A 144,179-nucleotide genomic window follows, 5' to 3' on the forward strand; every position below is an offset into this window, starting at 1 on the left:
TATTTTCTATATTTTTAATCATGTTTCTAACTTTACCATGTGTGCCATGTATGGATATGTGGTATGTGGGGGTGAGAGCTGTAAATGTTGGAGGAGATGGATGTTCTAAAAGATTCAGCAAAAGAAAAGCTTCCAATTATCAGATTCCTAAAGGGCTCTTCCTTCCAGCACCTCCCCTTCCCATTCTCCAACTTCCACTGCTTATACAAACCTTACTAAAATACCAAGGATTTCTTATAAAACAATTTGGGACTATTAGCTATGGCCAATAGCATTTTTTGTTTTTGACAGAAATCCTGTCACCAGAATCAAATCTTTGATCTCTTGGGATGCCTTCAGGGCAAAACTTTCTCTGGAGCCATTATTAAGCTGGGAAGTTTATCGTAATACTCAAGGTTCTTTTTAGAGTCTGAGGTGTCCTTCATTCTCTAGTGTAAAAAGAACACTAGGTAGGCTTTTGAAGCCCTGGGCTTTAGTGCTGGGTTTACTGTTTATCAACTGAGACTTTGAACAGATCATTTAACTTCTCAGAATATCAATTTATTTTTCTGAGAAAGAGAAACGTCACTGATGGGTTGTGTTCTGGGTTCACCTAGTAAGAAGAAGAGAATGGTAGACAGTTGGTATGTTGGGAGGCATAGGTCTCTGGAGAGAAAGTGCCATGATTTGTAGCATTTGTTGATGTCCATGGTGTAAATACTCATAACATGGCCAATGTCAAGCTACCAACTTGATTTCACTGGATGTGGAACTAAGAAGAGATATACAGTAGTGCATGATTATTTTGCATTTCCTTATAGGTATCTTACAGATAAAGTAGATGAAAATAACCTCAAATGCATGGATAATAGTAAAATGTAGTGAAATAACTTGAAAGTAATGTTTTGAGTATTTATTACCTTTGTTTTTATTTATTTTTATTTATTTTTAATTTTTATTTATTTATGATAGTCACACACAAACACACAGAGAGAAAGAGGCAGAGACATAGGCAGAGGGAGAAGCAGGCTCCATGAACCGGGAGCCCGACGTGGGATTCGATCCCGGGTCTCCAGGATCGCGCCCTGGGCCAAAGGCAGGCGCCAAACCGCTGCGCCACCCAGGGATCCCCTACCTTTGTTTTTAATAAAATTTATTTAGGGGTACCTGAGTGGCTCAGTTGGCTGAGTGTCTGACTCTTGGTTTCGGGTCAGGTCATGATCTCAGGGTTGTGAGATTGAGCCTTGCATCGGGCTCTGTGCTCAGCTCAGAGGCTACTTGAGAGATTCTTTCTCTCCCTCACCCTCCCTCTCTACTCCTCCTGGCTCCTTCTACTAGGCTCTCTCTCAAATAAATAAATGAAATCTAAAAAAAAAAAATTAATAATAATAAAATAAAATGTATTTAATTATAAGCTTATATAACTTAGCTTTTAAGAATGTTGTTAATCAGCTCAGAAAGTTTCTGAAATTTTAAAAAATTGTTCTCACAATCCAGTACAAAGAACTCTAACATACCACTAGTGGGTTGATTTTTTTTTTTAATATGACAAACGAACCAGAGAATAATAGATAATTAATTCTTAAATAAAATCTGAGAAAGCCTTTGGGACAATGCTTATTACTTCAATGAGAAGATATAGGATCTTGGATGGGTAGAAATTAAGAATAAAATGCAAAAAAGCATCCACACTGATATGCAGGATTTTGGCATCAGTAGCTTTTGTTTTTTTCTCTTAAGTCAAAGCAGCTATAAAAAGCTTAAAGTAAGAAAAAAATGTTTCAGTGTCATTATCTGCAAGTATACAACAAGTAAGGAAGACGAATGCCATGTGATTTCACTCATGTGGAATCTAAAAAACAAAATAAATGAATAAACAAAAAACATTATCAGACCTGTAAATACAGAGAACAAACTGATGGTTGCCACGGTGGTGGGGTGCAGGGTGGACAAAATGAGTGAAGGGGATGGGGGGAGACAAGCTTCCAGCTACTAGAAGGAGTAAGTAAGGAATAAAAGGCACAGCATAGGGAATCTAGTCAGTGACACTGTGATAGGGTTGTGACACAGTGACTATACTTAGGCTGGGCATAGCAAAAGGGACAGAGATGTGGGATCGCTCTGCTGTACGCCTAAAACTAATGGAACATTGTATGTCAACTGTACTCAAATTTTTTAAGGAAAAAAATTTAAGCAGCTAGAAAAGGCTTAATCAAGTAAGAAAAAAATGCTTTAATGTGATCGTTTGTGAGTGTGTTGTCACATTGTTATCACTATCGTGGTTATAATCTGATTAAGTGGTGCTCTGTTTCACCACAGGAGCTGCTTGTAAATGTAACTAAATGTTCAACCCTGGAGGCTGGTTCTAAGAAACAGGAAAATCTTTGAAGGAAAGAGCAGGGGTCTGAGATGTTTGTTTTGCCAACAGTTTTGGTTTTAAGATGATCCATGAATCACTCAACTAGGGAGAATGTGAGAGATCTCTCAAGGAGAACAAGGATAAACTATTAGGAATCTGGGCTGGGCAGAGGTCTCATGTGGCCTTTAAAAGAATCAGCCAACAAGGATTTACTGAACAGATGGGTATCTCTAAGCCACCGAGAGACAACAAGGGGGAAGGCTGGCCCAGAAGACAGGATCTCTTCTCATGTCACCGTGAATAAACAAGCAGACATTATGTAATCCTATCGCCACAACAGACTAATAATGTCTCTAGACTGATGGATTTCATGAATTTCAACTATCACCAAAGTTTAATTCTGTCAAGTAAAGACCTAAAAGGAAAACAAAAACAAAAATAAAAACAAATACACTATTATCATTACCATTTAATGACAGAAAAAGTATTCTCACAGCTCGGACACAAAATCACAGCTGTAATCTCAGGAAAAAAAAAAAAAAGCCAAACCATTACATATTAAATCAATTCGTGTTTATGAACACTTCCCTATTGTTGTCCTTATTCTCCTTACTAAAGCACGAACTAGTAACATTCCCCGGGTTGGCAACCGGCCTGCAAATAGTACGTGGGAACGTCTGAGCCGAGGTCTTAAATTCTGGAAGGGCACCACCTTTTCCTTATCGCCCCGGCTGGTATCTGACAGGGCGGTGAGCAACGGAATTAAAGGCAGGAGAGGCTCCCGGCATTGCTGCAGCGGCCGCTACCACCTCTCAGGCCTGGCTCTGTCATTTCCTGGCTGGGGGACCAGGGCAAAGTGTCGAAGCACTCTGTCTCGGAGGTGGTGGTGGCGGTGCCAGCTGCACAGGCCTGCGGCAGGGACTGCGTGAGGGAGTTCAGCCCTGGAGGGTCCTGTTAGAGAGAGTCTAACACAAGGTCACGTACGACAAAGACCCCAGGACCACATTTATGGGCCAGTCTTCACCCCAGAAGCCTGAGAACCTAAGGCGCTAAGGCTACCTTGTGAAAAGAGTAATAACCCCCATTTGTTGAGCTGCTACTGCATTTCAGGAACCACTTGAACACTTCAAAGTAGTTTTAATCCTCCTGCTTGTATGAAGGATGAAACTGAGGTTAACAAAGGCCTGTGGTTTGCTGAGACCCCACACCTTAAAAAAAAAAAACCAAAAAAAAAGATTTAAACAGGCCATTTAAGAATATCTCAGTTTTTAAAAAATTTCACAAAGCAGACACACTATAGAGTATCAGTGTTACAAAAACTATATGGATGGGGCACCTGAGTGGCTCAGGTCATGATCTTTGGGTCCTGGAATGGAGCCTCAGGTCCAGATCCCTGCTCAGAGGGGAGAAAGAGTATCTCTCTCTCTCTCTCTCTCTCTCTCTCTCTCTCTCTCCTTCTCTCTCAAATAAACAATCTTAAAAAAAACTATTTGGGTAATAATTCCCCTAATGCAGGAAATATTTTCTTTTAGAATACTTAGTACTTGACCAAGAAGCTAAAAGGAGAGAAAGATGTGAGTATATTCTTTGAAGGCCAACAGCATGGACCTTATGACGTTAAGAGGATAAGTAAAGTGGCCGCAGAAGAGAGAGTACAAAGCTCCACATGATTGTTCAAAACAGACAGGGTTTGCAAGCCCCAGAACCTATTGTGAATTGGTGGAGAAAATTGGACATAAAAACATCAAGGAGGGGATCCCTGGGTGGCGCAGCGGTTTGGCGCCTGCCTTTGGCCCAGGGCGCGATCCTGGAGACCCGGGATCGAATCCCACGTCAGGCTCCCTGCATGGAGCCTGCTTCTCCCTCTGCCTATGTCTCTGCCCCTCTCTCTGTGACTATCATAAATAAATAAAAATTTAAAAAAAAAAAAAAACATCAAGGAGTATAGGGCTTCTGGGGAATTGGAGAGTATTGGCCCCACTGGAGGCATTAAAATTCCTTTTTTCTTTCTCTAAACACTAGCTGGCCCAACAGAACGCATCTGCAGACCATGCATTCATAGCCCCTGAGACAATAAATGCCACAAAATAAGGGAGAGCTCATCCGAAGCCAGGGTGGACAGGGAGGTCTATGGAGGAACCGGGATGTGAACTGCAGATAAAGGATGGACCCGACTAGAAAGCAAAGGGTTTTCCAAGCAGGAGGACCAGAGGGAATAGAAAGTTGCAATCAGGAAAGTGTGGGGAATATTTAGCACGTGACAAGCAAACCAGTTTAAGTAAGTCCCATTCAGCACAACGTGATTGAACCAAGGACTAGGGACTAATGAGGCAGTAAAGCAAGACTCGGGGCACAGGGCTGTGAACACCAGGCACAGGGTATGGAATCCGACCTGGAGGAACGGGAGTCACTAGAGGTTACTGAGCAAGAGAGTGATGCCATCAAAGCAATGTCTTAAGAAGACTGACACAGCAGTAGTGAGAAGAATGAGGAGAAGAGGGGAGCCCGAGGTAGGCGGCTGCTCCCCACTGCGCTGGGGCTCAGGTAATAAAGGACTTGTTCGGTGGCAGGGAAGATGGATGAGGAGAGATGGATGGGAACATGACTGGACAGGGAAGGTGATGCAAAGGAAGCGAGCTCTACTTGGACTGAAAATGACTATTCTACTGGACTAAGTGGTTTGGCCTAGTCATTGTCTGGAAAAGCAGCCGGACTTCAAACCCCAGCTCTGCCACTTGGTAGGTGGGAGGCCTTGGGCAAGTTGCTTAACCTCCATGCCTCTGTTTATACACTTTCAAGGTGACCATGGCCCTATTCAGCTTGGCATATGGATAACCATATAATGCTTCAGAAGTCTGGAGTGCGGTGAGCTCTCAATAGCCAGCACACACTCTTGCTCACTCTTCACTTCCCTTCTGAATACAGTGCTGAGAATGGTCATGAGGGGTATACAATTAAGACACCAGGTGACAAGTTCCATTTAGATACAATCTTTGGTTGGGTTTTTGCCTGAAAGCATAAAATACCTTTGGCACCACCCAAGACGCTCCTGCTGGAGGATCACAGATCTTTCATGCATGGCTGGTTCTTTTCAAGCACTCGGTGGACGGTAGCCAGCACTGGCCACCACACTAAGAGGTGAAGAGGGGGTGACACAGCCTGGAATGTGGCCTCCCAGACCTGCCTTACCTGACTCTCATTCTGAACTATCAGAGGCCTTCTTGAAAGAACAGTGTTGTCTCTCTCCTGGTCTCTGGTGTCCCGGGGCCTGAGAGGTGCCCCTGTATACACTGAACTTCAGGACTTTGATGCCATCATCTCCCACCGGCCTGTCTGATGCCTGGTCTCCCTTGACTCATTGGAGTAGCAGTGGAATAAGAACCCCTTTTGTCTGCACTAAGCAACCCCCCACCCACCCACTAATAGCCTTATGAGGTGCCACTGTTGCATTTAGGACAAAATCCCAGCATTCCTGGGAGACACCTGGATTGAGCACAGCCACTGGTAAGAAAGATGTTCTTTAGGACCTATGAAGGTCCTTTATGTTGGGAGGGGAGGAGGCATTGCTCTGACCAATCACTACTGCTAGCCCGGTTGCCCCACAGTAATGAGGTCAGGGAGTGGTTCTTAGGGCCGTGTCGGCCAGGACAAGAAAGCAGGTGCACAGCAGTGCTGACCAGGCCTGCAGTGGGACCTCCACCCAAGGAGAAAACAGATCTGAATGAAACTGCTCAGACCCCCTGAGGGCTTCAGAGGCGATGTGGTCATCACTGTCCCACTCTTGGCCCTTGTCTGGACCCTTCAGGAGGGGCCAATGTACAGAAAAGGGACCTCTTCCTCCTCGTTGCCTCTCATCTCATCCTACAAGAGGGCAGGGCTACTTGTCATCAAGTCAAATTATCTTGAAGGTCATCAAAAATGATCAACTGGGCTTTGTCTCCTTATCCAAGGAAACAGGAGAGTATAATAATCAACCTAGTGAATGCTTCACTATGTGCCAGGCAGGATTCTAAGTCTGAAGTCCTCACATCAGCCTAGTGAGCTTAGGACTACAGTAACCTCCACTTCCGCACAGGTTTATGACCCAGCTCCAAGAATGTCCTCATCTCTGAAATGGCAATGGTAGAGCTTCAACAGCTAATGATAGAGAGGGATGCACAAAACCTGAAAAATTATTTTTCTTAGTTCTAGTTTGGTGCCAATAGATGGTTTATTAAATGACTATTTTTTTACACAGTCCTTGATACCTCTCCTAATAGTTGTCAATATGTCAACTCCAGAAGCCCATGATTTAGAGTTAGGGAAGGGCCCGAATCAGTGGAGCTCTCTAGGGCTCCTCCAGGGAACATAGTTCCCACTAGCCACAGTGATGAGGCATCTTTGGCCTGTTGTGAATGTTGCATATGAATGAGGAAGTTCAGAGAGAGATGAGGAGGTAAGATGTGGGATGGAAAGAATCGAGGAGGCTGTGGTCCCTAAGGTGATATGAGAAAGTAGTAGGAATACCCTGTACATTATGGACTGAATGTTTGTGTCCCACTAATTGATCTTTACTTAAACTCAAATCCATATGTTGAAGTCCAAACCCTCCAGTGTGGTTCTATGTGGAAATGGGGCCACTAAGGAAGTAATTAAGTTAAATGAGGTCACAAGGGCGGGGCCCTGATCTAATAGGATTAGTGTCCTCATAAGAAGAGACACAAGAGCCCCTCCTCCTCTACTTGTCTATCTCTATCTTGTGATGAGAAAAATAACTTTTGTTTTCTGTTGTTGCCTAGGCATTTTACAGTATGGTAACCTTACATCCACAGACATTTAGACAAGGACTTTAGGAATCCTGCCATAAGTTCCTGCTTTGTTTTTCACAGGGCACTCTATAAAATAACCACTTGGGAGTTAAGCCTGTGAAAAGTTAGTGACTTCTGACCCTACTGCCTTATAAATAACAGGTGCTTGCTATCTTGACATCTATCTCATGCTGACTCATGACCTGGGTCAGAGGATTGCCTTCCTCCCACCCTACACCTTCATTGCATTTCCTGCCCCACACATACACACCTGTTTCTGGGACTTGTAAGTAATCTATCTTGTGACTTGACTTCCTTTGTGTAAGTATATTGAAATTGTGCCTTCAATCCAAAGAACCCCAGGGTTTTTACTTTCCCACAGTGGCAACTCCAATGCCAAGGGAGCTACCTGCCAACATGTGTGGGTGCCTTGTGTTTCTCATTCATAAGATCGTACTCTGCCTGTTGTTAATTCAGTACACTAGCCCCATCTTTCCAACACATACCTCTATCTCTGTCTCTGTCTCTCTCTGCACAAGCATGCACCCAGGAAAGGACAAGTGAGGGTATAGCAAGAAGGCAGCCTTCTATAAGCCAAGAGGAAAGCTCTCACTAGGAGCCAAACTGGCAGGCATATTGATCTTGGACTTCTAGCCTGTGAGAAAACTTTCCAAAACTGTGAGAAATTAATTTCTGTTGGTTAAGACCCCCAGTCTGTGGCATTCTGGTATGGCCGCCCAGATGGGCTGAGACAGCCTGTGTTTCCTGAAGGTTTCCTGACCCCACCCTTCATTCCTGGCAGGCCCTCCCTGACCCCTCTCCCAACCCCCACTCCCACCTCCAGCTGGGAATCACATCCTACTCAGTCTTCGCAAACCGGGGCACCCAGTGTGAATGGCATTTGTGGTGCTATCCAGGAACTTCACTGGCAGTGGTAGCCACAGCAGGACCAGGGAAACATCACTTGGACCATGAGAATCACTGTTTCTCCAGCTTAAAACAAACTGTAAGTAACTTCCCAGATAATGAAGCAGCTTTTTACAATCCTGAGGCAACTAGAGATGCTTGAAGCTAGTCAGTTTGCTTAGAATGCCAGAACCTAAGGAGTTCTTTGGAGTGGCAAAACTGACCTAGAATCTCTTCAAACTGGGCAAGCGACCTAACAATATGAGTCACTGAGGCCAACTGTGTAACTGTGTAGAGCTGTAGAGATGCATGATAATAGTATTCCTTGAGAGTTCTTTCCTTACCTGCCACATCAAGGTTTATCATTCATTATAATATATTATTTTCTAATTCCTATAAACTTCCCCTTTGCTGGGCAGAAATTCTTGAGTTCTCTCATGGGTACCATTCAAGCAGTACGATTCATCACAACCACTAATTGATCTTTACTTAAACTTGCCCTAGGAAAACAGAAAGTCCTCAGAGAATATGGATATGTGCAGTGTATGTTGGTTGAATCATAAACAGGAAAAGGTTTCTGTGGGATGTATTTTTAATGAGAACACATTGTTATACTGCGAGCATGTGGCATTCTTGCTTAAGAGAAACATTTACAAGAACACATACACATTTATATCCAAACACCAAATGAAGTAGATACTTTAAATGACCAGTTTGCACCAGAAATAAAATATATTATACAAAACAGGGGTTATATCCACAGTCATTAATCTTCATTTTCTACACAAAACAATAAATTAAATCACATTATATGCAGATAGTTCTACTTACATTAGAATAATAAACTGTAGCTTGTGCGGCTTTCATTTTATTTTTCTACCATACTTCTGGTAGATCTGTATTGTTTGGTAGTCCCATATTTAAAATAACAATGAGTAATATGGCCCAGAAGACAAGGGCTGCAGAAGTAATCCTCCACAGTATCTATTCCATGTCCTCTTGGTTTCAACTATTCACCGTGAACAAACAGGGAACAAAGCTCAGACTCCCAGGACCCAACAAAAAGTCTGCAAACTCACAGCATCTCCAGGTTGTTGAGGGCACCCCATTGCTGTCTTGTAAGTAAGACACACCACACTGGACTTCTTCAGATGTTGGCATTGAATACTAAATAGGGTATCCTGTTTTGAAATCCAAATTTTCCTCTTTCTCGACATTTTCTGCCCAGTGATTGTGTGCTATCACAGCTTTGGTCCCCTAGCAAATAAACAATTTGGTAGTCCATGTTACGACTTACACCTTTTGTTGGAAGGGCCTTTATTCCTGTGCATAAAATGTAGGTCTTTAAACACGTGAATCAAAGCAACAGCATTTTTGCTAACTCTTAGTTTTGCTTGTTCAAATCTCTCCCTTAAGAATCAATCCACACCTGATACATCAAAGAGCTATTATAACATATGGATTTTTACTTCTGAGATTCAGCTTCCATTGAAACCCTTTCACCATGTTTGAAGTAGCTTAAAACATGAACATTAACTGCATCAGCTGGTTTAGAATTGCTTTACCTTTGGTCTGAATTAACATTAGTGGTTAATGAAAAATTTGAACAAACTCCAATCCAGCACCTTTTGAAAGTCATTTTAATCCTAGAGTCTAGCTGTGGGGTATGCTTGTAAGAGACATTTGTGAAATCTACATGCTGAAAACCAAAGCAAGGCTTGTTGGAATATATGCACATCACAGGCTTGTCCTGCGTGTGTGGTCAAGTTAGCATAAGGGTTCTGATCCAAAGCCAGCTACATTCTTATAGGCAGCACTGTTTTGTCTTCTTTCCCTCTGAGGAAGCACAGAGGTCCTACTCACAAGTTGCTACCTGCTTGGGCAAGATGCCGATGCATCTTGGAGCCACGATGGATGGTGGAGGGGGGAGTGAGGGAGGAAGGGTGGGAAGGACAGTGGCAGCTTGCGATGCCACCCTCTTCTGTTTCTTTCAGAGGATCAAGCTCCTGATTCTTCTGGCTGGGTGTGTCCCAAGCTTCTTGCTGAGTCTGGCTGTTGAAGATGGGCTAAATTATTGGGTATTCTGTAGTTCTAAAGACCAACTGAAAAAGAAACAGATCCCTCTGAACAGCACCTTCTCATTCTCTATGCTTCCACACTGCCCCAAAAACATATTCCATGTTTTCAGTTTCAGTTTTTTCCACTGAAGAAGAAATTTAGCCCGTTTTCAGCTTCCCCATAAAGCGCTAACCACCAGGGCATAACTAAACAGAACCCATGAAATATAGATCGAGGGGCCTAATTTTGGTTGGTGTTTGGTTTTATACTGTATCCACTCAGGATCTGGGCTCTTTGTGTCCCAAGAAACATAAGTATGCATTCTTTTCAGTTTATAAATACTCCCTTAATACTGGTGGTATAATATTTTATTTGGCCTCCTAAAGAGACTTCCACAAATAGTCCTGTATACTCACTCACAAGGAGGTGGTGATGCCACGGGAAGCTCATTTCTGAATTGTCACTGTCTGTTGAGGTCTATACAATAGCTTCAATTTTACTGCCAATGGCATAACTTACACTTCCAAAATCAGGAATAATCAGAAAGAAAGTGGTAAAACTGGGACAAAAGGGGCACAGGTTCCTTGAATAAGTTAAGGACCCTAGAACCTGTAAACAGGGAGAACTGATGGGATATTCTAAAGCAAAAGTCTGAATTTTAAGGAAGAGGAGAAAAGGAGACATTCTCTTTCCATACATTTCTCTTCTCCCTCTGTTAAATATAGCTTCTGAAATGTAAAACAAAAACAAAAACTATTTCAGAGCCTATGGAACTATGTCTGTGGTTCAGGAAAGGATAAGCTGACAGTTCTGGGAAGTGTAATGTTGTAGGGGCTTCCTCATGGAAACTATAGTCATCTGCGGGCAGATACGCGATTGATACAGAAAATTATTTCTGGATAAAAGTGATTATCTGGAGAAAACTTTTATTTTTGAGCCCAGAAAAAAAAAATCTACAAAGTTGACAATGATAACCGTAAAACCTATACTTATTTCCAACACAATGAGTATATACTTTCTGTATATACGCCATATATACGCCGTATATACAGAAAGTAAATACTCATTTTGACCTATATAAATATCATCTTGTTTGGCCAGATGAGAAAATACTGATAAAGCTTCCCTTTTAAAATCTGAACACCCTAGACTTCAGGGTAAAAATTTATAGGCTGATTTAAGAACTAAAGCCCTATTTACTTTGCTATATGATTATCTGGCTTCTGGTGAAATACGAATGATTAGTTGTCAAAGATGCTGCTTAGCAGTTAGGAATTTAAGTCCCAGATTATAATCTCCAGCGATCTTAACCCAAGGTACGCTTGGGACAAACACCTACACTTGTGAGATCTACATGCTCTTTACAAGCGAAGTTTTCCAACTTAATGGAGTTTTGGTGACTCATATGATGATTTTCAGGAGGAAAGAAGTGGAAATAGACATGTAAATAAGCAATCAATCTTAAGAACCCCAGAACTGCTTTAACTTTGGAACAGAATGGCATGTATCTATGAAACCTCATGATTTGTCCTGCCATCTTTAAAAAACTAATGCCTTATTTCTACCATTTTATCTGGGGATATAATATTAAGTTTAGAACTATTCCTCAAAAAAAAAAAAAAAAAAAAGAACTATTCCTCTACCTGAAGTAGAAATAAAAGATATTTGCTTTAAAAATGTTACAGTTATCAGGCCCCTATATAAATTCCAGAAGGGTTCGAAATGTTTATATCCAAAGACTGCAACCAGGTAGAGTGATTTTCTCCCTGTACATAGGCTTGAAATTTACATTTTTTTCACAAACACAAGATAGTATAAAATGAATATCTCTAAAACACATTGAAAACATCATTGAAAAATAAAACTGAGAGAGAAATAAGCTCTCAATTCACACAAAAAAATATGGATGCAAACCTTCCATTCTGTTTTCACTCTGAAGATTTCTGAGCTGTTAAATGTTTTCTCTCCTATATTTCACTTCCCAAACTCTCCGCCTACATTGGAATTTCTGGAGCTTGCCTTTCTTGCCTTCTTTTTCCATCTTTTTTTTGAAGTCAGCACTTTTTCCTTTGCATCCTCCTGGAGAACTACAACATAGTCATTTCTGTTGATCATAACTCATTCTGTTATCATGCTCTCCAGCTGCCCGAATCCCGTTTTTTAAATGTAGAGGGGAACTATGCTTCACACAGAAATCATCGATTCACTGAAATAAGCCACTTGGCTGGCTGAAATAATAGTGACAGAGGCAGACTCCTTCAGGGAAGCATGCTCAGCCAGCTTCCAAGATATTCAGCTTTCACCCTGCCTGCCTCTACTACTACCTGTGTGGATTACCACCTTCATCACTACCAGGGAATTGCTTGAACTCCCCTATTCTCCTCCCTATACATGGTCTTTTATAGTCACTAAGGTAATTTTAGAAACTATTTTCCAGATGTTCAAAATGTTACTGAGGAAAGCCCCGAGTGACATAATTACAAGATGGTACACTAATTTGGCAACTCCCTATTCTCTTACCATTTTCTCTAAAAACTATCAGCAAAAATGGCAACCTGAGTTTAAACCTATGTATAGAGTACTGGGTACAAAGGAGATATTCAGATATTCAATACTTATTTAACTTTGTCCAAATCCCTTATATCTACACCTAACCCGCTATTGCATGGGTTATTAGTGGATGACTATAACACTGTATAAAGTTGTCCTTGAGGAAAAAGGGCTGCCTTAAACCCTAGTTAATTCTAATAAATTCCACCCCTTTATGTTGAAACTTATCATTTGACCAGAACTGGAAGAGGTCTATCCCTAAAATAATTTTTCATTTAAAACAGAAAAATGGGGTGGGGTGGGGTAACTGGGTGATGGGCACTGAGGAGGGCACTTGATGGGATGAGCACTGGGTATTATACTATATGTTGGCAAATTGAACTTCAATGAAAACAAATGAAAAATTTTTGAAAAAAATAAAACAGATAAATTGATGTACTCCTGTAAAGTCTGCGATCTGAATACATTTCTAGATCTCCGTAATTAAAGCAGCAATTGGCATTTGGCTATGGCCAAGGGGGAGAGGGAAACAAGGGGAAAAAGTGAAGCATCTTTCATTGCTGGTTTGTTGTACACTTATATTTTGCTTTTAAAATATAAGTGGAATTTAATTTTCAAAATGAAAAAATAGACACATTTTCTAATAGCAAAATATAAGATTAAAATACCTAAAAATAAAGTGTTAGTGTGAAATAGGGCTTTTTTTTTTACATTAAAAAGTGAAACATTTTAGACTTGCTTTTCTTATATAAATCCTCTTATCTTATTAATAGTTACAACTTTCCAGAATAGCTTTTATGAGACACTGAAGGAGACAGGCAGGAAATCCTTTTTCAAGATACGAAGTCAGGACCTAAATATATACATTGGACAGAGCAGTCCTCAACTTCAAATCTGTCCATCAGCACTAGAAAAAGGAACACTGTATTTCCAACCTTGAGATTTTTCATTACATTTTCCTCTTTTTGGATGTTAAATTTTTCCAAGAATATTCTACTTTTAAAAACTTTATTCTAGCTATAAAACATTTCATTTAAGAAAACCACATTTTTGTAGCCTTATGTGACATGCCCCCCAAAACCATCAAGATATGGAGACATCAGATTTTCAAACATAAATCTAATCATATGCCCTTGAAACAGTATGAACATTTAACAGAGTGAGGCTATATTCTCATATAGTTTGTCATGAGGTGAAAGGCCAGGAGGCTTATGGTGATTAATAACAGTTCCTGAGCTTCTTACGAAATTTTACAACAAAATGACTAACTGCTTAAAAGAATGAGTTCTTCAAGAGCGCTCCTTCTGTTCCATTGATGTCTTTCATCCCATCTATCTCCTTAAAGAATCTCGGGCCAAAAGAAAAGGCTTTCTTTTAAGCCACTGAAAAATGGGATCTGATGGAATCTTCCCGTAACTCTCGATGTTTTCCAACGTTACTTTCTTCTTGCTGGCTTCGCCTCTCAATGGTTATTCTGTATTTCTTCCTGGGTAAAGGGAAAGTGAATGTAGTAATAAAACCTTCCTTGGCTACAAAATACTATGGTTTCTCTTACAAAGAATGCCCTCAAGGGACATCTGGGTTTGGGCTGATAAATGAGAAGTGATAGAATATGAAACCCTGGTCAGAGATTAAAGCAGTGTGCCCCAAGGCGTTATGCCCTTACTCAACAAGGAAAATTGGCATGCTTTCTGAAATGCCAAAGAACAAGCCCTCCCCTTTTTTCCCTGGGTGCCTTGTGGGTTAAGTCTTGTCTTTCTGCCACAGAAGCTCTCCCTAACTCCCAGGATATGTCCGAGATAAAGATCAGATTAAGTGGACTGTGACCAAAGGAACAGGAATACAATTGTTCCCACAAAGAGTCACATACACTCAGGGTTACATTTCCATACAGAAATGAAGAAATCTTGGTCTAATGACTTGGGACTAAGCCACAAACTCAATCACCAAAGATTACAAAGGAATGGACCGCCCTCATGATTTGGGACTATCAGTATCTTGAACACACATAAATATTACAATTTTATGAGCTTTGGGGCTTAACCACAGTGGCAATTAAATGTGTGGATTCTCCAAATACTGAGCACAGACCAGCCCAAGAATGTGGACTGCTCAGACCCACCTCCTCCTCTTTGGAAGGCAAACCCAGACACCTATTTCTGAATTGGAGGAAGCTTAAGAATAGGTTAAGTTGTTTTTCCTTTGTCCAAATTCCCTCTCCACTTACGAATTTGGTGGGTGATAGGAATTTGCATCAGGATATTTGTGATCAAATGATAGCCGTGGCTCTGTGGCCCATAGAGGGATGCAATAGAATCCTGTGCCACTGCCCAGGATGCTAACCCATCAACCACCAAACCAGCTGGGTCACGAATACCATCACGAATGAATGGCTCCATTTTTTAATTACCATGCTTTTGGGGGAAAAGCAAGATACAGACAAGTGATAAGAAGGACCGTGCAAAGGTGAGTGATTAAGGCAATAAAAGAAAGTGAATTTTAAAACTTGATAAAGCAGTCCTAACCTGAAAAAGTAGAAGGCCATTAACAAGCCAGCTCCTAGTAAGGCCCCCACCACAATTCCTGTCACTGCCGATTCTTCTAGACCACCTGCTTAAAAAAGAAATATAGATAATCAGAGTTCATTTGGAGAAACAATTGGAAATGTCTCAAGTTTCAGTCCCTGGAGGGTTTATCTCAATTTCCCACTTATGGCACATTTTCCTTTTTTTTTTTGTTTTTGTTTTTGTTTTTGTTTCGTTTTGTTTTTTAAGAAAGCTTTTCTAAGGGATCCTGCACTTTCCTTTCTTTACCAAGTACAAAGCTTAATAAGCATTTAAGGAAGGACCAGATGAATGAACACAGTGCTAAAAGAGTGAGAGCTATGGGAATGAAGCAGGTTCAAGGAGGATCCGAGCAACACTGGAAATGGAGGTTTTCAGGTCCGTCCATCCACACTTGAGCTCCTAGTCAGAGAAGACAACTGGACAGACCATGGCACTGACCCAGCACATCTTATTTTCTCAGACAGATGATGACACTTCGAAGTGGTAGAAGATTTGGTGAAAAATGCATTGGGCTAGTGTTCTGTTTTTAGATGTTCTCTCGCCAAAGCCAGAGTTTCATGTCAAAATGTCCTATATAGCTTTGTGAAAATGTGAACAATCTGAAACAATCGAGTTCAGTAGTGTCCCACTTATTACATAAACATGATAAATAATGCATTATCCCATTTAATCCTCAGCCCAAAGGATTGGGTATGCTTTTTTCATTTTACATATGAGAAAATTGAGGTTTAAAGACGTAAGGGAACATTCCTACAGTCACAAAACCAGTAAATGACAAGGGTGGGATTTCAAATCCACGCCCGGTAACTCCACAGACTGTTCTTAACACATTTCTGCCTTTCTCCTTCCCATAACTATCACATACACACAAATAACATGGTTTGAAGGCTGGTCCCAAAGTAGGAAGCACACACATGTTAGCCTGCAGTGACGAACTGGGCTGAAATACCGATACTCACTTGGTTCTCCCTCACCAGCTTATCAAAGGGTCTCTCTGAAGCAACGATTTCCAACACTTTCCTCTTTGTAAGCTCCTTCTGAGAATGTCCACTTGCTTCTATATGTATGGCAAGGCTGCTCATAAATAGCATATTTTACACATATTTGCCAATTTGTAAATTTGGTCGCGTTTAAGGGACATTATCTGTTCGGTTCTGAGGGGGTAGGAGGACACGTACAAACTCAAAATCAGAAGGAGACTTGCTACACATTTAATTTGATCTTTTTATTTTCTCTAAGTGGAAGTATCAAATGTTAAGGGACTATATTATGGCAATACATGTAATAATGGGGAGAAGCCTTCTACCACTATGAAAAAATAAGAAAGACCTAGAAACCTCTGAGGCAAGTGGGCTGCCAGTTTGTGAATTCGTCCCATGGGTTTTACCAAAAGCAAGCTGGACTTTTCGGAACATGAGCTCCTAGATAACATCTGTCTTTTAAAGTTGCATTATGGTTAATACCGTAGATGGTGAAACACAGAGCAATTAAGTCTCTAAACTTACATGATTTGCAAGGAGAGCTGTTGGTGTGCTCCACAATTCTGGTTTCATCTATTCTCAGTTTTAAAGGTCCCCAAGGATATTTGACATTCGGCCGCATTTCAAAACGACCTTCTTTTCCAAAGTAATCACCAATAACCTATGTAAAGGCAAAAAAATAATTATATATATATATATATATACACACACACACACACACAAACTGAAAGCTCAAAGTTCTCTGTTTCCAGAGGAGGCACAGGGTGGGCTCCCCTATCACGCAGACGATGATGCTGCATTCTTGAGGACTTCGTCAGTCAAGATTTGCGGTCACTGGTGATGCTTTTAAGGTAAGCTGAATTTAGGGAGCACTGTGGCTCCCATGGCAGGAAAGTGGTTACATAGAAAACGATAACCTCGGAATTTATGGCTTTTCTCTTGCTCACGGGAGGAGGCACTGCTCCACTCCTCTGCCATCTGGCACACAGCTCTCACGCGGTCAGCTGTAGTAGAGCCCAAGTTACTTTCAGGGATGTGGGAGAGAGTCGGGGTCCACCTCGGAGCCAGATTAAGCCATTAGAGGTACCCAGCCTCAGACCACCCTATAAAGAGTCAAGAAGGGGGCACCTGGGTGGGGCAGCTGGTTAGGCGGCTGCCTTTGGCTCAGGTCATGAATCCCGGGGTCATGGGATCAGGCCTCACCAGGCCCCCTGCTCAGTGGGGACCCTGCTTCTCCCTCTGCCTCTGCCCATCCCCCTGCTTGTCCTCTCTCTCTCTCTCTCCTCTCTCTCTAATAAACAAATAAAATATTTTTTTAAAAAAGTCAAGAAGTCTCTTTTAGGAACATCCTGTTTCACCCTTCTCTGGCTGGAAGATTAGACCATGACTTTGGGAGTTACATTCTCCTCTCTGATGAATTTACCTATTTGCACCCCCATTTCCAGACTGAACTCTCTTTTTCAACTGGCTCGGTATTCCTGGAGACTCAATTCAAGGTCTGTCCACAGTTTCTAGTTCCAACTGAGGTTTCACCAGCTACCAGAGCCCTGATCTAGAAGTACCTTCCCGCCCAGGTTCTCGGGATCTGTTTCTCTTTCTTCTGGGCACCAGCACACCGCTCCTGAGTGGCCTGTGACATCCCTCTCTCTCCAGAAGGAGGCCCAGCCAGAGTCCACAGGCCATTTCATGTCATAGTAAAAAGAAGACTAGACAATCACCAAAATATAACAATCGCTGGCATGTGCTGAGAACTTACCGAGTACTTTACACACATTCACTCCTGAGTGCTGACAGCGACCCCATAATGGACTGTTACTATCCGCCTTTTACAGAGGGAGAGACTAGAATGTACATGAGACCCAGACCACTCCAAGCGTTAGAAAACCATTCAGGAAATGTAGCAAGTGCCTGCTGGCTCTGCTCCTCCCACAAAGGCCAAACATGTATACTAAGAGAAAAGCAGCAAGTCCCTTATGCCAGGTCACATCAAGCGCTACAAGGACATCAACTCTGGGTGGGAGCCAACCAACAAGGACATTCGACCACTGGAAACATGGGATTTCCCCACTTCGGGTCAACATGGAACCATTTCTTGAAATCTTCCAAAATACCCTCGACCAGAAGTGAGCCTTCCCTACTTGGAAACTCCCAAGATTTTCAGCTCATTTTTTATTTGAAGGCTGCTTTGGGGACAGCTATTTGGACACCAGGACACATGCATTCCTTGGAATCTCAACAAGCAGAAGGAGCAGCTGAGGCACAGTCTCGTTTGCTCACCTCCTGGGTGCCTGCTTCTGGGTCTGTCATAGCGATCACAGAGAAATCCCCGTACCGGTCTCCATTGGCATCTATGGACACCTGCCCGGCAATACCTAGAGGATGAGATGTGAAGAACTCCAAGTTAGTGACTTAAAAGACCTCCGTCCGCCAACAAAAACAAGAAAATGAATTGACAGGATTTTTTAAACAAACTCATGCCACAGGGAATCTCATCAGACTCTGAGCATTTTTGTTGGCATTTGGAAAGACATTGTAATTTCATCTGTGTCTGCATTCCTAAATTCTTAACATTTCTCCATTTAAAAATGAAAAGAAAAAGAAATAAATGACCTTCTTTGGGGAATATGTTAAAAAAAAAAAAAAAAGATTAAGGCTAATCCTGAAAGTAGCATGCTTATCCCAGAGTTTTGTATTAATTTAAAAAAAAAAAACAACTTCAAGGAGAGAAAGGTTGGAGGTGCCGTGAGCTCCTAGACTTGTCATGAGTTTGTGTTATCACTGGCCAAACATTATAAAAGAAAACTCATTCCAGGCCCAGGATTCAGCAAATGCACTTCACTATGGGCTCCAGTGATGCACAGAAGAGCAAAGGGCCTCCTTCACAGGTCATGGGAGCCAAGCGCTGAAGAAGAGCTAGTCTTTACCCCACTTGTGTTCATTCCTTTTTGTTATATTTTGTTTTGGGGGTTTTGTTTCCCCGCTTTTACTGGGATATAATCAGCACATCACTGTATGAGTTCCAAGGATATGGCGTAAAGGTCTGACTTCTGTATATTGTGAAATGATGACCACGATAAGTGTAATTGACACCCACCACCTCATAGAGATAATTAAATCATTCGTTGTTTATCCAGATGAGTTCTGGGCCATGACTAGGTGCTGAATTTAATGCTGCCACTGAGGCAGAGATGAACCAGACACGTTCCCCACTCAAGACAGGGGCAGCCTGGACTAAGCATTTCTGACTACGTGCATCTGAAACCGAGCTTTCACATCGATGAGCTCTGTGACTGTGGGCAAGGATGTAGCCCTCTGGGCCTCAGTCTTCAGGACTGTGAAAGAGGCACACTAGCACCTCCCAGCCAAGAGGCTGTTGAGAAGATTAAGTGAGCGACAACAGGCTGAGCACTTCTGCCACAGGTGTGAAAGACATTAGTTGTCTTCTTCTGCTGTGGCTACTACTGCTGTGCCTGCAATCTGAGAGAGGACATCCGACTGTGCCCACACTACTCAGAGAAGGAACTGGCATCTAGTTGGAGACTCAAGGAAGACCCAGTAAAAGAGCAGGTCTTTACAGGAATGTTAGTAAAAGTCCATGATTTAGACAAGCAGCCATCAGGGAGTAGCTCTCTCAGCAGAAAGGCTAGCCTTGTGAGTATTTAAGGGGATGAAAGCTGAAAGGAAGCAGAGGGACCATGAGGCTCTGGGGGAGGTAGCCGAAGGTGTGTCGAAGGAAGCAGTGAGGGGTAGTAAGACTGGCATAGGGTGGCCAGAGTGCCCACACGAAGGATCTGACTTTGCCCTGGCTAGCAACAGTGGCTTAGCTCATCAGTAAAAGCAAGTGTGCATCATTACTTGATACTAAATATGTCTACATTGTAATTTTCATTAACTAAAGTAAGAGAATGCATATGTCAGCCACATCCTAATTAACTAAGGCTATTTGTTTTCTTTCATTTTAAACTGTAATAGAGTTCAGTGTAATTCTTAGTGTTTCTATTGATTTGATTCTCTCCGGAAGTAAAGTGAATGTCTGGGAAAAGGGATCCCAAGGGAAAGTTCCATCCTCTGGTGTGGTTTGGAGAGGGCAAGTATTTGGGTTTACTGTCCTTTGGGTTGTGGTTTGAAGGCCCACTGATTTTTCCAGACCTTGGTCTACTTTGCCACAAACAGAATGGAGCTACCATTCATCTTGATTTGTCTTTTTAATATAGACTGGTTACAAAGGATACACCTATATTGAACGTGTTTATCTTCAACAGCCTCTACAACTTTTAAATAAGAAACATCTTTTTTTTAAAAAGCGTATTTGTCTCCAAACATATTTCCTACCCCAAACCATCTGTCATTCCGTTCAGAGGTGTTTATAAAGGTGTGTTCTGCTAAGGCTTTTGCAGAGTGTATGAGACAAAGTGGCCCTAGTAATCCAAGACCTCATTACACTTTAAGCTATTACAATTCTGCCAAGAAATGGGGTGAGAACCCTCAGGTGGCCAATTAGCAAGTGAGACTTCACCTGAGAGTATTGTGTATAAGGTGAGATTGTCAGGCTGACAGCAGAATTTTCCTGTACCTAAGTAATGAGACTTTCCACCCTCATTTCTATTGGCCTGTAGTGGACCTCAAGGTTTGAGCCACAGTCCTATTTACCTTGTCACCCTGACCTCTCACACAGAGAGGAAATTCAGCTTCTTCCCAAGCCATTTATTGAGAGCCTTGAATGATGGTCATAGGTTTCATGGTAATAAAATCCAAATTTGTCAAATAACATCCAGAGTATTTTTCCTTTGACAATTTAATGGTCACTTACAGAGCGACTATTTCTCAGAGTTCTTTTGGGGGCTACCCTCAGATTGATCAGTGTTTAGCAAATAAAATGGGCTTTCCAAACACTTCAAGCTCAAAACTTACATTGGCTTCAATTATCTTTACATTCGGACAGATAAGATTCTAAGTTTAGACTGAACTATATAGTCAATTGTTTTTGGACTCATTTCATATTGCCTGTGTAGACCTGGCCCTAGAATGGAAGCACCAAGATAGTCTATGGGAAAATTTAGTTCATGCCCTCTATACAAAACTGAATTCCAGCCCTTGTGGGCACCTGCCCTTCCCTTAACAACCTCCTTTAGAAGACCAAGAACAAATGACCACACCATGTAGCGAGGAATAGCTAAGAACGGGATGTGGCCTACCAAGGTTATGTCCACACACGCCAGTTTCTCAGTGTATTGGGCACAACTTCTGGGAAATTTGACTCTGTCCTAACATGCCCCCTGAATTATCCTATTTGATTCCAGATCCTCAACTGAAGCAGTCAGAAGCTGAGCAAGACAATCCTAGAGACTTACTTGTTCATGTCCTACAATCTATCTAAAGTTAAAGTAGATGTCACTCTAGTTTCAAGTAAGATGTGGCATTCACTAAATCCACCAAGGAGAAGTTACATCCACATCCAATTATCACCATAGCTGCTGCCCAGGCAGCTAGAACCTGACAAGGACAGGATGAGGCAGTTGAATACACTGAAGTCCCAAATGAGAAACCATATATATGTGCCCCAAATCCAGACCTGGCACTACTTGTTTGCATCACTGAAAAATTTTATCAGTTGAATTGCAAATAAATGTAGACATAGCCCCGGTGTATGAAAGGGCTCAAGGAAAGAGTTAGCATGATGCATCATCAGTCATTGGCTAGTCTGACCCCTTTGTACAGGTAATGAAAGAGAAGCCCAAAACACTGTGTCAGGGACTAAGATGCAGGTCCTGAACCCTGGTCCAGCAATCTATACTCTGTATCAAGGCGTTTTAAATGACACCCATCCACATGATCCCCATAAGGTTAAAAACTCCAGAAAGACCATGTCCCTCAAAACCTTCTAGTTGGCTCTGTATCTCACTTAGGGTGGAACCCAAAGTCCTCAGCACAGCTTCCAGGTGCACAGGATCTGCCCTCTACCCACCCGCTGCTTCTCTGAGGGTGGCTACTAACACACTGCCCCTCACACGCTGTGCTTGAGCCACACAGGCCTCTTCGTTCTTCCAGGGGAACTCAGCACTCTCTCTCTCTCAACAGGCAATGCAAGGTCTTTGTGTTTGCTGCTCTGTCTAGAATGTTCTCTCCTAAATATCTACATAATTTCTTTCACTTCCCTCAGGTCTCTACACAACTGCAACATTATTAGAGACCTTCCCTGGCCCCTGTTCCTTAAAGTAACAGTCCTCCTACCACCCACTCCTGTCACGTTCTGTCTCCCTACCCTGCTTTCTGATATAGCCCCAGAAATAGTGTATTTATTTGTTTGTCACCAATTCCTCCCCAACTACCCTGAAAGTTCAGTTGATTTCAGGGAGGTTCTTTAGTGCACTGCTGAATCCTCAGCACTTTGAACAATGCCTGGCACACAGTAGGTGCTTAAGAATATTTGATGACTGAATGAATATGAAGTTGATAGCTCCAAAGCTCCAGCAGCTGGATCATTCTCATTGACTCTCATGTCAATTTTCTTTGAGTGTGTCAGTGAAGTGAGAGGAAACAAGCACTCTGTATGCTGTTAGCAAGAATTTAGACTAGTAGACCTTGATGGAACATATTTGACAATATTTAATGCACTTTCAAAGGCACTAAAAAAAGACACCAACATACATTTGGACCCAGATATCTCATGACTAGAAATGTTCCCTGTCAGATGTACTCGCAAATATTCATCAAGATGTATAAGATGCCTGTGATAGCATTTTGCATAACAGCAAAAACTGTAAAAAACTGAAGTTATCCATCAATAGGAGACTGATTAAAGGGATCTTTGTGCAGCCATATGGCCAAAATCCATGGAACTATCATTTAAAAATGTGCTGAATCTTTGAGTGCTCGTATGGCAATTTTTTTTTACTTGATATACAATTTTAAAAAGCTGAGACGAAGAGTGGCATTCATTATATATTCCTTTTGTACAATTTTTTATAAGATATACAAATGCATATGTGCTGGCAGAAGGCACAAAATATTTTTAGACCGAATCATAGGAAATTGTTAATAGTGGTTACGTTAGGGAAAGGAGACTAGGGTGGGAAGGAAAACTTTCGCTTTTCATTTTGTACGTTTTTGTACTGTTTAAATTTTCCAGCCAAGAACAGTCTCATTCTCGTACAATTTTTAAGTGTCAACAGAGGTTGCTTGAGTGATGAGATTATAGGCCTTTTTTTTTTTTTTCCAAGGTTCTTACACTTCTTTGTCCTTAAGAAAGCCCACAGCTGATATTTACCATTTTAAAAGTAAAATAAAAGCACAGGACTTGACTGGACTTGCTTACCATCTCAGACCACCCAGGATTGAACAGATAAATATATTACCTGGTATAATTTCTTTTAAAACATCACAGAACTCTTCACAAACTGATTATTTGTTGTGAATGAGGCTTGCGATAAATTTAATTTGAAGAAGCAGAGTTGTTATCTAAAAATCAGAAGGAGACAAGGCACTTCCTGTTTCAGTGGGACTCTCTACCAAAGTGCTTTCACAAGCTTTCTCTCATTTAATTTTCACAACAAGCCTGTGAGGTGGGTTGATCTTGACCTACTCTCCTTACTTCACAGCTGAGAAAAACAAGAAACTGACAAAGTACCACAGGTGCAAGAGAGAAAAGCAGAACCAGGGAAGAAGCAGCTGGATCGCCTGCAGTGTTGTCACCTTACAGACTGAATCCTCACCTTCAAAGGTTCTGTTCCAAGTCTGCTGGATAATTTTCCCTCCATCCTTCTTGCTGTAACCAGCTCTGAGTACTTCATGTAAAGCCAGAACATAGAGGAGGATGGCATCGTGGAATCCTTCAACAAACATGTTAACCTGGAAAGGAAACCCCAGTTGGGTGAGCCCAAACACCAACGTCTCAACATTCATGAGTCATGTAGGCAAATCAAAACAGCTAACAAGTTAGACTTGAGGTCCACAAGCAGTGGCAGAGATGAGCAGAAGAGTAGCTAACAAGAATCACGCCATGGTTTTCCTGGCCCTGGCTTAGAAGGAAAACCATACCTCAGCTGGGGACTTTGGAAAGCAGACAAGATATTACAGAAGTCGAGGAAATTGTACCTGTTGGTGAGGCTAAGTATTCCAGGTGCATCTGCCTTTGGCCTCTACACAGGTGCCCTCCTCCTTCCTCACATCTGTTCTCTACCTCAAGCCAACTGAAGCCCAACCTCTCCCTTGAGGTCTTCACCATCTTCAACAGTCCCCACGATCTCTCCATGCTCTGAATGTGACACTGACTGAAAGAACAGTGCAGGTCCATTCATTCATTTTCAGACACCATTGAACACCTACTCTAGGATTCAAAAGGATTCAAAAAAGAGTAGGCACTGCCATTTTAACCTGCCCAGCATCTGTGTCCTCTCTTCCATCTCAGTTTCTCTTTCCAGCTTGTGTTCATAGTGGTTCCTGAGCATCTGACCCCTCCCTCCCAACTCTGGACCCACCCCTACCCTACTAAGCTCTAACAACAGGAATGGAAATAGGCCTGGACCCGACCGGTTTATCCCAGCAGAGTTCTAGGTCAAATAAGATACCCCTTGTCCTCAAGAAACTTAAGTTGCAAGTACTTTGGGGGAAGTCACTTAATTTCTTTGAGCCTTGTTTCATTCCGTAAGTACCATTTGAAAGTTCTGATATTATATTTAAACCCACTGAACATTCATTGAACACGAAATGAGCAAATACAATCTTGAAACCGAGTAGCTTACAAATTCTGTATAAAGTACAAAAAATAAAACTAAAAACAAGTCTTATTTCAGGAGAAAGTGACAAGAATGGAATGCCATGGAGCAGAATGAATTCAGCATCCCACAGACGACCACTATGAGTCTTGGGGAGGAGGCATTCTATGCTCACCCCTAGAAAGAGATCCCATAGGAAGAGAGACACACTGACCTGCATCACCTCATTCAAATACAAGCATTCACAGCAGACACAGCCCAATGTCCAGTACTAGGTGGCCTCATCCGGCCCTTAAGGATGATGAGTTTTCATCACAGAAGCAAATATTTTGGATTTGCCAAAGCCCAGTGCTGAGAGGCCGTTTAGAATAATGGCTAGAACCTGGGCTCACTACTCAGCTTTGCCACTTCCTAGATGTGTTTCTCCGCAACTCTGAGCCTGTTTTCCCTATCTGGAAAATGAGGAAAATAATAGTACTTGTCTCATGAGGTTGCTCTTAGGTTTAAATGAATTACTAGATGTGAAAGATCTCCAACAGTGCCTGACAGAGTCAGTGCTCAGTTAGGTTTTGTTGTTGTTATTGTGTACCTATAGAGAATTATAAACCGAGGGATCCTGCTTAGCCTTTAATTCCTAATAGCAGTATTCAGAAAATAAGCAATCCACTTATGGTATAACATATTTTGTGGACCCATTTTACATTTCATGGAAACTAAGGCTCCTTGTTCATGCTTTAACATGCCAAGCAGTTCTCTTACTTCCAGAGTGGTCACACCCCTAATTCTGCCAGAGCATGAAGTGTGCACCCCACACTGGTCAATTCCACTGACCATCTAGGAGAAAAGGAGGAAGGGAAGAGTGCTGATTCACAGAAAAGCTCAGAGTTAGCTGCTGGACCCAAAGTCTAATCCTAGCCCTGACACATTACTTAATCTCTCTAATCTTCAATTTCCTCATTGGCTAAATGGGACTTTAGCACCTATTCATCCCACAGAGCTCTTCTGGGAATTAAATGAATTGGTGCATATAAAACAGTTTCTGGGGCCACAAAAACAAATGGTAGACACTGGCTTTTACTCTGAGTCTTCAAACTTAAGTTTCAGTCATTATTTTCTTAGGCAAAGAAGAATGGAGTAGAAATAACATCTACTAGTCAAAGATAATTTTCTAGATATGCTAATTCAGATATGCTGATTTAGATACGCTAATTCAATTTTCCAAAGAAATATGAAATTTTCACTTAAGCCGTGAAGTCACCATGGCTTGAGAAAGTGTGTGTGCTGATGAGTTAATGCATCTTAGTAAGTGGACTTTAGCTGTTTCTCTGACCATGTCATCTTAGTAAGTGGACAGTTTCTCTGACCATGATAAAATTTTTTTTTCAAAAGATCTATCTTCCCTTTGTTAATTGTATAAAACTCAACCTGCTACAAAAGGAAGTCACAGAACCTTGGCATATGGGAGATGGAAGACACCTTAAAAAAGCTCTGGTCTAATCTCCTTAGTCTTGGAACCAAAAGAGCATCACTCTCTATCAGTCTTCCTACACTCGCTCACTGAGGGTTGTTCCCTCTCTAGTCCTTGTTCCTGGGGAGCTAGTATGGCCCCTGCTTACACTGTAAAGTACCGGCTACTGGGTATCAGCTGTCCACTTCTCTCCCTCCTCCTCCTCTTGATTCCTTCTCAAAATCCTAACCTAGGGCCATCATGCTGCCATTGGTGACCCAAAGCACAGGACATGTGCCCCAGTACCAACCTCCTTCTGGCCCATCCTCTTTCCTTGATAGGCCCTCTCAATTGCCCCCTGTACACTCCCCAATTATCTGGCTGAGAAACACGAACTTGGATTACCCTTTTCTTCTTTTTAAAGATTTTATTTATTTATTCATGAGAGACACAGGGAGAGGGAGAAGCAGGCTCCCTGCAGGGAGCCCAATGTGGGACTCAATCCTGGGACTCCAGGATCACGCCCTGGGCTGAAGGCAGACCCTGAACCACCCAGGCATCCAAATTACTCTTTTTCTAACAGGTTTGATGGGAGAAGAGAACAGATAGCTCTGGACACGTGTCCAGGTCTGAAAACTCATTCTATCTTGATTTGCAAATGGATCGCAAAATTTACCTTCTTTCCTCCCAAAGTAGCTGAGTGTTTCCCTCTCCTGCCAAAATTAGCAGGAGAGCTGTTGACCCGCACTGAGGTTCACTGGCACCCCAGCCTGCTGCGGGGGAGGTTTCATAACACCTACCTCATAGAACTTCAAGCCAGAAGCAAAACCCTAGAGACCATCTTTTCTCAAGGAGAACATTCTCACATCCACACGTGTTTTTTAATGGGAGGAAAGCCCGTTAGCACATTATAGGCACTGAAAATCGCAAGTGTAATTTTTTTTTTAATGAAGGAGAAAATGATCCAGAGTACTCAGTTGCCTTGAAACATTTTTCACTCAACCTCCAGGCTAAAAGGAACAAAGTCATCTGGTATGTCCCCCTGCTTCTGGTCATAACAAAATTTGAACCTCAAAGTCCTGACTGACAGATCATGCTATTGTTACTAATCGAAGAAAATAGGATTCCCCCACCTGAGTATTCTAATATTTAGCATCATTTCTAGCCAAAAAGCTCTTCCTTACTGTCATTAGGCATAGTCTTAATTAAATTCCTTAACACAGCCTTTCCCCTGCTAGATGCTGAACAGTATAGTTCATGAGCCCTGGGAGTTTACAATCCCAACCAAACAGTACCACAGCTCCACAAAAACACACAGATGGACTTTACACAACAAAGTTATGAAGTAGACCATGATGAAGGGCAAGCTTCAAGGTAGTAAGTACTTATGCTATGTATCAAGTAAAATGCCTGTCCTTTAAACAAGATGGAAGTCACTCATCGTCTTCCACTCATTCTGGGAAGTTTGCCAGAACAAGATAGCATGCTGGCACTAACAGAGGTCTCATCATTTTATCTCCATTCTCTTGATTTTGTCCTCTGTAGTTGGCCAGCAGCAGGTCTTCCAAATGAAAGAGCGCCATTTTGTCGCTGGCCTTCCTCTCTGAGAGCACCTGTCAGACATGTCTATTAGTGTTGTGTTATTTTTTTAATCCTCTATCATGGAGAAAGCTGAATTGAAATCTTGTTATATTTTAACTGATCATAAAGAGTTGCCCTTCATGACAGGACTCCTATCTGTGACAGTGAGTGGAGTCTTTCTCATTTCTCTTTGGAGGGGCAAATTCATAGATGAATTCCTCAGTGCCTGAGTTCCAAACAAGTAAGCAGAGTATGCTGCATGCCTCAGCTGTTCTGTAAAGTGAGAGTGAATAACACAGCAGTAATCTAGCTCCCCAGGTCGTCTGGATATCTGAGAAAGCCTGTAAAGCTCTCAGACAGAGGCCACTGGGAGAGAGCTACCAAAGTTAAATGCAAGGCTCGGCTGTCCTGGGATTTTGCTTGTGGTATTCACATAACTCAAGCATATCACTCAGTGATTTTATCTTCCTTACCACAAACCAGTGGTTCCCAATGCAAAAGAAGAAAGCAAAGGATATTGGGCAACATTTCTCAAGAGTCTTTTGAAAAAGACATGACCTTTAACCTCTCACTTAGTTGAAGGGGAGATGAGAGAAATGGAAATTTTTTAAAGATTTATTTATCTATTTTGGAGACAGCAAGAGGGGTAGAGGGAGAGGGAGAGAGAATCTCAAGCAGTCTCCACACTGAGCTCAGAGCCTGACATGGTGCTTGATCTCACAACTCTGAGATCATGACCTGAGCTGAAACCAAGAGTTAGACACTCAGCCAACTGTACCACCCAGGTGCCCCAAGAAATGGAAATTTTGGTGGTGAAAAGGTGAGAAAAGAACTGGGTCTAGGACGTGCCCCTTCCCCTTCATAGCAGGAACAATGACAGCTTGTCTAATTCATAAATGAAACTTATCCTGACCTACTGGGTCCCTGTGGTGGTGAATGGGGGAAAGAAATGGCCTGGGCATGCTACATGGATACAACAAAGGTTAAAGAATATTATACATTTGATGAACATTTTATAAGTGATCTCCACGCAATAAAAACAGAGATTTTGTTTTAATTCAACTTTCTGTTGAATCATAAAGTTAAATAATCTATAATTTAGAGTAACAGCAAGAATTTCCATAAACCAAGTGACATCACAACCTCTTCAACACCAAAAAGAGGGAGTTCTCATTCTTACTGGCAGACACTCCAATGCCTGCCTCTTCTCTACTGGGCCTGCCTTCATGGAATTCACACTTGGTCACTTGCTTATTTTAGCCTTGAGGAAAGTTAAGTTGAAAATCTAAATCCTTATCCTAGTTGAACTCTGAGGAAATGCAAAGGTCAAGAGGCTTACTAACAACAGTTAGGCAGCACATCAGGGAGAGAGCCAGGGCCCAGCTGTGTGCTGGCCGAAGCACTGCCATCATGTCTGGCAGATTTCTTCCTCCCTATACTGAAGTTATGACTTACATGGGGTGGGAGTTTGCCCTAAGTTTCCCAAATGACTGTCTCTATCCTGGGCTCAGATCCACCCCCGTAGCCATGCCTGCCCCAGGATTAACTCAGATCTTACAGCCTAGAATGTGGCTGCCCTCAGACAGAGGCAGATTTTTTTTCCTCTGTCTCTCTCTAAAACAGAATGGATCATTAAACAAAAGCAGTCCTGGGAAGATCTTTAAGTTATGACCCGTCCCCTACTATAGCAACTGGCTGCCATTTTAATGATTGCAGCAGCCGTGGAAGCTAAACACAGGCACCACAACACTGGTATATGGCATCCATTTACACGAGCATACCTCAGCAACCCAAGCCACATGGGGCCGCCTGGTAGGGAGCAACAAAGTAGAGGAAGACTCTATGGAATTGGATTCTTCAAATTGGTGGCTGTGGAGCACAAGCAAATGAGAATGACTCAGAAACTCTCCCCTTGCTCATGCAGAGAATTCAGTCATCTGATATGTTTGCCCTCTGAATATGTCACACACACGTCATATCCGGATACTTCTCATCACCCATTACCCTTGAAGGCTTAGTTGAGAAATGCACATACATAATGACCTAATTGTCCCTGGCTTTCAGATGATCAAATGAGTGATGTATGGTCTTGGCCTTGATATCCCACCAGTGCCCAACCAGATAGATGTGCCTCTGCAAGGCTTGGTGACCCAACCCCCACAGACTGCTCTGGATACTCATTGGCCTGTCTTCCCAGGGATCTGTGGTCCTATCAAGCACAATGTTGAAGTGGATAAATGCGTAAACCAAAATCCAATGGGAGAAGGGCTGGGCCAGACAGCAGGACCCTGTGTGGCCTGCAGTGTTCATGCCAGGTGGTGAGGCAGACCCAAAACAAGAGGAAGGCTGATGAACAAAGCCAAAGGGAGATGGAGACAGGGAAACACAGAAAGACAATTCTGGCTTCATTATTTCTAAAAGGTCAAAATCAGAAGGGACAGGTAAATTCTAATTTCTCCAACTTGATGAGATCCTTTTAAACATCCTGATAACTTCAGACTACATCCCCTGAGTCATCTGGAGATGTGATGGTAAGTAAAAGATGGGCAAAAATCCAGGCTTTGGGGATTTTTTTCTTGGGTGGACTTTTCATTTATGTCCTGTATCTTTTTTTTTATTTATTTAACTTAATTTTTTTATGTTTATGAAACTCCTCCCTCCTCCTTTTTCTTTAAGCAATTTCAAGATGTAGTTAGAACTGAGCTAAGATCCAGAACCCCTACTCCTAGTTCAAGCATTCTTGATTTATTCAATCACTATGAATAGTCAAAAGGTTAATTTTATTAAATTCTTAATTCAGAGTTTCCCAAGATATATTTCACAGAGCAGCAGCAGCATTCCTTAAAATGTTAATGGATGACTCTATAAATAGCAGGATTGTGGTTAACAAGTTTACAGAATGCTAGATTGAACAACGTCAAGCAGTTCTCTTTAGTGCCAGGTAATTATTAGAACATCTAACTTTTCTTGAACATCTACATGCTAGGGGCTACGTAAACAGTTAAGTTCTATTGTACTTAGTCCTTACAAAACTTTCATAGATAGGCACTGTATTATCCCTGAGACAGACTCTAACACTCTTACAGAATGGAGATATCTGAGTCAATGGATGGGGTCAAAATCCCAGAAAATGTTGGATGAACAAGTTCTTAGTAGGAGTCCAAACCAGGACTGCCTAGTTATGACATTTATCCTATTGACACATGTGTTCAGCCAACTAATACTGGAAAACAGCTTTGTGCTCTAGTCTGTGTTTTTAATTGGCTTGATAGCTCTAAAAATATCTTGAGTATATAGACTCGAAAGAGCAGTAAGAGTCTATAAAAAAGAAGACTAAGACTCAAATGAACTCTATGCCCTACTCTTTACAAAATATCTTGGATTCTCAGAGCATGCCATGAGGTACCTTTACACATTAGCCCCTGGGCTTGGAATGCCCTCCCCATGGGCCTTGTCTCATCCAAAGCAAACTCCTACTCAACTTTACAGGATATTCTTGGGTTACTCCCTCCAGATCCACTTTCCACCCTTCTTCAACCAGCTCTGTGCTCTGGGAGGCTGACTTATAGGGACAACTCAACTGGGTTCCCTTGTCCCCTAGCTTCTGGTTCTTTCAGCAGATGAGAGGGTAGAAGGAGATAAAGATCAGGATGTCACCTGCACTCCTCCATCAGATGTCACAGGTGGTTCTCCAAAACTGCCACAAGCCTCATGGGTGCTAGTAACCTTTCCCTCCTGTTGCCCCTTCTGGTCTAGGGGTTGTAACAACTTCCCACATTTACAGGTCATGGGGTTCTTTGCCATCTTTCGTTGATCTTCCTTAACTCCACACATAACTCTGTGACCATCCCTTCACTGAGTTCTCTTTCATTTCCTTTCAATGTGTCTTTTATTTCCTTCCAGGATCCTAATGGACACATCAACCTTCTGTGAGCCACTCAAACTTGTTCTTGCTGGATATTTTGCTGAACCACCCCATTCCTCCTTTCTTCCACAAGTGCACTTAGTGCTAACTCATATCTTCTCACACACCAGTCTATCTTGCACTTTTGTGTGCTCTGACATTCCACAAGCTACTTGCACAAACCCTATGGCAGGTATCTTAGTTTCCCTGGATCTAGCCCTGCATCTAACACAACTCACTTGAGTTGACTCCACTGTCACCTGTCATTAACCTACTACTTTGACTGTGCCTCTCTTGATGCCTTCTCCTTCTCTCAGACTTATTACTACTAATGTTCTGTAAACTGAGGAAGAAATCACATAGCTCATTATGACATTATGACTACACTTAAAATGGGGTAAACAGTTTCTGAGTAAGAATTTGAGAGATTCTCCTATGATAAAATGAATAGATTATATGTTGATTTTAGCTGCTCAAAGGCCTTTTTCACATACTTCTTTGCTTTTGACTGGATCTAATATAGTTGAGATTGCCATTAAATTGATCCTGCAGCTGCTACTAAGAGAAAGACCTCCAGATTTTAAAACTGATACATGATGCTTATGCTGAAACTAACAATATAATTCTCAGCCAGTGAATGAATTAACTTTTTAAAGAAACTTTTTCCATCAAATTTGCTACACACACACACACACACACACACACACACACACAGATTATCTACCTTACAAGAAACTTAATTCCCTGAACATTTTGAACACTTTATTGATGAAATTAAGGAATTATTGTAAAATTTCAGGTGTGATAATAGCATCATAGTTCTGTTTTAAAAAGAGAGTTATTTTTAACTCTTTAAAAAGCAGAGTTGTTTGTATCAGATTAACATTTCAAAAACAATTATACTCTCTGAACAAAATTTTTTTTAAAGAATTAATTGAAGAAAAGAGACAGAAAATGTAGGAGATTTGATCCTTGAAAAGAAGGACCATATTTTATGAGAACTAAATGTATATGAATATCCTCTAAGGGTACTCCTTGTCCAGAAGACATGCGGTAGCTAGGACTCAAGCAGAAAGTCACAGCCTTCTTTGCTCCCAATGCACATCTGCATTTTACAGATGATGTAGTTCAGAGTTGATACTGAGGACACAAATGAGGGAGTAAATCCTGGGAAAAAGAGAGCCAGAGAGAAGGGAGCACTCAAATCTGTTCATAAATTCTGCCGTCCTTAGTTGATTCCTAAACTGCACACACACAGGAAAGGCACCAAGGAATCCTGTAGAAAGCAACAGCTGGAAAGTTGAAGAAGCTAAGGAACATCTAAATTGCTGCCTTCTGCACAGAAGAGCATTTGGAGTTTGTAACTTGGGAAATAACTCAGGCTTTCTAGTAAAACCCTATTGGGCCACACCTCTCTGTACCAAGAGACTAAGGATTTGTCCTAAAGCTAAAAGCAAACCAAAAGAGAGTCACCTTAATAAAAAATAAAACCAAGCCTCCAAAAGCTCAAAGTAATCAGTAATTTAACTGCCTGCTGGAACAAAAATTACTCTTGAGAGTAACATAACTGAATACAGTTTTTATAACATATTCACAACATCCACTACAAACTCAAAAATATTAGACATTCAGGGGCAAGAGAAATGATCTATAGTCAAGAATAAAAAGTCACCCTGAAATTATCTAAATGTTGAAATTAGCCGATAAGAACTTTAAAGCAGTTATTACAAATACTTACAAAGGCTTAAAGAAAAAGATGACCACAAAGAATGACCAAATATGGAACCAGCAGAGAAATGAAATCTTTAAAAAAATGAAATCTTTAAAAAAGAGCAAGTGGATATTCTAGAACTGAAAGGTACAATACTGAAAAAATAAATACCCACTGGTTAAGTTTAAAAACAGATCGAATCCACTATTTAAAAGATATATATGAATAGTAAACATCTCAATTTAAAGAACAGAAACAATACAAAATCAATATACATAAACCAACTGTATTTCTATATTCTACCAACAAAAAAATTGAAAATGAATTGTTTATTCTGCTTACAGCAGTTCTAGAACATATAAAAGTATTAGCAATAAATTTAATCAAAGATGTAGAACCTCCACACAGAAAACTACAAACATTACTGAGGAAAAATTAAAGACAACTCAAATAAATGGAGAGATAGACCATGTTCATGGATTGAAAGATTCACTACTTTTAAGATGTCAATTTTTCCCCAAATAAGTCTACAGATCAATACAACCCAAATAAGAAAAAGTCCCAGGATCTTTTTTTGTAGCAATTGACGAGCTGCTTCTAAAATTTATATAGAAAAAGTAGGGATGCCTGTGTAGCTCAGTGGTTTAGCACCTGCTTTTATCCCAGGGCATGATCCTGGAGTCCTGGGATTGAGTCCCACATTGGGCTCCCTGTATGGAGCCTACTTCTCCCTCTGCTTGTGTCTCTGCCTCTCTCTCTCTCTCTTTCTCTCTCTGTCTTTCATGAATAAATAAATAAAATCTTAAAAAACAAAAAAAACAAGTAAAGAACTTAGAAGATGAAAAACTTCCTTTAAAGATAAAGGCAAATTAGAGGACTTGTATTATCAGATTTCAAAATTGACTATAAAGCCATAGTATTCAAGACAGTATAGAATTGGTATAAATACAGACAAATAGAGTAATGGAACAGAATAAAGAGTTCAGAATTCACACTTACATCATTATCTGAGTTTTGGCCAAGTCACTTAAGCAAGTCACAATGGAAAAAAAACAGAATATAGGAAAAAACTTAAACTTGATTTCTATCTCTCAGCAAAATTCATTTGAGATGGATCACAGATCTCAATATAAGAGCTAAAACTATAAAGCTTTGAAAGAAAGTGGAATATTATAAAATAATTATGCCACCAAAAGTTGTCATTAAAGATGTTAAAAAGTGAAAAACTGAAAGAAAATATTCATTATAAATAAATCTGACATATTCAGACTATTTAAAAATAACTTATTTTTTAAAGATTTTATTTATTTATTTATTTATTTATTCATTTATTCATTTATTTATTCATGAGAGACACAGGGAGAGAGAGGCAGAGACACAGGCAGAGGAAGAAGCAGGCTCCATGCAGGGAGCCTGATGCGGGACTTGATCCTAGAATTCCAGGATCACACCCTGGGCCAATGGCAGGTGCTAAACCACTGAGCCACCCAGGGATCCCCTAAAAAGAACTTTTAAAGTCAATAATGAGAGATAAGTAACTCAGTTTAAATTTGGGCAAATAGTTCAGCAAACATCACAAAAATGAAGTAAGCCAACACAGCAAACATCACAAAAATGAAGTAAGCCAACACAGCACATGAAAAGAGGTTCAAAATCACTAGTCACCAGGAGAATGCAATTTAAAAACACAATGAGAGAAAAAAATAAATAAAAATAAATAAATAAATAAAAATACAATGAGGTACCATTCTACCTTCATCAGAATAACTAAAAGTAAAAAGCTGACAACACCAAATGTAGATGAGATTGTAGAAACAACTGTAACTCTCATACATTGTGGGTGGAAATTTAAAACTGTATTACTTTGGCAGTTTCTTATAAAATTAAACATACACCTATGCTCTGACCCAGCAATTTCATTCCTAGATATTACCCAATAAAAATGAAAGCCTAGGTCCCCAAAGAGACTTATACAAGAATGCTCATTGCAGCCTTAGTCATAATAGTCCCAACTTGGGAAAAAAGTCCATCAACAGGAGAATAAATTGTGAAATTATGGTATACAATAAAATATTACTCAGCAATTTTAAAAAGAAAGACTAATAAGTAAAATATCATGCAAAATCTCAAAAACAGCATATGAAAGAAAGAAGCCAGACAAAGAGTATATACTGTATGATTCCATTCACACAGTATGTGCCATGTGAATTTAAGAGTGGGCAAAACAAATTCATGCTAATAAAAGCAAGAAGAGTGTTTTGCATCAAAAACAACAAACTACTTAGGAATAAATTTAATCAAGATCTGTGCACTGAAATTAACTCAAAATGGATTAAAGTCTTAAATGTGAGGCTGAAACCAGAAAACTACCAGGAGAAAACACAGGGAAAAAGCTTCTGGACATTGGTCTTGGCAATGATTTTTTGGGGGTATGACATCAAAAGTATAAGCAGCAAAGGCAAAAATAAACAAGTGAGACTATGTCACACTAAAAAGCTTCTGCACAGCAAAGGAAACATCAGCCAAATTAAAATGCACCATATGGAATAGGAGAAAATACTTGCAAACCATTTATTTGTTAAGGGGTTAATATCCAAAATATATAAGGAACTCATACAACTCAACAGCAAATAATAGTAGTAATCTAGTTTAGAAATGAGCAAAGGACCTAAACAGACATTTTCCCCAAAAGGTTCATACAGAGAGTCAACACGAAAAGGTGCTCAACATCAGTAATCATCAGGGGAATGTAAATCAAACCACAATGATATATCACTTCAGACTTCTTAGGATGGTTATTATTTAAGAAAAGGAAACAGGGGTGACTGAGTGGCTCAGCTGGTGAAGGGTCCAACTGTAGATTTTGGCTCAGGTTGTGATCTCAGGGTCCTGGGATCAAGCCTGGCATCAGGCTCCATGCTCAGCAGGGAATCTGCTTGTGGATTCTCTCTCACTCTGCCTCTCTCCCAGCACTCATTTTCTCTCTCTCTCTGTGTGTCTCTCTCTCCATCTCTCTCTCTCAGATAAATAAATAAATCTTTAAAAAATTTTAAAAACAAAACAAAAATCAAGAGATAACAAGTGTTGGTGAGAATATGGAAAAAAAAGGAACACTTGTGCACCATAGGTAGGAATGTAAATTGTTAACAGTCATTATGGAAAACAGTATGGAGATTCCGCAAAAAATTAAAAATAGAACTACCACTACTTCTGGGTATGTATCTGAAGGATATGAAATCAATATCTTGAAGAGATATCTGCAACCCCATGTTCACTGCAGCATGATTCACAATAGCCAAGACACAAAAAATACGTAAGTATCCATCAATGGATTAATAGATAAAGTAACTGGTAGATATTCAATAGAATATTATTCAACCATAAAAAAGAAGGAAATCAAAAAAAAAAAAAAAAGAAGAAGGAAATCCTAACATCTGTGACAATATGACAAGATGAATCAGGAGGGCATTATGCTAAGCAAAATAAGCCAGACAGAAAAAGACAAATACTCGAGGATCTCACCTGTAAGTGGAATCTAAGAAAGTCACATTCATAGAAAGTGGAATGATGATTGCCTGATTGCCAGGGGCTGGGGATGGGAGAAATGGGGAGATGCTAGTCAAAGCGTACAAACTTTCAGTTGTAAGATGAGTAAGTTCTAGGGATCTAATATATAGCATGGTAATTATACTTAACAACACTGTATTGTATACTTGTAAAAATAATAAAGAGTGTTATCTTTTAGATACAAACTAAAATATTTACAGATGACATGAGGATGCCTTTGATTTGCTTCAAAATTATCAGGTGTTGGGAGTGAAGGCAGGCAAGTTTATAGATGAAATTAGACTGAGTTGGTAATTGTTGAAGCTCAGTGACAGGGACATGGAGCTTGACTATATCACACTTTTACTTTTTGTATATATTTGAAATTTCCCACAATAAAAAGTGTTCTTTATTAATCAATTCCCTAGATGAACAACTCAAGCCTGAAAAGTAGTAGAAATTTTCAGAGTTGGTGCTATTAGAACATATGAAAATACATAACAATCAGGTCAACATGCATGCTTTATCTAGTTCTGTTTTCTATCATCAATCAAAAATTTTTAAATCAATACTTTTTAAAAAGATATTCGTAGATCTTAGATATCAACCTAAAAGAATAGAGCAACACAGCAACACACCAAATGATCAACATGCTCTCAATGCCATTTGGAATCCATCATAATGAACTTATCTAAATCATTCTGGAACGCATTTTAGGACAGCCGTTGGAAACTATGCAAATAATGAGTTTCATATGCTTACTAACTACCAGGAAAAATAGTCATCCCTTGTAATTATCCCGAAAGTACGCCTTCAGGTCTACAGTTTGAGAATTCAGTTAAGTCTTCAAATTTCAAGAAATGCCCCATAGTCTTCACAAGGATGGATCATGCTGCATCTTATTATACATTTTGAAGAGATTGATCTTTTTAAGCCTATCTCATTAAGAAAATTGTTTCATTCCCTTAAACAATTAAAAGATACTGCATTTCTTTTTTAAAACATGTAGAGCTAACATTCTCGGCTAATGTGAGGAGACTCAATACTTCTAAGAAAGTCACCAAAATGGTCAGAGTAAAATACTCTGGATGCACATGTGTCATGATTTTGAATCATGATGGTAGCCCGAATATTTTGCAAGGCACAATAACCCTGAGCTCAATAAATATTATTGGCCACAATAGAAGAAGCTCCTGGGTACAGCCCAAAATAATCAGAGAATTTAAAAATTCCACAAATTGAAGGGAATTTAGAGCTCATACAGTCCAACCAACATATTGTACACATGAGAAACTGAAGCGTGCAGCAGTGGCCTGATTCAAAGTCACACAGATACCAGGACAGAACTATAACCAGAACTCAAGTCTCCTGACTCTAAACCAGCACCTCCATCATCAGTGTTATCAAGCAAGGCACCAGAGATAGAGCACCACAGATATTGGCCTCTTCTTTCAAAGACTAATATAACTTTTCTAACATAAGATTCCCAAGATGTTATCTGCATATCGGGAGGAAGAAAAAACAGAATGTGAAAGTTTATCCTAGCAAACACATTTTTAATCGTCAGGAAAATAGGATCAAAGGGAGAATATCGGATATCAGATTATTAAAGCCAGCTCTTGCTGCTATAAAAAAAAAAAAAGGAAGAAGAAAAGAAAAATTATAAATTGACATAAAGCCAGAAAAAAGGGCTTAGCCTTGTTAGGTCCACTGCTCAGAAAGCCCATCCATCATCATTTAAGAACCTGCTATGTTATTTTAAGAGCTGAGACATGGAACTTAAAGAGGAAAAGTCCTAATTAGAGACTCTATTCTCAAAGAACTGAAATGTCAAAAATCCTCTCTCAAATCTCACTGTCATCTGATTCAAGGACCCTCCCTCATTCCCAGGGCATAATGAATGCATTAAGGAGGTTGGCAGTCAGCTCACATTCTTCCTCTCCACCCACATTATTGCATTCATACTGGGCCATTTCAACGTCCCTGTGCATTATTCATTCATTTAACACTATAGCCTCTTGGTTCCCTGATTGCCATTATTTGACAAATTTCATCTCCACTCAGTTTCAACTCACTTTCATGCACACACCCTAAACCAATGCTTCTCGGACTTTAATGTGCATACAGGTCACCTAGGAACCTCATCCAAATGCAGGTTCTGACTCAGTAGATCCAAGGAATGAGGCACTAAGATGCCTCATTTCTACAGTCTCCCAGTTGATCCCAATGCCACTGCTCCAGAGACTACACTTTGAGTAGCAAGACCCTAGACCTTGTTATCACCTGGAGCTGCTCTACTTTCAAAATCCTTGACAATCTTTTTTTGACTAGTCTCCTACTTCCTACTTCCTTCTGCACATAGAACAAGTTCCTTGAATTTAAACTTCCATCCTCCTTGACTCCCCTCTATGCTTTGTCCAGCCAAGCACCGAAATTGAGCAGTTCCCAATAAAAGGACGAGGCGGGAAGACACCATGTTATTCAGGCAGAGGTACCGGTGGGAAATTGGAAGCAGGGGCCTGTCACTCAAGAGAGAGGTTGCAATTGGTGATATAAATTTAGCTGCTATCCACATAGAGATGAACATCCTGCCCAGACAAGTGGATGTGCTGCCCAGAAATTGTGTTTAGAGAGAAAAGGGCCAAGGGAAGAACCCTGGGAAACACCAATATTTGTGGAGCAAGTGGGAAAGAGGATTCATGAAAGGACACTAGGAAGGACTGCTGCGTAGGCAGAGAACTTGGAGATGGCGGCATCTTGGCAGCCAAGGGAAGGGCAAATTTCACCACAGAAAGAGACCTTTCCAAACTACTCCTCTGTGAAATCCGTCCGGTCAAGCCAGGTTATTTTGCTCACTATTCCCTAAATGTGTCTAATGGCATTCCTACTTCTAAGCCTGGATTCACTTAGCCTCACTTAGGAGGCTCATCTGTACCTATCTCTTCTTCCCTGTACTTCCATAGCCATCCACACAGATGCTGAATCATCCTCACAGGACCTGGCACAATGCCTTGACCAAAGGAAGGACATGGTAAAGGCTGGATGGTATGCATACAGATTCACACAATAACCATCTTCAGGCTCAACTATATGCACGGTGATACTCTGGTTCAAGTGCGCCGCAAGAATACATGTGCACCGAGAGAGTGCATAGACTATATCTGAAATCTGTTCTCCCCAAGAAATTCTTGGATGGAGGTTTAACATAATATGTGTCACTGCTGTGTATAGAAAAGGAAAAGTGTCCTTAAATTGAAATGCATTTGTATGCCAACACTGGGCAAACTGGGGCACCAATCTGACATGAGGCCATTTGCTAATAGAAAAATTAAATCTTCAAGATCTTTAGTCTAGGATAGAAACACAGCTAACTGAGTTCAGTGAATTAGTGATTATCTCACCTAGAGATAACAGGAAAGGGAAAGAATAAAGGAAGTAATTAATAAAGATCCCCAAATTCAGACCAATTATCAAATTATTATATGGAAAAAAATTCCTCCGTTCACCTCCTCCCTACCTCTGATCACAGCCTGTGGGAGCAAGATTTTTAGAACTTTATAAATGAAGCAAGTTCACTCCAGGGGGAGAAAAAAATCAGAAGACAAATACTAATCCAAAATAATTTCCTACAGCTTGAGTTACTTTCAGATTTCACAACTGGGAAGAGGATTGAGTCCCCAGCAATACATTATCCTAGTTCCTCTCTTTTAACAATTGGCTGGACCCCAGAAAGGATGTCATTTAAAACTGCTACTGCACACTGCTCACAGGGCTATGGGATGTTCTGCTCTCAGCTGCCGGGCTATTTTCTTTGGACACTATCACTCAAGGCGCTTAAGCTTATAAAACCCCTTTACAATCATTTTTCATAACTTCCAAGAGCAACTCAGTGTGGTTTTCTCCATTTCGCAGATTAAAGTCTCTGGCACACAAGGTGGCATGCCCCGAGGTCATCAATTGTTTTAATGCCCATTAATTAATATTTATTGAACCACTACCTTGGGCTCCTCCACCACATCCACCCACCCGGATAAGCAGCATCAATGGCCAGGCCTTATGAACCACACTCTGCCCTCGGACTTCAAAAACCTGTGGCTGCTGTCAGCATCAAACACCAGAATCCGGGGCTAGTGCAGCGGCCCATGAAGGTGCCCGGGGCCTGGGCGCCGCCCTCCTCCCTTCTCCCAAACTCGAAGGCTGAACACACAGGCATTCTCTTCTGGCTCCTGTCACATTATGTCAACTGCAGAGGCCTTTTGCTGCTGTTCTATCCGTGAAATGCAAGGCTTCATGTAAGGGAGTTGAAGTTCTGAAAGTGCCATGCTGCTCCAGCTGGGGGGTGGTGGGGGGTGATGTGACCAAAGCAACATTTCCTGAGCAGAGCTCTCATTGAAAGAATGAATCCTGGCTTACAGGTGACTCTTTCACCTCCTCCTCCTGACAGCAAAATATCACCTTTAGGTTCATTTACTGTAAGTCTTCCTTTTCTAGGTTCTTCCTGTAAGTGCGACATCCTGGTAATGTTAATCTACTGAACCCCAAAATCTTTGTGTAAATGAATTCCTCACCATATGGGAAAAGAGGGATGCTGAGACTCTGAGCCCCCAGGAGCATCAGGGGAGGAAAAACAAAAAATCAGACATTTCATCCTCTCCAATTTTGTTGTCTGTTCCTTCACTTGCACTAACGGATATAATTGTTAGAGCTGATGCATGTTCTTTTTGCAAGCTGAACTGGTAACGTAGCCACAGTCCATATTTTAAGTGATCTGACTATTCTGAAAAGAACTTAAATTGTATTTTCGTTGTAAAGAATTTGGACAAATGTGCTAAAATATCCTCTACTCTATGCAGTGACAATACAAATAAAAAAAAAAGTAAAACAGCTTAGGCTTCCAATTGTGAAACATATTTCCCCACTGCATTGCTATTTTAGTCATGCGTATTTGAGTATATTGTCGCGGCTATTGCAAAATATCTTTCTAACTGAAATTACATCACTGTACATAATGGAAATTAAAAAACAAAGATTGTCTTTCAAAAGGTCAAAATGAAACCTACTGTTTGGAAAAAATCCTTTTTCACAGGTACTGTGGTCTTCCTTAAACATTTTCAGATCGCACCTGTTCAATAGTATTTTTGCAATTAATAAATCCACACCTGCCAAAATGTGAAAAATCACAAGCATATGGATAATTACTTACAAGCAAACAGAAAGCACTTGAAATAGGAGATTCCCAAGTTTTTAAAATATTCTAATTTAGCACAACTAAAGCTATTTAAAAACCATAGGAATAAAAAATTTCAGAACAATTTTCCTATTTCAAGAAAAGGAAACTATTTTTTAGATTTCAGGGCATCTTTATTTAAATGTGTTTTGAAAGCCAACTGGTATTTCTTTAGCTAGCAAAAAGAATGGCTTTTAATAAGCCCTTCCTTTTGCAGTGCCACTGTCTGCCTGATTAAGTTTTCCTAATAAAACTAATCTTATTAATATGTTGGCATGTGAACTCATTATTTTTCTGTTGTTAAAAGCCAACTTGTGGTTCGCTTTTACTCTTTCAAATACAATTAGCAAAGCTCTCCAGTGCCTGAAAGGGCCCTTTCATTTGGACAAATTATTCCCTGGCTGGCTTTAAAGAAAGGGGGTGAGGACAAAAAGGGGAGATGGCCGGGCAAAAGGGGGAGGGTCTCCTCTATTCTGATGCATCCTTGGCAGACACAAAAGCTCGCCTGTGCACAATCTCACCAGAAGTGGGGCAAACACGGCTTGCATCCATCAGCTGCATTTTTTTCTTTTACTGAAGGGCGAACTTTTAAAAATCTCGGTAAAAGTATACAGAGTCCATTAAATGATATTATGTTAAGACAAGAGGGAGTGAAGTGCCTGGCCAAGATTTTATTGATGACCTGATAACTTTTCAACTGATGTCACCTCCCACTCTGTTCCTGTGCAAAACCAGTGTCAAAATACAAGCTGGTTTAGACAGCTTTACTGCTAGGCCATCCCCTCATTGAAGGAAATGAGAGTGTTGTTTTTCAACATTTTGGACTTTCCAAAATGTAATGTGTGGCCTATCTAAACAATGATTTATTAAACCTGTCTCTGTTCAAATACCTTGGCTAGATAAATCGGCTGCTCCCCAGGCTCCCATTTCATTTTTGAGTGTCAGAGGGAAACGTGGGAGAGAGTCAGTGCCCAGATACACATCCCACCTCCCTAACAATACTGCTGTGCATCAAACACTGCCGGAATATTTGTTTAATTAGTTAAATTTTCAACTTTTAAATAAGGAGAAAAAACAAGCTATGGGTGGCCCGCTAACCTCAAACGAGCAAATATTCAAGGTTATAAAATCACCCCCTGCTCAGAATACCTGGTTAGAAATGAAAACAGCATTTACCAAATTCTACCCCAAGTCAAGAACAGAGGTGGCATTAAGAAGCTTGAAACTGAATTTGAAAGCCAAAGCACTAAGGATGCAGCATTATTTCATTAAAAAATGGACTCTATACATCCTTTATAACTAGAACACCCTTTCTTAAAAACAAAAAGCCATTTCTGAGGTTAACTGGAGAAATACTAAAAAACAGTTCTGGTCCATTCTTAAAAACTAGGCTCTAATTTTGCGCTTGCAAAAGTACACTTGCAGCTGTATCTTTGCTAGTGCAAATTGAACACAAAACACTGCAATTACTTACGTATGCAGAGAGGAGTTCTGTGAATACAAACACGTGCCATAGAATGGCAACCACTTCAAACCTAAAGAAAAGTTGGTCTCTTGTTTTTAAAAACTACAGTAATAAAAATTTCCAAGAGACTTTTCTGAGGTATTGTCGCAAGCAGCAGCATAGTGCATTGTAATAAAAGTCTCCTAAAAGGGGATTGTTTGGAAGGGGTGTGTGTGTGATGATTGTTACACTGTGATTTTTCAGTAAGGGATACATACCTTCCAACCCAGATACAGACAATGAAAGGCAGCCTCTAAATTAAGACTAAAGTCAGAAAAACACTTTCGATACATATTAACAGAAACCCGGGGATGGGAAAGCTCCTTGACGCGGTAGCCCGAATCTCTGGTTTTACAATAGAGGAAGCCTCAAGAGGTAAAGGGACCTGGCCAACGGCTGTCTCTGCCCAAGGCCACTGCCCTAGTCCATGGTCAGGAAATCTGCCTTCTCTCCTACAGCTCTTTCCCAGCTGGATTGCATTTGGCTCTAGAATAATGCTGTCTGCAATACTGGAGATTACCAGGGGTTGGATCACATTCAGAGGAGACAGTCCCTGCTTTGGAAGGTAACTGAGCCCCACAATGGGGACATCTTAACATGTTTAATGTCTTTAAATGCTTTTTAACTTGTTTTTCAGAGTATTTTGTTTTACAATAAGAGAGTCCTAACAGATTCTAGAAAGAAAGGGTTTTAAACCCTTGCCACTGCATTGTAATAAATTACAAATAACCTACCAGGATGCAAACAGCCCCCGTTATTGTCATTTAAATATCCCATCTTTTAACCTTAAAAGTCCACTTGGCTTTTAAAACATCTACTTTAAAACCTAAACGTCTACTCTGACTGGCCAAAGGATCCCTAGTTGATGTTCCTGTATACGTACAAAAGAATCATTTTCAAGTGAAGCTGGTATATAAGTTATATTAGAGGAGTTTAGCCCTAGACATAAAGTAAAAAAAAAAAAAAAAAAAATTCATACACCAGTATAATAAACCTGTAAAAGAACAACCCTTTCCTTAGTATTACTGTTGATGTGTGTTGTTTGTGTATAGTTGTTTTTAAAGAATCATAGAAGGTAAGCATGTCTGTGAGGGTGAGAAAGTGAGCACTAAGCTATTAAGTCAAGAAAAAGTAGCCACTAGAAGGGAAACTAGAACCAAACAGGAATTTCTAAAGGAGCTACAGCATTGGGGACCAAAAGAAACATGATAGATCCCTCTCTCAAACACACACAACTCTCTTCCTTGCTTTAAATATAGCAAGATTACTCACCCACACCTGTCACTACCAAAAACAAACAAACAAACACACAAAACAGGATGGCATTGCCATCTTTGAACATTTGCGTAGTCCTGAGATTCAACAATCCAAGGAGACTTCTGGAAAAACACAAAGTCCCTCCAAAATCCTTACCAAAAAAAAAAAAAACCATTACAAGATTTTTTTAAGGTGCAAACTTCTAAGTGGAAAGAGTGCAGGAAGGAAAGAGTAGATGAGAAACATCAACAAAATTTTGAAAGCTAGAAAGGGGTGACTAACACAACAGACTCAAAAAACTAAAGCTAGAGTGTGCACAGGAACAGAGCAGGGAGCTCCACTAGAAAACAAAGAATTCTTGTAAAGAGATTCTAGAATTGGAGACACTAGTTATCTCTGGAGGCAGGGATGCCATACAACTGAAAATGGCAGGATTAGGTGAAAGTCTGTACAGATCACCTCAAGTCAGATGAACCCATCCCTCCCCCAGCCACCGCCAAACCTTACCCAGAGAAGAAATTATCCCTTTCTATCCAGGCAGAAAACAGGTTTATCGGCTGAAAGTGTTGATACACAAAAAATATCTGAACAGGAAGATATCAGACACAGCTGGAGTCCCAGTGACCATAAAACTGAAAGTGAGGTTTAAGTGAAAATTCTACAATCCTAGAGGTGAGGCTTCCCCACCATGGTCTCCCAGAATGTACAGAAGCCTTATGACTCTCAGGAAGGGATTTGGAGGAGAATTCTTTAGCTAACTCGATAAGCCTAAGAGAAACAACCTCCAGCTAATCATATTTGGGATAACCCTTTGAAAAAGCTAGCTCAATATCTTATCACCTTACAATAATATCTACCTCTAAACAAGTTCTCATGCACACAGAGCTTCTAGATAGCCTCTTTCATGGATCACCCTTAAATGTAAATAGCTAAGGATTACCAATAGTTTAAGAAAACCTTGTAATATGAAAGAGAAAGAAATCAAAAGTAATATTTTTAAAGGAATTTGAAATAAGTAATGAAGAAAGTAAAAGAAAACTTACAAAAAACAACTTGTTTCAACAAAAGATACCAGAATTACAAAAATCACCTGTTTTATGTTCCCTTAGAAAATATTCTAATTACTAAATGATGACAGTCTACCAATTATAAATGGATAAGTTAAAATGTGAAACTTCAGATAAGTTAAAATGTGAAATAAGTGTACTCTAGAACTGATGAAAGGGTATATACAGAAAGATAAGATATTAAATCCAGGAAACAATAGAAGAGTACTATTTTTTAGAAAGAGAGGTACTCAGATAATAAGAGAGAGCTCTTAGAAATTATAACTATGATAGCAAAATTTAAAAATTCAATGGGAAGTTTGGAAAATAAAGTTGAGGCAATCTCTCAGAAAGGAAAAGAAAAAGGCAGAGTTGAAAATGACAGAAAAAATTGGAGAATCAACTGAAAAGAGCTGACATCCAACTTTAAAATTCTGGAAAGAGCAAAGTGACGAGCACAAAGATTTTATAAGACCCACACCAAGACACATCATTGTGAAACAGCAGAGCACCAGTGAGCCAATTGTCTGCCTGTGGCCTCCAATTCATTTTCCCTCCCTACATCTGCTTTGCTCTGCTCTGTATCATAGGAGGATAATTCTTCCAGGCTGCATAGCCCTGTCAGCTGACTTCTGGTTGGTTCAGCCAACAGGAAGCACTGGTGGAAAAGTCAGGAAGAAGGGAAAAGCCAGGATATTTCTTCCTCTCTCCCATCTCGCCTTAGGTAGCAACCATCTCTGGCAAAGGATGTATTTCTTCCATGCGTCTAGCTCCTGTGACCAGCCCTAACTCTTTGGCCCCTCTTTGGTATAACTATTTCTCTCCTGGTCTTGCTAGCTCTGGAAGTAGTAATAGCTCTTGCTGTTGCAGTTTCTGGTTTGCCTTACTATTCCACTTGGCATTTCAGCTTTTCCTACACCTTAAATTTAGCTTCTCCTATTAAACTCCTTCTGTTGAATTACCTAGTTTTTCTTGACCAGACCCTGATTAAACAATCGACAACAACTAAAGGCTTCTAGAGGTAGAGGGAGGAAAAAGTGACATGAAAAGGATAAATAATCAGAATGGTAACACCAAAAGCTGCAAAACAATAGAGCAATGATATCAAAATTTGAGGGAAAATTAATCTTCAAACCAAAATTTTATACCCAGCTAAATAATCGATTATATAAAACAATAAAACAAAATGTTTTCTGATATTCAAAGTCTCAAAAGATTTCCACTCATACCACCTTCTCCCTCAAAACTAGAATAAAATTCAACTAAGAAGATTTGACATCCAAGAAAAAGGAGAACAAATACAGGAAAAAACTGAAGGACATTTCCAGTTTGATAGTAAAGGAAGCAATTACTCTAAACTGGAGCAGAAAAACAAGGAACTGAAAAAGAAAAATCAATACCATCCTTATAGGTAATGAGAATGAAATAGTGAGAACTACATGGAAGCAAATAAAAAAACAAGAAAATTATTAACTTCAGAGGAAAAGGGCTATACAGGAAAGGAAATGTAATCATAAAATACCACATGTTTCTGCTACCTGGTTCAATATTATACAGTCATAATAATAACTCCGAATATGGGGGGGTAGCTTTTCTTCAATTTTTTTTTAAGAATGTACCTTTAACTAAAAACTATGTTATAAAATACTGGAAGAATGGAAGGATGGAAGGAAAAGTAGTATTTGTAGAAAAAGTGTGTAAATTTCTTTCCATTTTAGAAAATAATGAGATATCAAATTTTTCATATCAAAGACAGCAGTATAAATAAGCTATTTTAAAAATATAGAGGGAAACAGCAGAAGAAGCCAATAAAAACATTAAGGATTATTGCCTCTAAGGGATGGGAGTCAGGAGTAGAGAAGAACAGGACACTGCTGTTTGTCCATAACTCTTACAGTACCATGAATTTATTTTTAATTCAGTCGGGTTCTTTTTTCATTTGTTGTATTCAATCTAGAAAGCCCTGTATTACTTTGGTTTCAACAACAACAACATCAGGGGAAGAAGGTGAGCTTCACCCAAAGGCAGAGCCAACTGTTCATGAGGCCAGCCAGTGAATGGGCCGCAGAAGTGCCAAACACAATAGGGAGAATGGGGCAAGGCCAAGAGTGGGATTTACACGACTGAAAAGTCAGACAGGCTGCCAGAGGGGAAAAGATGTCTCCAGCCCTGGCTCAGTCTAAATTGAGAAATAGTAGCAAGGACAAATTTAAGTCTACCTCTTAAAGTCATAATATGAAAACACTAGGAACTAGAAAGACTAGACTGACTCTCTAGTCCAAAATGAAGGAAGGAAGGAATGACCTAGTATCTCTTTCATCTCAGCAATAAACTAATGGTTTTAGAAATTAAAATTAGGAAATACTCAAACATTTAGGTGTTTCTTCATTTTCTTCCAGGGGAGTGATTTTTCAATGCAGTTGCACATGCACAATGTTATGCCCTACCCATGAGAATACACAGGGCTTCTGACAATAACTGGGCAAATGGAATGCTGACTAGCCATCGTCTAGTTCAATGACTCTTACTTTCTTGTGACACTTTTTTGTGACATTCTTCACCCCATTAAGAATCAGGTGAAGGGTCCTGGCCCCTCTCTCTAGAAACATACACCTACTCCCTAGTACTTCCTTCCTTTTCCTGCACCCTGCACGCTATTCCCTAGATCATCACCTAAAAATACTAGGACCATGGATATTTTCACATATACACCACACAGGGTCTGCTACAAGATAAACTGTCCACACCTCTGTGAGTACTGTCAGTGTACCAGAATGCTTTACGTTGTGGTGCATAATGTTTTATAACCATGTTAGCATAGAGATGCAGCTCTGGTGGGCTTCCAGAGCTCATGGCCATGGATATACCTGCTTCAGTATTTTTAGGGAAAGAGGACCTCACCCCAGGTAGGACCACTGCAGGGTCACAGATCAAGCTCACAACCATGATATCTGGAGAACTCAGTAAACAGCATCTCATGATCTAGAAAATAATGATTTACACTGCAGAAGAAAACAAGGAAAACAGGTTGCTGCAGATGAAGAGACAGACTACTAGCCAGATTTTGTCAAGCGTGTAAAAGAGTAAAGAGAAATTGATATCTTAAAAGAGCGTATTTGGGCAGGCAGGGTGCAGGAAAAGGAAGGAAGTACTTCAGCCTGTGTTGCCTGCCAGGCTCACTTGTAGGGCCTGAGACACTTAATCTTCAGGTCATGGGTTCACCTCCATGTTGGGCACGTTGTTAATAAAGGGGTCAGACTGATGTAGTGGAAAAAGAAAGTCATTGAAGCAGGAGTCAGGGGATGCAACTAATCTTGGCTTGGCTACCACACAGTGCATTCTAAAACCAAATGCCAGGGCTCTAGAATTGCAACCACTCACACGGCAAAGGCCAAACACCCATTAAGATACCCTTGAGTGAGATCCACTGCCCATGCGGCTCCACCAGAAAAGGCCAAGCAGGCACTTTCCAAACACTTGTCTGAGCCAAGGTGGGAGCCCCTCTGATACTTGGGGGCCTCTCCAGTGGAGTCTTACTTCTAACTTTAGGTTTCTGATGATTCTCAGAGAATCTTCAGAATCCCCATTATGAAAACCCATTACTATCCCCCAATACCATCTCCTACAGCGTAAGTGAAACTGACTCCTCATTTTGTGGACTGAACAAGGTCTAGGTACAGGGTTCCATCACCACCCAACATTGTTATATTGAGTGAAGCGTACTAGTTACTTCTGGAAAGGTCACCTCACCTGCCTGGGCCTCAGTGTCTACCTTTCCATCACTGTGATGAGAGTAGGTCGGATTTGATGTTCTCTGGTTTAATGATAACTAAAATCATAAGCATGACAATAAAAGTTTACATTTATTGGCTGCTTCCTTTGTACCAAGCACACAACAAAGGGAGGCAAGAATGAACAGAAATAGTTCCTCCTCTCACAGGGGTTACAGTCTGGTAGAAGAGGCCAGATTTAATTAGAAAAGCCCACACATAGCTAGAGGCTATGATGGAAAGGATCAGAGTGCCTTAAGATAGTGTGGAGTGTCAGGAAAGACATGTCCTGAGAAGGTGGTATCTGAGTTGAGATCTAAAGGGTAAATAGGAGTAATAGGGACCACAGACATGCAGAAGCATCATATACACTGGTATGGAGTATAAGAAACGAAAGTAAGAGAAATAATAGCTATTGTCCATTGAATATTTACTAAGCGCCTGGAATTGTGTTAAATATTATTTATATACAATTCTTTAGTTCTCTCAACAGCCTTGTCAGTTAAAAATTATTATCCTCATTTTATAGTCAGTAAACTAAGGCACAGAGTTTCAGAAATGTGCCCACGCTAAGAACAGTAAGAGGCAGAGGCAGGTCTACAAAACCCCAAGGCCACATATTTTAACCATCAAGCTGCACTGTCTCCAGTAATGGCCCCTGGGCTCTACTAAAACATGATGTATCAGAATGGAACAGGTCTCCATTAGCTTCACTAGTAAAAGGACAAATGTACTTTAAAAATATTTGTCAGTTAAGTGGCTGACTTGATTTTGGCCTAGATCATGATCTCAGGGTGCTGAGATTGAGCCCCATGTCATGGGGCTCTGTGCTCAGCGGGGAATATGCTTGATATTCTCTCCCTCCTCTTCTCCTTCTGCCCCTCCCCCCACCTGCACGTGTTCTCTCTTTCTCTTTCCAAAATAAATAAATAAATATTTTAATATATATATTTTATATTTTTATGTTACCTGTAAGAATGGTGAAAACATCATCCTAAAGACATGTACTAAGAACTAGACCATTACAGTCCATGCAACAGATACAGCTCCAATGATAGCCCTGCCCTAAGCAGTCTGATTTTCTATCACGCCACACACATGCACCCACCAAACTACCCACCACAGATGAGGAAAACAGGAGTAGATATTTGACCCAGAGATGCTAATGTAGAGGTTTCCAATAAATAGCCTCTGAGATGATGCAGCTGAAGAAGCTGTACCCAGGCAAACATGCATAGGTTCAACCATAATCTTACTCCCCACAATTTGACTTGGGAAATAAAGAAGCTCAAAGTCTTGAAGTATACAGAAACCAGAGTTATGCCTGGAGTGCAGACATTGTTAACATAGAAAAATCTAGTAATGAAAATGATGTTTAAAAGATACAAACTTCCAGTTATATGATAAATAACTTCTGGAAATCTAATGTACACTATGATAGCTATAGTTAATACTATATTGTATATTTGAAAGGTGCCAAGATAGTAGATTATAAAACTTCTCATCACAAGAAAAAAATGTTTTGTAACTATGCAAGGTGATGGAGGTTAACTAAACTTACTGTGGTAAGCACTGTGCCATATATACATATATAAAATATTAATTTATATGATATATGTCAATTTTATCTCTATAAAATTGGAAGAGAGAAAAATCTAGTAGTGCGACTTAGCACATTATAACAGAATTAAGAAAAAAATCATCTGATTATCTCATTAGATACAGAAAAGGCATTTAATGAATTTCAAACACCCCAATCTACATAGATGATAAAATTGCGTAGAACTTAATATGCACACTCTATGCGCACACACACACACACACACACACACAGGTCAATGCATTGTATCAGTATCAATATCTGTATTGTGATCATATACATAATTTTCCAAAATGTTACCGATGGGGAAAATTGGGCAATATATACAACCAATCTCTTTGTACTGCATCTTAAAACTGCAAGTATCTCAATTTTAAAAATTCAGTTTTAAAAAGAGAGGCCAAGAGGTAGAGATGGGGGAAAAAAGGGTGGGGTAAAGGAAAAGAAAATCAATTTTATGGAAACAAAATTGCATTAATCCATCAAAATTTGAAATCAAAATCTTTGAATTCAAAATTTTGAAATCAAAATTTGAAATCAAAATTACTATAGTAATTTCATTTAAAAAATCAGAGCCACTCAACTTCTCAATGTTTCAGTATAGACTGACAAAAGTTTAAAGTTTCAAATTTTTGCATTTTGAGACGATCAGAACCTTTTCAAGGCTGCTACCAACATGCTAAATATGATGAGTGCAGTACAACACATATGACATAGTGTCAGGGATATATTACAATTCACAGTGCCTATGATAAAAACCTGTGTCCAAAGTCTTTCCTTAAATTACACTATATAAACTTCAATACTTGTGCTATTTTTGTTTCAGTTATTCTAATAAAAGATGCAATTGTGCCAAAACAAAACAAAACTTCACCAACAAAGAATAGAAGGGAACTTCCATAATCTAACAAGGACTCTCCCCAAAATTCCACACTAAAACATTATGCTAAAATGATGATATGAATAGATATGAGATGTTATGTGTTCTTCATACTAAAGTTAAAAACAAGGCAAGGTTGCCCACTATCACTGCTTATATTTAATACTGTACTGGGATCCTAGCCAGTGCCATTAAAAGTTTTAATTTAATTAGTTATACTTAATTTAATGAAGTATACTTTTAATTAGGCATACCTAGGAAAAGAAAAGAAACAAAACTGCCACTAATCACAAGTCATGTGATTGTTTAGAAAATGAGTGGTAAACTTTAGAACTCATAAGGGAGTCCACCAAAGTTGCTGGATTTGAAATCAGTACCAGAGGCTGAAAAGCCCATGATGAGTGTCATGAACTGAAGTTCTAAATAAGTAGATAAGAAAACCCGTTAGTACAAAGAAGAGAAGAAAAGACCTTTACAAAAGAGCTGAGTCCTAGAATGAAGACCACCAAGCCTTGCTAGCTGTGTTAAGCATCTCCTGCTGCGTTAGATCAAGGTCTAGCACCTATGATTCCCAGCTACAGCAGCTCCCGGGTCTTTGACTCCCCTATCTCCCTCTTCCACAATACTCACCACAACCTCCTGTCTAAACTAACCCAATGAAAAAAAAAGAAAAAAATAAATAAATAAATAAACTAACCCAATGAACATCTGCAACTGGCGCTCAAAAGAGCCCAACCAGAACACACATAACATATGCTGGGGCACCTGGGTGGTTCAGTCAGTTAAGCATCTGACTCTTGATTTCAGCTCAGGTCATGATCTCAGGATTATGAGATCCAGCCCCTTGCCAGGCCTCTGTGCTGAGCAGGGAGTCTGCTTTAGAGTCTCTCTCTCTCCCTCCTCCTCCGTCTCTCCCGACCCCTGCTTGCTCTCAAGCGCTCTCTCTAAAAATAAATAAATCTTTAAAAAACACATAAAATATGAAGAGTAGACACATGTTCAAAATTGGCATAAATTCTTATAAGCTCTAATTTCTACCTAAAATTATAATTCTTATTTACTTATAAAGTCATTTTTAATGATCCCATCATCAGAGAGAAACAATATTGTAATCAACTACACCTAATCTCTAAAGCACTTGGCTTGGAAAATATTATGGATCTTTCCAGTAGGTACAGAGGAACATACTTCTTTTGTCCAAGAAACATGATTATGTGGAACAGCCTCTATTTTAATACTTGAACTTCAACAGCCTCAGGTAGGAGGCCAAACAAAAATGTTCAGTGCTTTTATGTTCTTTGCTATTCCTGAGGCAAAGGACTTGGATGATGACAATACTGTCACAGGTTTCCTCAAACTTGGGCTCTATTGCAGAAGCTCTACTTCTTTCATGATTCAGAACCCACTGTCCAATATGGTAGCCACTAGTCATATATGGCTACTGAGCATTTGAACAGAATTAGATATGTTGTAAGGCTAAAATACACACTGGATTTCAAAGACTTTACATAATAAAAAGAATTTATAATCTCCTCCATAGTTTTTACGTTGATTAAATGTTGAAAGAACATTATATATTTAAATTTATATTTAAATAAAATGTGTTATTCAAATTAATTAACTTCACCTGGTTATTTTAACTTTTTAAAAATGTAACTACTAGAAATTTTAAATTACATCTGTGGCATATATATATATATATATATATATACATATATATATAACATATATACATACAGACACACACACACTGGGCAGTACTGATTTAGAAAGTCAAAAGGTATTTTTTTTTTATTTTTTTATTTATTTATGATAGAGAGAGAGAGAGAGAGAGAGGCAGAGACACAGGCAGAGGGAGAAGCAGGCTCCATGTACCGGGAGCCCGATGCGGGACTCGATCCCGGGTCTCCAGGATCGCGCCCTGGGCCAAAGGCAGGCGCTGAACCACTGCGCCACCCAGGGATCTACAAAAGGTATTTTAAATGATATGTGTATTACATGTAACATTTAAGACATGAATAAATAGGCTTTTAAGACCCTTTTTATATCTTTTGATAGCAAATTCTTATAAAGACAGGTGTAATATAACAATAGTATAAAAGAGGCATTTTTATTGAGCTCCAACTTTTTGATGGAGCTAACACAATGCTTCAGATAGAATTATCAGTAATCCTCCCTACAGGGAGGAGTAGTTTGGACCAGGGAGATTGTGTAATTTGCCCTAGATCACACAGCTAAGTGTTAGATTCAGGCTCTGAATGTAGGTCTGTCTGAGGCCAATGTCTGTAGCCAGTAATACTTCAAATAAAGAAATTGAGAGAGGTCCTGTTTGGAAGTGCCCAAGTGAAACTGGTCATACGAAAATGGCCATTATCCACTTCGGGCAAGAACTATCCAAAGTGATCTACCTATTGCTGAGAAGGTGTTCCTTTTCTGCTTTAGACACTGAGGAGTTAACAGTTTTGAAAATCAGCACACCAACCCAACCAGTCTGAGGAGTCCACTGCTCATCCTTCTCTGAGAAAAAATCTATAGGAGTAATGCAGAGTTTTGAGAAGCCACATAGCAAAGTGTGCCAGAGGCCTCAAAACAATGGTGTCAACCCTGGTATGGTCAGCTGTCTTTGGGGCCACCTCTTAGATGAGTTCCTTTGCTTGGTCCATAGTGTGTCCAAAGAATGTATCCGTAACAACAGCACTCATGGAGTGGGAAGATCTGGAATACCTGAGAAACATTACACTGCCATAAGAGAGAAAAGCAGACTCGCCAAAAAGATTGCCAGAAGGGACTTCTGAAATTCAAAACATCTCTGCCATCAGCTTTGGAAAAATTAAGCATGCAAAACTTTGGCACTCCATCATCCATCTTGTCCCCCAACACGCTCACAGCCAAATAGGCGATGGAAGTCTACGGACATCTGCTCAGCATTACCACAAGTACCCACAAAGAGCAATTTTCCCTCCTGCAGCAGTTGAAAAAGTGGGGTGGGGGTGGCTGGGGGTGCGGGAATAGGCCAGAAAAAAAAAACACACAGAAAGCTCAGTGACATTCAGACACGAACCTAGGAAGTCTTGAATGGTTCAGAGTGGGACACTGTCACCTCTGATTTAATTAGAAGACTGTTTTCAGGATGCTGAAGGTCCAGGCCCATAATCAAGCACTTACATAATCCTCCTCATTGAGTCCTTGTTTCTCAACAGAACTTTTCACCTCCATGGAAAACTTCTCAAACTCAGGCTTCACTGTCCTCAGTAGAGTGATTGTTTGGAGGGACGAGTATGCTTGCTTAGCTTCAAAGTCATGTTTGTCTCCTCTCTTCCACGAGCCATCTCCTACAGAGAAATAAAAATATTTATAATTCCAAGGCAGTCACCATAAAGGAACCATTCTCCCTCTTCGACTGCAGTGTGTCACTGCATGGTACTTTTGGCAGCTGGGGCAAGTGGTATTGTCATCGTTTTGCACTTGGATATAACCTGACAATGCCAAGATCCTCAAAGGAGAAAGCCTTGTGAACACGTGTTCTTTTGAAATGTGAGAGAGAAAGAAAAGCACGCTAGAGTTAACTGCCTTATAATAACCACGTAACTGTCATTTTCAGCCTCTGAGAACTGCAGCACTGCAGAAATAATTAGAAAGTTTTTACTCCTTTCCATTCACATTTTTTTTTAAATACCTACAATCAACTGTGGAGGTCAACCGAGTTGTTACGCTGGTACAATAAACCTGATGTTATGTGGATGTGGAATGACAGGAATGCCACGTATGACAACGGATATGCACAAGTATGATAAAGTTGGCGCTAGTCATAGAAAAAAGTTTGAGATTATTGATATTTTTTGAAATATTTCTGGAATCTCTTCAGAATGAAAGTAACTTAGGTGAACATGAGGACTTATCTCTCTCTCTCCAGTGCTGGCAACGTCATATAAAAATTATTTATTGGGCCATATCCATCAGTGCATCGATGGTGATAAAATAAAAATTGCTAACATTCATTGAGCACTATTATAATAACAAAGCTCTATTTATTGAACACTGCATATGTATAAACTCATTTAATCTTCACGAGAGTCTATGTTGGCAAATTGAATTTAAATAAAATATTTTTTTATATATTTTTTTAAAAACTCTTCACAAGACTCTGTGGTTCAGGTACATCATCCCCTTTCACAGATGGGGAAATAGAGGCATTGAGAAACTGAGTGCCCCTTGCCTCACAGTGCTCCCGTTCACAAAAGCAAAGGCAAATGATGTGCATAAGATATATTACTCTTCTCTTTATGATTTCATTTTTGAGGGCACACGTGGCCTGCAGGACCCCAAAACGAAATGTTTGGCAATGAACTGTTGTTTCTATCAATCATCATTATGATCCCTACAGATCTCTGGAATCACCTCTAAGAATTCAACCTGCTGGAGTCCAACATCAGAGTCATTTGTGCGCACCGAGCCCTAGTCCACGGCCGGACACCTGGAGCCCAGCGGCCGAGTAGTGAGGATGCTTGGGCTCCAGGGCATCCCTCTCCTCTTCCAGACAGAGCTTGGTGAAGCACTCCTATCAGTGCTTAAATCAGACAAATATCAGTGAACTACGTATGCCCCGCAAGGTTCTGTGATGGGCACCACGGTAGGCATTACGAATGTCTGGAACAGCCTCCGCCAGCCTCAAAAAAGGGATTCAGAGCCACCATGTAAATAGCTGAAGTTATGACAGGGTAACAGCTAGGTCACTCTGGGCAGGAGGCGCCGAAGCGTACAAAGAAGCAAGCAGAGGGTGTAGGAAGAGGCAAGGGAAGGAAGGAGGAGGCAGCATCCCGGGTCCTAAATGTGTGAACAGGATTTTAATAGAAGGACAGAAAGACGTAAAGGGGTGCTTGGCAGAGCCATTGCACAGGCAAAGGTGCAAATGTATACGACACCCAGTAGGCAGCTGGGAGCCCCAGTCCACAGCTCGAGAAGGGGCAGAGGCAAAAGCTTGTGTGTGGTGTTGTCTAACGATAATCCTCATAATAGCAACCATTTACTAATTGTTTCTATGTGCCAGGGAGCTGTTAAAAGATAAATAAGACAGAGCTGAGGACAGAATTCATTAAAGACTAGATCCATTCTAAATTTCAGGCCACTAAACCAAACTTGACAAAGTCCTCCTCCGTATGAAACCTCCCAAACACCAAGGAGGCGACCGCATGCAGGGCAGGCAGCGGTGCCTGTAGTGACCTCACTGCAGGTCCTGCCCTGAGCCAGGGGACAGCCAGCTGGGTGCTCGAGACACGGACGTGGCCTTTGTTGAGGAGCCAAATCCATTCACTAGGAAGACCTCCCCCCCAATTCTAAGAATGTCCAGAACATCTTCATCCCAAGGAGGAACCCGTTTCTTTTAAGCATGCAATCAAAATTTATTGATTCTTTATCATTGATTTGAGATATCAAGACAACAGGAGTGAGTTCTGCAGGCCAAGAGGGTCAGAGTTTCTTAGCTCTGGGAAAGAGTACTCTCCGGGTGCCTAAGAAAGAAAATACTTAACCCTACAGGGGCAGAATTAGAAAACACATACAGAACTGGAAACAGCAAGTATCTCACTTACTGAAATAGGAAAACACTTTTTTTCTGAAAGAAAAAAAAATACGATACAATACATCTGTCTACCGCAATCTAAAGGGTAATAACTTTGGAGTTTTGTCTCCTAGGAAAAAAAAAGGAAAACAGTAATGCTTAATAAATCTAATCCAAATTAAATACTTATCTGGTCACCACCATAATCAATCCCGTGACTGCCTGAGTTTGTGGGTGCCCCTTATTTTAACGTGTCAGTAACACTGCCCACACCCAGGCTGTTGAACACTGGAAAAGCAGAGTTGGCTTGGCATGATGCCCCATCAGTAGGGACAAATTTAATTCAGTAGACAACTGGGTGCCTCTGGAGATTTATGAGTGTAACAGAAGAATGACATGATCAGAATCACGCCTTGGGAAATAGCAGCAATGGATTCGCATGGGGAGACATGGAGGGTTCACAGCCACAGCCGTCCCGGCAAGAGGTTACGGGAGGCTATGCGAGGAAGTCACACTCCAAAAAGCCAAACGTGCTTTTCTGCATAGTTAGAACCACGAGCAAGTGTTCTTTTGCTCTTTCTTTCTTTCTTTTTTTTTTTTTTTTTTTGCATATGTGGGTGTGTGAATCTAGTGAATTTTCAATATTTACTGCTTTTAGAATCATAAGAAGAGGGAGAGCCCTTGAGAATGAAAGGAGAGGACAGTGCGAAGGAATCTCAAGACTCTACCAGAGTGAGGGAGTGAGGGACACCAGGAAGGGAGGCACATCGCTGGTGACGCCAGAGAGGAAAGCAAAAGGGGTTGTAATTAGAGGAAAGAGCAGAGCCAGATGGAGGAGGAGGGAAGTGATGTGGAAATGGTAATGATTTCAGTTAGGGTCACGGTCAATCCAAGGTGACCAACTCCAGAATGCCCAAGTGACAACACCGGGCTGGAGCTGGAAATAGTGGTGTGAAGCCAGAAAGAGGAGTGAGTGCTAGAGAGAGAGCTGGATGTCATTTCCAGATGGCCTCGAGTTAGACCAGGGCCTGACTGCACTGGATAAGAAAGAGAAGGGGGAAGGGCCGGGCACAGACACTTTGGGGATGGTGTTCCTAGTGGGCAGGAGGAGTATGAGGAGACAGAGAGGAGCTGACACGGAACCAAAGAATGCTGGGCCGACCAACACTAAGAAAACCTGGGTCTCCAGAAAGAAACTGGTGGAAACAATATGGAATGCTCTAGAGCTGTGCTGCCTAAGAGAGCAGCCACCAGCCACATGTGTGACTATTTAGATTTAAATTAACTAAAGTTAAGTACAATTTAGAATTCGGTTTCCCAGTCTCGCGTGCCACACGTTGGGTGCTCGGTAGCCACATGGGGCTGGTAGCCACCACCCTGGGCAGCACAGAACACAGTCAGCATCACAGAAAGGCCCATTGGACAGCACTGCTTTAGAGGCACGGAGAAGGCCGTCGGTGACCTTGATGATAACACTTGCAGAGTGGCGAGCACTAACGTCATATTCTTCCAGTGGTCCTGAGCACGAGATTAAGAAGAGGAAAAAGAAGTCTACTGAGTGAAAAGTAAGGAAGGTGACTCTTCGCAGTTGTTTCAGAAACGAGGAAAGTGAATTTGCTTTGTTTTGTATTAAACATCATGGAGCCCCAAACTTGTGTGTAGAGTAAGAGCACAGAATATTTGTGAAAGAGATAACCTGCTCGTCACCAAGCCCTGTACTCAGCAATCTCGTGGCCACGGAGCTGGCGCTGGCAAGGGGCACCCACACCGGGATAACTAGCCGAGACTACACAGAAGATGTCCAAGAAATGAATGCCTGGAGCTCACCTGGGCTGGCTGTGTAGCATTATGGCTCTTGACCTCGGCTCACCCCACCCTCTCCAAACATCCAGGTGTTACATGCTTGCCACGAACTAGGCTGGTCCAGTTGCTCCCAACAGTAATAACAGCACCACTTAGTGGGTGATGCCATTGTGTAATGGCATTGGCTGTAGCATTTCATTCTTTAATCTTCTTAAAAACTCCATGAGGAAGATGTAAGTATAACTGCCACCATACAGATGAGGAAACTCAAGGAGATTGATGTGCCCTAAGTCCCTTAGATAATAAACAAAAGCAGGATTCAAATGCAAGCCAGACTCCAAACACTGCTGCCATGCCATCCCTGCTCCATATTCATCTCATCAGACTTTGAGGTGTCCCAAGCTTTAAAAATGAACATACGATGGGATGACAAAATGTTAAAAAAACAAAAGTAACACAGAAAGTAAGATCAGAAGAGGAAGTGTCTAAATGTGATTTAACAACTGTTACAGGGATCCCTGGGTGGCTCAGCGGTTTAGCGCCTGCCTTCAGCCCAGGGCGTGATTGCGGAGACTCGGGATCGAGTCCCACGTCGGGCTCCCTGCATGAAGCCTGCTTCTCCCTCTGCCTGTGTCTCTGCCTCTGTCTCTCATGAATAAATAAAATCTTTAAAAAAAAAAACCCGTTACAGTTCAAAGATTGTGTGAGAATTCTTTTTCTTTTCACATCATCCCAAACTGACTTTAATGTGCATATGTATTACTTTTATAGTAAAACATAATAAATTTAGCAAGTCAAATAATTGATGTGCATCCTCTAACTCTACTATACCTCCATGTTCACCTTAATTAGTGCCCTCTGAGTTATCAGGAAGTCAAGAAAGCTCTACAATAATCTTAACAGCCCTGGACAGGATCACCCAAATAACTTGCCACCTAACTTACATCCAAAGACGATAATGCCAGTGAATAAGAATGCTGATAGGTGCTATTGAGAACTCTACAAGGCAATATAATATCATCTTCTCTCTAGATTTTTAAAAAAGATATACTGATTTATTGATTTACAAGAGAGAGCATGTGTGTGAGCAGGGAGAAGGGGCAGAGAGAGAATCTCAAGAAGACCCCATGCTGAGCACAGAGCCTGACAGAAAACTTAATCCCTGAACCCTGAGATCATTACCTGAGCTGAAATCAAGCATCAGATGTTTAACCAACTGAGGGAGGCACCCGGACACCACTTCTCTAGATTTTTTTAAACCTATCCTGTCAGTCTTATTCTCCATCATTTGAAATCCTCCATAATATATTCTGAATTCCTATAACCATAATTTGAGCAGATCTGAGAATTTTTTTGAGTTCTCATCAAGAACAAACAATCCAGTAATTAGTAAATATGGACACTATCAATATGGGGTTCTTTTAAGATCTAGTAGCAAGTAAGTATTAATTAAAATACAGCCTTTTGGGCAGCCCCGGTGGCGCAGCAGTTTAGTGCCGCCTGTGGCTCAGGGTGTGATCCTGGGGACCTGGGGTCGAGTCCCACATCAGGCTCCTTGCAGGGAGCCTGCTTCTCCCTCTGCCTGTGTCTCTGCCTCTCTGTGTATGTGTGTGTCTCTTATGAATAAATAAATAAAATCTTAAAAAATAAATAAATAAAAAATAAAATAAAATACAGCCTTTTTCTAGAACTGGTGTAGAGTTTGGTGTGAGGAAGCACAGGTAGAAAAGGATGTTGAAGAACTTTTCATGAACATGTATCTGATTCTTAGGGCACAATGGGGAGCCTAGGTGGCTCAGTCAGTTAAGGTTACAATTCTTGGTCTTGGCTCAAGTCATGATCTCATGGGTCGTGGAATGAAGCACCGTGTGGGACTCCACGCTCAGCAGGGAGTCTGCTTGAAGATTCTCTCCCTCTGCCCCTCCCCCCCACTCTTGCACATGTGTGTGCCTGGGCTCACACACTCTCTGTCTCAAATAAATAAATAAATCTTTAAAAAAAAAATCTCAGAGAAGATCCCTTACTGATGATAGACACCAGAACCTTGATCTAGGTCTCTCTGCCTGCCAGAAGATTTTGATTACTGCTTCTGCCCTAGGGAGGAACAGGGCTTCAGGGTTTGTGGCAAGCATAGACATTTGCCTCCCTATACCCATTCTTGCTTCTTCCTTAGTAACAGATTCCTAAATTGCTTTGGGGTGACACTGAGTCTAGCTGAAAATACACATTTCCTGGCATCTCTCACAACTAGGAGAAGCAAAGTAAGTAGAAGTTAGTGAGAGGGGCTTCCAGAGAGACCTTTAAACAGAACTGAGTCAACTGAGATGGTGAGATGGTCTCTGTTTGCCTGTCATCTTTCCCTCTTCGTCTTGCCTAGAATGAAGACACCATCCCTGGAGTCCTAGCCACCATCTTATGATTTTGAGGATGGACACTGTTCACTAAGATTAAGGGAGCCAAAATACAGAAGAAGCTTGGATCCCTGATGACATGGAACCACCACCTCTACACCGGGCTGCCCACTTCTGGACTTCTTACAGGTGAGAGGATAAACCTCTACATTTGTTTAAATCACTATAGGCCGAAGTCTTCGTTATTTGTATGCAAATGTAGTTCCTAATGCACCTACATCCATTTTTAAACCGTATTAGATAAAAGTTGGCCAATCTGTTAACAGACTATATGGCCTAAACTTATCTATAAAACTATACCAAGAGGGGTGCTTGGGTTGGTTAAGTGTCTGCCTTTGGCTCAGGTCATAATCTCAGGGTCCTGGGATCAAGCCCCACCTGGGGCTCCCTGCTCAGGTGGGAGTCTCCCTCTCCCTCTCCCCCTGCCCCTCCTCCTCACTCACTTTCTCTGTCTCTCACTCTCTCAAATAAATAAATATTTTTAAAAATAAACTACACCAAGAAAAATGTATAAACTTACCATTTTTTAAGAACTATATATAATCATCAAAGTAAACTGAGACTACTAATATAACTAACATTTATTAAACACTCATTATGTTTCAAGGTGTTTGCTATGTATCTCACATACATTACCTCATCTATTACTCAGCTTGATGCCATGAGGTAAGTACTATTATTACCGTTAGAAGAAACTGAGGCCAGCAGGGGAAGGCAGGGTTACCTCAATTTGCCAGACTGATACCAGAGCCCAAAGCCTAAGCAACCATTACATAAAAGATAAAAATGAAAAGAGGTCTAATCAGAAACTCCAAGGATACTCTGAAAGTTGTATGGAGCACAATGTATAAACTCTACGCAGTTTAAGTTTCAAGAAGCAGAAAAACTGAACACAAGGAAAAATGCATTTTAAAAAGTTGTCCCCAAATCACCAAGAGTAAGTCACATGGCTATGACTTCTTATGCCGTGATACCATGCAATGAGAAGGACACGATGTCATTTTTGTAGTATTCTTGACAAATAAGTACAAACTCAATCTTACCATGTGAAAACAACAGGTAAATCTAAATTGGGAGACAATTTACAAAATAACAGACTCATCAAAAGTGTCAGGTCATGAATGACAAAGAAAGACTGAGGAAATAACACAGATTGGTGAAGATTAAGAAGATACAACTAAATGGATTGGATCCTGGAACAGAAAAAGATCATGAGGAGGAAAAGCAGTCAATTTCAAATAAGGCTTGTAGTTTAGTTAGTAGTATTGTATCAATGTTAATATTCTTATTTTGATAATTATAGTATGGCTATTTAAATTATTAACATTAGAGGAATCTGGATAAAAGGTATATATGAACTCTATTATTTTTGCAAGTTTTCTGTAAGTCTAAATTATTTCAAAATAAATTTTTTTAAGTTTTTCAAAAATTACCTCTAAAAAGAAGTTAGGTCCAGATACAGAGTTGAATTGTTTCCATCTTTCAAGGAATATTCTTATGGTATATAAACTGTTCTAGAGCACAAAAACAATGGAAAGTGTCCCAATTAATTTTATAAAGCTAATATAAACCTGATATTAAAATCTGGCAATACCACCTCAAGGCAAGAAAACTCTGTCCAACCTCACGCATGAATATAGACTCAAAAATCCTAAATAAGATACTAAAAAGTTAAAATCAGCAGTACACCTAAAAAAGTCATCATGACAAAGTATACTTAATTCCAAGAACACTACATTGGTTCAGTCTTAGGAAATGTATTAAAAGAATAGGTCAAATGTACGTGATAAAATTCACCACTCATTTCCAATTTTTAAAACCACACTTAACAAACTAGAAATAAAAGGATACATTAACATCTACTTCAATTCAAGAAGTCAGAAATTAAAGTATCATCATAGTTATATAATATTATCCTGGAGGTTCTTGCCAATGCGATAAAAAAAGAAAAAGAAAATGTTCAACTGACAAAATGGGGAAGAAATCTTGTTGCTATATAAAAATGATATAAAAGCTATTGGAATAGGGGGTTTAATATATGGAACCCTTGCAAGATAAATAAAACAGAATCTCTTAGCTTTTCTATAAAGCAACTACAGTTATAAAATGTAATGGGAAAAGAACATGATCATTAATAATATCCGAGAACATAATATCTAAAAATGAATTCAACAAGAATGGTACAGAATATAAATGAAGAAACTGCAAAACTTTGCATAAAAAGAAATTTGAATAAATAATTTAAAAGTTAGATGATGTAAGGATGCAGGAAAACATACAAACTCATAGTCTGTTGCAAAAGCATTTATATATATATACACATATGTGACGCACACACAAGACTACTCAATATAGCATTATTCTTAATAGTAAAAAGCTGAGAACAACATAAATATTGAAAAATGAGAGACTGGTCAGGTAAAGATGGCCTATCAGCATTATAAAACCCTGTGTAGCCACATTTGAAATAGTATAACCATTTTATCAAAAAATATTTTTATAAATATATTTTTTATAAAATAAGCAAGATGCACATGCTTCTAAATATTATGATTAAACTTTAGCTGGGCGGCAGAATTTTCCGGGCGGTAGCTTATTTTCTTCCCTGTGATTTTCTGTTTCTCAAATGTTCTGTAATACTCACGTGTGGTGATTAGCAAAGTACTACAAACTTTATCTGTGGATGCGAGGAATTCCAATACCTAATATTTGCACTGCACTGGCCCATTTATAATGTGCATTCACATGCATTTTCTCCAAATAAATACTATGTTTGCATCACCAATGTGCAAAACTCAGAATAAATGTTTAATAATTCTCACCAGTCTCTGTCACTATCTCTGTGAACTCAATATTATAGCCAATAATATATTTACATCCTGATCTGGGGTCAAAAAATGAGACCACCATTTGGCTTATGCCAAAGAAGGGGAAAGAGAACCATGACAGCAAGGAGGAAAAAATGGGTGTTCATCCTGCAAGCCTCAACTCTTCAACCTTATCCACTACAGGAAGCAGGAGCTACTTTTGTTTCGTCAACTTTTCTTTAGCCCTGTGAGAACTCTGTTTTATTATCTGTTTATGCACAATGTTCTATTGCTTGAGTTGTTTGACTAAGCCAGGGAATCAGAGCAGGAAACTGAGGTGTATCCTTTAAGGTTTAGATCCTGTCTGTCTCTCGACAGCAAGAAGAGTTCAGCATAAACAAGCCATTTGTTACAAGTACACTAATGATTCCCTATCACTGCTCCGTTCTGAGCAGCCAATGTGCAGTATTTGAGAAATATTGAGAAAATGTTCCATTGTCGCATGCTGTCCCCTTGGAGAGAGCCCTAACCACGTGTGGAGGATGTGTTTTGAACCTGTGATTTCCCTGGCCTTCTCAACCACCCTCCAGCACAGAAACACCGAGAAGTTCCCCAGATCTGTTTTAAAGAATCCTATGCTTTCAATCAGAGGCGTTGGTGGATCTCAAACTTCTAAAGAGGGGAGGCTTAACCTGTGGTCATCTGGAAGGAAGGGGCTGGGAGCAGTAGCTTTCAAAATGCTTTACCCCAATTCGCCCATAAGGAGTATTTTGCTTTCACACTGCAGCCCATTACAAACATATGTGTAACGTGCTTAAATAGATACACACATACAATTATATTAATAAGTTTTATGAAGTAATAATATGCATGCAATGTGCGACACATTTTGACATGTCCTATTACCTTGACATATTCTATTCTATTAAAAATCATGCCCACATCTCATTAAAATATTCCCAAAGCCCCTCATGGTGGTAACCTGCAGCTGGAAACACCCTGGAAGGGGGGGGGGGTCTTTGGGGCTGGATTTGTGACCATCTGGAGCTCCCAGAGCTATGCTCCCACCCGGACAAGTCCCCTGGCACCCCCCAGTATGAGGCACCCTCTTGCTCGGGGTTCCCAGAGAAGAAGAGCTTGAGGACTTAGGAGAGTATCACAAATTTCTAAAAATCCTTTTAATGGAACCAATCTATGGAGGGAATTCACATTGCTGGCTTCCTGGGGACCTGTTCCTTTTTTTTTCTTTTTTGTTTTTAATATTTTGTTGTTGTTGTTATTCATGAGAGACAGAGAGAGAGAGAGAAAGGCAGAGACCCAGGCCGAGGGAGCAGCAGGCCCCACGCAGGGAGCCCGACACGGGCCTCGATCCCGGGTCTCCAGGGTCGCGCCCTGGGCCGCAGGCGGCGCCACAGCGCTGGGCCACCCGGGCCGCCCTGGGGACCTGTTCTGACACCTGATGGGGGTTGGGGGTTGGGGGTTGGGGGGCTGGAAGCACAGTTACCGTACGAAGAACTGTTGAAGAGCTCGATGTTGAAGAAGGCGTAGTCGCCGCCCGTCATCCCGCGCCGGTGCGCCGCCAGCATGATGCCGCGGATCGTGTCGCCGCTCGCGCACATGATCACCACTGCGGGGGAGGAGCACACCGCGTCAGACCCGGCCCGGCGGGGGTGCTCACCTCGCCCCCAGCCACCCCCCCTCGTTCCTTCCCAACGGCGGAGGGACAGACCGGCGGCTGTACCGGGAGGCCGCCAGCCGACGCCCGCGCAACCGGGGACCACGAGGCCGCGGCCGCCCACCCGCCTGCCCCCCGCACCTCGGGGTCCACTGCGCACCGGGGAGCTGGGCGGGGGCCCCCAACACCCAGCTTTGGGAATGCTCTACGCCTAAAAGACTCCGAGGAGCAGAAAACGAAATGTGTGATCTTGCATCCTTAAAAGAAAGGTAATAATAAAAAAAAAAATGTTGGAGGGGATCCCTGGGTGGCTCAGCGGTTTAGCGCCTGCCTTTGGCCCAAGGCGTGATCCTGGAGACCCGGGATCGGGTCCCGAGTTGGGCTCCCTGCGTGGGGCCTGCTTCTCCCTCTGCCTGTGTCTCTGCCTCTCTCTCTATGTCTATCATGAATAAATAAATAAAATCTTAAAAATATATGTTTTGCTAGAAAGGGCATCATTGAGACAACTGGAGAGATGGGGCTGTAAATTAGCAGTATTGCATCTGTGTTAAAGGTTTTGCATCTCCGGGATCCCTGGGTGGCTCAGCAGTTGAGCCCTCCCTTAGGCCCAGGGCAGGATCCTGGAGACCCAGGATGGAGTCCCACATCGGGCTCCCTGCATGGAGCCTGCTTCTCCCTCTGCCTGTGTCTCTGCCTCTCTCTCTCTCTCTATCATGAATAAATAAATAAAATCTTTTAAAAAAAAAGTTTTTGCTTCTCATACTTACACTGTAGTTATGTAAGTGAATGCCCTCGCTCTTGTAATCACACACTTAAGTATTTAGGAGTAAGGGAGCATGATGGCCCTACTTACCTCTCAAATGGTTCATAAAAAGTGTGTGTGTGTGTGTGTGTGTGTGTGTGTGTGTGTGTGTGTTGAAAGGGGGTAGGAAGGGAAGGAGTTGGGGAGAGATTTGGAGTGAAAGCATATAGGGCGAAATGTTAACTATTGGTGACAGTCTGGGTCAAGGCTGGGGAAAGTTCTTTATACTTTCTTACATCTTTTCCAAAAGTATAAAATTATTTCGAAATAAAGTTTTTAAAAAATACTTCAAAGCTGTCATCAGATTTGCCCAGTGTAAGCCAGTGAAGAGTATCACCTGCTTTTTGTACTGAATAGCATAGTAAGTACATTTTCCCAAAAAAGCAAACTGAGTGGTTTTAGGGGGAACTGTCGTTTGGCAAATCAGAGGAGGCGGTGAGCAGTATAAGCTTTCTGCCTGAATTCCGAAACATTTTTCTCAAGCTGTCTCACCATATATAGGAAATAGTTAACAAGACTGCAGGTCCCTCCTCACGTTCGCTCAGTTTCTACCCACACTGCCAAACCTGAGCAGCTTTAAGTGGCTCCAAAACATGGTTGTCCGCCCCCCAAGAGCTCCAACAGGCTAGGGTGAAGTGGGTGCCCGGCCGTTCTCCAGTTAACTGGATCGCTGTCCACGGCCTGGTCCCCACCATGCAGACCACTGAGTTTGGCTGCACACACGGAGAGAGGTGACCCGGAGAACCCTGGGGGCTGTCCCCATGTTATCACCATGCACGCCAGCCCTCCAAGATGTGTCTGTTCTTTGTAAAAGCATGGGTGCTGAAAGACATAAAGCAAACTTCAGGCTGTGCCAAAGCTACCTTGGCAACCTCCATGAAGGGTTAGGCGCCTGTTGATATTTCATTTATTACACATGTTAATTCAGAGTGTTAGATCATGACTCTGACATTTCTTACTACAGAAGGGCTTGCTGTGCAGGCTAAAGGTCTAGAGAACAAGTTTTAACAATACAAAATTCCAAAAGGTCTCTAACTGTGGGAGTAGGTGTTGTTTGTGCCTCGAAATATTGTTATATATTTGGGATAAAGAGTCAAATACCAAGATGCCTCAGTAAGGAAGCTTTGAAAGAAACTTTTCATCACTCATTATGACCTAGACCCTTATTTTAGCTCGGATTCAAATTCTAGTCCCAGAAATGATGAAAGAGCCACAGTGCCCGCAACAGAGCAGCCAATAAGGAAAAGGCGGAGGCTGGACAAGTTTGAAGAGTGCAGATTCCAAGAGTGGGCATCTACAGAAGGCCCCCGGAGGCTCTAGCTGACTGTCCACCAGCAGCCCTCGTCATCTTGTGATCAGCTGATCATAGTCTGGAGTCTGGCCCTAAACCCCCAGATAGAGAACCTGTCAGTGCATAAAGAGTAGAGTCCTTGTTTGGAGTCAGAATCCCAATAACCTAACTCAGATGTTTTTAGATACTCTCAAATGCATATTCCTTCATTTTAATGAGGGCCAGAATTGTCACAAACACATTTGTGTCAACATGTACCTGGGCATGCCAAATGAGAAGCCAAATTGTATGCAGCAGTATGTTAGTGAGGATGAAATCCTAACCAGGGAGGTCTGTTGGAGGATTCAGGCATCCAAAGGCATCAAGCCTTGGTAACCCTAAGCATCCTTGTAAGTGCTTTACCACCCCAGGACCTAACCGCTGTGCCCTCATGATGGAACACAGGCTTCCCTAAGTCCTGGCTGGGCCCTTGCCCAACACTTGCCCCCCATCACTTCTTTGTCTATTTTTACAGCTCTGACCCATCTCCTTCTCCCTATTTCCATGACCACCAAGATAGGCTTCTGACAGACAAATTCCTTCTTTAAATGTCAGTACCTGCTGGGACTGAGCAGGAGTGACACAGGACAGCACTGAGGCTCTCCGAGCAGACTTTGATTATTTTAGATCTCATCCATTTTGTGTGGACCATGCAGTTCAACTCTCAAAACTCTCTAGTTTCGAAATTCATGGGCAGGATATGTTTTTTCTTGCATAAAAGAAGTCCGTAATGCACATTATCATCCAGTTTAACTTGGAACAAGCACTTTACAGACACTGGCAAAGCGGAGGGAACGCAGAATCCTTTTAGATTTCTAGGATGTTCCCGAATCTCTTAGGGCCGTTTCATTCATGCCTAATTCAACAGCAACTATTTTTAGCAACTTGCCTTTATACAATCTGTCAGAAGGTTTAAAATAGTTTTCACTGAAATAGCTTTCTCTTCCGACTCATGTTTCTTCAGTTTATATAATAACTAATTAAATTACACACTTATTATAATAAGTACAACTGGTATAAACGGATTTGGTGACAACTCTTGGAAAGAACGTGGACAAGTGTGAGAAGCGTGTGGGCATAATCAGGAGAAGTATACAATGACCAGCATTCACCAACAGTCAATAAAGTGTATGGAGAAAAAGAGAGCTGCAGTTAATGCTGCAGGCTGCTTAAATGAAGGTCAATTAAGACAATTTATGCTGTATTTAAGCACAGTTAAATATATACATAGTCAATTTTTTTGGTCAAATTGTTGAACTTGTAGAAGGTGGGATGATGGTGTGATTCTAAGTTTCTGGATGGACTGTTCAGCATTCTGCTCTATTTCTCTCTCTTTGCCAGAGAACTTGTGATGTCCCATGGCACCTTCCACCATCTGACTCCCAGTGTCCTCTGTAAGTGACTTTGCGATCACCCTAAGAATGGCAGAGAGAAGTGCCAGGGGGTGGCCACAAGAAGCCAACTCAGAGAACCAGAAACAGTCCAGGTACCATATCTGAGTTAGGGGGGTATCTTTTCCCCAGTCTCATGTTTTCATCTGGAGCAAACTCTAAGAGGGTGACCCTCCTCATCCTGCAAGTGCCTTCATTCATCCTCTCTCCCACCGGAGGAAAAGGAGTAAATTATTGGATTGGTGAATCTAAAAACAAAAATGGCATGCCAGTCCTTTCTCCCTTCCTCTTTCAGGTATGTGTCTGCTTGCAGAGGGCACATATTAAGGGAGAAGTAACAGTAAGTAGGCCCTTTTGGCAACAAATCTAAATCCTTGTTTTCCAATAGGTTTTATCAATAATAAAAACATATTTTCATTTTCGGGGTACCTGGGTGGCTCAGTCAATATAGCATCTACCTTCTACTCAGGTCATGATCTCAGGGTCCTGGAATGGAGTCCTGCATCAGGCTCCTTGCTCAGGGGGAGTCTGCTTCTCTCTCTCTCTCTCTCTCTCTCTCTCTCTGCTTCTCCCCCCAGTCATGTGCTTGCTCGTTCTCTCTCTCTCAAATAAATAAATAAAATCTTTAAAAAAGAAACACTTTCATATTCTCCAGCTGACTCTTGCACCCATCTTCCATTTGATTCTAAGCTCAAAAAAAGAAGAGAGATGTTATTTCATGGAAGCAAACCAAGATATGCAATGTACTGCAAATTGAAAACATGATAGCAGAAATTAGAAACCAAAACTTAATAGAAATTTGGGGAATAGTCAAGGAAATATCTAAATAAGAGGAATTTCTTTTTAAAAAACAGGTAGGAAGTAGGAAAAAAGAGATAAGATAGAGTTTCAATTCAAGAAGTCTAACATCCAAATAACACAAATAACATCTCTGTTCTCTCTTTCCAGACAGAACAGAGAAAATTAAGGGGATAAAAGAAATAATTTAAGAAATTTTTTTAGAACTGAAAGACATGAGTTTCTGAACTGAAGAGGTGTATCCCCCAATACTCTGAAGTGCATAAGGCAAGATACTGGCATGAAAATACATCATAACAAAATGTTAAAACTTTGAGAGCAAAGAGAAAATTCTGAAATTCTTCAGGAAAAAAAAATAATAACAGATAACAAACAATAGGTCAAGAACCCAAATCAATTCAAGCTTCCTAGTAGCAACATTGGAATTTACATATAAGACAATCCTTCAAATCTTGAGGGAAAATGACTTCCAACCTAGATGTCCATAATAATGTATAAGCGTAGAATGAAGACATTTTTGGTCATGAAAGGTATCCAGTTTTAGCTCTCATCCTTCCTTTCAGAGAAAGCTCCCGGAGGATGTGCTTCACCAAACAAGAGCATAAACCAAGAAAGAGGAACACATAGGGATCTAATCAGAGAGAGAGAAAGGGAGGCCGTGGAAGTTGTAGGGGGTATTAAAGAAAGACTCCAGAGTGACAACTGTGCAGCCTGCTTAGAAAATATCCAAACTGGGGGCACCTGGATGGCTCAGTTAGTTAAATATCTGCCTTCAGCTCAGATCATAATCCAGAGTTCTGAGATTGAGCCCCACATTGGGCTCCCTGCTCAGGAGAAAGCCTATGTCTCCCTCTCCCCTGGCCCTCCCCTTGCTTGTGCGCTCTCTCTCTCTCTCTCTCTCACTCTCAGATAAAGAAATAAAATTTTTTTTAAAAAGGGAAAGAAAAAAAGAATCAAACTGGAACATCTCAGGGCTTAAAATAGAGTTGATGGATGATTTAGTTTCAAGTCCATAGGAAACTAAGCAAACAACCAAAAACAGGCTTTTTTTTTTTTAACCCGAAGAAAACCAGAACAATAAAGAAAATATTGTCGTAATAGCCCATTTGGTCCAACTACAAATAGCATTTAGAAGGCAATAATGATATAGACATTGAAAGCTGAGCTAACCAAAAAATTTTTATACAACCATTCTGAAAGGATGTTTGCAAGGAGAGCTTGAGCATGTGATTACCCGTGCAGGGGAAGAGAACTAAATTATCATCTGCCCCTGGGATGGCAGGAGAGAAAACCTCCAACTGAAATAATCAATGTAACATGTCATTTAGAAGTACAAAGTCAAATACCTACAGAAGTCTGCAAGGGTTGCAAATGCTTTCCTTGGGGAAGTGAGGCATGGGAAGCAGGAGACAGGAAACTTTTGTTCCTAATTAGGCTCCTGTAATCTTCTGACTTTTTAAACTATATAGCTATATAACCAACCCCCATAAAATTAATATTATTTTTGAAAAAAGGACTTCTTTCTGGCCATTTCTACACTATATATTGGGTTTCGTTTGCAAAATAGAGATTGCACTTTTATTTTTGTTGTTCACAAAGGTCCATCCGCTCCAAAGGCTTTCAGAGCTTCTACCCTGCAGCTTACAATGCTTCTTTTTTCCCCCTGCTGTTAGTTATTTTACACTTATCATACATTCTTTGCTTAAAAATTCTGCTTATCAACCACTTGGTCATTTACTCCAGCCTAATTCTAAAAATAAATGACTCTTGTACTGATTAAATACTGTTATCTCTATAGTTGTTAGCAGGCCCACATCAACATTAATGACTAAAAGGATAAAACTGCAGTTCATTATACAAAAATGTGTGTACATACTACCTCTAGTTCTGCACCTCCTAAGGTGTATAGACAAGACAATTGCTAGCTTCTGTTGCTTGAAAAAAAAATATTTTTAAACTTGTCTTTTTAAAAATAAATTTATTGCTGACTCTAGAATACTGAGGGCAGTAGTGGACTGTAGAATTGAATAAGTTTTAAGTAAAGATCATCACTTTTTTACTAATACAGACTCAGGTATGTGTATTTTGGTGATGATGCATGTTGGTTAAAAACAAAAGAGGGGGAAAAATGTAATTATTTGCTTCAACGGTAAATCCCTGAAAGGGATAATTAATGCTCCTCAGCTCTTCCTTTTACAGCACACAGACAAGTGAAATTCTAGTCATTACTATTTGAGATGGTGGCACATCAGTTTTTACCCATTAAGAAATTCAAACATTTGTGATATGATTTTAAAGATGAGAGTAAGTTCAGAAAAAGTGCTAAAAATGTTATCTCCAAAAAACGGGGGCTGGAGGGGGGAGGCTACTTTCTGGTTCTATGATCTTTAATACGGAGCTTTCAAGAACAAAAATGTGGTCAGTTATGTTTTTAATATTTGAATGAGCACAAATCCAAACCACAGATCAGTGTGAAGAAGCCTGATTCTCATCTGACCTCACTGTTTTAGGAGGAGGAAATTCTCCTTCTGAGAAGGTAAATGCTTTGCAGAGGCCACGCAGCAGCAGCAGCCGAGTGGAGATGCCAAAGCCAGAGCACCTCCTTCTCCTGCCAGGGCTCTTTCTCCATGACGTGGCCTCACCCCGGTGAGGGTGATTATTATCATATACATAAAATCATAAGAGCCACAATCAAACCTGACGTTTACTGAGCCCTAGGTATGTGTCTGGCACTGTTTCAGCACATGCTGTGGGTCAGCTCATTTAACCCTCTCGGCATCCCCAAGACAGGCCACCCCAACAACTTCCCCTTTACCTGAGGAGCCTGAGGTGTGAGATGTAGTAGCAGGTCAACCTCTTATGCCAGTAACGCCTGAGCCGGGGCAGGTGCTCTGGAAGTCAAACTCCACCGAACCCCTGTACCGAAGCCCTATGAAACACTTTAACCGCTTAGGGCAAAGTAAGGGTGATTAGTCAAAGATCCCTGGAGAGAGCTTTGTTACCGAGCACCTAGGGTGGGAATCGGGGTGTTTAACAGACTTAGGAGCGAAACTGCTTTTGTTTTATTATTTATGAATGTTTCTCTTTCTGCCAAGTCACTGTCGGAAATATATTTCAGAGTAAGAATGGTAGCCTCATCACCTGTAAAACATACACAGTGCAGCCCCGCGAACTTTCACCGCTAAACTCGATCTTGGACAAAATAAAAGCAGCTGCTACTGCTGCTGCTGCAGCAAAAAGACCTGGGAACAGCTATGAGGCTTCGGTCATCAGAGATACTCCGCGGCACCCAGCTGCAGCCCAAGCTCTCCGAAGCCCCCAGGCCCACCAGGGCCCCGGCGCCTCCCTGCCCCCGGCCTCAGCCTCAGCCTCGGGAGACAGGGGTCCGGGGGCGCGATCCGCCCCCATCGGGCGCCCCTAGGCCATGACTCTCAGGCCGCGCGCGCAGGGGAGGCCGCCGGCGTCCCGACCCGCAGGGCTGCGGCCGCACAGGCGCCCTGGCAGCCGGGGCTCCCGCCCGCAGGTCAACCCCCACCACCACCACCCCGCGCGCCTCCTGCCCCAAAGCCGGCCCCGGACGTGCCAGGCCCCCTAGAGCCCAGCGGGGAAGAGTCAGGTTCGGGGAACGGGGCAACCCCGGGTCTACGGGGCTGCGCAGGACCCCGGGACCGGGCGGGAGGAAGCACACGTGGGTTTGTCCGCCGGGCGTGGCGAGTCCGCGGCGCTGGGACGCAAGGGCCCTTCATCCTCCTCAGCAAACCCCGCGCCCGCCTGCCTGTCGGGCAGGGACTGGGCGCCCACAGCCTGCAGGTCACGCACCCACCGTCAACAGCTGCCGCCGCTTCTCCGAGGAGCGCGTGCGCTCCCGCGTGCGAGCGGCCAAGCCGGGCTCGGGGGCGGCCTGGGCGCGCCCCCCGGGGGGCCCCTGCCCCCCTCACCTGCGCCGGGGCCCCTGGCTTCCGGCGGCGCTGCCCGTGCCAGATCGTGGACTAGCCCTGCGTGGGGCGCAGCCCTTCTCGCCTCTGGCCTCCCCGCGCGGGGTCGTGGGGAGCTGTGCCGGGACTGCCCCACCGGCAATCCAGGGGCGTGCACGCCGAGGGGGGAGCCGAGGGGGGATTCCTCTAGCACGGTGCACCCCAAACCTGACACCAGGAAGGAGGCAACTCTCCTATGCTGGCACCTCAGCCCACCTCCACGCACCCTACACTGCAGTGAAATGGGCCGCACTGGGGGCTTCTGAGATTAGGTATCCGCGCCCCCCCCCACCCATTTCCCCTCCCGCTCCCCGTAGCCGCGGCCGCCATCCTCAGCCACGAGCTTTGTCCGGTTTTGCTGGTTATGCAAACTCCCACAGACGGGAGGAGAAAACTTGGGGCGCACGTGCAAAGGCTGTAAGCGCCCACTTGCCCAGCGCGCGCTCCCGCACAGCCTAGCTCGGGGCGCTTTAGAGACCTTGGTGCGGAAGGTGCGGTGGCGCGGGGCTCCGGGCGGGGGGCGGACGGAGTGTCGCCTGGGTCCAGACACAGCGATGCATTTTTGGTGGAAACCACAGAAGCTCGTTTATAAGCGCCACGGAAGGAATGAGAAGGGCGAAACAATGACCCTTTAAAAGAAAGCTGGGATCTGCGCAAGGAGCAGCCAGGGAAACCCGGCGAAGGCAGCTAGCCAGGCAGCGGCGGCCGGCCGTGGAGCCAACGCCTAGGCTAGCGCACTGGGAGGGGGCGCGCGCTGGTAAAGGGCTGGGGAACAAGTTGTCCGGCGTCGGGACGCTTGCAGACCCTGGTTGCCGCAGGGAGCCGGGAGTGCGCCCCCAGTCACCAGCCCGGCGCTGGCGATGGGACAGAGAAGAAGGAAAACCCAAGCGACTTGACAGCACCTGTCGGACCTGGGCACTCGCAGCTGCGGCTCAGGCGCCCCTCCCCCGGGTCCACCGCCTCCCCAGGACCTCTGCATTCACCTCGCGACCGCGGAGGGCGACGGTCAAAGGCTGTCGCAGCCAAGCAGCGCACGCCCGGCGGCATCCCCGAGTGCGCGTCCGCCCCGGGTCCTCGGTGCGGCGGGGGGCGGGAGGGGGGCAGCGGGGTCCGCAGAGGAGCGCACGGGTGTGTAGGGAGAGCCGCCGGGGCGGCGGGGTTAGGGCCGGGGGCCTGGGGCGCGCTCCTGCTCACCTCGCTCGCTGGCCTGGATGTAGCGCACGATGTCGTCCAGGTCCAAGTCTTTGGTCTCATCGAAATTGTAGGCGGACGTGTGCAAGCCCTCCTCCTGGAAGACCTCGTGGACCCCTTCGAGGGTGAAGTAGCAGTTCCGCTCCAGCTTGTCATCGCTGTAGACCAGCGCGGCGCGGCTCCACTGGTGGTGGCGGAACAGGGCGAGCATCATCTCACCCATCTTGGCGTATGCGGGAGCCACGCGCGTGAGGTGCGAGTACTCCGTGTCCTTGTGCTGGAAGCCAGCGGCCAGAGCCCCTGCCGACAGCATCGGCAGGTCCCAGTGCGACGCCAGCCGGGCCACGGGCGCCGCCGCGTACTCGCACACCGGCCCCAGGATGAGGTCGGGCTTGGCGCCGCGCGCCGCCGCCACGCGGTCCACCAGGCTGAAGAGAGCGCGGTTGCCGCAGTCCGAGTCCTCGTAGGCCACCTGGAAGCGGGTGCCGGGCGGCAGCAGCCGTCGCTCGGTCCCGTTGCCCTCCACGCTGCGCAGCGCGTACTCGATGGCCGGCCGCACCCGGGCCAGGGAGAACAGGTACGAGTCGTCCTGGGGCAGCAGCACCAGCACCTCGATCTTCTGCGGCTGCAGCGCCTCTCTCTCCCGGCGCCCTCCGCCGAGGCTGGCGCCCCCGCCGCCGCCGCCGCCGCCGCTGCCGCCGACCAGCAACGCCCAGACCAGCAAGACGCACGCGGGGCCGGTGAGCACCAGCGGGGACGGCATCGCGCCGCAGGAAGGCCTGCCTCGCCGCCGGCTCGCCCTCCGCCCCCCACCACCCCGGCTCTCGCCGCCTCACTCTTCTCTCCGAGGTCCCTGCGCCCCCTTGGGCGCTCTAAGAAAACAGAGTAAATACCCCCGTCGCCCAAAGACAGAGGAGGAGTCCTTCCTGGCCGTGTCAACCGTTTAAAAAAAAAAAGAGAGAGAGAAAGAAAGAAAAGGAAGAAAAAGTTCACCGCGCGTAAACCTGTACGCCTGTAATATATTTCTATATATACGTATAAATATATATATATATATTCGCCCTCCCTTTATATATGCTATTTTGCTTAGAGGTGGCTTCTTATTTGGGCGTTGCTAAGATGGCTTTTGAAAGCGTATTTGTAAAAGAGAAAGAGAAAAAAAAAAAGTTAGACTTGTCCCAGTGCTTGTAATTGACGGTGCATCTCCCCCGCGTTTGATCTCATTGATTCGCGCCGGTTCCTGGATCCATAGCCCGCGTTTAAATAGCGTGGCCGCGGCCGCGGAGCGTGTTACCACACAGGGCGCTCCGAGGCTGGGCTTGTAGTTCCAGCGGGTGGGGGGGGCGGGGGTGGGGGCCGGTGGGGGCTGGGCCGGGGGAGCCTCTCATTAACATTCTGACATCAGGGCTCCTCCCCGCACGCGCACCTTCCCAGCGCTCCCGGGTCCCTAACCCCGACAGCTCCCAGCCCGCCCCGCCGGGTCCTTAAGGCCGCAGGCGCCCACGTCCGCGCCGCCGCTGGGGTCCCCCCGCCTTACCCTGGGCCCGCGCGCCCCCGCGCTCTCCCCAGCTCCAGGCTTGAAAAGGGGGAAACGTGCTTGAAAGGGAAGAAACGAGCGCGGGCACACACACACACACACACACACACACGCACGCACCCGCGCGCGCGCGGGGCAGAAACACAACAGGACTGGAGGAAGGGGGTGGTCCTCCAAACGCGGAGTTTCGTTGCAAAACTGCGTAAATCCCGCGCTCCCTCTCACCTCTTTCTCACTCGGGCCAGATTCCCTCGTGACGCGCCGGCTCGGGGCGGGCCCCAGCCCCTCCCGGGCCCCTGGCGCAAGGTCAGGGGACGGGGACCAGGGGCCCAGGGCCGACGGCGGGACCGGGCGCCGGGAACTCGCAGCCAGCCCGGGCGCGACCTGCGCCCCCGCCCCCGCCCCGCCCCGCCCCGCCGCCGCCGCCGCCGCCGCGTCCCCAGGACCGCGGGGACCGCACAGCCCCGAGGCCCGCGAGCTGCGCGCGGAAAAGCGAAACTTGTGGCTCCCAAAGGCGAGCGCGGCGCTCGGCCTCTGGAGGTGGCGGGGAGTCTGACGAGCATCCCCGAGCGTCCTCGGGGTTTTGTCGGCCGAGCCAGGTAACGGAGGACACCGCCCCAAGTCGTCACCCGGGGGTCCCCTCCGGGCAGGAGCACCGCCTCCCCCCGTCCCCACCGCTTCTCCTCGGGGCCGCCGCAGACCCCGCGCTCGCGGCTCCGCACCGCCCAGGAAGGGCCCGGGTCGCGGGCGGCGGAGACCAGGCTGCAAACGCGGCGGGGTCGGCGCCCGGGGGCGGGGGCGGGGGCGGGGGCGGGGGCCGCGGGAGCCCTGCCGCGCGCGTGCAGCCCGGCCCCACCGAGGTCACCTGCGGGGCGAACGTGCTGCCTGGGACTGGGGAATGCTGATGCCGAAGTGCCGCAGATTAAAATAAATTGAAAATGTTTTCAAATGGTCTCTCATTAGACTGTGTCCGCGACTTCCTACTAGTCTTAGGCCGACGCCCTCTTTCGGCAGAAACTTGCAGCCGACCCAGCGACGAGGCCCCCGCCCCAGGCGCTGCCTTCGGTGGGTTTGGTGGCGGTGGTTCTGTTCTTCTCTTCTTTTCTTTTTTCTTTTCTTTTCTTTTTTCTTTTCTTTTCTTTTCTTTTCTTTTCTTTTCTTTTTTCTTTTCTTTTCTCTTCTCTTCTTTTCTTTTCTCTTCTCTTCTCTTCTCTTCTTTTCTCTTCTTTTTCTCTTTTCTTTTCCTTGCTCTTCCTTTTTTTTTTCCTTTTTTTCTTTCAACGCGGAGGCCCCAAAGAACAATCGCTCTCATTTGTCATGGTGAAAAGGCAAGTGGGGTTTCAGGAGACGTGGCAACTTCAAGCAACAGCACCTCCTTGACGTTCTTTCTGGCACCGAAAGTGTAATTATGGATAACGTTTCACCCTCTGGGTCACTTAGATTTCAGGTTTTATGCACTATGATCCCTGGATCTTCGAGTAGGACCTTCCTACTCCTGCAAGAAGTCTCATGTATTTAATTAGAGCTGCTAATCAGTAGCAAAAGAGGCATCTGTATAAAATTTTAATCCCACAGAGAGAGTCATTGGCACACGCTGGGAATGGAGATTTAGCACTTCACGGCGATTAAACCCTTCCTGGACTCCTGAGAAGAGAGGGAGGGAGGGAAGGAAAAGGGAAGGAGGAGAGGGAGGGAAGGAAGGAAGGAAGGAAGGAAGGAAGGAAGGAAGGAAGGAAGGAAGGAAGGAAGGAAGGAAAGAAGGAAGGAAAGGAGGGAGGGAGAGAGGGAGGACACAACTAAATCACAAATTCCAAGGGTCTTAATGGATTTCAAAACTGGTTGCCAGGAGACGTGAAGGGACCGAGGTTTCCTATTACTGCTTTCTGTGCCCTGTGTCTGGGGAACACCGGCCAATGGCGATATGATTCTGCACACTGAGTGGTGTGGGCTTATTAGGAGAGTCTGGGGTTTCAGTGGCACCCGGCGTGAACGCCTCTGCCCCAGCCACACCAAGGGTCACGCCCAGGGCAGTGCATTTACGTTGAGGTATCATAGCCTCTCCGTGGCCTTTGGATCAGAGTTCTCAACTTCCAGCATGTCACCCAAGGGCACCGACAAGCTGTGGAAAGGAAGGGCCCCCAAACTAAACAGCAGAACCCGAGAGGCCAGTGTTACTGCTCTTGCTGGTGCTCAAAGCGCCCCTTAAAATTTTCCTGTGAGCAGAAATTAGGATTTTTTTAATTGAGGTATAATTGATATGTAACATTGCATTAGTCTCAAGTGCACTACATAATGATTCCATATTTGTACATATTGGGAAATGGTCACCACAATAAGTCTAGTTAACTTTCATCACCATGCGTAGGTACAAAAATTCTCTTCTTGTGATGAGAACTTCTAAGATCTCTTTGCAAATTTCAAATATGCAACCCAATCTTAACTATAGTCAACGTGCTATACATTACCTCCCCAGGACTTGTTCAATGAGAAATTAGGATTTTTAAAGAAAAAAATTTTAATTGAAAATATGCACATTAATGGAAGTAATATAAGTATATGAATTTTAATGTTATGAGTTTGTTTGCTTTCCATCAAATTAGATTTTTTTTTCTAAGCGGCTGGAAAGTCTGTATAAATTTCTTGAATACCATGAAGTTCTCTAATCTCAGAACTGGAAAAGATGTTAGAAGTCACTCAAGCTGACATCCCTTCCTCACTAGATGGTAAATTAAGGCCAAAGACTAAAAATGAGGTATTTAAATACATCTTCATCCCTGAGAATATTTTAAAATGGGATTGAATTAGAAATAAGCATGTACCACCTATTATGCCGTGTAGAAGAGATTTGGAAACAAAGCTAACTTTCATCAAGTAATAACATTCTTTGTATTAAAATTTTACTTTGGGCAGCCTGGGTGGCTCAGCGGTTTAGCTCCACCTTCAGCCCAGGGCCTGATCCTGGAGACCCCGGTTGAGTCCCACATCAGGCTCCCTGCATGGGGCCTGCTTCTCCCTCTCCCTGTGTCTCTGCCTCTCTCTCTCCCTGTGTCTCTCATGAATAAATAAATAAAATCTTTTAAAAAATAAAATAAAATTTTATTTCATATGCAGCTAAGTTTTGAGGATATACAGTACACTAAGATAACTATTAATAGAGTATAATAGAATTTTTGCAGCACTATAAACATAAAGACGGATTAAGCCAAGAAAGAAGGAAAAAAGAAAATAGCAATAATTCATCCCTTAGAGTCAATTTTTAAACATGTTCCTTTCAACTCTATAAAACAGTAAAATGGAAAAAAAAAAGATCGCTAACCTTTTCATTTAGTACATTGTTTCTGGCTACAATTGCTGAAGAAAAACAAAAGAAAGTTGCAGGGAAATTCTGCAAAATAAAATTAACCACATGAAAGGCAATGTTAGCTCTAACATGATTATTACAAAAGCTAGTAGACTTTTTTTATAGGATTTAGAAACGTTTTCATCCATGTCCACAAACAGTATTTTTTAAGGTTAAGCTACTAAAATAAGGTGGCCACTTTTCTATATGCAGTGTTCGTTTGCCAACTCTTTGACGTGTCCAGTGTCTACGTGTTAACTCTGCCACCAGGAAAGACAGCGTTGTCCAGAGAACCTCGACATGCCATCCTGTGAAATGTGCTAGAAGCTATCATAAGGAAGTTTTTTCCACCAATTTTAATACTCTGTATAACCTCCCCCCCACAACCCCAGGGGCAACTTCTAAAGTAAAGGGCCTTCCAAAAAAAGGGGAAAAAGGCGGGGAGGGGGGCGGCTTCAAGATTTTTCTAGGAGAACATCTTCTCCCTCCTGAAGCCAGCCCTGAGGTCACCTCGAAGGATACCCCTGTGAAGCCTGCGGCCCACAGAGAAAATATCTTCCGGGGACAGAATTGGTGAAAACACACTTCCCCCTAGAGGCAGAAAAGATGAAAGAATATTACACACAGTTCAGAACATTTCTGTAATTTAATGAGCATTGAGGTTTTAGTTTTAACATATAGTTGATGTTTTAGAGGGAGACCATTCAAGACCTGGAAGAGAAATCAGTGAATGCCAAAAAATTAAATCGACGACGTTGCCTCTGGGTTTCAGCTTTCCTTAGCAGCGACTCTATTCATTGACCCCTTTTCTTCTATTTTACGAATCTCTGATTTTTTTTCCAGCGCTATAAATAATAGCAATTGCATATTTTTTTCTATTTGAATTTGTGATTCAATTTCACCAGAAACTGCAGTTCCAGATGGCCCGGGGGAATTCTTTTGAAAACAGCTCTAACGGACTTGCTTCCTTGAGGCCAGATTTGTTTCTGTGTCCTGTCCTCTTAGGCCTGTCCTCTTAGGTTCCCATTAACCAGGATCTCTTTTCACTTCTTTGAAGATGTCCTGAGACAAAATGACATGAGAAAGACTTCTGAAAAATGTGGAGCTGCTCTGCTTTAGCCCGAGTACTGGCCTACGTTCCCTCGGATTTGCAAGCCACACGAAGAATTTTCCTATCATTGATTTAGAGGGAAGTTATTTAATGTGTAGAGTAGCACAGTGACGAAAAGCAGTGTGCGTGCCTCACCTGCATGCATACCGTTACTGTTGTATTCAGCTGGTGTCTTTAGTTGTACATTGCATTGTGCTTTTCCAGAAAGGATTTGTGAAGGCACAAGTAAAAATACATAGAGTGGAATTTTGGGAAAATCTCCTTAGGGCAAAGTCCACGGCCTTTGGGTCCTACTCTCTTAGACGATGCTATTTCCCCCATACACCTTTGCTAATAGCCCCAAACCTCAGCCACACTCATCTCTCCCCTCTGGGCTTCCACAGTGTTCCTCGGGGTCATGACCACACTCTATGTTATTTCCCTGTACAGGGAGGTACGTCTGGGCTGGGGTCTGGGCTTCCAAGTGGTATCCTTGGGAAATGGATTCGTTCGTGGGAAAGAGCACCCACAGATGACCCTTCCAGCGCATGGGCAGGTTATCCCCTCCCTGTGCGACCTTCGGTGTCTTCATTGAGCTCGATTTTCTTACATTTCTTTACACTGGAGATAGTAATATTGTCCTAGTATTGTAAAAGTAAGGATCAGAAAAAAGAGATGCAGAGGGGATGCCTGGGTGGCTCAGTCGGTTAGTCATCTGCCTTCTGCTCGGGTCATGCTACCAGTGTCCTGGGATCAAGTCCCGAATCCAGCTCTTGCTCAGTGGGAAGTCTGGCTCTCCCTCTGCCCCTGCTCCAGCCTCCCTCATGCTCTCGCTCTCTCTCTCTCTCTTTCAAATAAATAAATAAAATGGTTTTAAAGAAATGAAAGAAAAAATAGATGCAGAGTGCTTTGTATACGGTAGGAAATTAATAAATGGCAGTTCTCGTTATTAAATTCCCTTCGATGCCTGGTAGAGAGTACTGCACCAAGTAAGCGTTCAATAATTGTTTATGGAATGAAGGAATTAATTCAAAACCCCAAACAGTAAGCCTTCCGTGTAACTTGCTTGGAATTATCTATCGCCTGATCACCAGGCCTTACTTAATAATGTTTGGTGACAGTGGCTTCCCTGGGGGAACCTTTTGGGCAATCACTGTGATTCCCAACCTCAGATATTTCCTGGTAAGCTTGAGACAAGAGCGTGTTCAATGTCCTTCCCTCTGCACAGGAGAGCAAAGAGAGCAGGAGCCGATGTTTGCCCCCCACGGCTGCCCTTCCCATCTAACAGGCTCCTCCAGAAAGTCAGGCGGCCTCCAGCCTGAGAGAGCTAAAGGGAGCCAGGGGAGCCAGGGATACATCAGAGAGTGATTTCCCTTTTTGGGAAAAAATTAAGCAGCTTGCACAGAGGGGCAGGACTTTGGGGATGGGGAAGCAATAAGCAGGTTGTATGGAAGCACAGAGGATTGTGCTGGAAGGAATGTATTTAATTTATAGATCATGGGCATTTATCACAAATAATGAGAAAAGAATAAAACATATCCTAATGTGCTAAGTACCCAGGTAATAAAAATGTCAGGCCCAGGGTTTAACGCTCTTGTGCAATTCAGCAAACCTTTTAAGATACCTACAGTGAGCCAAGGACTATCGTGTTCTATGGCTTAATTAAACCTACTGTATCAGACATTCATTTGTTTTGTTTGGGGCTGTGATCTGACCCAAGTTATACTTACTTCTATGCGATAGAAAATCACGTTATAATAGTCAACTGTGCTATGTTCAGGAGAAACAATATCAGGACAAAATTCTATCAAATCTCAAAAACATAAAAATAATTTTCCTGGTGTTATTACATCACAATGTTCAATGGTTTATACTCTGAATTAATGAGCATTAATTTATTAGAATATAAGCTTCATGACAGCTGCAGTTTTTTCTTTAATCCTGCATTCCCTCCTTCAAGAAAGGCACAGGAGGCACTTAAAATTTTTCTCACCAATGATAAATCCAAAGAATATAAATTTTCCATAAAACATAATTTAGAAGAGAAATAACAAAATAAGAAAGGGAAAAAAGAGATAATTCAAAGAGAAATTCACTCGTAGACACAAACTCATATATATAAACTTCTAAATTCATAATTTTCTTTTTTTTTTAAAGATTTTATTTTTTTATTTATTCATGAGAGACACAGATTGAGAGAGAGAGGCAGAGACACAGGCAGAGGGAGAAACAGGCTCCCTGCTGGCAGCCCAACATGGGACTCGATCCCGGGTCTCCAGGATAAGGCCCTGGGAAGAAGGCAGTGCTAAACCGCTGAGCCACCCGGGCTGCCCATAATTTTCAAGACATTCATATATGACCATGTTGGATTTCTGAATACACAAACAATATAAGTCGCCAAAAATCCTAAATGCCAATTTTAGGACGTCTTTAACACACTGATTCACCAACATCTCATCACTCACACTCCATTCTTGATTATTTCCTTGTTCGTGGGAAAAATACAGTATCCTAAAAAAAAATCAGTACATTATCTTTTGTCAGGAAGAGGAATTTAAGGTGATGAGGATAAATTTTTTTACACTATGTGCAATGTTGTGAAATATAATTTTTAATATCTTTCCAGCAAGTACATTCCACTAGGTATTAAATCTTGGATAGCTGATACATGAGACTAAAATAGAATAGAATGCCATGAGGAAAACATCAGGAAAATTCTTGACATTTGCCCTCTCATATTTGCGGTGATCATGTTGTGACATCAAATTTCGCCCTAACACTAACAGAGAAAATTGCTTCTTCAAGCTGACATTGTTACTTTTCAATTGTTGGTAACTCTTTTGGCATTAAATATTCTTTTCCTCTTCATCCATCCTACAGAAAATGTCCTCTTTTCAGGACTTCGTCTCTTTCTCCCTTTACTAACTACCTGGGGAAAATAGTAAAGATTATTTTAACCTGAATCCATTACATTGCAAACTCTTCGAAGTTTCGAGGTATGACATGGAAATGACTTTCTACCTGGGCAATTTCTCATATTCCAGTGTATGTAAGTGTACAAAATTGTCTCAAATTGCAAATCATTCATGTCATAGTGGATCACTATGAGGTTTTTTTCACCTCAGGCACAAATTTTTTTAGTTAACTGTATCATCAATTCTTGTCACATTCAATCTGGCACCTATCAATCTGCAAGATTCTTTTTTTTTTTTTTTTAATCTGCAAGATTCTTGTCTTACTTTCTCTCCTTCATTGGTCTCTTCACATTCCTTTTACTGCATGGGATCCTCTTTATGTGTTTAATATATGCATTAGGTAGGTTTATATTCTTGAAAAAGAATATTTCTTGTGCATGCCTGTGTCATTCTAATATAGAGATTGTATTATGCTATTTCTTATTTTCACATAGAGTAACACAGATAGATCTTAACTATTAGGTGAAAATTTTGTATCATTACTTTGGTTTAATTTTTAGAACTGGTAATCTCTTTTTTCCCAACTTTATTGAGGAATAATTCACAAGTATAATTATACATATTTAAAGTGTACAATGTGGTGATGTGCTGTACATATACATTGTAGACTAGTTACCAAGTTCAAGATAATTAATGCATATATGCATCACCTCATACAGTTAACTCTTTTTATGTATTTGGTGAGAACGCTTAAAGTCTCTTAGCAACTTTCAAGTATACAGTCCTGTATCATTAACTATAGTCCCCATGCTGTACATTTGATCCTCTGAACTAATTCCTCTTATAACTGAAAGTTTTTATTCCTTTTGACCTACATCTCCCTATTTCCCTCTCCCCCCAGCGCCTGGCAACCACTATTTCATTCTCTGTTTCTATGGAATCAGCTTTCTTTTTTATTCTATATATAAGTGATAGCATACAGTATTTGTCTTTCTCTGTCTGGCTTATTCCACTTATCATAATGTCTTCCAGGTTCCTCCATGTTGTTACAAAGTACATTATGCAAAAAAAATAAAAATAAGAAAAAATAAGAAAAAAATAAATTACGTTATGACCTTTTTATGGATGAGTAATATCCCACCGTATATTCATTGTAATATTACATTATATACGTTCATGTAAATATATGTAAATATGTATATACAAATAGATCTCGCATTTTTTAATCCACTCACCCATTGAAGGACATTTAGGCTGTTTTCATATCTTTGCTATTGTGAATAGTGCTGCAGTAAACATGGGAGTGCAGATATCTCTTTAAGACACTGATTTTACTCCCTTTGGAAAGATTACCAGAAGTGAGATTGCTGGATCATATGGTAGTTCTATGTTTAATTTTCTGAGAAACTGTCATACTGCTTTTCATCATGGCTACACAAAAGTTTCTCTTTTATGCACATTTTCATCATGTATCTCCTCTTTTTGATAAAAGCCACCCTAACAGATATGAGGTGATATCTCATTGTGGATTTGGTTCGCATTTTCCTGATGATAAGCGATACTGAGCATCTTTTCATACATCTGCTGGCCATTAATTTATATATCTTCTTTGGAAATACTGTCTTTTCGTGTTCTTTGTTCATTTTTAAATTGGATTGTTTACTTTTTTGCTATTTGGGATGGGCACTATATATTTTGGATATTGACCCCTTATCAAATACATGATTCACAAATATTTTCTTCCCTTCCACAGGTTGCCTTTTCAATTTATTGATGGTTTCTTTAGCTGAACAGAAGCTCTTTAGTTTGATGTGTCCCACTTGTTTGTTTTAGTTTTTGTTGCCTATGCTTTTGGTATCTTATCCAAGAAATCATTACCAAGACCAAGTCATAGAGCTGTTTCCCTGTCTTCTTCTATAAGTTTTGTGGTTTCAGGTCTGATATATAAGTATTTAATTCATTTCAGGTTAATTTTTGTGAGTGGTGCAAGATAGGGGTTCAATCCCATTCCTTCACATGTGGATATCGTTTTCCCAATATCATCCTAAAGAGATATCCTTTCCCCATTGTGTGTTCTTGATGCCCTTGTCAAAGATTAGTTGACTGCATATGCATGGGTCTTCTGGGTTCTCAATTCTGACACACTGGTTTGTGTGCCTGTTTTGATGCCAGAATTATACTGTTTTGATTATTATAGTTTCATAATATAGTTTGAAATCAGGAAGTGCAATACTGTAACTTTGTTCTTTTCAGTATTGTTTTGGTTTAGGGGTCCTTTGAGGCTCCATAAAAATTTTAGGATAGTTTATTTTTAATTTCTGTGGAAAATGCCATTGGAATTTGATAAGAATAGCATTGCATCTGTAAATTGCTCTCAGTATTGTGAACATTTTAACAATATTAATCCTTCTAAGCCAAGTACATTGGGTTGGTATATTTTCCAATTGTTGTGTCTTCAATTTCTTCCATCAATGTCTTATAGTTTTCAGTGCACAGGACTTTCAGTTGCTTGGTGAAATTTATTCCTACTTTATTGTTTTTTATGCCACCATAAATGGGTTTCCTTTTTTTCTTTCAGATAGTTCATTGTTAATGTATAGAAACACACAACTGAGTTTTATATGTTAACTGTGTATCATGCAACTTAGCAGAATTAATTTATTCATGTAGTAACTGAGTTCTAACAGTTTTTTAGTGGAATCTTTAGGTTTTGTTTACATAGGATCATGTCATCTGCAGAGATAATATTACTTCTTTCTTTCCAACTTAGATGTTTTTCATTTCTTTTCCTTGCCTAATTTCTTTGGCTTGGGCTTCCAATATTATGTTAAATGGAAATGGTGAGAGTGGACATCCTTTTCCTTTCCTGATCCTAAGGTCTCTTAACTTTACACCATTGAGTATGATATTGACTGTGGGCTTCTCATATTACAGACTTTACTATGTCAGTGCAATGATAGTTCCAACCCTGGGGACATCAGGCTTGACATTTACTGATGTCTCATTGGCCAAAGCATGTCACATAGCCAAACCCAACATCCACGTGGGAGGGTACCATGTAAGAGAGTGAGTGCCAGATGCATACTTCATTGGGAGCCATTAAAATAACAATCTACTATTCTTGAGGACAGTTCCACAGCATACTACACTAAAAGTACTGATTTACTGAGAGTCACCTAGAAAGAGGTATGACTCCCTGGCCAAAAACTGAAACCTAGAGAAATATTTAACTCTTCTGGGTTGAGCTTGAGAAGATTGAGAGAACACTGAGATAATGGTTTTTAAGACAACATCCCCACATGAGGACTGGAGAAAAATTCAAGGTACAAACAAAATAGGCAATGAGACTTCGAGCTTTGGAGCTGGAGGACATCTACTGAACAGGAATTCTCAGCCATGGAAGCAATCTGTGACAGAGAGGGCTAGTTTTCTGCCCAATATCCATTCTTCCCTTTGTCCTTATTAACAGAACCCCATTTTATTCAAGGCAATAATCTTCTTTATTGATCAGCCTCCCTTGAAACTAAGTATGACAATGTGAAGCTAAATATAGCTAATCAAATTCTGGAAAAAAGTGGATTTTCCTCAAAAAGTTAAAAATAGAACTACCCTATAGTCCAACAATTGCACCTCTAGGTATTTACCCAAAGAATAAAAATCCTATTTCAAAGGGATACATGCATCCCCTGCTTATAGCAGCATTATCTATGAGAGCCAAACTGTAGAAACAGCCCAAGGGTCCATCAACTAATGGATGAATCTGTCAGCCTTTTCACTTCTTCCTTCCTGGAATACGTACATGATGGCTGGAGCTCCAGCAGTCATATTACATTGTGAAATGACCTTTGGGATGGAGACTTTGTGCCAAGGATGGTGGAGAAGGAAAATCAGTATCTGAGTCCCCAGTGGTAGACTGGTAGGTTTCTTTTACAAGAGTGAACAAACTATATTTTTTAGCCATTCTTTTTTTTTTTTTTTTTTTTAGCCACTCTTTTTGTTTGAGTTTTTAACAAATACATCTGAACTTAATCCTAACTAGTACATCAAGATAAATTGAGTAATTGGTACTATGTACATTGGGTTACTTGTGGCTTTTTGAAACATAGTATTTATTTTTTCCTTTTTTTTTTTTTTTTCCTGTTTTACAGAAAGTCTTTCAAAGCTCTGTCCTTGTTTCAGCTGTATCCAGGGAGCACAAGGCAAGAGAATCTTGCCTAGACAGAGACTGTGTATACGTGGGTGGTGGTAATAATAAAATGAGAAGACACATGAGGGTACATAATTAGAATTACAAATCAGCTTCCCATCATCACTCAGGCACATTGATAAACTTAAACGCTGGAAGTTCTGAATGACTAAGAGGAGAGAATTACTCTTTACATGTCCTGGAGAGCCATCAGATAAACCTTGAACCATTCTTTAAAAGATGGGAAATTTAAAAAAAAAAATATGGGAAATATTTGAACATAGAAAAGAGATAACAACAGGGGCACCTGAGTGGCTCAGTGGTTAAGCATCTGCCTTTAGCTCAGGTCATGATCCTGGGGTCCTGGGGATCAAGTCCCACATCGGGCTCCTCACGGGGAACCTGCTTCTCCCTCTGCCTATGTCTCTGCCTCTGTGTGCGTGTGTCTCATGAATAAATAAATAAAATATTTTTTTAAAAAAAGGAAGGAAGTAAAGAAAGAAAAGAAAAGACAACGGACACTCCAAATTATAGTAGTCTCACGAGCTTTGAGTCAGTTAACGGTGTGCTGGCTAGACTCAGAGGATGGACTCATTGAGGTGAAGAGTTCATATGGGAAAGTCATAGGAAGATGGAATGGAAAAAGAATAGGAAAAACTGTTAATAACATATTAGAACTTGAAAATTTCTCCTGAAATCATTGAGCAGAGCCTGAGGATTTTTAGGCAGGGGGATAATATGATGAAGCTAATGATTTTAAAAGATTAGTCTGGTCTTGACATTAAAGATGGGTTTGGAACTGAAGGGAATCTAGAGGTTAGGAGAGTCTTTAAGGGTTCATATAATAGCCCAGATGTGAAATAATCTTTTCCTGGATGGACCAATGTGATAGCAACAGGAACTGAGACAAAAAGGACATTGAAAGCCTTTTCGAAGGAAGTCATTGGGACAAGAGGACAGCAGAGTTCCGAATAACATTAACATGGTGACTTGGGAGTTTGTTTCTCTGGAAAACCAAGAAACTCAAAAAGTGTAACTGAAAGCTATTACAGAAAGCTCAGAAAAGTTTCTGAGGTTTTAGGTCAGGCCAAAAATCAAAGCATATCTGAAAATCAAAGTGATTGGCATATTCTAAGAAAACCAGAAATGTTTGACCTGAACAGTTCCAATATTAGTCTGATAGAACAATTATGGAACTTTATACCTTTTTGTAGATGATAAATCTCTGCAGAGCTATCCGAGTGAAATGGTTAAAACAACAAGTTCACTACATGCAATTTGGTATCCTGGATTGGGTCCTGAGATAGAAAAAGGACATTCGTGGAAAAACTGGTGAAATCTGAATAAAGTCTAGAGCTTACTTAATAGTAAAGTACCAATGTTAAGCTCAAAGTTTCAGCAAATGTGCCACAGTTACAGAAGATGTTAACGTTAGGGGAAACAGAATGTGTCAGTCCATTCAGGTGGCTATAATAAAAATATCATAGGTTGGATGGCTTAAACAAAAACATTTATTTTTCACAGTTCTGGAGGCTTGGAAGTCCAAGACCAAGGTGCCACCAGATTCAGGGTCTAGTGAACTTCCTGGTTCATAGAGGGCCATCCTCTTGCCATGTTTTCACACTGTGGAAGGGGTGAGGGAGCTCTCTGGAATCTCTTTTACAATGGCACTAATCCCATGATTGGGGCCCCACACTCATGATCTAATCACCTCACCAAGTCACTCTTCCCAATATCATTACACTGGGGTTTAAGCTTCAACATATGAATTCTGGAACACACACATTCAGCCCATGGCACTGGGAATGCAGGAACCCTTTGTGCTATATTTGCAATTTTTCTGTAACCTAAAACTATTCCAAAATAAAAAGCCATAGACTTTGAAGCCAAATAGAACTAGACTGAACTCCAGCTGAGTGAATTTAGGCAATTTCCCTAAATCTCACTTTCCTCAAAAATGAAAGATGGTAACAAGAGTATAGATCTCATGGTATTTAATGAGACAATACAGGTGAAAACTCAAATGTCCTACCAGGTACCCAATAACACTTGGGTTTTTTTGTTGTGGTATTGGTGAACTCTTTATTCAAAAGAGTTCTCAAATAACTCAAAAGTAATGGAAAGATCTAAAAATTTCCGGGTCAAAAAAATGATTCAACCACAACACACCTAACAGGATGGCCAAGATCAAACACTACCAACACCAAATGCTGGTGAGGGTGTGTAGCAACAGGAACTCTCATTCATTGCTGATGGGAATGAAAAATGGTGCAACCACATCAGAAGGTTGTTTGGCTGTTTCTTACAAAGCTAAACATACTCTTACCATATGATCTAGCAATCATGCTCCGTGGTATTTACCCAAAGGAATTGAAAACTTATACTCACACAAAACCAGCACACAGATGTTTATAGCAGCTTTATTCATAATTGCTAAAACTTGGAAGCAACCAAAATGTCCTTCAGTAGGTGAATGGATAAATCAACTGTGGTACATCAGATAATGGAATATTATTCTGCCTAAAAATAAATGAGCTCTCAAGCCACGAAAAGGCATGGGAAAAGCTTAAGTGCATATTACTAAGGGAAATAAATCAATCTGAAAAGGCTGCATACTGTATGATTCCAAGTATATGACAGTTTAGGAAGACAAAATTATGGAGATAGTAAAAAGATAACTAGCTGCCAGAGTTTGGGGACAGGACAGAGATGAATACACAGAACGTGGAGGATGTTTAGGGCAGTGAAAATAACCTGTCTGATACCATAACGGTAGATAAATGTCATTATATATTTGTCCAAACCCATAGAATGAATCCTAATGTAAACAATGAACTTCCAGTGATTATGATGTGTCAGTATAGGTTCATCGATTGTAACACATGTACCATTCTGGTGGGGGACACTGATCATTCGGGGGAGACTATACGTGTGTAAGAGCAGGAGTATATGAGACATCTCTCTACCTTCCTATTAATTTTGCTATGAATCTAAAACTGCCCTTTAAAAATGAACTCTTTTTTTTTCCTTTTTTTGTATCCTTTGGGTAAATATCTAGTGGTGCAATCGCTGGATTGTAGCATAGCTCTATTTTTAACTTTTTGGGGAACTGTTTTCCATACTGTTTCCCTGAGTGGCTGCACCAGTTTGCATTCTCACCAACGGTATAAGAAGGTTCCCCTCTCTCCACATCCTTATCAACACCTGTTGTTACCTATGTTGTTAATTTTAGCCATTCTGACTGGTGTGAGGTGATATCTCATTGTAGTTTTGATTTGCATTTCCCTGACGACAAGTGATGTTGAGCATCTTTTCATGTGTCTGTTGGCCATCTGGATGTCTTCTTTGGAGAAATGTTTATTCATGTCTTCTGCCCATTTTTTAACTGGATTATGTGTTTTTGGGGTGTTGAGTTTTATAAGTTCTTTGTATATTTTGAATACTATCCCTTCATCTGATATGTCACTTGCAAATATCTTCTCTCATTCTGCAGGTTGCCTTAAAAGTTTTGTTGGTTGTTTTCCTCTGCTGTGCAGAAGCTTTTTATTTTGATGAAGTTTCAATAGATTATTTTTGCTTTTTTTTTCCTTATAAGAGACATATCTAATAAGAAGTAGCTATGGCCAATGTCAAAGAAGTATGTAAGTATTGAATCACTAAGTCCTACACCTGAAACTAATATTACACTGTACATTAAGTAACTGGAATTTAAATAAAAAATTAAGGAAAAAATGAAGTCTTTTTTAAAAAGAAATTAAAAACATTAATATTTTGTTTTATTGAGGTATGATTGACATATAACATATTAGTTTCAGGTGTATAACAATGATTGGATATTTGCATATGTTGGGAAATGATCACCACCATAAGTCTAGTTAACATCTGTCACCATACGTAGCTACAGAATTTTTTTTTCTTGTGATGAGAACTTCTAAGATTTACTCTGTTAGCAACTTTCAAATACACAATAAAGTTATATTAACTATGGTCACCGTGCTGTATGTTACATCCCCATAATTTATTTATCTTATAACTGGAAGTTTGTACCTTTTGACTCTCCTCAACCATTTCTGCCACTCCTTACCCCCTCCTCTGGCAACTACCAATCTGTTCTCTGCATCTATAAATTTGGTGGGTTTTTTTTTAAGATCTGATTTTTAAATGGGATCAAATTTAATGTTATAGATACTCTGATGGTCAATTTTATACATCAACTTCAAATTTAATGTTATAGATACTCTGATGGTCAATTTTATACATCAACTTGGTTGAGCTATAGTCCTGCAGTTACTTAACCCAACACTAATCTAAGTGTTTCTGTGAAGGTGTTTTGTAAATGTAATGAAAGTCCACAGTCCATTGACTTTAAGTGAAGGAGATGATAAATAACCTGAATGGGCCAGATTAAATTGGTCAAAAGGCTTTAAAGAGTATACCTGAGGCTCTCATGAGGAAGGAACTCCACCTGTGGATAGCAGATAAGGCTCTTACTCAAGAAGTCCAACCTGCCATTCCTGAAAACCTGCCTTATACATTTTGGACTTGCCTTCCCTGCCCCACAACATGTCAGCCAATTCTATGGAGTAAATCTCTATTTTTTCTTCTTGTTTTTTAAGATTTTATTTATTTATTTGATAAAGAGAGCATAAGCAGGGGGAGCAGCAGGCAGAGGGAGAAGCAGGCTCCCCACTGAGCAGGGAGCCAGAGGTGGGGCTCCATCCCATGACCCCGGTATCATGACCCGAGCTGAAGGCAGACACTTAACTGACTGAGCCACCCAGGCACCTGGAATAAACTTTTTTTTTTAAGATTTTATTTATTTATTCATGAGAGACACAGAGAGAAAGAGGCAGAGACATAGGCAGAGAGAGAAGCAGGCTCCCCACAGGGAGCCCAACGTGGGACTCGATCCCGGGTCTCCAGGACCATGCCCTGGGCCAAAGGCCGGCACTAAACCGCTGCGCCATCCAGGGATCCCCTAGAATAAACTTTTTAATGCATATCTCCTATTGGTTCTGTTTCTTTGGTTACATCTGGACTAATACAGGTAACTTCACCCAAGATTCTGGATTTAGTGTGTCACCACAAGCAGCTTGAGTTTCCAGTATTAAACTATGGTGACCAATGTCCAACAAAGTTGAGGTGACAGATATATAATGCAGAAGAATGCATTCTAGGTGGGTTCACAGGTTCCCCTCTTTCAGCTCCCACCCCAAGGAGTATGGAGGAGAGTCCCTGATGACCAGCTGATGACGGTATACAGGACTGAAAATGGGCCTCCACTGTGCCATAGGGACAGCCCCAAACACAGCAGTGAAGGAAAGTAGTGACACAAGCAGAGTGTAGGGCCGCACACTTAGTCATCCACGTCATGTGGAAAAAGAAGTGACCCAAGGTAAGAACACTTACAGACCACAAATGTACACCACTGTCCACCCCTAGCGGGGTATGAACTGTTCTAATCTCCTAACAGGAATGGAAAAGGACACATTCCTCACTGTTCTTCAGTGTCCATTCATATCAGCATTCATCCATCATTCATCCACTATCTATGCGCCTGAGGTTTTGTTTAGAGGCCCACATCTGGCACAGCAGCTGCAGTCCAAGATATTACCTGGCTGGGTGTGAGTAACCTTCTGTAATCCTCCGGGATTAGTCTAGATTTTGTAGGGGCCGAATCTGCGAACTAAATAGGGATGCAGGAGGACTGCTATCCCCTGCACACCTTAGGGTAACATCAGCCTGTGCTATTTCCCATGAGGATGCAGTGTTGTTTGGGCTGTGGCAGGAGGCAGGGTGAGGAGTTTCAGGGAATCCTCACTGTGGTGCTCTCATCTTTCAGGCCAATGTAGAGTCTCTGCCATATAGCAGGCTAGGAACCAGCTTAACTGGTATAGACCTAGCCAACCCACCGTGAAGTAGACCTGGGTCAAGACTCTCTTTCCTGGCCTCCCGTGTGCCCCCACTAGAACAGTTGTCCACAAAACTGCTTTGGGTTCTCAGACAGCAATGTCACCTTGTACCCTATGTCCGACAGGTTTGGAAATGTTTGGTTATCCCCTTTTTCCCAGTGATTGGTTATATGAGCAAATGGCTATGGGTCTCTCTGGAAAGGGATTAGAGGAATCATCACCATGTCTACTTGCTACGGTGTTGGGTATCCTTCCTTCTGGAGACATGGCCTGTCCTTAATTCAGGGCATCTGCCTTAAAACAGCTCAGGTATGAAAACTGACCAAAGGATCATGACTTTTAGGTCTGGCTGCATTCAGCCCTTTTAGTTTCCATCCTTGATTTCTCTCCATGGCTTAAATTAAGCAATACCCTTACTGCCTGCCCTTCTGCCTCCCTCCCGGGGAGCGCATCTATTAACTCTGTAGCCTTCTTGGACATCAGCCCTGCCCACCCCCATGACCCTCCAATCCTGTAGCCTCATTGCTCCTGATGATTAAAGACCTGCTGTTCTTTATTATTTTGGAGTCCTTTTATCCCTCCGTTATCAGGAAGCTCAGTTCTGTCATCAGCCTCACCTACAGGGACAACAACCAAAGAGACTCTCAGCAAATCTGGTGCCCTCTCAACAGAGCATTCTTTAACATGTTGCTCAATGGACTGTCCTTTGGGACCTTCCCCAGCACGTAACCAGCAGGTGGGATTTCTGGCCTTAGAGTCTCTGTCCACTCCCATGCTCTTTTCTGAGCCACGGCCCGAAGAGGAGATGGGTATGAATCCTGAGGGCTGTGTGGTGGGCTGCTTGGCAGACACCATGTGCTGTCTTCCAGCAATCAGGGAGGGTGGCTTTTCATGGGAATAGTACACCCTTTCCTCAGGCTCAGGATGCCCAGACGAGTCTGGGACTTCAAGATTTTCCCCATCCCAAGTCATAGGGCCCCACTCTTGCCCAGTCGTGGCCCTGACGTTGGTGTCACAGGCTGTGTACTTTGGGAACTCAGCCACCTCCGGAGCGCTATCACTCTTCTCATCACACCCTAGGGCTTCACCCTTTGTTCTGCTCTCCAGCTGCAGAAATACTGAGATGGGATCAGCGCAGAACTAGAGAAAGGACAGACCCCACTGAGAAGTCCTGAGCCAGAGCTGTTTGTCATAACCCATGTGATTCAGGTTGGTCTTCCTTAGGAGGAAAAGTGAGGGCATTTTTAGTCACATGAAGAATAACCCATCATGTTAGGCAGGTGATTGCCCGGGTTGGCTGTGGGGTTTGGGGATGCTAGTGAACGTGAAAACGGAGATGCCAAGTGGCGGCTGCAATGAGGATCTGTCGGGGCTCTCCCCCCAAGGCCTCCCCGGCCCTCAACCCCCCAACTTCAGGACAAAGTAGGCAGCATTCAGTGTTCTGCCTCCTACCGTGGGAACAGGGTCAGAGGGAGCCGTTCCTGTCCCCACTCCCTGGGAGCCAGCGCACCACCATCGGGCCTGTTTTTGCCGAGGTCCAGGCATCTGGAAGGAGGGGCACCCCGGTGGCTGAGGCTGTCAGGAGGACGTGCACATGTCCGGGAGCCAGAGATGCTGGCGCTACCGGCCTGCTTCTAGCAGGCGCACGTCCCGGTTCTGATTCTCAGGCAACTGGGCCCGGCTGGCTCTGCAGCAGGTGCTCTCGGCAGCCCACCTGGATCCCCCGTGAACTGCAGCCCGGGCTCCACTGCCAGCGGCTGCAGCTCCGACTGGAGGCTCTCCCCGAAGCAGGAGGCCGCCTGCGCCAAGGGCAGCCAGGAGGGCCCTGAGGGTAGGGCCCACTCCCCCAGGGCCTGCCCCCCCGAGAGCAAGATGACTCAAAGATCCCTGTTCCCACAGGCTCACAGAGTTCCGCGGAGGGCACCTTCCAGGGGCCCACTGTGCTGGCTGTGATTATGCACCTTCTAGCAGCTGCCTCTCTTCCCATCTCACTTCTCCACTCTCCTAACCAGTAAAAAAGCCAAAGAAATTTCTTGCTTTCAAGCTCTTTCCCAGGCTGCTCCTGGAGGGAACCAAAACGCACAGGTTCTCTTCTGCAGAAAGGGATTTCAATGAGAGGTGACCCGAGGTGCCAAGAATTGAGGGGAGGGGGAGCTCGCCACAGGGAAATAGATAATCCTCAGAACTCAGGAAGGGTAGTCCTGGCAAGAAGAGCCCAGTCCACCCGTCACTGTATCCCTCCTAGAGGAGCCAGAGTTTGAGAGTGTGTCCACGTTGCAGAGCTCAGGTCGAGGGCTGCCTCTGGCCGTGTGCGAGGGTTGGAAGAAGAGAAAATGTTCCTTTTGGCTTCTGATGAGGGAAGGTGGTGTCTTCTCCCATCAAGACTTAGAACATGAGCCAAGTGCTTTTACAAAGGGTTGAACTCTTAAAAGAGGAGAGAAAAAGACAAATTATAACTCCAAGCAGGAAAAAGCCCAATGGCCTTGAATCTATTTCATTTTATTCTCCAGGATTATGAAGAAGGGATGATTACCCAGAAACACCCTGCTGTTACCACCCAAATAACAATCACACCCTAAGCCATCTGCTCATCAAAATGTCTGTGATACGAAAGCTTTATGAGAGTCACAATACCTTGTTCCTTCCCAATCTGAGACTGACTTTTTTTTTTGATCTGTCATTTCATAAGTTAATTTCTCTGCCTTTGTAAACTCTATTAGGATTTAGTTTCTACCTTCATGAAATAGTTCATCTTTCTCTTATACCAGATGCCGTACTTCCACCCTCTCAACTTCTTTTATATTATTTATAAATCATATCTCATTTTTTCTGTACTTTTCCTAATCCCACAAGAGCATAAGGACATGGAATTGAGATCCAAGAAGGCAATAAAGCATAATAAGAGGAGCCACCTTTTGAGCACTTGCTCAGTGAGAACGAGGCACTGTTGAGTGCCCTGCAGGCATTAGCTCGTTGACATCTCACAGTAACTCTCTGAAGTAGGCATTAGTATCAGCTTCCTTACAGAGATTATGAAACTTGAGCCTCCAAAAAATGGAATAATTTGCCTGCAGTAGCACTGGAAGCATGTGAGAGGGCCAGAAACTGAACCCAGTTATTTAACTCAAAAGCCCACATTCCTAAAGGAGTACTCCATAGGCAAAACAAGGGGTTTGGATTCAACCAGAACTGGGATTGAACTTGCCAGTGTCAAGTGTCACTATTATAGTGGAGAGCAACTCACAGCCTCCCAACAAGGTGGGCTCCCCAACTCCACAACCCTGCTGAACGCCATCTACCCTTTTTTGCGTTGAGAAATCATTGTCAAAGGGTTTTCCATTTTAGCCATTAATCTTTTTTTTCCCATTTCTTTTTTTTTTTTTTAAGGAGGCTCCACGCCCATCACGGAGCCCAGTTCGAGGCCTAAGCTCACAACCCCAACATCATCACCTGAGCTAAGATCAAGAGGCAGATGCTTAACGGACTGAGCCACCCAGGGGGCCTCCTTTTTTTCATTTCTTCATATAAAATGTAAATGCATGCATCTACATTTTGACATATATCAGACGTGTTTGGGACTGCTAATCTATTAAGAGGAAAGGTCTCTACCGGAGAGTTTTCTAATCTAAAGATTTAAAGATGGGCTTGGAATAGTCATAGAAAGAATCCCAAGTAAATTATTGATATGTCAGAATTTTAGTACTGAAAGGAACCAGTCCAATTCTTTCATCTCATGGGTGAAGGAGGGCCTGGAAAGTGAAGGGATTAAAAATACCCACTGCCACTAAGGGAAGCCAAGCACGAAGGCTTAGGGACTCCATCATTCCTCAGTATATCTTAATTGTGTTATCATACGTTATGTTATTAAGAACTTTTGCAATTCTTGTTCTGAGCCTGCAGTGTGTAGACATACTACTCAGTGAGCATTTAATGTTTGACCGAATTTTTTTAATTTTCTAAATTCAGCATTTTATCAAGTAAGCCATTTAAAAAAAAATCCACCAAGTTTGTTTTGCAGGGTAAAAAATATTTTTAATACATACATAAGCCCTCAGGTTCTACTTCTGTTTGATTTATGCTTTCCTAGGGAATCACTCATTATCTTAGAAGTCCCTGTGCTTCCTAGTCTCATTGTAAGCAGGCACTTTTCTCCTTCTCAGCAGGAGTCATTTTTAAACTGCCAGAGCTATGGAGATCAAACAGAGGCTTTGGTTGACATCTTTTATATGCCCAATTACTGGGCTTTGGGGGAAGATTCACAGTGGATAAAATTTACATTTTCTATAGACATATGGTCGTCATATAAAATCCAGGAATCCTCTGGTTTTATGCAGCTATTCAAAGACTATGAAGCAAAATAATGGATTGTTTTCTTCTTTTGAATAAGGAAAAACCATGACGATCCAGTTAAATAATAATAATAATAATAATAATAATAATAATAAAACAAGAGAAATAAAAAACAAATTGTAATAGCCAAAAGGCATTCTGTATTAGGGGGGAAATCTCTGTTCACAGAACTTCAGGTCTCAGGCAATCCTAAAATGCCAGATGTGGGATCCCTGGGTGGCACAGTGGTTTAGCGCCTGCCTTTGGCCCAGGGCGCGATCCTGGAGACCCGGGATCGAATCCCACGTCGGGCTCCCGGTGCATGGAGCCTGCTTCTCCCTCTGCCTGTGTCTCTGCCTCTCTCTCTCTCTCTCTCTCTCTGTGACTATCATAAATAAATAAATAAATAAATAAATAAATAAATAAATAAAACAAAATTATAAAATGCTAGATGCACACCAGCCCTGTGTGGATGTTGCTATAAACTGGGAAAGGCTCAGGAAGGGCATAGAATTGGGACCCTAGGCAGCTTTAAAATGTTTACCGTTAAGGAGAGGGGGGCCCACCACACCACGCAGGGTGTAGGAAAGCACCAAGACGCAGAAGGAGCAAAGAAAGAATGAGCCAGGCCCTTAATTCTTGGGGAAGGAATGAGTAAGGCAGGATTGACAGGTTTGAACAAGTTGAAGATGAATAGTTTGAATATAATTTCACGGGGCTCTAAGCTCTAGGGGTGGTCTCCAGCTGTCCAGGACCTGATTTAGGGCACGGGAAGCAGTGGTTTGGTGTGTGAGTTAAGGAAAGGAAGTGGCTGGGGAGTCAGACTTTGGATGCGATGAGAAAGCCGCTCACCGGGGAGTCGTTGGTGCTCTCTAGAAACCAGCTAGCCCGGGAAGGGGCAGTCTCTCCCCAGCCAGCAAGGCCTCCCAAGATGTCAAATGTCGTAAAATACAGAAACTAGAAATCATGATTAATACAGAAGGCCACTCTCAGGCAAGTCGGTTTTTTGGCAGAATTAACTCAAACCAAAATGTCATGTAGAACTGCTATTTGACATTCATCAACTCTGATGGAGAAACACAAGAGGAAATCTATACAATCTGGAGGTTTGACATATAATTCTGTCCCAGACTTTGCTCAAAGCTGGTGGGATATGAAACTGAGCCCATCACCTAAATCACAAAAGTATTACATTCAGAAAGCTTCACATTATCGTAAGGATAGAGGCACACTTTACCTTCCTCCTCTCCCGTTTAAAATCTATCTGTATTTTTTTTCACATTTTTAAAAATTTAAATATATATTACTTTTCAAGTAATAGTTTTCTTTCTTTTACAGGTTGTGGGGTTAGTTTTAATAGAATAAAAATTAAAATATGTTGGTCAGCAAAACCTGTCATTATAGCTAAAAATCAAAAACATTCTAACTATCCACAGCTAAGAAATTAAGTAAATCATGAGATATCCATACAAGGAACCATGAAACACATTTTTGAAATAATGTTGCTGAAGAATAAGGAAGTGCTTTTAACATACTTAGTGAAAAATGTAAGTTATAGAATTCTATGTTCTATACAATCTGTTCTTCTGTAGAAAGAGACAAGTACTAACATCCATTAGGAAAAAAACAAAACAAAATGAAACAAAACACCGGGAGGATATGCACCAAAATAGGATCCACAGTTATATGAGTTGTAGGGTTATAGTTGATTTATTTTCTTCTTTTCCCTTGTATATTTTAAATTTCCACAATAAGCATGTATTATTTTATAAAAATTAGAAAATAAAAATCTTATTTATTTTTCTTATATTGGAGTTTCTTCTCCCAAAGAAATTTTCTCCTATTGCTGATTCTACTGGATCATAAGGCTCATATGACAGGGTGGCTGGGACCTCAGCCCAGACCTGCTGCACAACCTTTTCTTATTCCAGACCCTATTCAAAACTGTTCCTATGGGTTACCCAGTAAGTGAGTCAAAGCAGCATGCCCAAATGGGGCACATGCCTCCAAAATGCAGAAAGGTTCACTGAGCATCATACCTCATTCTTACTGGCGAGCAAGGCAAGGTGCAATAACATGTCTCTCCCTTTAGAAGAATATCCCAAAATGTCCAGATCACTAGGCTCTAAAAACTAACCAAGATACCAAAGCCCTAAACTTTCTCAGGGTTTATTTTTCACCCTAAGGCATACCTTTTTCTTGGTAAGACATCAAAGTGGTTTGCTATATCCTCGCCATTAGCATAATTCCATCCACTATGGGATATCAAAATGACCAATATTCCTCCAAACTCTACTGTGATAGAGAGCAAGAGAACTGACTTAGCCCTAGGACTAAGCACATGGGACGGGATATATATTCCAAACACTTCAGAAAACACAATCTGCCACGCCATGGCTGTTGAGTCCAGATTTTGATTAGCCAATGTAGCACACTGAAGCCAACGCGTTACATCTAGAATCCCAGAAGCGTGCTCCGATGTTAATAATTCAGACCAAAAGAGCCTCACATAGTGTCCTTTTTGGTCTAACACCTTTAGAATCCACTCTCACAGTTCCTCCCCAGACTCTTGCCAACTCAGATTGGTGACATCTTGTAGCTGTGTATAAACTCTGTCTTCCCAGACCAGCCCTTGAGCCTCTCCATCAGGGCTCTGTTGGTTTTAACTCTTGTTATGGGCCTGGAAGCAACGAGTGGTGACACTGGTTTGGGATGCAATTGCCAAGTATAAAAAGCTATTAGGAGGGGACGGCTTGTTCTCTCAGAGAGGAGTGCGGTTTCCTCTGCAGGCAGGGGAGATAAGGAGAACTTACAGATTCAAAGTTCTCAGCCTTGTCCATGTCTGCCTAAGTGTCTTCAAATCAGCCAGGCCTCATGTCCCACTCCAGCTTCACCAGTGCCCTTGCCTTAGGGTAAGAAGTCTAGCAGGTTTTACCTTCCTTACCCTTTACCCCTTAGCCATATCAACCCTGCAGTTACAAAAAAAAGGATTCCCCCCAAGCTGTCATAAAGGCCTTCTGGTTCCCTATGTGTATTCTTAAGTTTATCTTTAAAGCTTTTCATTTCCCTCGGACTATCTAGAAGAAACCAGGTGTCCCCATGATTTTTACAAACGACTATCACTATAGCGATTAAATCCCACAGCCACATGATCCCCATCTGCCTTGCCTTGCCCTCCATCTGCACTTCTTCATCATGCAGTGATCATTTGGGTAGTCATGGTGCCGCTAGGTGCCACAAATTATCCATGTCTCATTCTCCACTCACCCCTACCAAGCACGTGATCTCTGGGCTTCTTGACTAGACACACAACCCAACCCCAAAATCCTGTTTTTTGAGGATAATATGAATTATATCTGTTTTTTGAGGGTCTGTTTTTGGGGGATAATATGAATTATAAACCTGGAGTTGTTCCTTAATTCCACAACCCCACAAAGAACTACAGGAATAAAACACAGATAACAACTGTCCCCTAACTTTACATAGGCTGCATCATATTACACTTTTCACTCTAAAATCCCCAATCTGTCATTCTTGGACTAATCTCTCTCCTCTTCCCATTCTCACTCAACTTTTAATTAAGCATTTCCTTGGAGGTGTTTAATTCCTTGCTTTCCACCTGAGGCAGATTACCAATGTGCTTCTTCAAAGTCAATGTGTTCTCCAAGAAAATGTGAATGGACTTCTTTTCTCTTACTACTTTTGCATCTCATAAGCCATATCAAAATGACCATCTCATAAGCCATATCAAAATTGTAATAACAACACTTTATATTTTAAGTATTTAGTATCAGTTTTATGTATCTTATCTCATTTAATCTTCACAACAATACCATGTGGTATTTACTATTATTATCCTCAACTTATTACCTATGAGGAAACAGGCTTGGGGAGTTTGAGGCACATGTTCAAGGTTACACACACAACTGGTAAGTGAGAGAACCAGCACCATTTGACGCTAACGCCACCAGGCTCCACAGCTTCTTTTCAGTTGTATTTACGGAATGAACAGCCAGATGAGGAGCCACAATAAATGCTATTTATAGCTTTTGACTTTATTCCGACATTATTTTTTTTGACCCAGACAAAATTTCCTCCCATTATCATTGACCCTTTTTTTTTCATTGACCCTTTTTACCAGACTTAGCCCTTGTGATTCCATCAATGGTTATGTGTAACAGAAACAAGAAAGAAGAAGAAGAAGAAGAAGAAGAAGAAGAAGAAGAAGAAGAAGAAGAAGAAGAAGAAGAAGAAGAAGAAAGAAGAAAGAAGAAGAAGGAGGAGGAGGAGGAGGAGGAGGAGGAGGAGGAGGAGAAGAAGAAGAAGAAGAAGAAGAAGAAGAAGAAGAAGAAGAAGAAGAAGAAGAAGAAGAAGAAGAAGAAGAAAGAAGAAAGAAGAAGAAGGAGGAGGAGGAGGAGGAGGAGGAGAAGAAGAAGAAGAAGAAGAAGAAGAAGAAGAAGAAGAAGAAGAAGAAGAAGAAGAAGAAGAAGAAGAAGAAGAAAGGAGAAAGAAGAAGAAGGAGGAGGAGGAGAAGGAGAAGAAGAAGAAGAAGAAGAAGAAGAAGAAGAAGAAGAAGAAGAAGAAGGAAGAAAAGAAGAAGAAGAAGAAGAAGAAGAAGAAGAAGAAGAAGAAGAAGGAAGAAGAAGAAGAAGAAGAAGAAGAAGAAGAAGAAGAAGAAGAAGAAGAAAGAAGAAGAAGAAGAAAGAAAAAGAAAGAAGAAGAAGAAGAAAGAAGAAGAAGAAGAAGGAGGAGGAGGAGGAGGAGGAGGAGGGGGAGGAGGAGGAGGAGGAGGAGGAGGAGGAGGAGGAGGAGGAGGAGGAGGAGGAGGAACAGGTGACTGGTTGAAAAGTAACGTCCGCCCACAGAATTAAAGCAATGGCTGACCGGCAAATTTTGGAAAGGACGGAATCCAGGCAAAACCAGGGAATAAAGAAGCAGGAGCTAACAGGCAGGAGCCTGCCTTGGGCCTCCACCTTTTCAGTCCTGGTGTCACTCTGCGTCAAGCCTCAAATTCCAGTGACAGGCTGTCTGACATCATTGGATCCCCTGTCCAGCCCCAGGCCGGGGAATGGGGTGGAGGTGCGAGGGGGCATCGGGATTGGCAGTTCCACCAGGACTGCATTCCAGAAAGGAAAACGGAGGGGCAGGAGCCATCGGTAGGCTGCGTGGGTGCTGAACAGGCAACAAAATGTCTGCTGCAGTGACCTCAGCACATCCACGCTCAGAGGAGAAAGATCTGGAGTATTGAAAACAGGCAAGGAAAGGCACACCAGAGGCAAATGCTAGAGAAAAGGTCCAAATTGTTTGCAGTACTGTTTCTCAAAAGGACCGCTTCTAACAAAATAAATAAAATATTTTTCTTGGGATCCCTGGGTGGCGCAGCGGTTTGGCGCCTGCCTTTGGCCCAGGGCGCGATGCTGGAGACCCGGGATCGAATCCCACGTCGGGCTCCCGGTGCATGGAGCCTGCTTCTCCCTCTGCCTGTGTCTCTGCGCCTCTCTCTCTCTCTCTCTCTGTGACTATCATAAATAAATAAAAATTTTAAAATATATATTTTTCTTAAAAAAGTTCACGGACCATCCAGTGTCTTAAATTACTTTTTACTACAACGTTACTTAGATGTGTACGACTATGAATATGGGGGTAGAAATCCTTGGATTTATAGCACTTATAGGATCATGAAGCCACAACAAATTTTAAAATTCAATCCAAACAAAACGACAAAAGCAGTGAAATTCAAGTTACTTACATAAATTGAACTTGACAGCTGATATTTTTTGGAGGCGGAGCTGCTACTGCCAACGTGCATCTGGTCCTGCCTGCCTCACTGCAGGCATTTCAGAGTCCAGCAGAGCTGTGCTGTGACGTGCTTGCCCATGACTCAGTTCTCCCACCCCTTATCCCTTCAATCCACAGGGATTGTCCCATCTTGGGGCAGCAGGGCCAGGTCATTACTTGACCATCATATCTGTGCTCTTTTCTTATTAACCCACAATAATTAGAGGAGCACTATTTGATGTTAATGAATCAGAAACACAAAGGCAAACAGAGACCTAAAAATTCTTGACAATGGTCAGATATGGGATGATCACTCAGATGCTCCATAACATGCTGATATTAAAATTTTTTAGAGTATTTTAGAAATTTGAATGCAACTTTTAAACTTTCTTATGGAGAATGCATGGATATCTGAGACTATATCCTTGGAACCCCAGGGATCATGAGCCCCAGTTTGAGGAACAGGTGTTTCGAGCAATGGCATCATCCTTAGAATAAATGTGTGATGAACCCCTTGGAAAGGGTATCACAATGATTTGCTGCTATGAATTCCTAGATATGTATGGTGTATAAATTTCCATATGCATCTGGTAGTTCTTATGCCCTTGGTCTTCTGCAAGTTGTCTTTAAAGAGAGAGAGAGAGAGAGAGAGAAACACCTTATAGCCTCGTAATGACCTCTATGGAGTGGGTGAAAGCTCCAATTTCTACCAATACGGTAATACATGTTTGTCAAATTGTAGTTTTAAAGCATGTAAATTGAGTTAGTAGAGGTTGGGACTCTGACCATTCCTCTAGTTATGAAATGGCTAATAATTATCCAGCTATTCTGAGTAAATGCACATGTGGAGAATTTGGCTTCCTAGTGATTGTGAAACACAGCACTTGATTTTAAAATATTTCTGACCCAGTAAGACTAAATGACATTCTTCTCCTTTTAAAAAGATCAACTCAACCAGATTTTGCAAGTATTGACTTTCTAAATACATTTTTTTTAATTATTCTAAATTCTATGGCTGAGTTAGAATCAGAATTATAGCATCTTAATAAGGTACAAAACAGGGGATCCCTGGGTGGCTCAGCGGTTTGGCGCCTGCCTTTGGCCCAGGGCGTGATCCTGGAGTCCCGGGATCGAGTCCCACATCGGGCTCCCGGCATGGAGCCTGCTTCTCCCTCTGCCTGTGTATCTCTGCCTCTCTCTCTCTCTCTCTCTCTCTCTCTCTTTCTATCATAAATAAATAAATCTTTAAAAAAAAATAAGGAACAAAACACTGATGGCTGAAAAGCAATGCTTCCATAGGTAAGATAGGGTCCTTCAAGAATGTTTGAATTGTGCATTTATATTTCTAAAATAATCTCAGAAAGTTTAATATCAGCATGTTATGATTATCTGGGTGATCATCTATAACAGAAAGATTCTGATTATCACTGATGGCATCAGTCTCTTTAATCTATAATTATGCCTTGTTTACAAGTGTCTTAGAAACACGAACAAATAGCACTGAGAATATTTCAGTGAAGAAGAGCTCTCATATCACCCACATAAGAAAAATGTAATCTTGCATGTGCTAGTTCCAAATCCCAGGATGACCCTGATTACATAGATCAAGAGAACTAGTTAATGGTCTAGGTTTATGAAAAGAGGCAATACAGAAATATCTTCTTAATATACAATTTCATTTTGGGGTGCCTGGGTGGCTCAGTTGATTAAACGTCTGACTTCGACTCAGGTCATGATCTCAGGCCCTGGTGATGCACCTGGCTCCATGCTCAGCAGGGAGTCTGCTTCTCCCTCTGCCCCTCCCCCAGCTCATGAGCATGCTCGCTCGCTCTCTCCCTCTCTCTCTCTCTCTTTCTCTCTCAAATAAATAAAATATTTTTAAGATATTTAGTTTCATTTTACACATAATATTATATATAGCCCTTAATTTCCGTAGTTAGAAATTCAAAGAATTTGCTTTTAATAGTAATACATTAATAATAACATGTTTTGGGGTGCCCAGGTTACTCAGTATATTAAGCATCTGCCTTCCACTCAGATCATGATCTCAGGGTCCTGGGATCGAGCCCTGCACCCTGTTCAGCGGGGAGTCTGCTTCTCCTCTTTCCCACCTCACGTTCTCTCACCCTCACTCTCTCTCAAATAAATAAATAAAATCTTTTAAAAAATAATAACAACATGTTTGTCAACATTTTGTATCTGTATGAAAACTCCCATGATGCAGTTGGTCATACTGAAAGAATGCAAGGTTGGGCAAGTTTAATTACTTGCACAATTCCAAATGAGTTAATAGTTGAGTAATAACTAAAAAAATATAAGAGATTTCTGCACCATCTGTCACTTAAAGATGTCAACTTTTACTGTACCTTACATGAGAAAAATTAGAACATTTTAGAAATACCAGAAAAATCCTATGGGGGTACCTAGTGGCTCAGTCAGTTGAGCGTCCAACTCTTGATTTCAGCTCCGGTCATGATCTCAGGGTCTTGTCTCGGCATTGAGCCCTGTTTTGGGCCCTGATCTCAGTGGGGAGTCTGCTTGGGATTATCTCTCTCTGCCTCTGTCCCTCCCCCTGCTTGCTCATGCTCTCTCTCACTCTCTCTCAATTAAATAAATAAATCGGTTATATATATATATATATATATATATATACATATATATATGTATATATATATATAAAGAAAAATCTATGGATCATCACTTTTTTAGCTGTAATCTGGGGGAAGATATCCTGTAGAAAGTGCCAAGCATGTCAGGGTCTTCATTTCTAACTGGATATGAGCTAATTTATGAGCATCACGTGATCAAGTGTAATGGATGAGCTTTGAAAGCACCCAGGCCTGAGGCTGACTACAGGCTTCGCCATTTATGAATTCTGTGACCCATACATGTCCTTAATTAACCAATTAAGGACTGAACTTTAGTTTCTTAATTTCAGGTGAAGAGGATAATAAGATTCACTTATAGGAGTGAGAGGACTTGGTTTCTTTTCTGGCTCTCTAATTCACTCTGGAATTTTGGCAATCTCACAACTACTTCAGACGTCATAACTTCTAGGCAATGAAGGCTTTGATGGTTCTCAACAGGAATGGTACTTTCCTACACCCAGGAGCATTTGGATTTGTGTGGGGTAGGTTTTAGTTGTCATAAAAATTAAGGGAATCAAGAATGCTAAATGTCCTATAATGGGGAGGCCAGTCCCATACGACAAAGAATTGTTCCATCAGAAAATCAACATAGCCCTGCTGTGAAACTAACATAGATCATCACTGATGTTTTCACTTTGACATTTCAGCATTTTATTTTATGTCATTGTTTCTTTACAATCATCTTGGATAAACCAGTAATTAAGTGCTGTGAGCCACCAGGACACACACGAACGTGTTTACCAAAATAAAGAATCGTGGGGCAAAGAATTGGCTTTTTGGAGGGGAAAGGCAGTTGGAATGGAGTGCTCAAAGTAAGTCTAAGAGTGTGTGAAATAGATGCTTTCCAGAAAATAGTTCCTAAAGTGCTCCAGGCTAACTGACCTGAGGGCTTAGGAAAAAGACACTCCTCCTCTGCCTCTGCTAAGACCCACCCCTTATGCTCCCACCTCCTTCCTCAAGGCTGACCTCTTTCCAGGATGACTGATTGGTGGTGAGACTGTCCGTTCCTTTCACAGGAAACTCCAGCCTCCACTCCCAGGGCTGTAGTATTGTTCTTTAGCCCCCAAAGACATCAGAACGCATTTCTGTATTGGTACATTTGCCAAATGGGGTATTCAATCTTTAATAACACCATTTGGGGTCAGCCAAGTCCCACCCAGGTCGCTTTGCTCCAAGCAAAGCTCTTTGGCACAGTCTCTTCTCCAGCATAAGGCAAGAGAAGATTGGGGCCTGTGTGTGTTCCCACACTCTTCAAAGTCTCTGCTCCTGATACTGGAGCAAGAATAGATACACGTTGCTCCAGTGTTTGGAGCACTGACGTACAAAACTCCATGGCCTGGATCTGTACTTGGAAGAACCCCACTGATGCAAAGATAATGGGCAACGAGGCGGCTCTGCCCACCATATCGCCCCCCACCCCCCGTGTACACAGACTAGTCATTTAGCAAACACCTGTCAGTTCCAAAAGGTCTTTGCTTCACCTTTCAGTACTAAAGGCCTGTCTCAACTAGTTCCCCCAGAACAAAGGGACAGCTGACCAAACAAATTAAAAGTCAGAAGTTTTCCCAGTTTCAGCTCATCAGGTGTTCAAACACTGTGGGGTACAGCATCAGTCAACATCACTCGTTACTACCCAAACATACACTGATTGCCTCTTATGTGTCAGCTACAATGCCAAGTCAGAAAGAAAGAAGAAAGAAAGAGAAGAAAGAAAGAAAGAAAGAAAGAAAGAAAGAAAGAAAGAAAGAAAGAAAGAAAGAAAGAAAGAAAGAAAGAAAGAAAGAAAGAAAGAAAGAAAGAAAGAAAGAAAGAAAGAAAGAAAGAAAGAAAGAAAGAAAGAAAGAAAGAAAGAAAGAAAGAAAGAAAGAAAGAAAGAAAGAAAGAAAGAAAAGGAACACAGCTCTCTAGATCTCTAGATTCAGGAATAAACATGTATAGAAATTCAGTCACAAGTTCCTGAGAAACAAATTCAAGTAACAAACCTACCGCCATACATCTCTTTGGCAAGCCTGAGAATTTGGATGCCAGTAAGCCCAAGTCATTCCTGACAGGCATATTTAGAAAAGGAAGAATGCACGTGGAAGCTGGACTGCTGAAAATAGAAAATGAAGGTAGACCCAGAGCATGTCTTCAATGAAAACTCAGGAAGGTAAAGGAAGTGGAGAGAAGCCTACTTCCTCAGGATTGTGCTCTGGGATTGTACAGAAGGAAGGAACTAAGACATATATAAGAGGGCTTGACAGCCAGGGCTGAGTAGACACCAGGCGCCCCAGGAAGGCCAACAACTTGGCCTGTCTCCAAATCAGCACTATTTTTTAAAATGGTTCAACATTTTTATTTAGTGAGGTTAAGGTTAGGGTCCTTTTATTCTTCCTTTCTTTCCTTTTTTTTTTTTTTTTTTTGTAAGATTTTATTTATGGGACACTTGGGTGGCTCAGTTAGTTGGGCATCAGCCTTCAGCTCAGGTCGTGATCCCAGGGTCCTGGGATCCAGCCCCTGCTGAGCAGAGAGCCTGCTTCTCCCTCTCTTTGGACCCTCCCCACTGCTCTTTAAAAATAAATAAATAAATAAATAAATAAATAAATAAATAAATAAATAAAGATTTTATTCATTTGAGAGAGAGAGAGAGCACACAAGTGGGGGGAGAGGAGTAGCTGTATGAATGTGGTCTCTCAAAATATCTTACTGTACTCTTTCCTATTTTTTTTTGAAATCTGATAAACTACTCTTTTCCTTTTTTTTTGTATTTTTTTATTGGAATTTGGAATTTGATTTGCCAACACACCTTTCTATTTCTTGTGATGACGTGAGATGATACACCGCCTGCCTGATGAGATGAGGTGAGGCGATGGCGGAGACGTGGTGCCATAGCATTAGGCATCTAGTGACCCTAGACAATAGGTCAGAAGGAGGATCATCTACTTCCGGACCACGGCTGACCACGACTAACTGAACCCCAAGAAACAGAAACCCCCAATGAGGGGGGACAACTATAAAGCAAATGGAGCCAGGCTTCTCATGCAGAGGAGAGGTACAAATACAGGAAGGAAGGAATGAACTTTTACGGTGATGGATTCGGATTGGAGGTATTGGTGGGCGGTCATGAGTTTCAACAAATAGCAGATACAGAAATTAATATAAATTTAAGAGTGTGTTTCTGCACATACCTATATCAAGAGAGACAGTGAGAGAATCTACCTACCAAAAGGGCCCAGGAGTAACAATACCCCAGTAACAGTGAGCACACCCAGTACCCAATCCTAACCACCACTGGGCACTGAAGGGAACCAGGGCTCCCTGAGGAATGGCCAGCCCGCCCCAGGCTGGGCAGGAAAAGTAGAAGATGAGCCTGGAGCCTCTGACACCAGAGAGCAAGCAGTGCTCAGGGGATGAGGGGACATGCCAAAAAGGAACAGAAGCCAGCCTGAATGGGGGCCAAAATGGGGACAGTTTATCAAGATAAGCTACGGTAATCATAGATTCTTACCCAAACACGTGAACCCATATTCATATTGGAAAAACACAATCAATGAATTGTCCATTTAACGAGGTACAGGATATATACAGCTCTCCACAAAAATAGTTACTAATCTACTTACTAATTTCCAGAGAGGAAAAGAGAAGTTTCGGAGGTAATAATGTTCTGTGTTGTACTTGCAGCTTTCCTACATGATTGCTCCAAGATTCTATCTTTTAAAAGTTCATGAGAGGGACGCCTGGGTGGCCCAGCATTGGGTCCCAACGCTGTTGGTTAAGTGTCCTGCCTCAGGTCATAATCTCAAGATCCTGGGATCAAGCCCCACACTGGGCTCTCTCTGCTCAGTGGGAAGTCTGCTTCTCTCTCTCTTTCTCTCTCTCTCTCAAATAAATAAATAAAATATTTTTTAAAATGCATGAGAAATGTTCATTTGACTCTGACCAAAACATAGTCAGTGGCTTGAAAAAATTCAAACAGAACATTTCCAACTTTTCTGGTGGTTGTTTCCTGTTGGGATTTTCTAATTCTAGCCAATTATTGGGAGGTCTATTAAATAATAAAAGAAATCTGTCATCCCTCATCCATTCCATCCGCACCAAGCTCCCTGTGCCATGCTTTCCTTGGGTTGCGGACCCCAGTTGCCTGGGACAGCTCACATTCAAGTGACTGGACGACTGTGTGTGTGCGCAGCACAGTCAGGAGACACAGCTTGGCGCTCAAGTTACTTTATTTCTACTGGTAGGTGCCATCTGTCTGGCCCAATTTATCGTTGCCCTACTGCCAACTCGGGCCGCATCAGCCCCGGGGGACTACTGCTCCCCCCACCCTCCCCAGGCGGCCCCCATGGAGCCACAGTGAGCGTGGAAGTGACCCTGCAGTCCCCACTGGCTGGCTATTCGGATGGACACATGGACAAGGAGGAAGCAACATGTCTCTCACTGCACATGCTATCTCAGCAAAGATATTTGCATGCACATTGTTTCAAGTGCAGAAGAAAGACCCTAAAAAGTTTCCATCGAGCACATTTAAATTATTTGTAGCATAACCATATTACTGTTTAAAGATGTGTAAGATGCTATGGATAATCCCTCTCAGAGCTGCCATGGATGGTTAGGCGGGTTGTGCCCTGCACAAGGGCACCTGGCTGATTGAGGCTGTGTCCACCCAGAGAACGTGGGGCATTATAAGTTTTGCATGGAGAGTCTGTATGGCCTAGCAGCAGCCATGGATATATTATCTTTACCACTCTGACTCAGTGAGCAACAACAAGAAATTGTATATCAGAGAAAGACAATTACACGGGTTCACTCATATGTGGAATATAAGAAACAGCACAGAGGGTCAGAGGAAGGGAGGGAAAACTGAGTGGGAAGTCATCAGAGAGGGAGAAAAACCATGAGAGACTCTAACTCTAGGAAACAAACTGAGGGTTATTAGAGGGGAGGTGGGTGGGGGGATGGGGTGACTGGGTGCTGGGCTTTAAGGAGGGCACGTGATGTGATGAGCATGGGTGTTATACGTGACAGATGAATTATTAAAATATGCATCTGAAACTAATAATATGTTGGCAAACTGGATTTAAATTTTAAAAGGAGAAATTGGGTTTTTTTAAGATTTTATTTATTCATGAAACACAGGACCCCCCAGGATCACGCCCTGAGCCAAAGGCAGGCACTCAACCGTTGAGCCACCCAGGCGTCCCTAAAAGGAGAAATTGTATAAATATATGTTCACTTCTCACTCCACTACCTCAACTCCTTAAAATCTCGTTTTTCAACTATAAATTCTCCTTCCATACGGTGTCAAGAACCACTCCTTGCAATCTGGTAAGACTGGAGAAATAGCACAACATGGTACTTGCAGAGCACAAAAAAGTACAAAGCACTAGGTGGCTGGAAAAGAATAGACACAGGACGACTATATCAAATTTCGAAGTAGCGGTCACTTTTAAACTTGCCTATAACATCTTGTATAAGCAGAAATGTAGCACTGGGGAAGTTGCATTCTTACATCATTATTTGGATGATGTCCTATTCAAAATTCAATATCATCATAATGGTTGTAGGGATTTTTCTATATTTATTATAAAAAAATTTTACCTAGCACATGTTTCCATTGAGTTCCACAGAGAAAACTCATGTCTCTTGCATAAGTCCCTGGGAGGAAAAAATCTGGAATATGGACTTTACCCTGCTAAAGCAAGTTCATGATGGAATTATCATGCTATCATACTAGACAGGTTTTTAGTAAAATTAGTGTTGGTAAAAACAAAGAAGAAAAAAAATCTCATTCCCTTTTCAAGTGGGATTTTGTACAAGAGAATACATTCTCACTGGCCATGCTATATAGCCAGACAAGTAGGCAGATTACTAGCTGTAGTGTTATAGTTACAGGCCTGAGACTTGAGCGCTAAGTCAGGGTGTAGAATTGAAAATGTACAAATCGGGGCTCAGTGGTTGAGCACCTGCCTTTGGCTCAGGGCGTGATCCCGGGGTCCTGGGACTAAGTCTCGCATCAGTCTCCCTGCATGGAGCCTGCTTCTCCCTCTTCCTGTGTCTCTCATGAATAAATAAAATCTTCAAAAAAAAAAAAAAAAAGGTTAAATAAAAAATAAATAAATAAATAAATAAATAAATAAATAAAAAGAAAATCTACAAATCATTCACTGGCTCAGTATGCAGTTTGATTCCCTAATGGGACTAGTTCAAAGTTCCTTTTTTTTTTTTAAGATTTTATTTATTTATTTACGAGAAACACACAGAGAAAGAGGCAGAGACACAGGCAGAGAGAGAAGCAGCCTCCATGCAGGAAGCCTGACATGGGACTCGATCCCAGGTCTCCAGGATCAGGCCCTGGGCCGAAGGCGGCGCTAAACCGCTGAGCCACCCGGGCTGCCCTCAAATTTCCTTTTAACATTATATTATAGATTTAAAAAGTTTGCTTCAAAGAAAAAATCTAAAAAATCTAAATCTGTTATGGCTTATGCGTAAATTTTTTATTAATTATTACTTTATTATTAACTATTTCAAAATACACAAAATAGAGTATAGTACACCATTTGGCTATAATAAATATCTTCACTTTGCCATCCATATTTCCTTCAGGTTTTTCTGTTGTTAAGTGAAACTTAGCACTGCAGCCGCTGTCTCCTCCGTGGCCTTTCCCAGGGTCATTTCCTGCCCCCAGCCCAGAGCAGCTCACTATCCTAAAGCTGAAGTATTTCCATCCCAAGCATATTTTTAAACTTTTACTTCCTAAGTACATAAACAGTATAATTCTATAACTTGGGGATTTTTTTCACTTCATATTGTAGTTTTGGTTTTTTTCCATATTACTATACAGACTTCCAAGTCACTTGTGCTGATTACCATGGGGTGTATCAATCGTTTATATCCATTCTGTTCCTGAAGGAAATTTCGGTTGTTTGCACTTTTACATCATTACAAACAAGACCGTGATGGATGGTCTGGTGCATTTTTCTTGGAGCACAGGCATGAGAGTTGTTCCAGAGACCTATCCATCGCGTTTGCTTTTCCATAAAGGTTGCTTAAATATAGCAGATTTATATGGCTGCAGCTAGCGACAGGTTGCCAAGAAATTTCTTCCCTTCGTGGAGGAAAACCTCACGGTCGGGGAGGGCTCTCTGGGTGACCTGGACCCCTACCGTGCAATGACCCCTGCAGAAGCCCAGCTCTCTGGAGGAGCAGCAGGGACCGTCCAGCGCACCTCCTCCACGGGGGATCCAGGGCCTGCAGCTCTCCGCCTTGCAGGTGCCCGCCCGCTGCCCCTAAAGCCTGCAACAGACGGCTGCCAGCACCGTGGAATGATGTGTGCATGTGACAAACAGCCAAAGCCGTCCGGAGGTTTCCCAGTGAACAGGACAGCTGGGACAGGCAGATTAATGCCCCTCCCCTGCCAAAGATTTCCCCATCCAAGCCCTGAAACCTGTGAAGGGACCGCGCAGGTGCGATTAAGTTAAAGGGCCTTGGGAAGAAGCGATCATCCTGCGGTACCTGGATGGGGCCTGGCCCAGCGTAATCCCAGGAGTCCCTAGGGAGGAAGGCAGGGGGGTCAGGGCTAGACGCTGCAGGAAGCCTTTGGAGACAGAGGAGGGTCCACTGATGGAGGAATGTGGCAGCTTCTAGAAGCTGGAAAGGGCAAGGAAAGGGATCCTCCCCCGGAGCCTCCAGAAGGAACACGGTTTTCCCAACATCTTGATCTTAGCCCCATGATCTGGCCCAGTGTTTCCTTCTGGACTCCAGAACTGCAGGGTGGTGGATCTGTGCTGTTTAAGTCACTGAGTTTATGGTGATTTATGACAGTGACCTGGAAGGAACAACAGCGAGGATGGAGGAGGACCCACCTCGTGGGTCCCAGGACTCGCAGTGTCCCTTCAGAACCCCAGCCACCAGGGCTCCCGAGCCCCATTGGGGACTTGGCAACCCATTCCTGCAAGTAGTCAAAGACCTTTAGAATTTGTGGGTGTGGGGGTGGCGGGAAATCAGGGTGTTGTTTGTGCGATCGTCCGCATCTAAGGATTGGAGGAAGCTCTCTGGCATCCCTTGCTCCCTCGTCAACCCCTGAGTTTGGAACCTGAGGCGTTGTCCCCCTGTTCTAGGTCTGGGGGCTGCCCCCTGGGGACACCCACCTGGGATCCTGCACTGGGACCCTGGCTCTGAGCCTGACCTCGGCCTGGGGGGCTCCTGCCTGGGCCTCTCGCTTAGACGGAAACCTCTGCACACAGACCCATTCTGTTCCATCTCCGCATGTCCCTGCTCTATGACAAATGTGGATCTTGCTGCCCCATTCCCTGGACTTGCCACCTGGTTCTGCTTGTCCTGCGGGTTGGTCTGACCTCCGAGGCCTAGAGCTGGGCATGACTGACTGAGACTCTTACACTAAGCGCACTTCCCAGCCACTACTCAGTTTGGTATCCTCATTAAATGGAAGGTCTATCTCTTCTGCAACCTGAATGGAAGAGTAGCCACAACAAAAAAATAAAAAATAAAAAGTAAATTTAAAAAGAGTAGCCACAACTAACGGATGGCCTATTTCACAGCCAGGAACGGTGCTGGCAGCTTTATATACTCAGCCCGTTGGGTCCTAAAAGATCCCAGGGTGTGTCAGATATCGGAATACCAAGGCCCCAGCCTTCTTCTGGGAAAGAAGAAGGAAAACACACCTTCCTTCTTTCAGAGACCCGCTCCCCACCACCCCACCACGAAGACCATGTAGCTGTAGTGGATGTGGTCAACGACGTCCTCCGCTCTGCAAGCCACCGTAGGGGTATGTGAGCTGAGCTCATGAGAGCTCCTCACCCTCCTGCCCACCAAGACGGGGCAGGTGACCTCCAGTGCGGCTGATCGTAGCCCTGCTCCAAAATGTTTCCAGCAGAGCATTTTAGGGAAGGATCCCTCTCCTGGGAAAGAGGGGAAGGGCAAGCTAAGAGGTCTCTAATCTCACAGGGAAAGCTGTTTGAAGAGGATGAAACAGATCCAAGGACACAAGAGTCACACTGAGAAAATAAACTTTGACGGGATTGAAGTCCCTAGGGATGTGCAATGCACGGTGCTTCCAAGAGTGGGCTCGGAGTCAGACTGCCTGGGAACGCTGGGAAAGGTCTCCGAACCTGAGTTTCACCTTTGTAAAAAGATAATAATAGTACTTCAGTCGTGGGGCTATTGTGAGGATTGAATGAATTAACACAGATGAAGCATGTTGAACAGTGCTTGGCACACGATCATCTCACAATAAATATTAACTATTATAACCTGCTCCACTATGTCCTGCCTTTGGTTTGGTCATCCGAGCAAATGTCTAAGTTAGTGTTGGGTCAAAAAAAAAAAGAAAAGAGTTACTGTTGGGTCTCTATTATTTGCAACCTGAAGCATCCTGAGGGATGTAGTCATGATTTTTCTAAATTCCTGGATTCCATGTGATGCTCTAGGAGAAAGAGTTTCCATACATAAGTTTGAGCAACTCTTAGATATTCCTTGTGTATTTTAATTTATATCCCTCCCCTCTTTGATAGTCTCATTAGATGTGAATATAGTAAAGGCTCTGAGTGACCCTACAACCGAAAAGCCGGTTGAGCTTTATTCAACCTAGCACTTTCCAAACTTAATTTTTAATTCGGTTTCTTTTCTTCTTTCCCGAGATCCTTGTTTTCTATTCTACAAAATGAGTGTTCCACAGGATACACGCTGGTGTGATAAACAGAGCATAAAGACAAGAAGGCTGAAGAATATGCTGAGGGACAGGTTGAACCCACATCTCTTTGAATCTAAAATATACGCCCTTTCTATAGTTGTACACATACACACAAACACAACAGAAGTATCACTAACCATCCGGAAGGTAAGTGTTAGACATATAGGTTTTGAGTTTGCTTTTCTGTTTTGAGTGTAACTTTGCCAGAGAACAAAGTTCTGAGCGCTTGTTCTTGCAGATTCACTTATGCCATGCAAAATCAAGTAGAATTAGACCTTCTTAAGAAAATTCTCAATAAAAACGATCTGGGACATGCAACAGCCTCTTCTTTGAAAAATTATAAGAAAGATGCCTTTTCTTTTTTTGGATCACCAGAGCCAATTTTAGAAGAAACACTAGCTTGGGAGATGTTTTCCTTCTAACCTACACCGTCAGATACCTTTGTCTTCATTTGCAAGAGGGCCAAATTATTGCACAAGTTCTCACATGTCCCTCTGGACCAAACTCTAGCTTCTGATTATCCAGAGCTGTGTCATCGGACCTAAGCAATGGATACTATTGTTATTATCATTATTATTGTTGTGGGTTGGTTTTGATTGTTGGGCCCTAAGAATGGTCAGAGGGGACTTTTGGACCAAAGGAGAGACCCGGTTGCCTCTGGCAGCCTTACAATCTAAATTAGACAGAGTTGTATAACAGTTTTAGGCATCTGATATAGAACTTGCCAAATTTCATGGCTTCAGGCACACGGAATGCACATCCCTGCTCCAGGGAGGCTAAATATTTTTCCAAATCAGTAGATAAAACAAACTCCCTGACCTCAACTTACTTCCTGGCGCCTGGAGTCCTGAGTAGCTGATGAAGAGTGTCTGTCTGCTATCAAGTGACAGGACACCCTCAGACTGGCTCCTACGCGCGAGACCATGTGGTATCTGATCCTGTCTCCATCTTCAGAGCTAAGATTTTGGCCACAACTTAAAGATCTAGGTCCAGAGGGCAATGGGCCAGGGTTAGATACCATTAAATGCCATTGAATCAGCCTTGAAGGGCAACTGTGGCTTCCTACTGCATGAGGCAATGCTCTGCAGCTGGAGGCCGGTGACAGCCTGTGATCACAGACCCCGGGCAAACCAAGCCTCAAACGTCACATCTGAAATGGAGAGGTGGCCACACCAGTGTCTTAAGTAAATACTCTACACAGATTTTGGACCCTAAGGAGCCAACCAAGTAGGGAGTAAATCCATCCAAGGGAACCTGAAGCTTCTGACCTAAGGGCTTGGTTGGGTAGACGCCTTCAACTTTTTGACAGTGACTCTACTGACTGTGTCAGACACTGCCACCTTATGGATAAAATAAGAGCCAGCTAAGCTTTGAAGACTGCAAAATGCAGGCGGGGGGAGTTCCCATGGATGGTCCGGAGAGAGATTAATAGAGAAGGGAGAGCATAGATATTAAAAAGTATCATAGGGTGTTACAGACAATAAAAACTAATTTCCTACTAAGGAAAAGGGCTAAGCCCTTTGAGTCCTTTCTAGGAGAGCTGCCGTAAAGGCGCTAGGCGCTAGAGCCTTTCTGTGTCCCTCAGCTCATGCCCCTGGCATCATGTGCCTGGAGGTTTCCCCTGGACACTCCATTGCATTTGCCTGTTAGACTCTTCAGCATTGTGTGCTTTTCTCCATATTTTGTCCTCTCCCTGCCCCATCCCCTGGCAAACAAGCTATATTCGATCAAAAGCTGGGGTTACTATCTTTTTTTTTTTTTTTTTTTGAGTCATGGGAACAACTTTTTTCTGACATCTGCTGATCCCAGGGAGCCATGCAGCCACAGTCTCCCCTCACGTCCTACTTTATACACAGAAAGTCACATGACCCACTTCATTCCAAGCCGCCCTAAACCTCCCAGGCGCCGGGGTTCCTGCAAAGGCCACCAGGCTGCCCGTGCTACTGAGTGGGCTGCTTCGGGGGACTGCTCACCCCACTGTAGGTCCTAACGTACACCCTGGAAAGCAAGGAGAGCGTCACTTCCCACCTCTGCATCCCTCAGACCTACCTGGTGGCCTTTAATAAATGCTTACTGTATGAATCAACGATGGAAAGGCCTGTTTTAATTCAAGAACAGCCGTAGATTGAAAAGGTTCTGCTCTTAGCTACCGTCAGGCCCAAAGAGTCAAAATTGGAAACACGGAAATTAAATATTTTCAAGGAAAAATTGAGTCTGGCTTCCTGGTCTTTTCTATCGTTGTCTATTTTTTAAAAATTAAAATAAATTTTTAAAGAAGGAACTCTTGCAGGGGTCTGAGTGGCTCAGTTAAGCGTCTACCTTCGGCTCAGGTCTTGATCCCAGGGTCCTGGGATCGAGCTCCGTGTTGGGCTCCTGGCTCAACAGAGTCTGCTTCTCCCTCTCTCTCTGACCCGCCCCCACCCATACACACACACACACACACACACACACACACACACACTCATGCTCTCTCTCCCTCAAATAAATAAGATCCTTAGAAAATAAAATAAAATAAAAAAGGAACTCCTTTTTAACATTTGTCTCCACTAAGATCACAACACAGTGCCTTAAATTTCCATAATTTTCTCTTTAAGGAAGTGGATTTCAGTTCTCCAGAGGAATGCTCAAAGAGGAATCCTGTGCACTGTCAGGAGCTGAATCAGGAACTGGTATGGCCTCCCAGACCTTAGACTGGGGGCCTGATTTGAAGAGTGACAGCAGAAGGCTGGGAATCAGAGTCGCAATTGATTTAGGATAATAACCTTGAAAAAAAAAAGGATAATAACCTTGGCTTTTACTGCTAACATTCTCCTTTTCTTCATGAAGGCTCTCTCCATCAATTTTTATTTGGTAGATAAAATGCATGTGGGACGCCTGGGTGGCTTAGTAGTTAAACGTCTGCCTTCAGCCCAGGGTATGATCCTGGGTTCCCAGGATCAAGTCCCACATCGGGCTTCCTGCATGGAGCCTGCTTCAGTCTCTGCCTCTCTCTCTGTGTCTCTCATGAATAAATGAATAAAATCTTTAAAAAAAAAAAGATAAAATGCATGTATGGGAAACAGTATTTTCTAAATGTTGTCACAAAGACTAGATGCTCAGAATGTGTGGATGTAAATATGTTGTTTTAGTCCATTCGTTATTGCTGTGCAACTGCTTGGGGAGCCTATAGGGATTTCAGGGTGGGTTTTCATGTTATTTGAGGTTGTTGCATAATAATGACAAACTCTGCAAGCAAGGTCTGGTAGGATTATTGAATCTCAGCCCGTTGACTTCTCTTTGGGGAACATTGGATGTATCATCTGGAAGGAAGAAAGATGCAAGAGTAAACAGTTGGAATGAAGTAGAGATCATCTAGCACCCGACAGAAAGATGGCATGTGAGCAACTTAGCTTGCCAAGGGTGCCTAGCACACATGGGTACTTAATCTAGAACAACTAGGAAGATAATGGGGACTCGCCATTTAGCCACGTTCATGGAGACAAAGGGGGGAAACTCCCAGCAAAGGGCTGGGATGTTGTCTCGTTAGGGTTGTGCCTCCATGACTTCCCCTGCAGAGGGCTGGTCACTGCTGGGGTAACCAGCAAGGGGGGGCACCGGAAATAGAAAAAAGTTGTTTAGGAATTCTCTCTTGGGATAGAATTTGGAAGGTTAGGTTATCTTTAGTAGCCCAGGAACTAGGAAGCGAGGCAGCTCGCTCCAGGGGACCCTAAGCAGAGAAGACTTGGCCAAGGGCCTATTGGCTTCCTGTAGCAGTCAGTAATTCTCTGCCTTTTGTCCCTTCTTAGCTCTCAGGAAGGCCTCTCTGACGTGACCTTGGCTCCGCTGTGCTGTAGGCATGCGTGGAAAGGTCACACTTCCCTGTTTAGGCCAGTTTTGTTAAAAGGGAAACAATCGTTGCCACTCTCACCGCTACCCCCAGTCATCATGGAGTTGGTAGCAGGGGTGCATATAAGAGATCCCCCACCGGATGGTGGAACTTGGGGTACAAACAAAGGGGCTATAGGATCCAGCCGTTCCTCTTCTCCAGGAGATTTTCTTTCCAGGATGAACCTTGAAGGACCTGGTTTGTTTGAGTCTTTTTTATAAAACTAGGGGTGGTGGGCAATGACTGCCAGGCACCACTGGCTCCTAAAAGAAATGATCTGATACCTAAAATGAAAGAAGTTTTTATGGACTGAATTTTGTTCCCCCTAAAATTTGTGTTAAAACCCTAATCCTCATTTTGACTGTATTTGGAGAGAGAACTTTAAAAAGATAATCGTAGTCAAATGAGGTCATACAGATGGGGCCCTACTGCTATAGGACTGGTGTCCTTATAAGAAGAGGAAGAAGAGGAATGCCTGGGTGGCTCAGCAGTTGAGTGCCTTCGGCTCAGGGCCTGACCCCGGGGTCCTGGGACGGAGTCTCACATGGGGCTCCCTACAGGGAGCCTGCTTCTCCCTCTGCCTGTGTCTCTCCCTCTCTCTGTGTGTCTCTCATGAATAAATAAATAAAATCTTTTAACAAAAAAAAAAAGAGAGAGAGAGACAGAGAGAGGAGGAGGAGGAAGAGGGGAACGCTGGAGTAGCTCAGTCGGTTGGACATCTGCCTTCGACTCCAGTCATGACCCCGGGGTCCCGGGATCCAGTCTCAAGGTCAGCGGGGAGCCTGCTTCTCCCTCTCCCTCTGCCCCTCTCATCACTACTGGTCTCTCGCACTCTCTCAAATAAATAAATAAAATCTTTAAAAAAAGAAGAAGATGAAAAAGAGGAAGAGAGGTGACTGGGTTAAGTGTCTGACTTGTGATTTCAACTCAGGTCATGATCTCAGAGTCATGAGATCGAGCCCTGTGTCAGGCTCCATGCTCGGTGAGGGGTCTGCTTCTGTCCTTCTCTCTCTCCCTCTGCCGTCCCCCAGGCTTTCTTTCTCTAAAATAAATAAATAAATAAATAAATAAATAAATAAATAAATAAATCTATTATCTATCTATCTATCTATCTATCTATCTTCATTAAAAAAAAAAAAAAAAGGAAGAGGAAGAAACCAGAGATCTCTCTCCAGTGAGCCACAGAGAGGTAGCGGTCTACAAGCCAGGGAGTGAGGACTCACCAGAAACCAACCCTGACAGCACCTTGACCTTGGACTTCTAGGCTTCAAAACTGTGAAAAAAAAATCCCTTTCTGCTGCTGAGGCCACTGGGTCTGTGGCTCTCGTCCTGGCAGCTCATGCCACCAACACGGAGGCCCAGGCCCCTCGCTCCCCGAGGAGTCTTGCCCTTTGCTGAGGCGCCTGTTAAGACATTGTGTTCCCGGACTCAAGTCCTCTGAGGACGTTTCCTCGGGGAAAGGGGCAAACTTGCTGATGGTTTGAATAAAGTAAAGTACGAGCTCCAAGGCTCCACCAGCAAAGGGGCTCCGCGATCCCCAGGCAAGAACTTCTTTGTCACTGCACAGCATTTTCTTCTCCAGAAAACATCCACATTCTGAGAGAGAATTTACTTCTCGGATCTGCAAACACCTTGGTGGCATTTTACAATATCACCCAGTAAGTTCCCGTATGTGTCCTCTGGCGACTTTCAAATGCTTCCCGTGCCACCAGAGCGCCCCCGCCTTTGTCCTCGTCCAGTGAACGTCAGGAGGAAATCACCAAGACTGCATTCCTGGGTTTCACACTTGCTGAGGACAAGAAGGAAAGTGTTGGATTTTTCCTGATATCCCAATCCCAGGGCACCTAGGAGAGATTACAATATTCACTCCATAAACGTTGCCTTCGGTGAACTTTAGCAGAATAAAAATTCAGCCACTGTAAACACCTGGTTGAAAACTGCCAACCCTACTTCCATTTGGATGACGCTTGCTCATGTCTGCCTCTGTTTGCCTCACGTCTCTCAAGCTGCTTTTTGCAACACTCCTGGCATCATGTGGGAAAAGCATTGTAAGACTGCAGTGTGAGGGACGCCTGGGTGGCTCAGCAGTTGAGCATCTGCCTTTGGCTCAGGTCATGGTCCTGAAGCCCCAGGATCAAGTCCCATGTCAGGCTCCCAGCATGGAGCCTGCTTCTCCCTCTGCCTGTGTCTCTGCCCCCCCTCCTCTGTGTCTCTCATGAATAAATGAATAAAATCTTTAAAAAAAAAAAAAAAGACCGCAGTGTGAATACAATCAGCAGAACATCTGATCATAACTAAAACATAACCCAGGACTTTGAATCACAGATAAATCATTTTTCTTGAAGCATCTGAACCAAAACACATAGTGAATGCAATCTAGCAATACAGATGGTCAAAGAGACTGGAACTTTTAAAACACAGCATTTTGCGGGGTGGGGGGGCCTGGATGGCTCAGGCCATTAAGCGTCCAACTCTTGATTTTGGCTCAGGTCATGATCTCAGGGTCCTGAGACCAAGCCCCAGGGAGGCTCCGTGCTCAGTGGGGAGCCTACTTGAGATTCTCTCCCTCTGCCCCTCCCCCTGCTCATGCTCATTCTCTCTGAAATAAATAAATACATTTTTTTTTAAAAAGGCCATTTTTTTGCAGTCTTGAATTTGTAGAACAGATACATTCAGCATGATGCACTTTATTTTTTGATCATTTGAAAGCTGTCTCTAACCCTTATATGTCAGAAGAATTGATTGGATTGAATATAGTTGGGACACCTGGGTGGCTCAGCAGTTGAGCTCAGGGTGTGATCCCCCAGTCCCACATGGGGCTCCCTGCATGGAGCCTGCTTCTCCCTCTGCTTCTCCCTCTGCTCCTCTCTCTGCCTCTCTCTCTCTCTCTCTCTGTCTTTCATGAATAAATAAATAAAATCTTTTAAAAAATGAATTGAATATGGTTAATGTTCACCAAGGAACAGCAAGACAATTATCCATTAAGATAACTGGGGTCTCAAAAAAATAAAAAAATAAAAAAATAAAAAATAAAAAATAAAAAAAATTAAAAAAATTAAAAAAAGATAACTGGGGTCTCTAAACTAAATCTCGCCCCACCCCACTCCCACCCCACCATCCATTCCTTTCACTGAAACGTTAGTATTGTCATTTTGAGATGCTGAGCTGTGCTATGGCTTTGGACCCCCACAGGGGAGATTTGGGGGCCCAAACCTGACAGTTGTGTGTCCTGGGGCAAGGAAACATGTTTCCCCTCCTTGCCCGTGGACGAGCCCACAGCACTTACAAAATGCTGACATGGGGGAAACCGGGATCACCAGGGAAACCCTCTGCCCCTAATGAGAGACTCTTTGTAGCTGGAGGCCAATCCCTAGCCCTCTTCTCCATCAGCCTGTGTACATATTGGAGGTTTCTCCGACTTTTGGCCTTTAAAAGAAAAAAAAAAAAGTGTTTTGTTTCTTCGTTCCTTTTAGTCCTACCACAATCTCCTTCATTCAGTCTGCCCATTTCTAGAAGCTCACATCCAAGCTCCGGCCTCCTACAGCCCACATTCCCGCAGTCCTCCCTCCACGAGGCTGTTTTGGGTACAGTGGTGTAGTCCATCTGCAGAATGTGAAATTGGGGGCTCCTGGACTATGTCAAGGCTCCAATGTGGTTTTTCTTTTTTTTTTTTTTTTTTTTTGGCTTTTCAGTTTTTGTTGTCTCTAACCTATATAGTGTTGAATTTTTTAAAATTCATCTATCAATGTCAGAAAAGAAAGATCTGCTCCACCCCCCCGCCAACCCCGCCCAGCACGCCCAACACCTACAGTTCCAAATGGCAGCAATTAGCCAAAGCCAAGTAACAGCTGCTCTTAGGACAAGGCGCATACTCTGGGGTCTGTCTGGCCCAGGGCCCCCCACTCCCACAGCTCACCCACCCACCACACTCCCTTTCTTCACCCGCCTGGCTCCTGAGGGCCTTCGAGTCCATGCTCTCTTCTCTCAACCTGGACATGGACCAGCAGATCCAAGGAGCACAGTAATGTCCATCCCACATCCACAGGGTGGCTGGTCTGGACCTGGGCTTCCAAAATGGTAGCCAGTAGCTACACGTACGTACTGAGTGCTGGAAATGTGGTTCATGTGACCACAGAATAGACTTTAAATTTTTTTTATTTAATTTTTCATAGTTGTTTAAAATAACAGCATAAAGTTCTACTGGATAGTGCTGGTCTAGACCAAGAGAGATAATAAGAATGAAAGAATCTCTCCTCCACTGGCAAATGTCAGTCTATGACATTCCATGGGATCAGAGCAGGCTTCTTTTTTTTTTTTTTTTTTTAAGATTTTATTTATTTATTCATGGGAGACACAGAGAGAGAGGCAGAGACACAAGCAGAGGGAGAAGCAGGCTCCCTGAAGGGAGCCCGATGCAGGACTCGATCCCAGGACCCCAGGATCACGCTCTGGGCTGAAGGCAGACGCTCAACCGCTGAGCCACCCACGTGCCCCAGAGCCAGCGTCTTCATTCTGGGTGCTCCTGCCTCACCGCTGCTGCTGCCACAAGTGCTCCCCTCTTCGGAACAGAGAAGCCAAGCAGGCCCAACGACGCCCAGTCCCCCGGCTTGTCCCTCCGGCCCCCGCTGAGCAGCACACAGGAGTCCGCAGCGCCCCCTTCCTGGGCTGGCTCCCCGTCTCCAGAGCCTCCCCCTCTGCCTGCCGGCCCTCTTGCCTCCCAGGCACCCCGACTAGGGAGGACATCTGTCGCACGGCATGGAAGGGAACTGGGAGACGCCGCAGTGGCCCCACCTCACCAGCTTGGAAAGCACAGCAAACCTTTGAAAGAAAGGAACAAAGAGCATTCCTCCGAGGGGCACAGTGTGATCTGGGAGCCTTTCCTGAGAGAGTCCAGGCCTGATTTGGACGCCGTGGAAGACAGGGAGCCTCAGGGAGAGGGGACAGACGCCGGGGCAGGGCGCTTAGTGAGGAGGAATGACCAAAGGCAAGACCACTTGACCCTCCGCCTGAGCCAGCAGCTGTGGTCTCCTGAAGTTGGTGGCACCTGCGCTTCCATCAAAATACTTAGAACCAGAGCTCTTTTCTGCCACCTCCTTCTGCTCCTAAAATAGGACCCAGGCTGTCCTCTCCAACCCTTCCGGGCGGTTACAAGACACACTCCAACCCCCGCGAACTAAGAGGACGAGCCGTGACCGCCAGGAGTGTGGCTGGTGCACCACATAACGGGCTTGTCTTGCCGTGTCCAACTGGTCATTGAAGAGTCCCTTATACAGTATCTACGATACATTTGTGACATATCATAGATGATGAAATATTCATTTCATTCCAACAGCAAACACTATTGCTAGTATCATCCCCTTTTGCAGATGAGAAAATCGTGGCTCTGCAAAGTTAGGCGACCTGATAAAGGCCCCCCTGCTAACCAGGATCTAAGACTGAAATCCAAGTCTCCTGACTCCAAACGCCGAGCTCGCGGCCGGTGAGGCCGTCGTTAGGAAGACAGCCCTGTACAAGCAGGCCGGCTGTCCTCTCGTGCGCCACGGAGCCATTTCTGAGAGTGAGCACCACGGAAGCTACTGGATGGATTATCGGAGTCCTGAGCATGCTAGTGTTTTGAAAGGCAGGGCTGGTGCGAGGCACCAAGGTCCACACGGGGCCTCTGCGCCACCCAGGGAGCACCCATCCTCCGCCCTAAGTCCCTGCAGATCGAGGCTCCCCTCTGCACACGGCAGGGAGGTCCCGCCACCGTGAAGCAAAGCGCGTGCAGTGACTTGAGGTTCAGGGGCAGAGGTGTTCTTCCCTTCCCTTAAAACATTCCCACTTCCAGGCCGAGAATTCACACGGAAGAAGTTCATCGATGCAGAGAAGTGTCCTTTAATTCCTGGGTCTCGCCTCGGCCCACACCCCTACACGCTAAGGACACCTTGCTGTGTGCAAGGCTCAGAAGCGTGCCACGGATTATAACTTCTCTCCTGAGGATTTCCATGAAATTTCCTGACTCTAAGGTTTGTGAGATGTTGGAAGTTGCCAGAGGAGTCTGTGGATTTTGCTCGGTGAAAATAGAATCACAGAATCTCAAGGCTAAAGGAAACCTCCCAAGTCCATGCTTGCCAGGGGCTGGGCCAGACCAAGCTCCTCTGATAGACGCGCACCTGCGAACATGCTGCTCCTTCCCATCCCGTATCTCTCACCCCCCAAACGTTTTCTTTGCTCGATTCTCTTCTTCATCTTCTCGTTGTACTATTTATTTTCCTTTCGGAAAGAGTAACTAGGCCGTAACAGGTTTCCTAAGTAGACCTCACCTTGCCCTTGCCAAATCAAGAAAAGGAGTGAATGCAAAAGTAACTATGATGTGACTAAGAATGTGGGTGGGCGGGAGGCTGGTGGGGACCCAGCCCAGCTGCCTGGCTGCCTCTGATGCTTCTGGCTCCCATCTCCTCGGAACCCCAGAGAGCTACCTCCGAGCCTGAGGGGGAAACGATGGTCTGGAACAACAGCAACTGCCCTTGCCTTTGGATCCATTGCTCACACTGCAGGGCCCTTGCCCAGAAGCTGCAAGGAAGGTAAGAGCAAGACAGAATTTCAAAGAGAAAGGCGTTAGGGGTCAAATCTTTGAGCGTGCGTCTTTCTTTGGCCTCCTGGGAGGATCTGATGGGCAGGGGACTTCCAGAGAGCAAGCAAAAGACATTGTTGGAAATCATTGTGTACCAAAAAAATTGTGGGGACGATGGGAGGTAATTGCTCTTGGTCTTGACCCATAGGTTGGGGTCAAGGCCCTCCTAAGGCCAAGGTGATGATGGCTGTCATTAGTAAGGGGGTCTCAGAGAAATGTACCCCCAGGGAAGCAGCTTCTGCCCCGGAGAGACTCCAGCGCCCTGGAGAACATCAAGTGGATTTCACCCAGTGTGTCCATGGGTTTCCCAACATATGAATTTCCTCCTGTGAAAGGAAAAGCAGATCTTTCCTTTTTTTAGCTCTCAAAGTATCAAATTAGGGTGACCTTACAGAGCAACAAACTACAGCTCGATAGATGGAGAGACCCTTGAAGACTTCCTGACTTCCACAAATGGAATTGTTGGCCTCAGGAAGTCACAGTGACCAACTCTTGCTTCAAACGTTCAAAGACAAAGCAGATCCGTCAGGCAGGTGAGAAAGGGGGCTCTTGGATCCGGTGTGTGTATTCACTGGTTGGCCTGTATGGTTTAGAGAAACAGAGCAGGGAAAGTGCACTTCAGGAAGCCATCCTTTGAGATAGGTTGTTCTAAAACTTCGGGGCACTTTTTCTTAACAACTCCCCTTCTGTGTTTCTCTCTGCCCAGATAAAAAGCATTTCTCATCCCTACTCTGCCCGCCAAACCCCATGACGAATTGGCCAGCTCTGAAGAAAAACGTTAACAAATAGAAGGAAAGAAAGATCCCCACGTGGAGCCAGTCTTGTGTTCATGGCTAGAGCACAGAGAGGTCCAATCAGACCTTCAACAGGAACTTGTTTGTTGATTGACAGCAAAAAGAGACTAGGTTTTGTAAAATTTTTTCAAAGTTCATGTCATATAATGTGTTAGGTAACAGGCTTAGCCTCTGAAAATCTTAAAGACAACATTTGCTATTTCAGTCTATTAAAAACTAGTAATATACCAGCATGACTATAGCCAGAGTCCTTATTTGTCTTGGTCACCATGATTTCTGTAGCCTCTAGAACAGTGCCTGGCATATGGTAGACTCAGTGAAGAATAAGGAATGAAGGAATGAATGAACAAATGAATGAATGAACTGGAAGTTCATTAAGTGGGAAAGGAAATGAAGGAGCATTGAAAGTATCCTGAACAGGAGAGAAAAAAGAAGCAAGAGAAGTGTCTGTTTAGGTTCTTCTCATTTCTTTACTTAAATTTTCATAAATTAATCATGATCGTCTCAACAGAGACCATGTTAGTTATTAGATTTTAGCTTCTTTCCCAACATTGTCCTGTTGGACAATGTGTTGAATAATGTAAATGGACACCAAATGGGATACCACTGTGAAAGTTTGTAGCATGTTGTGAACTTTATTACTTTACCACTTTCGTTTCCAATCTCTTAATTCAGTAGCAAATGTTGTTGAGAGGATAGAAGTTTAGTCTGATAAAGACTTTGGACTCGTCAAGAATTTTTTCATCACATTCATTTCATCAGACTTAAGAGGTAAGAATTATCTTTATTTTGTAGAGTATTTTCTTCTAATAATACTGAGTTCTAATAACTGGATTATAAGGTAAAAATTACGTATTAAATAAGCAGGTGCCATTTTACAATTTTCCTAGTTCCTGTTTTTTTGTTTTGTTTTGTTTTTATTTGGTTCTGTTTGCTTTTCATTGAGTGTTGAAATTTTTTACTCACGTTCTGATTGTAACTTTGCTACCACCTTCTGGCAAAATAATGAACATCTTACGATCTTTGACTAGAATGAGTTTCCACAATTTTGTTTCATTCTGTTCTATACTTATTTACTTCACCTGTTTTAACCTGTCAAGGTTAAAAACAAAAGCAAGAAGTGTTGCCGTAGCTCATCCAGGGCAACAGGTTGAGTCAGGAGACCGAACTTATGCCCATTGGGGTGGGACACACCAATGACTGTGTGAATCTGTCCTGGACATTTCAATGGCTCAGAAGAGAATGAAAGATCAGGATCCTCACCAATGGCTTCACTTAGTCCCAAGATCTGACCTTGCCCTCCCTACCCTGCCCTCCACAAGGAAAACATATTGTTGTAACACAGCAAAAGGAAGGGAAAGAATACCGAGCCATTCAACTGTCACTCAAATAAATAGACCCTACACAAGATGAGCAAATGTCAAGGAAGATTTACCCACACGGTACATATAAGAGGAATTAGGTTTTCACAGAATTGCCCACGTTAAACATAAACAACATGCAGAGAAACGGCACACAGACTACCAACACAATGACCACGAGCAGTCTACACCCACACATCACAACGTGGATGGATTCACAAGCCAAATGCTGAGACCACGAAGTCGGATGGAAAAGGACGCATACTGCAGAAAGCTACAGGTCATTAAAGCCACGCAGGCAAAACCAGACTCTGCTGTGACAAGTCAGCGCTGACAACCCTGTAGGGACCAGGCTGGGTCTGGGGAACAGCTCCGCCCCCTGACTCCTGATTTTTTTTTTTTAATTGGAGTTCAATTTGCCAACATATAGCATAACACCCAGTGCTCATCCCATCAAGTGCTCCCCTCAGTGCCAGTCACCCAGTCACCCCCACCCCCGCCCACCTCCCTTTCCACCACCCCTTGTTTGTTTCCCAGAGTTCGACTCCTGATATTTCCACTCAAGGCTTTCCCTTCTTATCGACATTAAAATATATAAATATGTATATGACATATATTTATATAAAAATAATGCATTTATAATTTATATATAAATAAATATTATATATACATAGTTTTATATAAATTCTTGATGTATATGGGCACCAATTCTGTGACAAAATCTTTACCTGCTGAAAAATAGCATAATACAGAACCATGTTATTCATTACTCACTATGAAAAAGACCTCATTGTGCAGCATAAACAGTACTGATTCTGCAGAAGGTCATGTGTGGGGACAGCTACGGTAATCGTGTTAGCTTGGGTTGCTATAACAAAATACCATACACTGGATGGTTTAAAACACAGACATCTTATTTCTCACAGTTCTGGAAGCTGGAAAGTCCAAGATCAAGGTGTTAGTAAAGTAGGTTTCATTCCTAGACCTCTTCTCTTAGCTTATACATCTCTCTGTGTGCTCACATGACCTCTTCTCGGTGCAAGTGAGAGACAGAGAGAGAGAGTGAGAATGTGAGCAAGCTCTGGTGCTTCTTCTTATAAGGACACTAATCCTATTGGATCAAGGCCCCACTCTAATGACAACCTCATTACCCTTACTCGCTTCCTTAGAAGTTCCATCTTCAAATAAAGCCACACTGGGGGTTAGGGCTTCGACATCTGAATATTGTGAGAACACATTCAGCTCGTAACAGGAGTGAGGCCAGCTCATGGGTGGAGTCTCATGGCCTCCAGTCTGTGAATGGGCTAGATCCCATCTCTCGATCCCCTTTGTCTGTGGTCCCATTAGGAGAAAATCCATGAAGCAGGACACACCCACAGGTGGCTTCCTCCTTCACCTCACCATGGAGCATTGCTGTGACTTACCCGCTTGGGGAGAGGAGGTATACTGGTCAAGCTCCCCAGTGGCAGGCAACAGAATCCGGCCCACTCGGTTTAGGTAAAAAGAGATTTGTTTGTAGGTCTGTATCTCCGAATCGCTGAGACGGCTAAAGAAAAAGACTCTAGGGCACCTGGGCACCTCGGTAGGGTAAGCATCTGACTCTTGATTTCCACTCAGGTCACGATCTCAAGGTGGTGAGATTGAGCCCCTCATGGGGCCCCGTGCTCAGCGGGGAGTCTGCTTGAGATTCTCTCTCTCCTGCCCCTTGCCCCACTCACACGCACCGGCGCTCTCTTTCAAATAAATAAATCGTAAAAAAGAAAAGATGTTTACATACTACTCGGACATCTCATGAAAACTGGAGATTCTGCTTCTCAGTGTCTGAAGTTGGACCCAAATTTCACACTTCGATGAGCTCTCGGTGGCTTGGCCATGGGCCTGAGCCCACCACACCCCACCAGCCTTCTCCCCTCAGCCCCCACCTGCAGACCGAGCCCCCAGGTCGCCTGTCGTCACAGTCCATACCCCCAGGTGGCCCTGCACTGCACCCCATCTCACCCAATTTCCCTTTCTTCCCTGGGTCCTCCGGAATCAGCTTCTGCTGGCAGCAAATCCTCTAGCATTGCCAGCTTCTCCTCCAAGTGATCCCATCATGCCCATGTTTTATTTTTTTTTAAGATTTTATTTATTTATTTGAGAGAGAACACAAGCAGGGAGAGTGGCAGAGGGAGAGGAGAAGCAGGCTCCCCGCTGAGCAGGGAGACTGACATGGGGCTCGATCCCAGGACCTGGAGATCATGACCGAGCTGAGGGCAGACACTTAACCACTGAGCCCCCAGGCGCCCCTTCGCCCCTGTCTTACAAGAGGCGCGGTGCCCTCTGAGGACACCACCACCCCAGCCCTCTTCACCGATGCTGGGGCTTCCCTCACTTGAGGGGTGGAGGATAGGGGTCCTCCTTCTCCTTCCAAAGTGTGCTCCTTGTCCCACCCGTATATTCCTCCTTCCTCTTGGGTAACGGCACAGGGGACCCCCAGCAGACACCACCTTAACCAAACTGTCAAAGTGATCACCAATAGTGGGACAAATAAACACCACGGACCTCCTGATAAGATGTACTAAAATTAGGCTACATCCTTGCCAAAAATGCAGAGCCTGAATTTAATCATCGGCGCACATTGCACAACCCAAATCGAGAGATACCCTACAAAATAATTGGCCAGTGTATTTCCCAAATATCAAGGTCAAGAAGGATTGAGTAAGTGCTTCAAATTAGAGGAAACAAAGAAGACAGGACGAGAAAATGCAGTGTGTGATCCTGGACTGGAACCTGCACCAAAAATAAGGACTTCGGTGGGACACTAGTGAAACTCAAGTAATGTCTATAAGACTACGCATTTCCTGATTCTGGCGATTATACTGTGGTTATGTAAGATATTAACGCTGTAAGAACCTGAGTAGGTGCTTACCCCGATCCTTTGTGCTGTTCTTGTAACTTTTTAAAGTCCGAAACTATTTCACAAACAAAAGGTTTTTTTAAACTACAGATTATGTTGAAGTCAGATTATTTTAAAGAGCCCTCACTAAGCCTCTGTGTTAGTGTCACTTACTGACCTTCTGGTCACCCTTTCTTTTTTTTTTTAAGATTCTTTATTTATTTATTCATGAGAGACCAAGAGAGAGAGGCAGAAACATGGACAGAGCGAAAAGCAGGATCCCTGCGGGGAGCCCGATGCAGGACTCCATCCCCCCAGGATCATGACCTGAGCCAACGGCAGATGCTCAACCACTGAGCCACCTAAGCCCCCCTGGTCACCCTTTCTTCATGCCTCAAAGATGACTTCATCTGTTAATATCCTCTTCCCTCCTTTCCCCAACCCTCTCATCTAAAAATCTCCTCCGCTTCTCAGCCACCTCTCAAATCTTGAACTAAAGTACCCAAACTATAGCTTATTGACCCCAAGTCCCACTCCAAAAACATTGAGTTCGTTGAGACCCCCCCAATTTACTGACATGACCATTTTTCCAGGATCCATCACCTACCCTCGCCCCCAGCACCATACACTGTCTGCCTACTTCACCCACCATATATCCCATGTCCAACACTTTAAATGCTCTCTTGCAAACATTCAAACATTCAACCCCCTTGGCCATCTCACCCTCTGTTCTACTTACCTGCAAAACTCAATGTCACAGAAACTCACTATCTACCCAAACAGCTCAATGTTGCTAGGGGGGAAAAATCATACTAACATGCTGATTGGTGCCATTTGAAATCGTGAACATAGGTGGGCAGTAATATTCAAACAGGCACTAACACGACCAGAAAACCCTTCTTCATGTCCCTGATAAATATGCAATCCCACCATTGAAGAAACCAAGCTTGGGTTGTGTTTAGATCAGTATTTTCAAAGAGACTTCATTGCTGGCATTCCAATAACTGCTGGGAGAAAGTGAAAGTTGGGCACAAAATGTCTTTGTGGTTTACTTTCTTTTCATCTGAATAATTGTACTGTCACCATGCAAACGGAACCAAAAAAGAAAAATTACCAGGACTTTGCAAAATGAATTCTGCAAGTTTTAGGTCAACTCTTGTCTTTATTCACATGCACCAACCAGTCTCCCTTAGCTGGTTGCTGTGCTCCGAAATCAAGTCTCAAATTCAGAGAAGACTCTTGAAAAACAACAGGATGTCAGTGACATAAAAAATATATATTTGGTGTCTGTCTCATTTCCTGGCCCCTGGAATCTCTGAAGTGAGGTGTCTTTTTGAATGCTCATGAGCTGACTAGTGGCTGGGGGCTCCTGGCTAGCGTCAGGACGGGGCCTGGCTGCCAGGGGAACCGGGCATACAATTAGGTTAGAATTTCCTGCCCTACCCCCCTTACCCCCATCCACTTCCTGGAAGGAGAAAGGGGAGAAATTGAGATAATCGCTCATGGCCAATGACTTAATCAATCATGTCTACAGTAATGAAGTCTCCATAACAACCCTAACAACCTTAACTGAAGGGGTTTGGAGAGCTTCCAGGTCGGTGAATATGTGGAGACGGTGGGCAGGCAGTATGTCTGGAGAGAGCATGGAGCCCCCATTCCCCACACCTCGCCCTATGCAGGTCTTTCATCTGGCTGTTCTGAGTTATTATATCCTTATATACTAAACTGGTAATCTAGTATGTAAACTGTTTTCCCGAGGTCTGTGAGCCATTCTGGCAAATTATAGAACTTTCTGGAAGCCCAGGTGACACCTCGGACTTGCCAGCATCTGAAGTAGGGAGGAGGTCAGTCCTGTGGGACCTGATGCTAACTCCAGGTAGTGTCGGAACTGAACCTCACAGCAGGACACCTCACTGCTGTCCGGACAACTGGAGAATCACTCGGTATACAGGAAAAGCCCCACATACTTAGAGACCAGTAATGTGAGTGTTGTGTGTAGAGAAGGAAAACAACATTTTCCTTCCAGAGTCCCTTACACCAGTGCTGATCGAAGGGTAGTACTGGTCCAAAACAAATCAAGTACAGAAGTTGAAAGGAGGTGCCAGGAACACTTCAAGTAACTTGACATTGGTGCAACATCCAAGCACTGGGTATGTGACAAAGGGCAAAGAACATTCCAGGGCTGTCCCACTCGCTGGTGAGCTGTGTGCCAGAGATGAGTAGGAGTCCTGAGCAGCAGAACCATATTACAAGATGCACTGTTTTACATTTCGTCAGCTGTAAAAAAAGCATGTGCAAATCTTAGAAAATGTAAGCATTTCTTTTCACAACTTGTTATAATAATACAATAATACAATAATTTTAATTTTAGTCAAGGTAGCTTTCTTTTAAATTTATGGTTCATACTACCAGCTAAATTAGGAAGTAATTTATGTTGTTTATTAATTTACTTATTTATTTTTACCTGGTTGAAAGATTTAATAATACTTGTAATCATGAGATAGATTTTGGCGTTGTGGTTACTTCCCAGTCAAATAATGATCTTTTTCCTTTTCTTTTTTTAGTTTGAAATAATTTCAAACTTTCAGAAGAGTTGCAAGAATATATAAAGACTTTTACCCCTTACCCAGATTTACCAATTTTTAACATTTTGCCCATTCGCTTTATAATTTTCTCTGTGTGTGTGTGTGTGTGTGTGTATGACCCCTTGAAACCAACCCCCCTTACCCCTTACCCTCCTGTATTTACCCTTTTAAATCAATGCAGTGCGCTGCTCCTTTAATTAAGAAGGTCTTGGTATATTAAAAAAAAAAAACAGATAATCCTAATAGTATGTTTATTAAGTAGCAAAAATCATGTATGACATAAAAGCTAATATTTCGACATGATAAATACTATGATGTGATAATATAGAAGCTGATTGTAAATAATCATTGTCTCTTACTGGATATGATAGTTACTCAAGAGGGGAGTTTCACTGACAAAGTCAGGAACAAGCTCTTAGTTTAAAAAAAAAATAGAAATTGGTTCCTACTTTTTAAAGATGTGACTTGAACAGCTTTACTTACTTCTTTGCCTGGTAACATCAATACTTTTAATGATTTTAATAGTTTTATGCAACATGTTCTCCAGCTACAAATAAGATCTGAGGGCAAAAACGAAAGTTATAATTTGGAAAGACAAAATTTACAGGCTATAATAACATTTACCATAATTTAACAATAATTACCAATACTTTAGATACTAGATAGAATATTTTGAATTTTATTTTCCACCAAAAGATGGAAATGGGTCTTGAATTCATTTCATCAAAAGATGATTTAATTTTAACTATAGCAATACAGGAAATATTGTTAAAATTGATTACTTGTGAAGGATTGGTGATGACTTTTGAAAATATAAACTCCCTTGTCTCAATCTCCATTAAAGTAACAAATGAGCATCTCAAACTAGCCCCTGTGAGCTGATTCTCCTATTATGTAAGTTATTAAAAACAAAACATAGAAACAGCATAATATACATTATCCCCAGAGTAACATCATCATCTAGACTAGATACATTTTAAGAAGGGATCAGATAAATCTAGATTAGACAAATTTTCAATCTAGGTTAAATAAATTTGAACAAGTGAGAAAACAAGTTCACTTATCACGTTTAAAATTTAATATTTGTGCATAGCAAATATTAGTACATTTATAACAAACATTTGATACAAAACTAAAATGCTGGTATCTATCTGTGGCATTTGTTCACAACTGCATTTAGGCATTTAACATGGGAAGATAGCTATCCCACCCTAACAGTTTGTTCAGTTTTATTTACATTTGCAGTGAATGATGGATATTTTTTATTTTCTTTCTACTTTTTGTTCTGATTATATTTATTAAAATTATATTCTTTGTTGAATCTAATAATTAAGAATTGCGACTTGTATTCTGTGTGTATTTTTATATAACTTTTCTAATAATTTTTTGTTGTATTTTACAAAAGTACTGGTGCACAACCAATTGGAGAGATGACATGTCTTTCACCACAGGTAATTTGAGCAGCGCTGCTGTCGCCTTTGACAGTCCCTAGATGGCCACTAGGTGGTGTCCAAGGATCTCCTCATCGACTTAGCCTGTGTGGCCCTTGGAATGGCATCTCCAACTGAGAAGGAACAGGCACTTTGCTATGAACTTTTCCAGCGTTATCTGGCAATATTGTCATACCTTTCCTATTTGTCAAGCCCACAGAGAAGGCAATTCAGTCTCCCTTGTACGGGACATTTGTAAATGTTGAGATGGACCCAAATGAAGACGTGTATTTTCATATAAATACATTTTGCTAATTGTTGCTAATAGGCTTCCTGCATGAACTGAAGCATGTCTATACACTAAAGCTGTTAGAACAACTGTCATCAAGAAGATTCTCTTTAAGATTCTTTGTCCGATAATAACAGAAGCCAACTACATCCAGGTCAAATTACAAAGGAAATCTATAACAAAGCCTTTTCAGTGTTCACAGCTCCCAGAATCAGCAGGACAGTGGAACAGTGGGAGGGAATTCTGAAAAATAACTGGCTGAAATTAGTCCACAGAACAGATTCAAGAGGCCACATGCCTTGCATGTAGCTCTCACAAATATGAAATATGAGATCCACGTTCAATAGAAAGACAACCTCCCCACATTAATAGACGGCCCATGACACTTACTGCTGTTCCCTCAGGAGCCACTCACAACAGAATAGTCCGATATTTAAAGATATGCAGGATTCTATTAAAAACACAAATGAAGTATGTAAAGCTTTCCATTCACAGGTATGGAAAGCCATCCCCGATGAGCCCGGCCATAACCTATGACGGACATCGAAGTTCACCAAAGCAAACCATTCCTTTGGCCACACTGGCAGGGTCATAACAAAGACTTCCTTACCACCAACACTTTTATAAGTTGCCAAGTCCTTTACCTTTCAATACATTCCTTCCTTGTAAAACGATTTGCACCAGTGGGGCAGACAGCAAAGAGAATAAAAATCTGTCTATGGCAGAAGTTGACCTCTCACATGATGAACTGTCAAGGCTTCCAAGCCTGCCACTTGCGACTACAAGCTAATGTCCGAGTTGTCTACCTGCCTTGACAATTTACTCTGGCCATTTTTCCAAAGTTGCCAACATCTCCCACCGCTTCCAAGTATAGATTCCCTCATGAAACAGAGCACTCCTCTGAAACCTTTCATAAGCCAAAAGGGTGGAAAGCAAAGAAGCGATCACCATTAATTTATAATGGAAAAAATCTGGAGCATTCCCAGGCACAAAAAAGTAGCCTTAAGCTTTTCTGATACCTCAGTACCCATCTTGCTAACAGCTGCACAGAATCTATCAAGATAAAGCACAGACGTTCACAGACACAGTTCAAAGCTCTGGCAGCTTGATGCGGAGATGCTGCGTGTAGTTCCCAGGGAAGCCGCTGGGTGGCGCCACCCTCACTGCTCTGGGTGCACAGGGCCTCTGTAAGAGCTTGCTGCAAAACACTGAGCACTATTTTTGCTTTTTGTCTTTATATATATAATTTTTATATGTATATATAAAAGAAAATCTTCCTTGAATTTCTTTCAGTTATCCAAAACAGGTACAAGGTCTCTTGTAAAAGTGAAGTGGCCTACTGCGACCTTTTGAAAAGCAGAAGATACCTGCACCCAAACATCCTCCTCTTCCTCTCCGTTTGCCAGAGCCACTTGGCTAACCACTGCAGAGGCTGGATGTGCTGGGAACCTCTTCCTGGTCAAGTGGCAGTGGCAGTGACAGTGGCAGGCGACTTCTAATCATTGATGCACAGCAACATGAGATTGCCGCTGATCTCAGGTTCCTCCTCACGACCTTGATTCTCTGGTACTGAGATGGTGAAAATTTGCGGCCTGGGTAGAGAGGAGTTTGCCCAATTAAATTGGTGGACCCAACTTTGAAGAACTTTTCTTCCTTGGGAAATCGATCGTTTTTAGTTGATGACTTTAGCAGTTGTTTCTGGTCATTAATATGACTGTTTTTAGAGGCCACTCTTCGCCAGGAGAACACACACGGAGAAAATAACTAAAGGAAGTTCTTCGCAAGGCCAAAGGAAAGGTTTGAAGACACACTCACTTGATCTTCCTTTGACTTTAATCCAGAGGACCAAGCAACAGAGCTTTCATCCCAGTACTAGTTCTCTCTAACCCTATCTGCCTGTTATCACTCAGGTTCCCAGTTTGAAAAGACGCACGTAAATTAGGCTAATTCAAGCAGTGTGTTCATTAAAATAGATTATTTATAAAGGTGTGGGCAAAAGGCACGGGAAAACCAAAGGTCACCATGCTCTAACACGGAACTGGTAGCAATGGAGGAACTGTTACCGTCCACAGCCAAAAGAGGGGAAAGAGCAGTTACTGGAACCCAAAGGAAGAAATTCACATAGAAGTCACCTTGAGAAGAGCAGTGATGAGAAGCACAGCAGGCCTGAAGCGATTCCATTCCACCCCTTTCTCCTTCCATGATGGACCAAACCCAACCAGAAACTAGAGAGGATGGCCTGTTGATGTGATCCATACATACGTATCAGCCTCCCAGGACACAGAACAAGGTACAATGGATCTGGAGGGAGATGGAACATGTAACACACACACACACACACACACACACACACACACTCCCCATCATCCTCTCTGGTCCTTCATCTGGTAGGACTAAGCCCCCACCACAGGGTGGGCATGAAGTTCTATCAACTACCGTGTCGTTACAAGTCGATACTGATTTTTCTCACACTCCCACCTAAACCTAAAGCTTTAGCCAACACTGGTGTTACCCGTATAACTTATTTCAGAGAAAAGGCCTGAAACTAATATCACACTGTATGTGAACTAACTGTAATTTAAATTAAAACTTGAAAAAAGAAAAGAAAAGAAAAGAAAGAATGAGAAGGGAGATGAGAAACAACCGAGTAACATAAACCACTGCTGCGACGCTCCTGACGTCTGCAAGGCCTGTGACGGGTCACTGTGGCTGCCCTTTCCCACCGTCCACTCATGGGCTCCTTAACCTCCCCCAGCACCTTGGCCAGACCAGGGTTCAAACTCTGCGTCGCTCCAGCGTCTGGGACACTTGGGAGTATTTTATGGGTTGTTGCAATTTTTCATTCACCAGGACAACTGGTCAAGGGGATATAAAAGGTCATCAATAAATCTTAGGTTTCCATAGTTCCCCATAGCCCAGCTTCCTCTAGACAATCAAGATCAGTTAACTCAGCTGACACAAGTCCACTGGTTCGGTGGCATAAGTCCAAGACGGCCAAGGGCAATGTCCACCACCAATTCACTGGAACCATTCCTCCCTCCCACACTAAGTCCCCCAAACTTAGCCGCTTCTCAAAGAATTAAGAGTGGGGGGGATCCCTGGGTGGCACAGCGGTTTAGTGCCTGCCTTTGGCCCAGGGCGCGATCCTGGAGACCCGGGATCGAGTCCCACGTCGGGCTCCCGGTGCATGGAGCCTGCTTCTCCCTCTGCCTGTGTCTCTGCCTCTCTCTCTCTCTCTCTGTGACTATCATAAATAAAAAAATAAAATAAAAAATAAAAAAAAAAGAATTAAGAGTGGGGGAAGGTAGCCTTAAATGAAAGATCTGGCAATTACCTTAACTAACCTAGTGATCAGAGTGAAGCAACCTGGCCCGATGGGCCTGAGGGCGTGCTGTGTGCCCCACGTACAGAACCTCACCTACGTAGTTTTCTTGCCAAAGACATTTCACCTGAAGGGAGCCATGAGGAAAATGAAAAGACAAATCCAGAAGGTGAGATATACTATAAGATACACTATACTTGGCTTGAATTCTTTAAAAAACAGTGTTTTGGAAAACAGAAATCGTAGGTAGTTATTCTAGATTAAAAGACATTAATAGGGATGCCTGGGTGGCTCAGTGGTTGAGCATCTGCCTTTGGCTCAGGTTGTGGTCCTGGGGTCCTGGGCTGATTCCCACATCGGGCTCCCTGCAGGGAGCCTGCTTCTCCCTCTGCCTGTGTCTCTGCCTCTCTTTCTGCATCTCTCATGAATAAATAAAATCTTAAAAAAAAAAAAAAAAAAGACACTAGGGCAGCCTGGGTGGCTCAGCTGTTTAGCGCCCCCTCAGCCCAGGGTGTGATCCTGGAGACCTGGGATCGAGTCCCACGTCAGGCTCCCTGCATGGAGCCTGCTTCTCCCTCTGCCTGTGTCTCTGCCTCTCTCTCTGTGTGTGTCTCTCATGAATAAATAAATAAAATCTTAAAAAAAAAAAAGACACTAATAACCAACTGAAGGGCGTGAACCTCAACCAGATACTGACTGCATCAGGGGAAGAAACGAGAACACCCTGGGGAACAATTCGAGAACTTTAAATATAAACTGAATACTGAATAAAGTGAGTGAATTTTTCTAAGGTGTGGTAATAGATAGTGAAGTTAGGCAGAATATTTTTCTTTTTAGGAGATGCATACGGAGGGCCAATGGCTGTCTCAAGGAAAAGCATAAACACGACTGTTTGGATTATGAACCCACACTGCTGTTGCCCTCCATGGAGCACCATTTTTGCTTGCAGGAATGACTGCCAAACTATGATTATCCAGACTTGTGGATCTGAAGACATTCTCAAATATAAATAAACTGGGTCTCTCATTTCAAGGAAAAAACCACATTTGTTGCCACTGGTGGGATTCAAGCTTTCAAGCAAAAATCACACAGTGCAACCAACCCTCCAGAAACTACCACTTGTCAAGTTTGGTGGCTCTTATGAAACCTTATCTGCAAAGGCTACTAAAATACTCCTCTCTTTTCCAATCACTTATTTCTCTGAGGTGGAGTTCTCTTCACATACTTCAACCCAAACAACATATCACAGAAGCAGGTAGGATAAATCCCACTTTCTTCTATTAAAGAGAATGGTAATAGGTAGAGTAATGTGACTCCTCCTTTTTTGTTTTGGAAAACATGGTTATTTTTCTTTTAAAACTATTGTGTTTAGCATGTCTTTATTCCTAAGAAATGCATACTGAGGTATCGAGATAATAGCCTATCTATGGTTTGGTTCGCTTCAAATAGTCCATCCAGAAAGATTTGTACATTATGTATAGATGAGTGTGTGTTCGTATACATATGTATCTGCAATTTATTTTCAAACAATTGAGAAAAAAAAAAAAAAGAATGTTGCAAAATAATAGGTAAAGGATATAAGGACGTTCTTTTTACTGTTCCTTCAATGTTTCTGTAGGTCTGAAAATTCCCCAAATAAGAATGTGTGTTTGCTGGGGGGTGAGGGGTTTCAAGTCCAAGGTCATGGGATGGTAGGCAAACACTCTTCTCCTGGTTACTGGATGTGAGAGTGACAGGAACCACTCCCATCTAGGACCCCTTTTGGTCTTAGATGCTTAGAGCTCCCCCCACAAACGCCCTCTCAGCCCCTCCTCCATTTGTTTATAGGCTCCCCTCCCCCAGCAGGCCCTGTAACTCTAACAGGGGTACATCAGGATCTCACTCTGGCTGTGGAGCTGGAGGCAGCAGGAGGTGCTGTGGCTGCCTCTGCAAGCAACAGAGGTCCAGGGAAATTTGGAGGTTCCGAGTCCTCAGCTCAATGCCGCCTCCTTCCCCAGTGAGCACCCTTAAGAGATCTAGGAGCACTAAGCATCGAACTGGAGCCACGATGGTGCACCCCCCCCCCCCAGCCAGTCCTGGGCTCGTTCCAGCACTGCTCTGCCCCCACAGATGAGGCTCCACCAAAGCTGCCAAGGAGCCTCTCTAGCTCTTTCAGGATCTTAGTTTTATGTGCACGGCTTTTACTTTTTCTTTCCCTCTGTACCTTCTCCGGGCTGTCAGTCCCACTTGCCGCATCGATAAAGGGTTCCAAGCCCCAGCGGCTTGGTCCCTGAAGCCTTGCCCCTCAACTGCACCTCCCGCTACCACACTGGGAGTCGGTAGTTGTGGCACAGCCGCAGACCACGCTTTCCTCAGGTCTCATGCCCCCACCGACACTCGCCCTGTCCTCTCCAGATACATGTGCCCGCCTCGCAACTTAGACGGTGTTTCCTGGGGCCGTTTCTGGTACCATTCCCAGAGCAGTCACAGGGCCAACAGGAAGCAGGTGGCACCCTCACACCGCAGCATGAGAAGGGTTTAATAGAGACCGTTTACAAACACGAGTCGAGTAGAAGACCACAGAGATAGTTAACATTAGGCCCAAAGGGACGAGGTAAGGGGGGGACTACTGGAAATCAGGAGAGAACTGGGTAAAGCTCCTTGAGAGGTCACCTTTAGTGGAGGGACACAGCCAGCCCAAGGGGACCTGGGAGGGAGGGAGGAACTCAAGGGAACAGATATTCCCTCTATTCTTAAGTCTCTTCAATCTCCTAGTGAGGCTCTGCACCAGCCAGAAGCCAGAGCGCAGGGGCGCCTGGGGCTGTGGCCATCCGGCCAGCCTGCAGGGCCAGAGAGCCGAGTGGATTTAGAAGAGCACTGGAAGACAGCCCACATACAGTGGAGAGCCTCCAGGTCCAATTTCATTAGACCCATTAAAAAGTTGAGAGGAGGGAAAAGAGATCATAAGGCCAAATCCCATATAATCCTCTTCTTTTCCCCAATATTATCATCACCGGTTGTTTTTCCTACACTATCACAAAGCCCATGGTGCCTGAAGTTAGTGGAGACCAAGACAAAAGGAAATCCTAGTCCCTATACTCAAGAATAGTTCCACCTGGGGTGCGTAGATGGCTCAGTTGGTGGAGCATGTGACTCTTGATCTTAGGTCCTGAATTTGAGCCCCATGTTGGGTGTGGAGATTACTTAAAATACTTTAAAAAAAAAAATTCAACCTGTCTCAATTTTAGGAGCTCTGGCCAGTGGCAAAACCTAACAGGTGCAATCCAACACAGACTCTTTGGGGGAGTTCAGCCTTGATTAAAGGGTTCGGCAAAGTCAACCTAACCCTAGCATGCACACTACTACGTGCTGGGGTGCAAGGATGAACGACTGCCCCTCCCGCTGGTGCTGTGAATGTGGTTTGAAGACAATGAACAAGATTCACTGGGTCAGACAACAACCCAAGTTTATGATGCCAGTGAACATCAGGACGACGGTTCCTGCGGTCGAGTCCGCCGCCCAATCGATGAA

At 42.7% G+C, this 144,179-nt stretch overlaps 1 protein-coding gene and 1 long non-coding RNA gene across 3 annotated transcripts; both read right to left on the reverse strand.

Moving 5' to 3' along the window:
* Positions 1 to 8,605: 8,605 nt before the first annotated feature.
* NPR3 (natriuretic peptide receptor 3) lies at positions 8,606 to 77,434 on the reverse strand. 2 transcript variants are annotated; one of them, XM_077896330.1, is made up of 8 exons: positions 76,116 to 77,434; positions 66,456 to 66,578; positions 55,539 to 55,705; positions 23,899 to 24,034; positions 18,464 to 18,558; positions 16,712 to 16,847; positions 15,165 to 15,249; positions 8,606 to 14,125 (listed from the first exon to the last, which is right to left on the reverse strand). In XM_077896330.1, exons 1-8 carry the CDS (start codon positions 76,873 to 76,875, stop codon positions 14,014 to 14,016), a joined length of 1,614 nt encoding a protein of 537 aa, XP_077752456.1. In that variant the 5' UTR covers positions 76,876 to 77,434; the 3' UTR covers positions 8,606 to 14,013. The 2 variants fall into 2 exon arrangements, with proteins under 2 accessions (XP_077752456.1, XP_077752455.1); XM_077896329.1 differs by having other exon boundaries at positions 15,165 to 15,252.
* A 56,738-nt stretch (positions 77,435 to 134,172) lies between these two features.
* LOC144313030 (uncharacterized) lies at positions 134,173 to 140,410 on the reverse strand. Its single transcript, XR_013378705.1, has 2 exons — positions 136,112 to 140,410; positions 134,173 to 135,320 (listed from the first exon to the last, which is right to left on the reverse strand). It is a non-coding gene; the product is annotated as an uncharacterized LOC144313030 (long non-coding RNA).
* Between the last annotated feature and the right edge of the window lie 3,769 nt (positions 140,411 to 144,179).

This window comes from Canis aureus, chromosome 4 (genome assembly GCF_053574225.1).
Source record: "Canis aureus isolate CA01 chromosome 4, VMU_Caureus_v.1.0, whole genome shotgun sequence".
NCBI lineage: Eukaryota > Metazoa > Chordata > Mammalia > Carnivora > Canidae > Canis > Canis aureus.

Excerpts from the sequence above, each read along its gene's own strand:
- NPR3 (XM_077896329.1), bottom strand. The coding sequence starts at position 76,875 with ATGCCGTCCCCGCTGGTGCTCACCGGCCCCGCGTGCGTCTTGCTGGTC. Across the intron at positions 55,706-66,455 it reads CTTCAACAGTTCTTCGTACG|GAGATGGCTCGTGGAAGAGA; the intron begins GTAACTGTGCTT and ends ATTTCTCTGTAG. Across the intron at positions 24,035-55,538 it reads GACTCAATGAGGAGGATTAT|GTTAACATGTTTGTTGAAGG; the intron begins GTAAGTGCTTGA and ends TTTCCTTTCCAG.